At 43.2% G+C, this 124809-nt stretch overlaps 2 protein-coding genes across 5 annotated transcripts; both read right to left on the bottom strand.

The window, feature by feature from the left end:
* Window positions 1-30469: 30469 nt before the first annotated feature.
* Window positions 30470-100645, bottom strand: ATF7IP2 (activating transcription factor 7 interacting protein 2). 4 transcript variants are annotated; one of them, XR_009864753.1, is made up of 12 exons: window positions 100448-100538; window positions 74966-75816; window positions 73780-73904; window positions 69445-69579; window positions 65658-65753; window positions 58587-58726; window positions 40274-40347; window positions 38818-38879; window positions 37606-37675; window positions 33830-33900; window positions 33613-33710; window positions 32046-32135 (listed from the first exon to the last, which is right to left on the bottom strand). XR_009864753.1 is itself a non-coding variant. In XM_062180956.1 (11 exons), the coding sequence occupies exons 2-11, from the start codon at window positions 75804-75806 to the stop codon at window positions 31722-31724; spliced, it is 2055 nt and encodes a 684-aa protein (XP_062036940.1). In that variant the 5' UTR covers window positions 75807-75816; window positions 100558-100645; the 3' UTR covers window positions 30470-31721. The 4 variants fall into 4 exon arrangements, 3 of the variants coding, with proteins under 3 accessions (XP_062036940.1, XP_062036939.1, XP_062036941.1); XM_062180956.1 differs by lacking the exons at window positions 33830-33900; window positions 100448-100538 and adding an exon at window positions 100558-100645 and having other exon boundaries at window positions 30470-32135; XM_062180955.1 differs by lacking the exon at window positions 33830-33900 and having other exon boundaries at window positions 30470-32135.
* Window positions 100646-117106: 16461 nt separating this feature from the next.
* Window positions 117107-117520, bottom strand: LOC133750420 (small ribosomal subunit protein eS27-like). The gene has a single exon (XM_062180030.1). It carries the CDS (start codon window positions 117360-117362, stop codon window positions 117225-117227), a length of 138 nt encoding a protein of 45 aa, XP_062036014.1. The 5' UTR covers window positions 117363-117520; the 3' UTR covers window positions 117107-117224.
* Between the last annotated feature and the right edge of the window lie 7289 nt (window positions 117521-124809).

Below are 124809 nucleotides of genomic sequence, written 5' to 3'. Positions count from 1 at the left end.
TCTGCGGTCAGCTCTACCCACCCAACAGGCAGCCGGCATTCCAGTTGAGTCCCCTCATCTCCCTACTGTGTGACCTTGGACAAACCACTTGGTGTCTCTGTGCCTGACAGCAGCCACTGCAGGGGCATCCCGGCTGTGCTCAGTGAGGGTTATTCACCTGAGTCAAAGTTCAGACCTGGATTTTCTGACTCCTAATCCTAGGGTCTCCAGCTGGGCCCCCGGCTGGAACCACTTGAGGAGCCGCAGAACAGAGTGGGCATCCGAGCTGTGAAGTTCCCAGTGACTGCAGGGTGCAGCCGGTGTGTGTGTTGAGGGGGTGGGGGGACCTGTCCCTGCGTCGTGATTCAGGGCCATGGTCACGCAGCGTGCGTCCTTCTGTGAGTGGCTGATCTCGCTCAGCACCGCCTCCTGCAGGCACAGGACTGGATTTACTGTTTCCACGGTGAACAACACTGTGCGTGCGTGCGTGCACGCATGCCGCACCCACATTTTCTTGGGCGTGCGCTGGTCGATGCACACGTAGTGGTTTCCACCTCTGAGTCCACGGATGGGGAAGAAAACTGCGTCAGTAGCCAGCACGTACATTCTCTCCTTGCCGTTCTGCCCTGCACGGAGGCCCGGCCACTCCTTGCGCAGCAGCTAGGCTGCACTGGGGACCAGTGGTTAACCTGCCTCGGCGGCGCCCACATCCTGTGTCCGAGTGCGCCGGCTTGCATCCTGGCTCCACTCTGCTCCCGGCTCCAGTTTCCTGCTCCTGTGCCTCGCCGGAGGCTGCAGGTGCCTGGGTCTCTACCACCTATGTGGAAGACCCAGACTGTGTTCCTGGCTTCAGCTAGGACTGTGGGCCCTTGGAGAGTGGGTCAGTGGATGGGGGCGATCTCTCTCTCTCTCTCTCTCTCTCTCATCTCTGCCTGTCAAATAAATAATTTTAAAAAGCCACAAGCATACATTGTGCTGCTTACTGTGCCCTGGAGATGGCTCGCTGTACACAGGAGGATATGTGCAGGTTCTATGCAATCATTGCATCATTGCACATAAAAGACTCGAGTACCCTCGGACTTGGGGGTCCTAGAACCAACAGCCTGCCCCCGTGCATCCCAAGGGGCCACCTGAGGTAAGTAAGAACATCACACACTTAGACTTTCTTTATAAGAGGGTAGATCTCATGTCTCATGTTTTTTGAAAACCACAGTTAGTGTCAAAACACAGGGGTCACGGAGTGCAAAGGGCTCCGGCATGGGGGAGGGGCCCCGAACAGCAGGATTGGATCAGGATTCAATCCCGGAGGCGGGGCGGCTGATGGCGCAGGAAGCGTGGACAAGCGCGGGAGCAGCTGCCGGTTCTGACATTAATGAGGGCGTTTCAAGCAGGACCGGGCGCCTTCAGAGTGCAGACGCGGGAGTGCTCTCCCCTCGCTCCTGGCCCGTGGCCTCCAGCAGCCACCTCCCTGCCTCATGGGTGAGTTGACAAAGCCACCAGAGTTCCCGTAGAGGAGGAGGACGTTGGGGACGCTGACTGCAGCCCTCGTGCAGCCATTCTGGGGCAGGGAGGCAGGGAGCCTGCCAGAGAGACGGGCGAGTGGCCAATGCCCGACTTGGCCAGCACTGGACCGGCTCCTGCCGGCCTCTCTGTCTTGTGCTTTAAAAGGTCTTGGGAAGGTTTGGGCCTTGGGATTTGTTGTGAGCGAGCGCTCCAGGGATTGGGACCAAAGGCTGCTGGCAGATGGCGAGGGCCAGTGCTTTGTGGGATGGAAACCAGGCCAGGAGGCCCAAATTAGGAGGTGGTTACACCCCCACCCCGGCGCCCCAAACTTCCTTCTCTGTGGGTCTCCTCCTCTTTATCTCACTGAGCACAGCAGCCCCCAGCCCTCAGACGTGGTTGGATAATGCAGCCATTTGACTTCAGAAAGATCCCAACAAAAGCCATGAGTGGCAAAAAGACAGGGAGCGTCCCCTGCGGTGGAGGGAGCCTTCCAAATGAAAGTCAATCCCGTTGGCTCGGCTAGAGGTTGTATTTTTGGCCACCTAACATGCAGTCGCCTGGCTGTGCTAACAACACCCCAGATTCCTTCTGGAGAGTTCTCGCTCCCTCCCTAGGGCGGTCAGAGGGGTAGAGCACCCATCTGGAGGTCGAATGACACCTGACTCAGCCAGGCCAGCCAATTTCTCCCTCCCTGGCTCTGAAATGGAAGGCAGCTGGTGGAAAACCCAGGTGGCCCTTCCACCTCCCGCCTCCCTCCTCTCCCCTCCCCCCTCCGCCCTCCGTTGTGTCCCTAGCCGTCTGCAGCCCACCCTTGGGCTCCGCGAGCTGTTCTTGCAGCATGCTCTCCTGTGTCAGCTCGGGGCCGCTGGACAGCCCTGAAGACTCCCTCTTCCCCTGTCTGCTTCCTGCTGTGGTCTTTCGGAACCTTGGTCCCTCCTCTGTTTCTCCTGAGAGTGGGGCGGAGGGGAGGCAGGGATGCTAACGTGACTCACACACCTGTGTGGTTTGCCACAGCTTGGTGCACTGGAAGGCTTGGCACACTCATCTCAGCCAGCATCAACCACATCGCTTCTGTTGTCTCCCTAGGACTTGAGTCTTTTTCCAATAGTGTTGGATGCGCAGCTTAAGCTAATTGTTGTAATCAATTTATTTCTTTGCTTGAGAAAGAGAGGGAGAGAGTTTCCATCCCGTGGTTCATTCCCCAAATGCCTGCAGCGGCCAGGGCTGGGCCAGGCTGCAGCTGGAGCTGGGAACTGAATTCTGTTTTTGCACGTGGGTGACGGAACCCCAAGTACTCGAGCCACCACCAGCCGCTTCTCAGGGTATATGTGCTAAGCGGAAGTGGAGAGCAGAGCGGGAACTCGAACCCAAGCCCTACAATATGGGATGCAGGTGTCTCAACTGCTAGTCCAGATGCCCACCCGAGGCTAAGTAGATTTATTCTACATTATTCAATTCTGGTTTTTTAAAAATGTTTACAAGCCAAGATGATCTTTTTTAAAACGTTTTATTGCCGGCGCCGTGGCTCATTAGGCTAATCCTCTGCCTTGTGGCGCCGGCACACCGGGTTCTAGTCCCGGTCGGGGCACCGATCCTGTCCCGGTTGCCCCTCTTCCAGGCCAGCTCTCTGCTGTGGCCAGGGAGTGCAGTGGAGGATGGCCCAAGTGCTTGGGCCCTGCACCCCATGGGAGACCAGAAGAAGCACCTGGCTCCTGCCATCGGATCAGCGTGGTGCGCCAGCCGCAGCGCGCTACCGCGGCGGCCATTGGAGGGTGAACCAACGGCAAAAGGAAGACCTTTCTCTCTGTCTCTCTCTCACTGTCCACTCTGCCTGTCAAAAAAAAAAAAAAAAAAAAAACATTTTATTTATCTATTTGAAAGGCAGAGAGAGAGAGGAGAGAGAAGGGGGGGGGGTCTTCCATCTGCTGGTTCACTCCCCAGTGGGAGGCAGGGACCCAAGCACTTGGGCCGTCATCTTCCACGGCCTTCCCAGGAGCGTTAACAGAGCGCTGGATGGGAAGTGGAGCAGCAGAGACTCAAAGCAGCTCCCGGGTTGCTGGAGTCCTAGGCTGCGGCTCAGCCCTCAGCTTTAATGTGCGGAAAGGATGGTGAACGTATTGTCTATAATGAAGTCCACAGCCGGGACCTTGGCATTGAAGTAGAACCGATGCTCTGTAATCGGAGAGCGTGGTCAGGGCAGAGCTCCGGAAGCTCAGGTGCGGGGAGGCGGGCTGACCGGCAAGGCAGTCCCAGTTAAGAGTGGAAAGCAGGCAGGCGCCGCAGCTTACTAGGCTAATCCTCTGCCTGCGGCGCTGGCACCCCGGGTTCTAGTCCCTGCAGCGGCCATTGGAGGGTGATTCAACGGTAAAAGGAAGACCTTTCACTCGCTCACTGTCCACTCTGCCTGTTAAAAAAAAAAAAAAAATTGGGGGGAGGGGGAGCTGAAAGGTGTGCACCATCACATGTATGGAGTGTGTTTAAGTTCAGTTATAGAAATGAGAAACGGCACAGGACTGCCACCTAATGGCCATGGACCCAAACTGTTTGGTCAGGTCTTTGGCAGGTGAAATTGGTGACCTTGAGTTCAAGGTCAAGACACCAAGGTTCCAGATCTTGTTTCCTGGCCTCGGCCTGGTGCATGTGTCCAATTTCAATTAGAGACCGAGGCAGTGTGGTTTGGCCAGTTAACAGTTCCTGTGTCCCTGTTTACTGTCCCGAAGGAACAAACCTTCCATGTGTGTTTTTATTTGCCGTGTTTTATCTGCCGTGTCCCTACAGGAAGGCAGCTCTGGGAGTCCAGGGGCTCTGTCTAGTCTTCATGGCAGTGCCTGGGAGTGTCTGGCAGACAGTTGATGCTCAATTATTCCTGGAGGAATGAATCCATGTGTATTGCACGAAGAAAACTCTGCAGATGGGTGAAGTAGCCTGGGCTGTGTGTCCAAGCGTTTCTCACGACACAAACCTCTTAGCACTGCTGCTGCTACTTTGTCTTGTGTGGTGGACTTCAACTGCACCTACCCAGGCTCGGGCTCTGGGCTGCTCACAGGAGAGAGCCGTGCCCACACCTTCATCAGCTGAGGTTTGTACAGGGGCCACTGGCCTGCAGCAAGTCTCCCGTCTGCTCCTGTTCTGTATCCCAGCCTGCGAGCGGGCGATGGGGAGTGTCTCTGGCTCTTGGGACAGTTTTTGCGCATGAGGAGTTAAGCAGTAGGTAAGTGCAATTAGACCAAAAGGAACAGGTGTCAAGGTGTGTGGTGACCACGGTGACTTGTAGGCAGCCCAGAAAATGCCCCTGATCCCAAATAATCATGCCATGAGGTCCCCGTGGTGGCAGGAGGGGTCTGTGTTGATCATGGAGTCACCTGTGCCGTCGTAGCTATGTCTGCCCCTCACAGGCACTCTGAACACCAACCCCACAACTTGCTTGTGTCATTAGCAACTCCCCCTCCCCCAACCCCAACCCCAATACTTGCTTGAATATGAATGGTTAAAACTCGGTGTCGCAGCTGGTGCCGTGGCTCACTTGGCTAATCCTCTGCCTGCGGCGCCAGCACCCCGGGTTCTAGTCCTGTTGGGGCGCTGGGTACTAGTCCCGGTTGCTCCTCTTCCAGTCCAGCTCTCTGCTGTGACCCGGGAGGGCAGTGGAGGATGGCCCAAGTGCTTGGGTCCCTGCACCCGCATGGGAGACCGGGAGGAAGCACCCAGCTCCTGACTTCGGATCAGCACAGCATCAGCCTTAGCGGCCATTAGGGCAGTGAACCAACAAAAGGAAGACCTTTCTCTCTGTATCTCTCTCTCTCTCTCATTGTCTAACTCTGCCTGTCAAAAAAAAAAATGTGTCGCAAAAAATCAGATGTCATAGATCAGTGGTGTTATCTTGGCTATGTCCATTCCGCCCCAGGCTGTCCGATTGCCGACTCCAGGGAAGCAGAACTTGATTAGAAATAGTTGCAAGTAAGTCCCGGGCACAGAAACATCATCTTCATGGGTCAGACAAGTTACCCCTGTTGGTAAGCAAAAGAACCTCTGTGTGTGCTCACCACAGTCACCAGTAACAGCATCCATACCTGTTGCCTTCATTACAAAATGTTTATTTGAAAAGCAGAGAGAGCGAATCTTCTGACCACTAGATGACTCCCCAAATGCTCACAGCACCCAGAGCCGGGCCAAGCGAAGGCAGGAGCCAGGATCTCAGTCCAGGTCCAGGCGGCAGAGACCCAAGTAACTGACTTCTCTCCTGGTGCCTGCAAGGCACACATGAGTGGGAAGCTGGAAACACAGGTAGAGCTGAAGTGGGATGTGGGAGTCGCCATGGTGCCAGAGCCTGTCCCTGTGTCTCCTCCGTGGTATTAGCCGTATCAATCGAACTTACTGCGATCTTCAGAGAATTCCATTTTATTGGTACTGGGGAATGGTTGTCCATCCCACAAACCCTCTGCTCTAATTTTGAAGTGATGGGAATCGTTCCTTTCAAAGAGATGTGAGACAGATGTTACAAATAGCTCTCCTGTCAATATGTCCTAATAACATTGTCATTCCCATGGTCACTGTCTTTTTTACTTTACCTGTGTGTTTTGATGCTTGGAACCCCATGGGCAAAGCCTCTCACCCTGAGGTGGTTTTTCCATCCCTAGTTCACACTGTAGGGAAGAAAGACCTCTCCTTCCACGCTCTCTTAAGGATTCTGTGACTGGGGCTTGTGAATTAAGCTTTCCAAAGATAGACTCACAGAAAAGAAAAAGTATGCATTTTTTTTTTTTGACAGGCGGAGTGGATAGAGAGAGAGAGAGAGAGAAAGGTCTTCTTTGCCGTTGGTTCACCCTCCAGTGGCCACTGCGGCCAGCGCATCTCGCTGATCTGAAGCCAGGAGCCAAGTGCTTCTCCTGGTCTCCCATGCGGGTGCAGGGCCCAAGCACTTGGGCCATCCTCCACTGCCTTCCCGGGCCATAGCAGAGAGCTGGCCTGGAAGAGGGGCAACTGGGATAGAATCCAGCACCCCGACTGGGACTAGAACCCAGTGTGCCGGTGCTGCTAGGCGGAGGATTAGCCTGTTAAGCCACAGCGCCGGCCAAAGTATGCATGTTAATAGCCTATGTGTGCAGGGACTTTGCAAAAAGAAGAGAAATCCAGAGAAATGATTGGCTTCTATAACATCTTAACAAAGGGCGACACATTGGGGGAAAGGGGGTTTGGCTCCTAGGGGGATAGATTGCGGGACAGTAACTAGGAAGTGGGCGGTGTGTTTGCTGACTGACCTCAGAGCTGTCTCTGGTTGTCCTGGTATGGGAGAGGGGACACCTGTACAAAGGGAAGTCGCTGTCACCTTCACAAAGACATCGTGTGCCTGCCTGTAGGTAGGAAGGGGGAGGCAGAGAGTTCTCCCTGTGCCTGCTCTCTCTCCGTTACCTTCAGCCCAAGATAACCCTTACGCCAGGGTGGTGCATGTTGAGGCGCCATGTTCTGACCTCCTCCAACCTGGATAGAAGCTCAAGGTCACTGCGTATCCCCTCAACAATGCCTCAGGGGAGCAAGCTGGGAGCTGGCTGGACTGTGTTTGTCTCCACTGCAGGGATCTCCTTATTCAGTTTCTTTTTATCCTCCTGGGTGTGCAGTAATGGGTAATATAGCAATTGTCTGTCTCTAAGCTCTTGTCACTCCGATTGCCATCTGTCACTTAAATATAGGGCCTTTGTCTGAATTCCTGGTGTTGGGCAAAACTCACTGAGGGAAGACCCTTGAGCTGACTGACGGAAGGCTCTGCACCTCCCATATCAATGGGCTCAGTGCCCCCAGCAATCTGAGAGGCTAGGAGTATACAGCAGGTGCCACCTAGGTGGTACGCGGGTTGGGGGCCCAACGCCACTGTTTGGAACAAGTCTTGGTTCCCAGCGATATCAATGGCATTATCTTCCTAGGGCTGCTGAATCAAATTCTCACAATGTTGATGGCTTCAAACAACAGAAGTCAGGGCAGACATTTGGTGTAGTAGGTAAGACGCTGCCTGGAACCCACACGTCCCATATTGGGGTTCCTGGGTTCGAGTCCTGGCTCTGCCTCTGAGTACAGCCTCTTGCTAATGTGTGCCCTGGGAGGGAGCAGGTGATGGCTCAAGTAGTCAGGATCCTGTCAGTCATGGGGGAGACCTGGATGGGATTCCGGGCTCGAGTTCTTGTTCCTGGCTTCAGCCTGGCCAAGCTCCAGCTGTTGTAGGCATTTGGGAAGTGAACCAGGGGATGAGATCACTCTCTCTGTCTCTGTATCTCTGCCATTTAAACATATAAAAATTTAAAATTATAGAATTAGATTCTTGAGGCCAACAGCAAGGCGTCGTCAGGCCCACACTCCGTCTGGAAGCCCCGAGGAGGGTCCTTCTTTGCCTCTTCCAGGTCCCAATGGCCCCAGACATTGTTTGGCCTGTGGCTGGGTCACTCCAGTCTCCACTTCTATTCAGCTGCCACCTCTCTCCTTGTCTCTGTGTGTGTCTTATCCTTGGGCTGGCGTCCAGGTGGATAATCCAAGGTGACGTCACCTTGAGAGCCTTCCTGCAGAGATCCTACTTCCAAAGAGGCACACGCACAGGTTCTAGGCTGTGGACCTACCTTTTGGGGAGTGGCCAACTACTACCTGGGATGCAGATAAATGCTGAATTGGAAAACTTACTGCCCGTGGGGTACACTTTCTCCTCCTTCCCTGGCAAGGGAGCACACCTTGATCGAACAATGTGTCTTTATAGCCTCTACTTACATGTCCAGCTCCTGACTCAGCCAACAGGTCGTTTTAGATAGATTCCTAACCACATTAACCTGGTAGCCTGGGCACTGGGTCCCATCGTTGCTACCACTAGGTGGCAGCCAAGAGCCCCGAGTCAGCACAGGTCATCCTTGCTACCTGATTGGAGGCACAAGCTCATGGTGTTAGCTCCTGAACTGAGATCTTAGTTCCCAAATTAGTAGCCTGTTGAGCTTGGCTCTAGCTTTTGCTGTGGTATGTTGCTTAACAGGGAATTGTCAGATAGGTCAATCCACCAGCTAGTCTAGCGTAGCAGTATCTCCTACCCATTTAAGCATCTATGTGGTACAAACCGCTCATCTCTTTCCCCACCTAGGGAGAGCAGGACCCTGCACTTACCTGGGGAAGTGTCTCTCCCACGTTTCACGCAATCCTTATGGGAATGTCACTAGCATCACCCCACCCCCTAGTGCAGTGTCTGGTTCAAGAATTTCTCTGCAGATTATCTATAGGTTTTTTTTTTTTTTTTAAAGATTTATTTATTTATTTGAAAGTCAGAGTTAGACAGAGAGAGAGGTCTTTACTCTGCTGGCTCACTCCCCAGTTGGCCTCAACGGCCAGAGCTGCACTGATCTGAAGCCAGGAGCCAGGAGCTTTTTCCGGATCTCCCATGTGGGTGCAGGGGCCCAAGGACTTGGGCCATCCAGGCCACAGCAGAGAGCTGGATCGGGAGTAGAGCAGTCGGGACTTGAACCAGCACGCACATGGGATGCCAGCACTGCGTGGTGGCTTTACCTGCTGTGCCACAGCACCAGCCCTAGGTTACCTAAACTTTAAGAAAGTTCCACAGAACGTTGCTGCACCGTTCCAATGGGAGCGTCTCAAATTCTGCCCATAGTCTTTCTGTGGGTCAGCCAGTGGCTTTCCTGTACGTTATTTTCAATTTAGCCCAAGTTGATTTCTATTGCTTACAACCCAAAGGACTCTCATCAATGCGATGTGCATTTTTAAAACAGTTTACAATGGTCAACTCTAGGCCAGGCCAAAACTCAAGAGTTCGTGATCCTGAATATCCTAGATGTGTTGTAGGAGCCCCAAACCTGGATCCACTCACTCAACAGGCAGCAAGCCGGTCACTGATACCAGGAGGGCACAAGGAAGTAGTTTATTCTGCAAAGTGCAGAGCAAGGAGTCAGGTAGCTGTGGTTAAATTCCTGAACTTCCTGAAGGTTAAGGGCATTGTATCTCGTAGATCCAATCTGAGTTTGTGCAGTGTGAGATCAGCTCATGTAAGAGTCTCTGGTTGGTTCACAGTGCTCGTAGCCCTCCTTTGATTGGTCAGCGATGGGAGACTGGCATATTTTGTGATGGTGGAGTAGGCTCTGGTCTGTCTGGGGTCTATGGGTCGAATGGATGTTAACAATTGTGTGGATTGGGGCCTGTGACGATTTTAAAACAGAGCTGAGCATTGGGCTGGGAAGTATAGAGGACGTGATCACTGACTTCTCTGTGATTTGGGGTCTGGGGGGTCTGGACTTAGTCCTGTGCCGCTCCCTTGATTTACTGAGTTAACTGTAGGAGGTGACGTGTACCCATCAACGTGAAGACTGAGGAGCTAAGGCTGAGGGTGGGAGACTGGAGCCTGACAAAGACCACGTCGAGGCACTAGGGGTCGGGGCTTCATTTTCGTGAACTGTGAAAGGAACTTACTTCATTCAGCTGTCCTTAGACCGATTTTCTGAATTTTTTTTTTTTTTTGACAGGCAGAGTGGACAGTGAGAGAGACAGAGAGAAAGGTCTTCCTTTGGCCGTTGGTTCACCCTCCAATGGCCGCCGCGGTAGCGCGCTGCGGCCGGCGCACCGCGCTGATCCGATGGCAGGAGCCAGGTGCTTCTCCTGGTCTCCCATGGGGTGCAGGGCCCAAGCACTTGGGCCATCCTCCACTGCACTCCCTGGCCACAGCAGAGAGCTGGCCTGGAAGAGGGGCAACCGGGACAGGATCGGTGCCCCGACCGGGACTAGAACCCGGTGTGCCGGTGCCGCAAGGCGGAGGATTAGCCTGTTGAACCACGGCGCCGGCCAATTTTCTGAACTTTTAGAATGGCCCTATTCAGCCAACATACATTCCTGCATTGTTTCTAAAGCTGAACATTTTTATAACAAGGGCACAAGGAAGAAGTGAACCTCGAATTCCTATGGCGACAGGTTTCTTACTCCGTGGCTCCAGGACATGGGTGTGTTGTAAGTTTCCCAGGAGATTCGGATGTGGGGCCAGGGTTGAGCACCAACATTTCTCTTCTAGAGCTAGGCCGGGTGTTGATTTGAGCACAGGAGGTTCAGTTCCACTGTTCCCTCCTTCTTCTTCCACTCGCAACTTCCTGCTGGCTGAGGCCCCCGGGGAGGAGCCATCCGGGCACTGCTGTGGCTGGAATGCTCCTATTTGAAGCCAAGGACTCTCAGGAGATCTGGTTCTCCTTCACTGGAGGGGGCAGAGACAAAGCCCTTGGTGACTAAGCCAATTATTACTCCGCTGTATTTTCTAAAATTCTTATGTAAGCTTTACTTGTCTCTATTTCATGCAAAACTGTATCCCTCTCACTTCCCTTCTATGTTGCCTTTACGTCACCCCATCCTATGACGTTCTAAAAAGTGCTAGCGAATTTCTGTGCATCTGTTTGTTTGAAAGGCAGAAGGACAGACCCATCCACTGTTGCAGTGCCTGCAGGGACCAAGGATGAGCCAGGCCGAAGTTTGCCAGGTGCTGGGAACTCAGTCCAGGTCTTCCATCTGGGTGGCAGAGACCCAACTACGTGAGCCATCCCCTGCTGTCTCCCAGGGTGCGCATTAGTAGGACGCTGGAATCAGGACTTGAGTCCAAGAAGTCCAGTATGACTGCGGGTGTCCCATAGTCCAGACTGGTCTGTCAGACTCCTGCCCCTGTCACCCATTTGAAAATAAAGTCTGTATATTGATGGGGAAGAACAGACCAGGCTTCAAAATCTCAATGTGGCATCCAAGGACAGAGAGCAAGAGGACTGTGAAATCATGGAGCAAGTGCGTGTAAATATATTGACACCTCCATGAGTCATAGCAGTTTGGAACAAAAGCATATGGTAAAGACAATGTTGCAGGCTGGCGCTGCGGCTCACTAAGCTAATCCTCTGCCTGCGGCACCGGCACCCCAGGTTCGAGCCCTAGTCAGGGCGCCGGATTCTGTCCCGGTTGCTCCTCTTCCTGTCCAGCTCTCTGCTGTGGCCCGGGAGTTCAGTGGAGGATGGCCCAAGTGCTTGGGCCCTGCACCCCATGGGAGACCAGGAGGGAGAACCTGGCTCCTGGCTTCGGATCGGCGCAGTGCGGGCTGTAGCGGCCATTTGGGGAGTGAACCAATGGAAGGAAGACCTTTCTCTCTGTCTCTCTCTCACTGTCTAACTCAGCCTGTCAAAAAAAAATTTAAATAAATAAATTTCTTAAACAGGTAAAAAGAAACACAAGTGTTAAGGTGAGTAGGAGTGACTATTACAGTATTGAGCTTTACCTGGGACCTGTGTTTCCGGTTAAGAAACCCCTCCAGCCTTAGTTTTCTCAGGAAACACAGCCTTTCCCCACACAACGTTCTAAGAGTCCTGGGCCCCTTGTCGATCTTGCTGGGACAAGGTCAGACACCAAACACCTGTTGATTCATCTGACAAATGCTTAAGTGAGCCATCTGTCCTCACTGATGGGTCTACACAGAATGCTGCTAACCTGACCACATCTTAGACAATTTTCTCCCTGGCCTTTCACTGTTGGCCTGTCCTTGAACTCGGGTGAACACTGGGACCTCAGTGGAATGTGGAACCCTCCGACCTCTCCCCGCAGCCCCTCCCAAGGATTTGTGGGCGGAAATCTTGGGTGTTTAATGGCTCTGTCACCCCACTTCCCTCATGGCTTTCTCCCTGTGAAAGCAACCTCCACAGCCTTGACGCTGATGCAGATCACGTGGTGGGAGCGTTTGTCCTGTTACGATTGGTCTTTTTGAACAAGACCCCTGTTTACCTAAGGCCAAATTTGTTTTTATTTTTCACAGATACATAAGGTCTTATTATATTATTTTTTCTACTTGTGTATGTTTGCAATTTTCCATAACAGTTTCAAAGTAATGCATGTTGACATCTGAGCAGCGTCGCTGTCAGCCGAGCTGCATTTCAACAGAAGAACGAAAGGAAAAAATCGCAAACACAAAACCACCTAGAGCGAAGAAAAACACCCACAAAACACCAGGACGTAAATAAGTATCAATGCACATTTCAGGAACCTCTATTTATACGGATTCTGAAATATACCCTCTAATAATACAGATACTGAACTGGAATAAACCGTAAGAACCGTGGCGATGGGAGGCAAGTTAGGCTGAAGACAGCATTAAGAGGTTCTTGAGGTGGAGCCGGGAGGCCATGCAGGAGACCCGGCTGGCTGCAGCCTGGGAGCGTGCCCTTCGGCGACCTCTGCGGACACCCAGCCGGTCACCCTGCGGCCAGACTCCAGACAGGGAGCTTCCGGGAGTCTTGCTTTATGAATCATGTGCATTTTTTCTTGCCCTTGTGTCAGTACACAGGCCCTGTCCTTTGTCTAGTTGGATAGGGGGCCCTGCAAAGGAGCTGCTACTGACCTGTTCAGACTCACTTTCCCTGCCCTGCTGGGGAACGCTGACTCGCAGCTATCTGGACCTGTGTCTCCCGAAGTACAGTCTCTAAGACCCCACGATGAAAGTCCTTTCTGCTTCTGCGGTTTCTGAGTTTGGTTGATCGGCAGAACCTCACAAAGATCTCCCAAGCAACTCGCAGATTCTGCCGACCCTGACGTAACACGTGTGTACGTTGGAGTTCTGGAAGGGCTGACTTAGAGGGACCTCGGAGAGCTTAATGAGTCCTGGGACTAGAACCGGGGGTGCCGGCGCCGCAGGCGGGGGATTAGCCTAGTGAGCTGCGGCGCCGGCCTGAAGAAACATTCTCAGGTGAAGCTACCTATCCAGGCCTACATTTATATGTTTTAAAAAGCTTTATTTGACAGGCAAAATGACAGAGAGGGAGAGACCCAGAGAGAAGGAGAAAACCTTCCATCTGCTGCTTCTCTTCCCCAAATGGCTGCAGTTGCCAAGGCTGGGCCAGGCCCAAGCCCCGAGCCTGGATCTCCATCCGGGTCTCGCACGTGGGTGGCAGGGACCGAGAGCTCGGTCATTCTTCACTGCTTTCCAGGCGCATTAGCAAGAAGCTGGATAGGAAATGGAGCAGCCAGGATTCAAACTGGCGCTCACAGGGGACGCCAGGGTCACAGGCAGCAAATTGACCTGCTGCCCACCATGCCGGCCCCCAGGGCTACATAGTGAATGAGAAAAGGGAACAGGAACTCCTTCAAGCCCCAATACACACTCTCCTCTACCCGTGATTCCCAACTTAGCAGCAGGAAATAAATCCGTCTAGAGGAGACACAGGAGTTCATCAGATTGATAATTAGTGACAGGTAAACAACCCAGCGTGGAGGAGGGCGTCCCACACACTCTCTGGAGGACAGGATAGTGTAAATGCACGAAGACAAATCCGGAGGACACGCCCCAGACTGGCAGGCAAGCTCTCCTCCTCCTCCTCCGGGGAGCGGGTCGGGGATGGGAGGTGATGGAGAGAGCGCTCTGATTTCTTAGCTCCCTGTTTGTACTTTGCCCTTGGGAATGTGTTCACATTGCGGCTTCGCCAGGGATCTTGTCTAGCTCCATGCCTACCTCTGAGTGATCCACCGTCTCCATGGCTGACGGCTCTGGGACGTTTGCAGTGAGGAAGTGCGGGAGTTCTGATTTTCCCTCCCTTTAGTATTTGCCTTTGTTTTTTCTTTTCTTTATTTCTTTCTTTCTTTTTTAAAGATTTATTTATTTCTTTGAAAGTCAGAGTTACATAGAGGCAGAGGCAGAGAGAGAATCTTCCATTTGCTCATTCACTCCCCAATGGCTGCAATGGCCAGGGCTGGGCCAGGTTGAAGCCAAGAGCCTCATCCAGGTCTCCCATGTGGGTGCAGGGTCCTGAGTACTCGGGACATCTTCTGCTGCTTTCCCAAGGGCACGTGCAGGGAGCTGGATCGGAAGTGGAGCAGCCAGGACACGAGCCAGCGTCCACATGGGATGCCGGTGTCTCAGGTGGTGGCTTGACCTGCCACGCCACAGCCACAAGGCTGGCCCGAGCGTGGTCCTTCCATAAGACCTCTCTCCTCTACAGTGCAGAGCAGGTGCGAGCTGATCAAGATTAAAGACCGAGAGACACAACCTGGGCGAGCACTTGCTAAACATGGGGGAGGCGGGCGGGACCAGGGGCCGGCTGGGCAAACTCGGTGCCTAGTGTGGGAGGAGCTTGGGAACAGAGGGGAGGGACGAAGCCCACGGGCCAGCCCAGCGATGGAGCTGAGGGACCGAGCGGTTCAGTAAGCAAGGCACACAGCCTTGAACGTGGGCGGTGACAGCCATTCAGCTCTGGAGACTTCGGCGAGTCTGGTGCAGAGAGAGCTGCAGGGCGCAGAGAGAGGAGGGGCACCGGGAAGCCCGAGCCGTGTGAGCAGGCAGACATGAGTCAGTAACAGAACCAAGGGTGAGCGATGTCAGAGTGTAGAGATGGTATGCCCAGGAGCAGCAGCCACGCGGTGCTACAGGAAGCAGGGAAGGCGGGGCTTCTTGGTGCCCAAGGCTGTTGAACACTTGAAGACCAAACTTGAATTTTACAGGTGGCTCAGTAACAGCAGTTGTGTGTCTGATGTGTTCTGAACCATGCCTGTCACCTGTGACTGCTGACACACAGCCCGATGACGGCGTGTTAGCGATCAAAAGGAGAAATGGGGGGCTGGCTTGTGGCGCCCTGGGTTAAGCCGGGACCTGTAATGCCTGCATCCCATATCAGAGTGCTGGTTCCAGGCCTGGCTGCTCTGCCTCCAGTCCAGCTCCCTGCCAATGTGCCTGGGAAAGCAGCAGAAGATGGCCCAAGTGTTGGGCTCCTGCCACCCATGTGGGAGACACAAATGAAGCTCCTGGCTCCTGGCTTCAGCCTGGCCCAGCCCTGGCTATTGTGGCCATGGATGGAGTGAATAAGCAGAAGAAAAATCTTTGTGTCTCTCCCCTCTCACTGTAACTCTGCCTTTCAAAAAAATAAAATAAATCTTTAAAACAGAAAAAGCATCAAATCCCAAGGTTATGCCATCGAACGCCAATAACTGCAGGGGTTCTTCCTTCTCTCTTGGGTGCGGGGGAAGAGAATTCATCTTTCCACACTGCATTCTGTATTGGCTCATTCAGTGGCTTCCAGTGGCTGCAAAGTACACCAATTCCAAGCCAAGCCTTTGTATGGTGCTGGGTCACTTCTCATTAATTTTTGCTTTATGCTTTCCCTCCCTCCCTCCCTCCCTCTCTCTCTCAATTATGGTAGGAGCCAGCATTGTGGCAAAGTAGGTTAAGCCACTACCTGCCATGCCAGCATCCCATATGGGTGCTGGTTGTAGACCTGGCTGTTCTACTTCTGATCCAGCTCCCTGCTAATGTTCCTTGGAAAGCAGCAGAAGATGGCCCAAGTGCTTGGGCCCCTGCACCCACATGGGAGACCTGGATGGAGGTGCAGACTCCTGGCTTGAGTATGGCACAGCCCCGGCCATTGTGGCCATTTGGGGAGTGAACCAGCTAATGGAAGGTCTTTTGCTCTAGCTCTCTCTCTCTAACTCTGCCTTTCAAATAAATTGTAAAAATTTAGAAATTACAGTAAAATAAACATAAAATGTACTGTATTCACCATTTTTTGGGAAAAAGTTTGATTTGAAAGGCAGAGTGACAAAGAAGGAGAGACAGAGAAAGAGAGATGTTCTATTCACTGGTTTACCCCCCAAATGTTCACAACAACCAGGGCTGCTGGACCAGGCTGAAGCCAGGAGCTTGGAACTCCATCATGGTTTCCTGTGTAGATGGCAGGGATCCAAGTACTTGTGCCTTCATCTTGTCTCCAAGGTACATGGACTGGAAGTTGGATCAGAAGCAGAGGAGCTAGAACCCTGATATGGCCTGTGGGTGTTCCAGGTGGTGGCTTAACACGCCAAGCCACAACACCCACCCCACCTTAACCATTTTGAGTGTACAGTTTAGTGGCATTAAGTAAATGACATGGCTGTACAATGACCACCACCACTCATCTTGAGAGACTTTTCATCTTTGCAAGCTGTGTGCCCAAGGAGCACCAGTGCTGACCCTGCCCTCCTGGGCCCTGGTCATCTTTGCAAGCTCTGTGCCCAAGGAGCACCAGTGCTGACCCTGCCCTCCTGGGCCCTGGTCATCTTTGCAAGCTGTGTGCCCAGGAGCACCAGTGCTGACCCTGCCCTCCTGGGCCCTGGCAGCCATTTTGTTTATCCCAGGGGACACTTGGGTTGCTTCTGCTGGCCATTGGGACTGGCACTGCTGTGACCATGGCTATGCACGTACTTGTTCTCTGTTCTCAGATCTTTGGGAATTGCTAGACCACACGGTGCCTCTGCTGAGTTTATTGAAGGATGACCCAATCCTCCCACAGCATCTGTATCATTTAGGGCTGTGGTTTTTTGTTTTTGTTTTTGACAGGCAGAGTTAGAAAGAAAGGTCTTCCTATCCTTGGTTCACCCCCCAAATGGCCTCTACGGCTGGCGTGCTGCACTGATCTGAAGCCAGGAGCCAGGTGCTTCCTCTTGGTCTCCCATGCGGGTTCAAGGGCCCAACCACTTGTGCTATCCTCCACTGCCTTCCCGGGCCACAGCAGAGAGCTGGCCTGGAAGCGGAGCAACCGGGACAGAATCCAGCACCCCGACCAGGACTAGAACCCAGGGTGCCGGTGCCACAGGCGGAGGATTAGCCTCATGAGCCACGGCACCGGCCCTAGGGCTGTTTTCTTACAAAAGATTTATTGATTGATTTCAAAGGCAGAGTGATAGGGATGGTGAGGGGGGGAGGGCGGAGGGGGAGGGAGAGGTCTTCCATGCACTGGTTTACCCTGCACATGTTCGCAATAGCTGGGGCTGAAGGTGGAAGTCAGGAGCCAAGAACTCCACCTGGGTCTCCCATGTGGCAGGGACTGAAGCACTTGAGCCGTCATTTGCTGCCTCCCAGGCACGTTAGCAGCAAGCTGGATTGGAAGTAGAAAAGCTGGGACTTCTGAAATAGGATGGGAATGTCCCAAGCAGTGACTTAATGCACCATGCCACAACAGCCACCCCTATTCCTTTTTTTTTTTTTTAAGTAATGGCCACCTTAATGAGTATGAAGTAGTGTCTTACTGTGGTTCTATCCCCCTCTTCTCTTTAAAAGATCTATTTAGGGGCTGATGCTGTGGCACAGTGGGTTAAAGCCATGACCTACAGCACCAGCATCCCATATGGGTGCCAGCTTGAGTGTCAGCTGCTCCACTTTTGACCCAGGTCCCTGTCAAAAGTAGCAGAAGATGGCCCAAGTATTTGAGCCCCTACACCCACATGGGAGACCCAAAAGAAGCTCCTGGCTCAGCCCTGTTCATAAAGCTGTTGAGGGAGTGATCCAGCAGATGGAAGCTCTCTGTAACTCTGCCTTTCAAATAAATATTTTTAAAAAAGTATCAGTTTATTTTATATATATATATAGAGAGAGAGAGAGAGAGAGACATATCTCCCATCTACAAGTTTATTCCCCAGATGGCTGCAATGGCCAGTGCTCGGCTAGATAAAAGCCAGGAGCTTCATCCAGGTCTCTCATGCCCCAACACTGGGGCCATCTTCCGCTGCTTGTGGCCAGGCCACTAGCAGGGAACTGGATCAGACGTGGAGCAGCCAGGATGGGAACCAGTGTCCATATGGAATGCTGGGGCTATCGGTGGCTTAACCCACTGTGCCACAGGTCTGGCCCCGTCAGTTTTTTCTTACTGTTCTCTACCATTTATAAAGAGGACTTGCTTTGTCCTGGGTACTTTATATTATTGTGGTTTTCCTCTAATTCGACCTTTTTTAAAAAATAACTGTATTTTAGGGCTGGCGCCGCGGCTCAATAGGCTAATCCTCTGCCTTGCGGCGCCGGCACACTGGGTTCTAGTCCTGGTCAGGGTGCCGGATTCTGTCCCGGTTGTCCCTCTTCCAGGCCAGCTCTCTGCTATGGCCCGGGAGTACAGTGGAGGATGGCCCAAGTCCTTGGGCCCTGCACCCCATGGGAGACCAGGAGAAGCACCTGGCTCCTGGCTTCGGATCAGCGCGATGAGCTGGCCGCAGCAGCCATTGGGGGATGAACCAACGGCAAAAGGAAGACCTTTCTCTCTGTCTTTCACTGTCCACTCTGCCTGTCAAAAAAAAACAAAAAACAAAACAAAAAAAAACCTGTATTTTAAAATTTTATGTATTTTAGGGCCTGGTGTTGTGGCATAGTGGGTTAAGCTGGCACCTGCAGCACTGGCATCCCATGTGGGTGAGGGTTCAAGTCCTGACTGCTCCACTTCCCATCCAGCTCCCTAATGCATCTGGGAAAGCAGAGAGAATGGCCTACATGGGAGGCACAGAAGAAGCTCCTGGCTCCTGGCTTTGGCTTGGCCCAGTCCCAGGCTTTGAAGGCATTTGCTTGGTGAACCAGCAGATGGAAGAGCGTGTGCTCGCTCGCTCTCTCTCTCTCTGCCTTTCAAATAAAATAAATCTTTAAACAGTTATGTATTTTCTAGGCAGAGAGAGGAGAAGAGAGAGGGTGTGTTCCCATCTGCTGGTTTACTTCCCAAATGCCCACATTGGCAGAAGTTGGGTCAGGTCCCCCCAAGCCGGGAGCCAGGAACTCAACACAGGTCTCTCACATGGGTGATAAGAACCCAGCTGCTTGAGCTGCCACTGCTGCCTCCCAAGGTCTACACTGGCAGGAAGCTGGAGTCAGGAGCTAGAGATCAGTATGGAATACAGGCATTCGAATGTGGAATGTGGGTATCTTTTCTTGGCTATCAAGTGACAATCAAACAGGGGTAGATCAACTGGACGGCCAAAAAGGAACCTGCAAGGAACTCAGTTCCCAGGACCCTGGTTGACCCAAGTTGTGTCCAGAGCTTCTTTTCAAATGCTGGGTGAGGGGCCGATGCTGTGGTGTAGCGGGTTAAAGCCTGAAGTGCTGGCATCCCATATGGGTGCTGGTTGAAGACCTGGCTTCTCCATTTCTGATCCAGCTCTCTGCTATGGCCTTGGAAAGCAGTAGAAGATGGCCCAAGTCCTTGGGTCCCTGCACCTGCATGAGAGACCTGGAAGAAGTTCTTGGCTCCTGGCTTTGGATTGGTGCAGCTCCGGCCATTGTGGCCAATTGGGGAGTGAACCAGTGGATGGAAGACCTCTCTCTCTCTCTCTCTCTCTCTCTCTTTGCTTCTCCTTCTCTTTCTGTGTAACTCCCTGACTTTCAAATAAATAAATAAAATCTTTAAAATAAAATTAAAAAAATGCTGGGTGAATGTCAGAGCTAGTGCTGAGATCACCAATGGCTTCCACAGCACTGAGAATCCCTTCACTGTGAGGACATTTCTAGGACCCTTGTTTGGTAGAAAAGTCTGCTTTGAACTGTGTTCATGGATCATTCCGCTGATCCTTTAAAAAGTGACTATAAAATCTAGCCTTGTATTGAGGACTACAGGAGCAGTGTTCAAGTCTGCCTTCCATGGGTAATTATTTTTCTCAAATTATGATTTATACTTTTTTAGTTTTTACTCCAGAAATCATTTACTTAAGGTATACAAACTTCATGCATTTCACAAATACAAATTTAGTGACTCCTCCCTCCCTACCCACCCTCCCACGTGAACTCTCACTCTTCTTCCTCTTCTATCTCCTATTCCTATTTTTATTTTTTATTAATATCAATTTCAAGTTAACTTTATACACATAAGATTAACTCCATACTAAGTAAAGAGTTCAACAAATTGTATGAAAAAGAAAAAGTGTTCCTCAACAGTCGAGACAAGGACTGTTGAAAGTCATTGGATCTCCAAGTGTCAATTTCACTTCTGTAGGTTGCCTTTTAGGTGCTCTATTAGTTACCACAGATCATGGAGAACATATGACATTTCTCTTTTTGGGACTGGCTTATTTCACTAAGTGTGATGTTTTCCAGTTTCATCCATTTTATTGCAAAAGACAGGATTTCATTTTTAAACTACTGTGTAGTATTATTCCATGGTGTACATATCCCATAATTTCTTTATCCAGTCTTCAGTTGATGGACATTTGGATTGATTTCATATCTTAGCTATTGTGATTTGAGCTGCAGTAAACATGGGAGTACAGATACCTCTTTCACAGGCTGATTTCATTTCCCTTGGGTAAAATTCTAGGAGTGGGATGGATGGGTCACATGGTAAGTCTATATTCAGACCTCTGATGTATCTCTATACTTTCCTCCATACTGGCTTTAGCACTACAGAGTATTGTTTACCCACCAACAGTGGATTAGGGTACCTTTTTCCTCACATCCTCACCAGCATTTGTTGTTTGTTGATTTCTGTATGAAAGCCATTCTGATGGGAGTGAGGTGAAACTTGATTGTGGTTTTGATTTGCATTTGCCTGTTGGCTAGTGATCCTGAGCATTTTTTCATGGGTCTGTTGGCCATGTGGATTTCTTCTTTGAAAAATGTCCGTTTAAACCCTTTGCCCATTTCTTAATTAATACTGGATATTAATACTCTATTTGCGTAGTTTGCAAATCATTTCTCTCATTCTGCCAGTTGTCTCTTCACTTCACTGAGTGTTTCTTTTGCAGTGCAGAAGCTTCTCAATTTGATTTTGGTTTCTTTTTTGTTTTTTTAAAGATTTATTTTATTTATTTGAAAGACATAATTACAGAGAAGCAGAGACAGAGAGAGGTCTTCCATCTTCTGGTTTACTCCCCAGATGGCCACAACAGCCAGAGCTGTGCCAATCCAAAGCCAGGAGCCAGGAGCTTCTTCCAGGTCTCCCATGTGGGTACAGGGGCCCAAGGACTTGGGCCATCTTCTACTACTTTCTAAGACCATAGCAGAGAGCTGGATCAGAAGAGGAGCAGCCAGGACTAGAACCAGTGCCCATATGGGATGCCAGCACTTCTGGTCAGGGCTTTAACCCATTGTGCCACAGCACTGGGCCCCAATTTTTTTTTTGTGATTGCCTGTGCTTCTGGGGTCTTTTCCAAGAGCTCTTTGCTTATATGTCTTGTAGGGTTTCCCCAGTGTTCTCTAATAAATTAATGTTATTAGGTCATAGATTTAGGTCTTTGATCCATTTTGAGTGGATTTTTGTGTAAGGTAGGAGTATTATTTCATACTTCTGCATGAGAAGACCCAGTTTTCCCAGCACAATTTGTAGAGGAGACTTCCCTTGCTCCAGGGATTGATTTTAGCTCATTTCTTAAAGATAAGTTGGTTATAGAGACATGGGTTGATTTCTGGAGTTTGTATTCTGTTCCATTAGTCTATCCATCTGTTTTTGTGCCAGTAGACAGGCTGTTTTGATTATAACTGGCCCGTAGTATGTCTTGAAATCTGGTATTGTGATGCCTTTGGCTTTGTTTTTGTTGTATAAGATTGCTTTAGCTATTCAGGGTCTCTTGTGTCTCCATATGAATTTCAGAACCGTTTTTTTCTAGATCTGAGAAGAAATGTCCTTGGTATTTTGATTGGTACCACATTGAATCAGTAGATTGCTTTTGGTGGTATGGACATTTTGGTGATGTTGATTCTTCCAACCCATGAACATGGAAGGTTTTTCCATTTTTTGTGTATTCTATTTCTTTCTTTAATGTTTTATAATTGTCATCATAGAGATTTTTGATGTCCTTGGTTAAATTTATTCCAAGATATTTAATTTTTTTGGGCAGCTATTGTGAATGGGATTGATCTTAGAAGCTCCATCTCAGCCACTGCATTGTATGTGTATAGACAGGCTATTGATTTTGGGACTGGCACCGTGGCTCACTTGGTTAATCCTCCACTTGTGGTGCCAGCATCACATATGGGCGCTGGGTTCTAGTTCCAGTTATTCCTCTTCCAGTCCAGCTTTCTGCTGCAGCCCAGGAGGGCAGTGGAGGATGGCCCGGGTGGTTGGGCCCCTGCATCTGCATGGGAGACCAGGAGGAAGCACCTAGCTCCTGGCTTCGGATAGGCGCAGTTCCAGACGTAGCAGCCACTTTGGGGGTGAACCAATGGAAGGAGGACCTTTCTCTCTGTCTCTCTTTCTCACTGTCAAATAAAAAAAAAAAAGGCTATTGATTTTGTGTGTTGATTTTGTATCCTGCCACTTTACCACATGGTTTTTGTTCTGCAGTATGCTAATGTGATGTATCACATTGATTGATTTGCAAATGTTGAACCATCCCTGCATATCAGGGATAAATCCCACTTGGTCCAGGTGAATAACCTCTGATGTGTTGATGGATTCAATTGGCTAGAATTTTGTTGAGGATTTCTGCATCTATGTTCAACAGAGAAATTGGTCTGTAGTTCTCTTTAATAGTTGCTTCTTTTTCAGGTTTAGGAATTAAGGTGATGCTGGCTTCATAGAAAGAATTTGGGAGGATTCCCTCCCTTTCAGTTGTTTTGAATAGCTTGAGAAGAATTGGAATTAGTCCTTTTTTAAATGTCTGGTAGAATTTAGCTGTGAAGCCATGAAGTCCTGGGCTTTGCTTTGTTGGAAGGGTCTTTTTTACTGATTCAATTTCTGTCTTGGTTATGGTTTTTGTTTGTTTGTTTGTTTGTTTTTAGAATTTCTATGTCTTCATGATTCAATTTAGGTAGGTTGTATGTGTCCAGGAATCTACCCATTTATTCTATACATTCTTTGTAGTAATTTTTTTAAAAGATTTATATTATTTATTTGAAAGACAGAGTTACAGATGAAGTAGAGACAGAGAGAGAGAGAGAGAGGTCTTCCATCCGCTGGTTCACTCCCTAGTTAGCCGCAATGGCTGGAGCTGTGCCAATCCGAAGCCAGGAGCCAGGAGCTTCGTCTGGGCCTCCCTCGCGGGTGCAGGGGTCCAAGGACTTGGGCCATCTTCCACTGCTATCCCAGGCCATAGCAGAGAGCTGGATTGGAATAGGAGCAGCCAGGACTAGAACTAGAACCCATATGGGATGCCAGCACTGCAGTCCAGTGCTTTAACCCACTATGCCACAGCACTGGCCCCTGTAGTAATTTTTGATGATGATTCTTTTTAATTCTGTGGTGTCTGTTGTTAAATTTCCTTTTCATTTTTGATCTTACTAATTTGAGTCTTCTCTCTTCTTTTTTTGGTTACTTGGTGTGTCAATTTTATTTTTTTCAAAAAACCAGCTCTTCATTCTGATTTTTTTTTTTTTGTATTTATTTGACAGGTAGAGTTATAGACAGTGAGAGAGAGAGAGAGAGACAGAGAGAGACAGAGACAGAGACAGAGACAGACAAAGGTTTTCCTCCCACTGGTTCACTCCAAATGGCCACTATGGCTGTTGCTGCACCGATCCAAAGCTAGGAGCCAGGTGCTTCCTCCTGGTCTCCCATGCGGGTGCAGGGACCAAGGACTTGGGCCATCCTCCACTGCCTTCTCAGGCCACAGCAGAGAGCTGGACGGGAAGAGGAGCAGCTGGGACTAGAACCAGTGCCCTTATGGGATGCCGGCGCTGCAGGCAGAGGACTAACCAAGTGAGCCACAGCACCCGCAGGCCCTAATTTTGCTGATCGTTTGTATTGTTTTGTTGGTTTTTATTTTGTTGATTTCTTCTCTGATTTTAATTATTTCCTTTCTCCTACCTGTTTTGGGTTTGGTTTGCTGCAGTCTTGCTAGGTCCTTGAGATGCATTGACAGCTGGTTAATTTGGTGTCTTTCCAATTTCTTGATGTAGGCTCCAATTGCTATACACTTTCCTCTTAACACTGCTTTAGCTGTATCCCATAAGTTTTGATATGTTGTATTGTCATCTTCATTTGTTTCCAGAAAAATTTTTAAATTTCTTCAGTGACTCACTGTTCATTTAGGAACATGTTCAGTCTCCATGTGTTTGCATATGACTCGGGATTCCTGAGTTGTTGATTAGCAGCTTCATTCCATTGTGGTCAGAGAACATGCATAGCATGATTTCAATTTTTTTTTTTTTTTTTTTGTATTTACTGAGAGTTGCTGTATGGCCTAGTGTGTGGTCAATCCTAGAGTAAGTTCCATGCACTGGTGAGAAGAATGTATATTCTGTGCCTGTAGGGTAGAAAGCTCTGTAGATACCTATTAGGTCTCTTAGGTCTATAGTGTTAAGTCTTTTGTCTCCTTGCTGGTTTTGTCTGGTTGATCTGCCCCTGGCTTAAAGTGGGGGTATTGAAGTCCCCCATTATTACTGTTTGAGTCTATGTCTCCCTTTAGATCCCTTAACATTTCTTTTTTTTTTTTTTTAAGGATTTACTTTAAAGGCAGAGTTACAGAGAGGCAGAGGCAGGGGGCGGGGAGAGAAGGAGGGAGGGAGGGAGGGAGGTCTTCCATCTCTGGTTCACTCCTCAGATGGCTGCAATGGCTGGCGCTGCACCGATCTGAAGCCAGGAGCCAAGAGCTTCTTCCAGATCTCCCACATGGGTGCAGGGGCCCAAGGACTGAGGCCATCTTCTACTGCTTTCCCAGGCCATCAGCAGGGAGCTGGATCAGAGGTGGAGTAACTGGGACTCAATCTGGCGCCCATATGGGATGCTGGCACTGCAGGCAGCAGCTTTTACCCACTACACCACAGTGCCAGCCCCAGATCCCTTTACATTTCTTTTAAATAGCCAGGTGCCCTGTAATTAGGTGCATATATATTTATAATAGTTAAATCTTCCTGTTGAATTGATCCCTTAATCATTATAGAGTGCCCTTGTCTCTTTTAACAGTTTCTGTGTTAGTCTATTTTGTCTGATATTAGGGTGGTTACACCAGCTCTTTTTTGGTTCCTGCTAGCAGAGAATATCTTTTTCTACCCTTTCACTTTCAATCGGTGTGTACCTGTGTTGGTGAGATGTGTTTCTTGTAGGCAGCAAGTAGATGGGTTTTATTTTTTAAATCCATTCAGCCAGTCTGCATCTTTTAACTGGAGAGCTGAGACCATTTATATTCAAGGTGATAACTGATAAGGAATGACTTGGCCCTGCCATTTTTCCATAAGTATTCCTTTGTACTTTTACTGGGAGATTGTCTGCTTTACCCTTCTTTCATAATGATGCCCATGTTTCTGTGTTTCTGTGTGTAGCACATCCTTAAGCATCTTTTGGAAAGCTGGATGAGTGGTGACAAACTCTTTCAATTGCTATTTGTTATGGAAGGTCTTTATTTCACCTTCATTCATAAATGAGAACTTTGCAAGGTATAATATTCTGGGTTGACATTTTTTTTTTTCTCTTAAGACTTGGAATATATCTCGCCATTCTCTCCTAGCCTTTTAGGGTTTCTGATGAGAAGTCAGCTGTGAGTCTAATTGGAGATCATCTGAAAATAATCTGGCAGAAACAGAGTAATCTGGGTTTCTCTCATGCACATTTTGGAATCTTTTCTTTATGTTATACTCTGGAGAGTCTGACTACAATGCGTCTATTAGAGTTCTATGTGCTTCTTGTACTTGGATGTCCCATTATTTCTATAAGGGAAGTTTTCTGTAATTATTTCACTAAAAAGGTCTTCTAATCCATTCTCTCTTCCCACACCTTCAAGAGCTCCTAAGACCCATATATCCTGGGTCCTTTGATAGTATCCCAAAAATCTCCAACACTATTTTTTAGTTTTATGATTTCTTCTTTTTTTTTTTTTGTCTAACTGTAAATTTCTAGCCATTTTTCTTCGAACTCAGATATTCTTTCTTCTGCCTCAGTGAGTCTGTTAAGACTTCCCACCCACCACATTTTTATTTGATCTATTAAATTCCTCATTTCCAATATTTCAATTTCTTTTTAAAATCTCAATTTCATGGGAAAATTTTTATTTATATTGGGTATGGATTTCTTTAATTTGTGGATTTGCTTATAATTACTTCTAATTAATCCTACAATCGGTTAGTTTTAATTCTATTTCTGGCATTTCTTCAATCTCTTCATCTTCACATTCTAGTATTGAAATGTTATATCCTTTGGTGGCATAATGTTGTCTTCTTTATTCTTGTTTCTTGAACTTCTGCATTTATTTTTGGACATTTGTGGAGATACTTGTTGGTTTATTTCTTTCTTTTTCCCTGTGATGTCTTTTATCTTTGGACGAAGCCTCTGTGGCTTAGTGGAGTATCTGCTCTTTGAGTGAATACCCAGAGGTGTGTGCTGGGTGTGGCCACGGAGCTCTGTTCAGTGCTCTAGGGTAAGGGGAGTGTCTAAGGTGACACCAAAGCTGATTGTGGTAAATCTCTTTTAATCGGAGTTTGGGGGGTGGGGGTTGATCAGTTCTTTTGGCATAGTCTCATGCTCACCTCCTTTCCTCCAAGGAGTTCAGAGCCCGTGTGCTAGCCTCAGTGGGTGTAATTTTCATGTATGCTTCTGCAAGAGCCACACAAAGGGTCTGTGCAGTCCTCTGTGAACACGAGTCCTGTAGCAATGACCCTCACCAGGCAATCAGGGAACCCCGAGCTGTGGAGTCGCCCACAGTGACTGCTCAGAGACCCAGCCACAGCCCTCCCACACAGCCAGTGCTTTCACAGTTCTAGCACCCAGTCCCGTCAATTTTCCCTACCAGACTCAGGAGTCTCCTCTCAGCTGGTTGCTGGGTACATGGTCGCAAGCTAGTGCAGCTGTTATGGATGTCCAAAATGGTGCCCGCCTTCTCTCAGCTAGAGGATGCCAGTGCTCGGTGGTTGGGGAGAGGGAAACGTGCCCTCTCCTCCCCTTTTGTTTTTCTCTTTAGGATGGCAAGGTGCACCACCTCCCACTGGGCTCCAAGGTTCATACCAGGCTCTTCCTGCAGCTTTATCGCCCATAGTTTGGCCTGCTGCAGTCTGGCCCTACGTCACTTTCCAAAGCTGCTACTGAGGCTCTTGCCTGCTGAGGTCCTGAGCAGTGTGTGTCCATACCCTCCATATAGATCCACTGTGCCCTTCTAATTTGCGTGGCATTTCCCCTGCAGTTTTCACCCTCTTTCCCAGGATTCCACTCTCTCCATCTTTTTAAAAAATATATTGTATTTATTTGAGAAGTAGAGTGAGAGAGGAAGAGACAGAAAACTCTTCCATCTACTATTTCACTCCACAAATGGCTGCAATAGCTGGAGTTGGGCTGATCTGAAGCCAGGACCAGCATCTTCTTCTGGGTCTCCCACATGGGTGCAGGGGCCCAAGGACTTGGGCCATCTTCCACTGCTTTCCCTGGCCATAGCAGAGAGCTGGATCTGAAGAGCAGCAGCTAGGACATGAACCAGCACCCATATGGGCTGCTGGTGTGACAGTGGAGGCTTAGCTGTCTATGCTACAGCACCAGCCCCTACAATGTTTCTGTAACTTTTCCCCCTGTTCTGCCATTTCGGAATCCTCCCAATTTATAATCCCCACGTGCACTTCTTTATCCCAGTGGGTGGTCTGATGACCCAATAACCAGTGCCCCTCTCAAAGGAAGCTTGTTTATACTGGCAGCACCCTGTGGCTCCTGTCTGACATGTGTCGGTATACTCCCACCAAGAAAGCCCCTGTCTAGGAGAGACTCTTGACTGGGAGGAGAGTTAGGATGTGAGACACAGAAGAAACAATTTGAAAAATACAGGAAGTAACAAAAGTATTTTATTACAGAGCTCTGAAGAAGAGTTGTGGCCATAACAAAAAAGAAAAAAAAAGTTGTGGCTATAAGGGCAGATGGGAAGTCTGGAGACAGCAAGGAGCTCAATCAGCAGGAATTTGAGTATGGGGCTGGCTTGGTGGCACAGCAGGATGAGCTGCAGCCTGCAACACCAGCATCTCCCATGGGTGCTGGTCCATGCCCCTACTGCTCCGCTTCCAATCCAGATCCTTGCTAAATGTGCCTGGGAAGGAGATGACTCAAGTCCTTAAGTTCTTATATCCATGTGGAAGCCCCAGATGAAATTCTAGACTCCTAACTTTGGCCTGACCCAGCTCTGATCACTGTGGCCATTTGAGGAGAAAATAGTGGATTGATGATCTCTTTAACATTGCATTTCCAATAAATCAATCTTACAACAAAAAAGTGAGTGTGAGGGACCTATGGGACTAAAGTCTTCATGTTGGCCCATGTGTGACACTCAATTTAACTTCCCTCAGGGTGTTCTAATTTGAGTGTTTGGAGTAAACAGCATGTTGGGACCAAGTAACAGTCACTGGGGCCTATCTGTGCAGTCTGTGCCAGGTGTGGGGTCAGTGGGGGTGAGGCAAATAGGCTGTATCTAGCTGTCCCACTGGGAGATAGGCAGCCTGAGGCGGCTGTTTAAGGCAGTTAACTGGAGGGAGTACACCGAGGAACTGGGAGAAGGCAGAGCCTTGCTTCTGGTATGAGAAAATGCAACCTGCATTCAAAATGATGTTGAAGCAACCTAAGACTGTAAAGAATTTACTAAACTCATTCTTTACAGAGGTCCTGTATCAGAGTTCTTATTCTCACATAATAGAACTGGTTAAATAAGGAGAAAAGGGTGAGGAGAGAGGAGGAGAAAAAGGCAGGCAGGCAATGACAGAATATAGGAGGGCAGTACTGCCTTCATTTCGTACACTGAGAAGGGAGGCTCAGGGTAGAATGCATTGCCGAAGTCACAGACTCCACATCTGAATGTGAGGTTCACATGCCAGCACCCATGCTGCCTTCCAGGGTAGTCGGGGAAAGCTGCCACACTACCCAACGTTCCGGGGCAAGTGTGCTGCTTTGCCTGGGGATTCTTCTGGTCTGAGAGCCACTGATGCTAGACTTGGCAAAGGGTGACAGCTGGTGGAAAAGGCCATGCAAACTATCCTGTGTCTATTGTTGATCCTGGAGTCAACATGGTTCGGTCAGACAGGCAGGGAAGTAGGTTGGGTGTGGGAAAAGCAAGTATAATCTGAATCTATGTCTGTCACCACTCCAACCTTCATACCCTGGCACCCCGGGAATCCTGGGCTCTAGGAAAATCATGGTGTGGCACATGGACACGCCTTGTACTCAGGACAGCTGAAGGTGGCTCTTGATGGCAGCAGTAGGCCTGTGAGCCAGCAAACCAGCCACTGCAGTGCTGGGACCAAGCACGCTACCTGTCACACTGACGCTAGTACCAACCTTCAGAATGTCAATCATGACACTGGCTCTATTTGTGCTGCCCAGCTTTGAGGCAATATTTGTGACCAATAGTAACCTTGAACCAGCTGGGAACTGCAATCCAGGGACAGGTAGCTCCAGCTTAACTAGCAGGGACACAGCCCAGAACCCCCACATCCATCTTGTAAGTCTCAAAGGGTAGCAGAGGGCACTTCGCATTGAAGACCAAAGGTTTGCTTTCCTGGTCTACCTTGCAGCTTAGACACGCGCCTCAGGATAAGCCAATCAGATGTGTATCTGAGCAATACATGATCCCATATGCGATCCCATGGCTTTTCCTGATACTGTCAATGTTTAGCTCATCAGACTGGTTCTACTGCTTAAATGAAGGCAGAAAGGCTTCCCACTGCAAGCCAGGTACTTCCTGGGTTGGGGTGGGTGTGTTAGTACCATGTGACTGTGGGCAAGACTTTCTCATCCTTAGCCTGGCTCTCTTCTGGTGTCTTTGGTAGGTAGGTAAAGAATCTTGCCCTTGCCTCTACAAAAGACAAGAACTACTGTGGTACCTGAGCCCACACCGCTATGATGTCTGCTGTTATCAGCCTTCCTGCCTCTTGCCATCACTGTGAAAGCTCCTTACTTGAGACTTGTGCACCAATCAACTTGCCAGATGCTGACTTGTTCAGTAGCTTCAATTTTAGTGTTAGGCACCAAAACCTTGCTCACGGGGCCAGGTCTCTCTCTCTCTCTCTTTTTTTTTTTTTTTGACAGGCAGAGTGGACAGTGAGAGAGAGAGGAAGGCAGAGAGAAAGGTCTTCTTTCCATTGGTTCACTCCCCAAATGGCTGCTATGGCCGGTGCACCGCGCTGATCTGAAGCCAGGAGCCAGGAGCTTCTCCTGGTCTCCCATGTGGGTGAAGGGCCCAAGCACGTGGGCCATCCTCCACTGCACTCCCGGGCCACAGCAGAGAGCTGGCCTGGAAGAGGGGCAACTGGGACAGAATCTGGTACCCCAACCAAGAATAGAACCCGGTGCGCCGGTGCTACAGGCGAAGGATTAGCCTATTGAGCCACAGCACCGGCCAACGGGGCCAGGTCTTTATTTAGCAAGTGAATGTCTAGTCTGCATCAATGCAAGGGTGAAAAGTCATGTTCATGGAGAATTCTTGCCCTGTGCGGCAGGGCACCCCCCAGTCACTGATTCTGAACAAAACCTCGTAGAGGGCAGTCCATCCCCTCAGATATGGTTCAGAATCTGGCTCTCTCCGTTTTCATGTTCTGGAAAAGACACAAGAGTCTGAAAAGAAAAATAACTTTCTTATTGAAGATGTCAAGGCATTCATACAACGCCAAAGGAAACCACTCTTTATTCATTTTTTAAATCTCAGAACTTTACCTATCAGGAAAGAATGCTATTTTTGTTTTTACCACATGCCAGATTGAGTTTTCCAGTTGGTCTCCTCTGGGCCCCGCATTACCCTGCAGTCGCTGTTCACACGTCAGAATTTCTTGGCTACCTGTACCAGAGGCACCTCAAGTCAGTGTTCTCTCAGGTACAGGTGTACAAGAGATCGCTCTAAGAGCCCCTTAGTGTTATGTTCCCTGAGTACTGATGGCAACTAGGAAATGAGCAAATGGTAGCATTTAGGGAATCAGCTAATTAAAGCCTTAAATTTGAGGCTGAAATAATGGATCCAACAATGCTTTCTAAGAGATACTGTAAGTTTTTGTGTATGTAGCACACAATATAAGTTAATTTGTAAATGTAACTATACACGGATTCAGGAAAACTCTCCAGACTATTTCCCTCCCCAAAGAATGACAAACTCTACCCCCTCCCCCAACAAAAAGGAGGTACACAAATTAATAACCCACTTAGAATTTAAACAGACTGGGAGGATATTTCTTTTCTTCAAATGTTAGTTGAGACACACCCCAGGGATGATCTGGCCTTGGTAAAGAGAGCACTTTTTCTTGCAGTATAACTGAGCACAGCAGGTCACAAACAGCCATTATCAACAGAATATTCCATGGTTGCCTGTAGTCTAGGGCTTCTGATAGCAGCAGCAGCAGCTCCATAGTTACCAAAGGTATTGCTCACAACACACCTTAGCAACATGTGTCCATGATAGTGTATCTTTTACAATACAGACATTAAAAGTACACACTGAATGCAAAATTCATCAGAAATTCATGAAACTAGAGGTGACTTACAACATACAGAAGAAGACTGTTCACAATCTGAAACAGCCCTTAAAAATGACAAATAGTGTTACAGAAACATTGTAAACAAAACAAATACAAAAAAAATTCAGAAGCAAAACATATAATTATTGAACACTTTTTTTTAGGTAAGATTTTCAGAAAAACCAGGGATAGATTTTATATCACAAAATGGTCCATATCGCCCAAAAATGTCTTTTGACTGGACAGTAAAATAATATTTGTTGGAAGCTAAAAACTGAGATAAAGTACAGGCCATGGGGAGTGGTAAAGCTTTAATTTCTCCAATCTTCTTCCAGATCAACTTACTGTTGGAGTCCTCGTGGCACAGGAAGAGGTGGTAGCTTTCCACAGGTGCACACTTGGGGTTGATTCTGGAGATGTTCCAAGTCAGAGCAATGCCCCTGGGTCTCAGCACCCGTTTCACTTTGAGCTCAGGCTTCTGGGGAGGCAGCGTATCTCGAATTTTGTCTACTAGCTCAGGTAGTGGTGGTGGTGGCTCTGGGAGAGGTGGCAGGTGATCAAAGGAATCAAGAACCTAGAAGCACATTAGTAAGAAAGTTTAGCCAGTTAGTTTGGTAGACACTGATTATTTTAAAGGGATCAAGTAGAGTTGTACAGACAGATATTTTCCATTCTTTTTTTTTTTTTTTTTTTGGACAGGCAGAGTGGATAGTGAGAGAGAGAGACACAGAGAGAAAGGTCTTCCTTTTTGCTGTTGGTTCACCCTCCAATGGCCACTGCGGCCGGCTCATCGTGCTGATCCGAAGCCAGGAGCCAGGTGCTTCTCCTGGTCTCCCATGCAGGTGTAGGGCCCAAGCACTTGGGCCATCCTCCACTGCCTTCCCGGGCCATAGCAGAGAGCAGGCCTGGAAGAGGGGCAACCGGGATAGAATCCGGCGCCCCAACCGGGACTAGAACCTGGTGTGCCGGCGCTGCAAGGTGGAGGATTAGCCTGTTAAGCCACGGCGCTGGCTGATATTTTCCATTCTTTACCAAAATAATAAAAGGATATTTCAAGAATATGTGAGCTGGATTCAGACTTTATTTTTTTTAGCATAAGTCTCTTTTGGAGTTAAGATTTCTATACTTTGGAATATCACCAGTCCAGAATGGGTTAAATTTCAGACATTCTGGATACCATTTCTGTCATTTCCAAATTCTGTTCTGAAACATATTAATTTACATGAAAACCATCAGTGCGTGACAGCACCTATTTCCCTCTACTTATTTCAACAACAGCTATTACTCTGTTTGATTTGAAAGGCAGAGAAACAGGGACAGAAGGAGAAAGACAGAGACCCAACTCTCATCTGCTGGTTCCCTCCTCTAATGCCTGCAATGGCTAGATCTAGGCTAGCCTAAAGCCAGGAGCTGGGAACTCCGTCTAGGTCTTTTATTTGGATGGCAGGGTTCAAGTCCTTGGGCCATCTTCTGCTGAACATGGGGAGCCAGAGCTGGGAGTGGAACCAGGCACCCCAACAAGGGATGCAGGCACCCCAAGCAGTGCCAAATGCCTGCCCCAGATGTTACTTTTAAAACAAAAATATTTCTAATTTGTTGGGTGAAATTTCTAGTTTCTGGGAAATGCAGCAAAATTATTTTAATTATGCTAATAAGCAGATTCACAATAGGACATTTAAAAAAGCAAATCAAAGTGTACCAAATGTTCTTTCAAGAGTAAAACAGGCGCCGGCACACCGGGTTCTAGTCCCTGTTGGGGCGCCGGATTCTATCCCGGTTGCCCCTCTTCCAGGCCAGCTCTCTGCTATGGCCCGGGAAGGCAGTGGAGGATGGCCCAAGTCCTTGGGCCCTACACCTGCATGGGAGACCAGGAGAAGCACCTGGATCCTGGCTTCGGATCAGCAAGATGCGCTGGCCACAGCGGCCATTGGAGGGTGAACCAACGGCAAAAAGGAAGACCTTTCTCTGTGTCTCTCTCTCTCACTATCCACTCTGTCAAAAAAAAAAAAAAAGTAAAGCAGGTACTTCTACAGAGCATTTCATCTCAGTACCTGGGTTGCATTCTGGGCTGCTTTCCGTGCCACTGGGGTTGTTTCTTTGGTGTTTGAAACAGCTTTCAACACTGACTCCAAGGTTGACACCGGACTTTCTGTGAACAAGACAAGGTTGAAAAAGTAAAAGTGTATTTGCAATAAATCCATTCCATAGCCTCTAAGCAGAAAGTTTATATTGTAGGTGTTAATAACTAAAATTACAAGAGTAAAATACCTTTTTGAAAAAACGCTCAAATGTCAAAGGTACTGAATGTACACAATTTTCCTTCATGGTGACAAAATTCTCTGTAATGTAAACACATGTGTCACTAGCAACAGGGAAGGCGGTCTATTTACACATGGGAGAGGGATCCCTGCTCAGTGATCCTAGAGGTGTATTCTCTATTAGACCACACAGGATGCCTGCAACACAGGGCCATTCATGTTCACAAATAACACACACAAGTCTTGGAAATTCAAGTGAAAAATTATGCAGGTGAGGGTTAAAGAATTCGCTACTGATGAGGCATCTGTGTTAGTTTGAAAGAAATTTGGTATCAATTGTGGACTGGGGGAAGGAGGGACAGAAAGGAAAGTGGGGAGAGGGGAGGGGGAGAGGAAGAGTGTAGTAGGTGCAAGAATATTTGAAAACAAGGGAGGAGAGTATATACAGGGATGGTTAAGGAAATGGGTTCATGTTGGAAAGTATTAGGACTACCTGGACAGCTAAGTTACAGAAATCTGAATAAATCTAATAAACAGTAAAAATCCTGTGACCAACAATATAACCACATAATACACTTCACGAGTCTCCCAAATGGAATTTTTTCTAAAAAAGATTTCTTTGACATGAGTGATGGGAGCAGGAAGTGGTGAGGAGCGAGGCTGGCATGTGGTGGGAAGAGGGAAAGAGAGGGGAAGAGAGGGGGAAAGAGAAGTAAAGAGTAATAGAGGGAGAGAAGGAGAGAGAGGGAGGGAGGGAGAGGGAAGAAGGGAGTGATAGGGAGAGAGAGAAACAGAGATATCAAGGTCCTCCATCTGTTGATTCATTTCCCACATGGCCACAACAGCCAGAGCTAGGCCAGGCTGAAGCCAGGAGCCAGGAACACCATCTAGTTTTCCATCATGAGAGGCAGCAGCCCAAGCACTTGGTCCATCATCTACTGGCTTTCTCAGACACATTACCAGGAAGCTGGATTGAAAGCAAAGCAGACAGGACTTGAGCCTACTGCTTGATACGGGGTGTCAGTGTTGCAAGCCATGGCTTAATCTGCTGCCACAACGTTGGCCCCTGTACTTTCTGTGGACTGACAAGGATAACCAAGGTTTTGCATTGTTTCACAGCTGCTTTATTAGTCACTTGATTTACTACTAAAAAACCTTTTTAGGGGCCAGCATTGTGGCACTCATGGGTTAAAGTGTGTTTAATTTCTAAGTACTAAGGGATTGTTTGGCTATCTTTCTGTTACCTATTATGGTGTTATGTCAGAAACTATGCTCTATATTATATAATCCTTTTACATAGACTTGTTTTACAGTATAGAACCTGATCTATCTTGTTTCATATGCACTTAAAATACTGTATATTCTGGGACTGACATAGCGAGTTAAGCCACCACTTGCCACACAGGCAGCCCACATTCGAGCGCCAGCATCCCATACTGGCGCAGCTTACAGTATAGACTGTTGTTCCAATCCAGCTCTCTGCTAACGTGCCTGGGAAAGCCGAGGAAGATGGCCCTAATGCTTGGGCCCCTGCTACCTAGTCGAAATGGAGTTCTGTGCTCCTGGCTTTGGTCTGGATCAACCGACCTGTTGCAGCCATTGGGGGAGTGAACCAGTGGATGGAAACTCTCTCTCCCTCTCTGTCATTCTCCCTGTCAAATAAATAAATATTTAAGAAAAAAAAGAGTATATTCACGTATGGTTGGTTAGGTGGCTGATAGTGTGGCTTAAACTTCTATAGCCTTGCTGACCTTCTGCCTCCAACTTTTATCAACTACTAAGTAGCAGTGTTGGAATCTCCAATTATAACTTTATTTTTCTATTTATTGTTTCAGTCCTATAAGTTTTTGCATCAAGGCTTTTGCCATTTACTTAAGTGAATACACAAGTAGATTACTATGTTTTCATGTCAATATTTTCCTTGAGGTCTACTTGTCCAATAACACAGCTACTCCAGCTTTCTAATGGTTATCTTCTTTTATCCTTTTACGTTGAACCTATTTGTATTTTCTGTGTATTTATATTAAAGTACACAGGTAACAGTTACCATACAGTTGACCCTTGGTTTCCTACCTAGTATAACCATGTCTGATTTTTAATGGAGTCCTGAGATCATTTACATTTCTTATCATTAGAGTTGGGTTTAAACTTACCATCTTGTCCTCTGTTTGCTGTAAGTCTTATTGGCTCTTTATCTGCTGTTCTGTGGCTTATCTTGGATTGAGTATTTTTAAAGTCCCATTTTATCTCCACTGTTGGTTTACAAGCTCTACTACTGCTTCAGAGAAAAAACTGTTGCTGTAGGTACTACCATTATGTATCTTTAACTTACCAAGTCTATATTCAAATAATTCTCATATAACCTAAGAGCCTCATAAAAGCATACTTCCATTGTTTTGCCCTCTTTTGCTCCATTGTCCTCATGTTAACATTTGTATATAGCATCAACTCCATAATCTGGTGTTATTTTACTCAGTGTAGATCTAATTTGCATCTGAAATTATTATTATTATTTCCTTTCACTTGGAGAACTTTCTTCATTTTGATAGTGAAAGTTCACTGGCAATAAACTATTTGCAAAGTCTTAATTTTGCTTTCTGTTTTGAAAAACACCTATGAATTTGCCAAATATAGAATTTTAGGTTCATAGTTATTTGAAATGATGACATTTGACATTCCTGGCTAGGAACCTTGGATTTCTTTGTAATATCTGTAGTTTATCTTCATTTTCTTCTTTATCACTTTTTTTTTTTTTAAGATTTATTTATTTATTTGAAAGTCAGAGCTACACAGAGAGAGGAGGAGAGGCAGAGAAGTCTTCCATCTGCTGGTTCACTCCCTAACTGGCCATGACAGCTGGAGCTGCGCTGATCTGAAGTCAGAAGCCAGGAGCTTCTTCTGGGTCTCCCAAGTGCAGGGGCCCAAGGACTTGGGCCATCTTCTACTACTTTCCCAGGCCATAGCAGAGAGCTGGACTGGAAGTGGAACAGTCGGGTCTTGAACCGGCATCCCACTATAGGTGGTGGCTTTACCATCTACGTCACAGCGCAGGCCCCATTGCTGTTTTTTTAGGAACTTGATTATGAAGTGTTGCTATGTTTGTGTTTATCTTGGTTGGAGTTTATTCAACTTCTTAAATACATGGATTTATACTTTTCGTTAAATTTGGGTGAGACCTTATAACTGATTCCAAGCCCCCAGGAAATTATATTTTATTTCTTTTTGTTTACATCTGAGACAGAGGATACTGTTGCCACTTTGCCTCTACATTTTCATATCTTATCCCTGTTTCTGCTTCTGTGTGCATAATACTACCAAACAATCTAGGTTGTCTTTCAATGGGCAAATGATAAATTAAGGTAAATCCATACCATGGGCTACTGCTGCTACTTGGTAATAAAAAGGAACACACTAGTGATACATAACAACAATGTGGATAACCCTGGACAATCACACTGAAGGAAAGATGCCAATCTCAGAAGGATACATATTGTATCACTGCATTTATGTGACATCCATGAACAGTGATGAGGGACTGAAGAGTGGTTGCCTGGATTAGGTACTGGGGCAGGAGGTAGTGTGTCAAGTTAGGGAAGTCTGACGGAGCCATGAGGTGACAGAACAGTTCTACTCTCGGATTGTATTGACAGTTACACAAGTCTACATGTGATAAAACCACAAACAGCTATAAATACACAAGCACAACAAAGCAAGTTCATAAGTAGGATTAGTGTAATTTGAGTTGTTAGCCTTCCCACTTTCTTAAAGAAAAAAAAAATCCTTTACCTGTGTCGCAGATGGATAGACCTTCTTTTGTCAAATCGATTACACAATCAAGTTTCCTCATCTCTGCAGCCTGAAAAATTGTTAAAAAAAGTTTTGCTTTAAGAGCAGAAAATGTTTTCAAAGTGAAACACGTGATTTTTAAATTATCATTTAGAAGCTCTAGCTCTTATGGTTTAACTACTATGAAAGAAAACCTCTTTCACATATTGAATGGTTTCTGAGAATATGACTAACAGTCAAAAAACTTGGTCTAGGCCAGTGCCGCGGCTCAATAGGCTAATCCTCTGCCTGCGGTGCTGGCACACCGGGTTCTAGTCCCAGTCGGGGCACCGGATTCTGTCCCGGTCACTCCTCTTCCTATCCAGCTCTTTGCTGTGGCCCGAGAGTGCAGTGGAGGATGGCCCAAGTGCTTGGGCCCTGCACCCGCATGGGAGACCAGAAGCACCTGGCTCCTGGCTTCAGATCAGCGCGGTGCGCCGGCCGCAGTGGCCATTAGGGGGTGAACCAACGAAAAAGGAAGACCTTTCTGTCTCTCTCACTGTCCACTCTGCCTGTCCAAAAACAAAACCCTTGGTCTATGAGCATGGCTGTACCTATGTTTACCATTAGCTGTCTACTTTCCAGTGTATAAGCTAAACTGGAACCTGGTCATGCTAGCACATTTGTTTATCAGTTACTCTTACCAGTCAGACAATAAGCCGGCGTTTAACTTAGTCTGGAACTCAGATGCGTTAACTAAAAACTTTGACATTAATTTTTCAATTATGGTAACTAGTCAGACATTAATACAATGTATAGGTTGGAAGGGAGCCTGGTTATGCTAACTCATCACACATTAATTTATCAGTTATGCTAACCAGTCAATGTATGAGCTGGATAAAACTTGGTTATACTAACGAGTCAGATACTAATTTTCCAATTATGTTAACCCATCAGACTTCAATGTGTAAGCTGGATGCAAACCTGGTTGTCTTAACTAGTCAGAGACTAGTATAGTGTTTAAACTTAACTGGAACTTGGTCATGCGAAAAAGTCAGACATTAATTTGTATTTGACACACACAAATTAGGGGAGGAAGGAAACCTACCTCACCTCATCCAAATACGTAGCCAAAGAATGACAAAACTAAGTTACTCCAACACATAGCAACTCTATAAAATTTCTAGGACATATTTAAATGGACAATAATTAGAAACATTATTTATTACCTACCACAACTTCTGTTTCCACATTAAGTGAACTACTAGAATTTTCAGATGTAACTTTCCTCAGATCTGAAAGAAAATTATTAAAATGAAAATACATCTGACAAATTTACTAAACTATTAAATACTTACAGACTTTGTAACAGATAAACATTAAAACACATTAACTGGTAATCATGTATTCATAAAAATAACTCCATTGACTTTGTTGTTCCAAAGATGAATAATCTAGTAAAGAAAACAATTATGAATCAAAAGATTTTTTTTCCTTTTGTAACTTTACAACCATATTGCTAACACTTTTTTGGAAAATCTACTTGGATATTATTTTAGCATTTGAAAAAATAAACCTGAAAATGAACACAATGTTTTCTTCAGGACAGACTGCCTGAGATGGCTTAGGAGCACTCTTCCTATGGCTAGTAGAAAGCCTTAGATAAGTACTTGACATCTTTTGTAATCCTTAATTCACAGTCTCGACAGTCCAAACCAAAGGACAATTAAGTAGCTATAGAACTGGAGTAGAAGCTTCCTGAAATTAAAATGCAAGTATTCTAATATGGTAAAAAAAATTTTTTTTTTTGATTAAAAACTTCAGGGCCAAACAAGATGGCTATTTTAAGAGATGAAATTTATCACTTGGCCGGCGCCGTGGCTTAACAGGCTAATCCTCCGCCTTGTGGCGCCGGCATACCGGGTTCTAGTCCCGGTTAGGGTGCCGGATTCTATCCCGGTTGCCCCTCTTCCAGGCCAGCTCTCTGCTATGGCCCGGGAAGGCAGTGGAGGATGACCCAAGTGCTTGGGCCCTACACCTGCATGGGAGACCAGGAGAAGCACCTGGATCCTGGCTTCGGATCAGTGCGATCCGCCGGCCACAGCGGCCATTGGAGGGTGAACCAACGGCAAAAGGAAGACCTTTCTCTCTGTGTCGCTCTCTCTCACTATCCACTCTGCCTGTCCAAAAAAAAAAAAAAAAAAAGAAATTTATCACTGGAAATCTAAGGTTAAAGTTTTTTATGTAAGTCTAAAAAGCACAAACTCTTAAGAAGCAACCTACATATTACAATGAAGACAAAAGTTTAAAAAAAAAGAGACAAGCTTTAAACATAATGTAAACTATAAGATAATTTAACAAATAAAAAACAAAAAGATATAAAAAAACAAACCACCAACACCAGCATGCAGCCAGGGTTAAGAAATTTAAAAAATGATAAAAATGAAGCAGTTTTATGACTTGTAAAAGTTTAAACAAACATAGTGAAGAAACAAGTGACCATAAATTAAGAAATCAGGAACAAATGGTAATTATATTAGGAATCATTTATGTATTTAGGTAATATTAAACAGATGAAAATTGGAACATTTTAAAGAAGAGACCTAAATTTGTTTTATTAAAACATATTATTTTAAACATTGGTTTAACTTTAAATTTGATAGATCATATTCTAATCAATTTAAGATACCTGTTGGATTTGATGTAATTGGAGTTGTCAAATTAGGACTTTCCACAGAAACCAACGTAACATCATCACTGTTACTAAAATGATAAAAAAAAATTGAAAACAAAAATAAACTAAACATGCATAATCAGGTTTAACATGCAATTAGTGGTTAGAACTCCTCTATGTTAACATTTCATAACATGTTTTATACAGTTGTGGAAGGCAATAAATACAAGCACCGAAGAAACACTATGTATTACTGATTCAATTATATGGCCAAAAGTTCATGGAAATCCAGTGACAGATCCATAACACTTAGTAGGGAATTATTCATAATGAATATATAAATATATGTAAATGTATAAACAAAAATCACTCAAGTACATACACTAGCCCTGTAACTGAAAAAAACCCAGTGAGACCTAGAAAGACTCATTGTTTCCTAATAAAAAAGCTATTTTTTAAAAAAAGATTTATTTATGTATTTGGAAAGTCAGAGTTACGGAAGCAGATGCGTAAGAGAGGTCTTCCATCCTTCCCTCAAACAGCCCCAACGGATGAATCTGGGCCAGTCCGAAGCCAGGAACCTGAAGCCTAGAGCTTCTTACTGGTCTCCCAAACAGGTGCAGGGACCCAAAGACTTGGGCCATCTTCTGTTGCTGCATCGGAAGTGGAACAGCCAGGACTCAAATCGGAGTGCATATGGGATGTCGGTGCTGCATGTGGCTTTACCCCACTATGCTACAGTGCTGGCCTCAGTAAAGCAATTTTTAAAAAACTGCTACTACTCTATATTATATCACTACAACAGCAATATTTACCATGAATTTTCTAATCTCAGGCAATGATAGTAAATGATACTGATGACAGTCAGAAAATATTCTGAGCCAGGAGATTATTTTCTTGATCTTTTCTGCCCCTACTTTCATGATTTTGATCAAATTTGAATTTTTAAACACACAAAAGCCTATCTGTTGGTTTTCTCCCTCCCTACATGCCTGCAACAGCCATATAGAACTGGAGCTGAGAGTCAGGAACTCGATCAAGTCTCCCACACAAAAGACAGGAACCCAATTACTCGATTCGTCACTGCTGCCTCCCAGGCTCTGTGCTGCAGGAAAGCTGGAGTCAGGAGCTGGAGCTTGGAATGAAATGAATCCAAGTATTCCTATGTGCGATGTGAGTGTCTTAACCGGCTCCTCAACTGCTATGCTACATACCAATCCAAATCTGACATTTTAAATCAGAATTTTGTTAATAAAACCTCGAGACGAATTTAAGCTCATTAAAATGCTACATGAATTGCCTATACAGTGTAGTTATACGATTTTCTTGTATATATGTCTTATATTTTTAGTATTTGCATTTAGATCTATGGCCCATTTTGAGTTAATTTTTGGATATAATATCACTTTTACCCTCTAGTTATTATTCTAGAAACATTTATTGAAAAGAGACTATTTCCCTATTAAATTACCTTAGTTATAAACTTATGGACTACTAGTGTCCATATTCTCTATTCATTGAACTATATACCTACCCTTATGCAAACATCATTGTCTTCATTACTATAGCTTTTATAAATCTTGAATGTAGGTAGTATAAGACTTCCAATTCTGTACTTCTTCTATAAGAACATTTTCCTCTTCAAAGTCTTTGCATTTTCATACAAAATTTTCAACAGTTCGTTACTTTCTACCAAAAATGCTGCTGGGATTTTTATTTATACTGTATTTAATGTTTAAAACAATTTAGATGAGTGACAGCTCAATAATAAATTTTCTGATCCTCAAATGTGGCACATCTTTTTTCTTATTTTTTTTTAATTCCTCTTAGTTTTTACTATTACTCATTTCCTTTAATTTCTTTGGCAAAATTTGCAGTCCTAGGTTTACACATACTTTTGTTTATTCCTATGTATATCATATCCTTTGATATTATAAGTGACTTTAAATTTCAAATTTCTATTGCATGTTGCCTATACATAAAAGTACTATAGAAAAATAGTACTTTTTAGTACAAACTATATAGAAATACAAAGATATTCTCTATTTACCCACTTACAATTTTTAGGATTCCACATTACTTTATATAGCCACAAATTTCTATCTAGTACCATTTTCCTTCTGTCTGAAGAACAGAAAATTTGTTGTGGCTCAAATCTTTTGACACACGAGTCTCACAGTTTTTAGTTGAAAAAGATTGCTGGGGCTGATGCTGTGGGGCAGTGGGTCAAAGCCCCAGACTGCAGCACCAAGATCCCATATGGGTGCCAGTCCAAGTCCTGGCAGCTCCACTTCCAATCCAGCTCCCTACTAGTGTGCCTGGGAAAGCAGAGAGGATGGCTCAAGTCCTTGGGCCCCTGTACCCACATGGGAGACCTGGAAGAAGCTCCTGGCTTCAGACTGGCTCAGCTCTGGCCATTGCAGCCATCTGGGGAGTGAGCTAGTGGATGGAAGACCTCTCTTTCAAATAAATAAGTAAATCTTTAAAAAGACTGCTGTCACATGCAAGTAGAGAGCACTAAGGCTAGAAGCACAGTGGGGAAGGATAACGGGTCCCAAGTCACAGTTAGGAGGCAGAGTAGTTCTAACGCTAGAGACATCACGGTCTACAACAATTATGCAGTTCAAAATAACTAAAGGCTTTCAATGTATAAAATATAGTAATACCTGAAGATACAGAAATGCTAATTATACACTCAATACATCATCTGCATGGACTCAATTATATTACGGCACTTCAACAATAAGTAAACTACTGTATGTTAAAATATTTTCAAAGTCTTTTTCCCCAAAAAAACTTCTGAAATATATTTTCATTTGGTATTGAATTTTTCTTTTTAAAGACTTATTTATTTGAAAGGAAGAGTTACAGAGAGAGAGGCAAAGACAGAGATCTTTCATCCACTGGTTCACTCCCTAAATGCTGCAACGGCCAGAGCTGGGCCCATCCAAAGCCAGGAGTCAGGAACTTCTTCTGGGTCTTCCATATGGGTACAGAGACTCAAGCACTTGGGCTATCCTCCACTGTTCTCCCAAGTGCACCAGCAGGGAGCTGGATCAGAAGTGGAGCAGCTGGGTCTTGAACTGGAGCCCATGTAGGATGCCAGTGCTGCAGCTTTACCAGCTATGCCACAGTGCCAGCCTCTTGGAATAAAATTTTGAAGGGACAATTTCTTTCAATATTTCAGAGACAGCTCTCCATCTTCATGTTATAGAGATGTCTTCTGGTTTGCCCAGCTTCCACCAGGAAGTCTGTTGTCATCCTTATTTTTTATCCCTTTCTATGGGATGTCTTCCTTCTCTGGCTGCTTTTTTCTTTTTAAGATTCTATTATTTGAAAGACAGAGTTACAGGGAGAGGAAGAGAGGGAGGGAGAGAGGTGGAGAGAGGCAGAGCAAGAGAGAGCGAGAGCGAGAGAGAGGTAGAGCGACAGAGCGAGAGAGGGGGAGGGAGGTCTTGCATCCGCTGGTTCACTCCCCAAATGACGGCAATGGCCAGAGCTGAGCCTATCCGAAACCAGGAGCTTCCTCTGGGTCTCCCATGTGGGTACAGGGGCCCAAGCACTTGGCCCACCTTCCACTGCTTTCCCAGGCCACAGCAGAGAGCCGGATCGGAAAAGGAGCAGCTGGGACTCGAACCACCGCCCATATGGGATGCTGGCACTGCAGGCTGAGGTTTTAACCTGCTGCGCCACAGCACCAGCCCCCATCTCTGGTTGCTTCTTAAGATTTTCTTCTTCGGCCGGCGCCGCGGCTCACTAGGCTAATCCTCCGCCTTGCGGCGCCGGCACACCGGGTTCTAGTCCCGGTCGGGGCACCGATCCTGTCCCGGTTGCCCCTCTTCCAGGCCAGCTCTCTGCTGTGGCCAGGGAGTGCAGTGGAGGATGGCCCAAGTGCTTGGGCCCTGCACCCCATGGGAGACCCGGAAAAGCACCTGGCTCCTGCCATCGGATCAGCGCGGTGCGCCGGCCGCAGCGCGCCTACCGTGGCGGCCATTGGAGGGTGAACCAACGGCAAAAAAGGAAGACCTTTCTCTCTGTCTCTCTCTCACTGTCCACTCTGCCTGTCAAAAAAAAAAAAAAAAAAAAAAAGATTTTCTTCTTCACTATTGACTTTCAGTAATCTGACATGATGATGACTGCGCATGGTTTTATGTTTCTTCTGCTTGGGATTTGTTAACTTTATAAATGTTTATGGGTTTAGAATTTTGAATCACCTATGGAAAAATTTCACACATTGTGTCTTCCCCTGCCTTAGTAAAAATACTCCAGTGATGAGCATATTAAACTGCCTGATACTGTTCTACAAGTTTCTGGTACTCTGTTGACTTTTATTTCTATTTCTTTTACATTTTTTTTTTTTTTGACAGGCAGAGTGGACACAGAGAGAGACAGAGAGAAAGGTCTTCCTTTGCTGTTGGTTCACCCTCCAATGGCCACTGCAGCTGGCGTACCGCGCTGATCCGATGGCAGGAGTCAGGTGCTTCTCCTGGTCTCCCATGGGGTGCAGGGCCCAAGGACTTGAGCCATCCTCCACCACACTCCCGGGCCACAGCAGAGAGCTGGCTTGGAAGAGGGGCAACCGGAACAGAATCCGGCGCCCTGACCGGGACTAGAACCCAGTATGCCGGTGCCGCAAGGCGGAGGATTAGCCTATTGAGCCACAGCGCCGGCCTACATTCTTTTCCTCTTCATGCTTTAGTTTGAACAATTTATATTCTAATTTCATTGATTTTTAAAATTGATAATTAACTACTTTTTGCTAATTTTACCCACTTTTTAACTTTGTCTTTCATTTCTATAATGTCAAGTTGGTTTTTCTTGTCTTCCATTTCTCTCATGTTTATGTTTTCTTCTATACCATTGAGTGTGTATTGACTGCTCTTTTATGTAGTCTGCTAATGTCTGCCAAGTCCATCAAATATATTATTTCAAGACTATTATTCATACTTCTTGTTAATGGGTAATATTTTTAAAATAAATTTCACGGGTACAGCTTTTTAGAATATAGTGGTTCTTAAATGGGTAATATTTTTTGCGACTCTGCATGCCTGGAAAGTGTTGATTAGATGTCAGACATTATAAAACTTATTCTGTTGCGTAATGGACATTGTTTCATTTTAAAGTGTTGGTTTTTGTCCGTGTACTGTTGAATTACTTGGGATTAATTTGATTCCTTTGAGGCTTACTTTTAGCTTTTTGTGTGGCTCCTTTGTAGTCTTCAGTGCAGGACTAATTTAGCCTTACTAAAAGCCATACCCTCTGTGGATTCTACCTGTTGCTCATTATAAGGTCAACTCACTGTAGGCAGTAGGAAGACACAATGTTCCTAGCCCAACTTCTAGTTAATGGGAAAGCAAAACCTATGACCTCCAGGAATCATTTGGCCTTTTTTTCCAAAGGTTCTTCCATCCGACTCATGGAGTTTCATCCTTTGTAGGAACATATTTGTATTTAGCCAATGATTCAAGAAGCCCCCTTTGCTCATTTTCAGAATTCTATCTCTGTGTCATTTCTTCTCTTAATGGTGCTGCCTCCACAACTTCTAGCCAATGCAGACTCTCCAATCTCTCTCAGATATAAACTCAGCACCACCATTAGTCCTACGCTTGTTCCCTTGAAAGGAAAAATGCCTCTAGGCAATAAGCTAGACCAATGGTAGGACACACTTCAGTTGCTTCCTTCTCTGGGCATCATAATCGTGAGATCCACTATTCTTTTTATAGCCTAATTTTCAAGTTGTTCACAACAAAAATCAATTCCTATAGGCTAATTTCACATGGGCAACAGCAGTTTTCTACATATTCATTTTCATTTTGAGAAATCAGCTATTTCCCATGTAAATCTTAAAAAAAATTTACTTCAGTAAATTTTTCATATCAAATCTACCAATGAAATTCTAGGAGAAAAAACTAATATTCACATCTAAATGTTAGTTTTATTTTCCATCCACATTTAGCCTTTAACAAAACTTGCAAAGTTTCTTATATATCTATTTTTCTACTAGTAACAGTCATCATAAATTGGATGAAAGCATAAGAGCTGTATTTAATTATCTAGATGTTCGTTACACTACAGCAAAAATCCCTTACCATTTTCAAAATTCTTCACTGGATTTCTCTATAGTTGCTACTACAGTATTTGACATATAATGCTATTTACGAGTATAAGAAATTAAGCAGAGAAACTTTAAAAAACAGAAAGGAACTTTTGAGTCTCATTGTACGTGGGAGGTAAGGATTAAGATTTGGGACCCACCACAGTAGAGGAGTCTTGGTGAACACTGTAAGGTTCAGACACAATCTCTTAGGAGCTGGGGTGAACTAAGGGGAAGCAGCAGCCTTAATAAGTTTACTACAGGTCTCAAGTTATACCATTCCCTCTGTAGTTTAGATAATCAGATGTGTACTCTGTTTGCCAAGCAGAAAAAAGGATGAACTGTGTCTACAGCAAATGTTTAGAGCTTCAATAATACTTCAAAAGACTGGAAACTGACAGAAAACAAAAGAAACACACATAGAGGTAATCCAAATACTGACGTTTTGAAACAAGAGCATTAAAATATGATTAACAATTTTAAGAATGTAGAGTAAAAGAGATTTATAAAAAGATGCAGAATTCACTAGAAAACTAGAATCTATAAAAAAGACATTTAAACAAAATATAGTCAATTTATATAAAGATACTATTAGGGAAGTAAAAAGATTTATTTCAGATAAAAACTTGGAAAAAAGATAAACACCACAAAATAAAAAAGAGCAAAAGACTCAGACTCAGCTCACATAAGATGATCTGAAAATGGCTGACCTGTAAAAATGTGCTTCATTATTTGAAAGACAAATTAAAACCACAATATGATGCTATACACCAGGATGGCTAAAATAAATAACACCGGGTGTGCTGACAGGAGATGTAATAACAGAAATCTCATGTACTTGAAGGATAACATGAAACCTTTTTGATAAACTGCTGGATACTTAACCTGCAGATACATATACCCTAGGACCTAGCAATTCCATAGAAATAGCTATGTATGTATGAGCATATATTCACCAAAAACACATTAAAAAATGTACACAGTAGCTACCATTTATAATGTCCCAAACCTGCAAAAAATCTCAAATGCCCACAAACTCAATAGATTCTGCCATATTCATAATATAGATAGTATACAGCCATTAGAATGAACAAACTACTATTGCTAAATGACAGTATGGATTGGTCTCACAACACATTACAAGTGAACTTTAAAATGTTCATAGAAAATATAGTTGAAAGATGTTGGTGCAAACAAGTTTTGAATTCCATCCATTTTTCATAATGTGTATTTTTCCACCAATGTTTTAAAGGCTCTCATATGCATAGATTTCAAAATTTTTTACAACAAAATAAACTTACTTTTTAATTCTATTTTTAATGAACTTGAGGTCTGTATAATACGAGGGAAAAGCAGCAAGACACAGAAGATTCACGAATACGATTCTATTTCTATGAAGATGGAAAGCAAGCAATAACAACTTATGGTATTAGAACACGGGCTGGTGGCTGCCTAGGTCAATAATGGTGGGGGTGGGACTGGTGACTGGGAGAGAAGGCATGATGTGCGTTGAATGCCACTGGCATTTCCTGATCTTGGTGATCCATTTACTTTGTGAGAATTCACCAAGGTATGCAAATACTGTTTCTGTGGTTGTCATTTGGTACTATGTCAACTTTTAAAAAAAATTTTAACAATGTGTATAGGGACGCAGTCATTTGGTACAGCAGTTTGATGCCCAACTGAGATGCGCACATCCCTTATCGGAGCAGCTGGATTAAAGATCTGATTTGGCTCCTGATTCCAGCTGGCTGCTCACGTGCAACCTGAGAGGGAGTAAGTGATGCTTCAAGTAGTTGGGTCCCTGCCCTCCACAGAAGAGACCCGATGGAGTTCCTGGCTCTTAGCTTCAGACGGGTCCAGACCCAGCTACTGTGGGAATTTTAGGAGAGACCCAGTGAATGGCAGCTCTCTATCTAGGCTTCTCAAATTAAAAAAAAAAAAAAAAAAAAAAAAAAAAATTTTAAGTTTGTATGAATAAAGCTGTTAATGCTTATCTTGATATACACCTATAATCTGCAAACCAAAGTTTGTTCCAGCAGCTTATTCATATTCATTTAATACTATGTAACTTTAAAAAAAATTGTTACTTAAAAATCTCAGTAAGAGAGGGGTAAACAAAGAGAGATCTACCATCCGCTGATTCACTCCCCAGATGCCTGCAATGGCCAGAGTTGGAGCAGGGCAAAGCTAAGAGCTTCATGTGGGTCTCCCACATGTGTGCAGGGGCTCAAGCACTTGGGCCATCTTCCAGTGCTTTCTTAGGCACATTAGCAGGGAGCTGGACAGGAAGTGGAATAGCCAAATGGGATGCCAGCACAGCAGACGGCAGCTTTATCTGCTATGCCACAATGCCAGTCCCTGTATGTAACTTTTTAGAAAACTGTTCTGCTACCAGTAACAGCTTTTTATTAATGAATGATATCTAGGAGGAAAACGGATTATTTCCATGGTAGTTTCAATGAGCCTAACATACATTTTATACTACTATTTTATCTTGGGAAAAATTTTCTGTGTCTAAGATTAGTAATTAATTTGTCCAAGTGGTGTTATCATGCAGTGGTTAAGAACGTGGATCCCAGAGACAGACTGTCTGGATCTAAATCTGCTGCTGCTGTTTACTATGTAGTATATTAAAGTCCATGTGATACGTAGAGTAGCTTTGATGGAGCCCTCACACTTTATTGACTAACTCTTTTTATAAGAAAAAATTAAGCTATCTGTTTGGAGACATGAGAGATGTGGTAGCAGCCAGGGCTTGAAGGACAAGATCCCAGAGATGAAGAGGGTATGGAGAGGTGAGCCAGACACTTGCAATTGGTGCTCCTCTTAAAGAATCTATCCACTTGGCTGTAGAGAAATCCTAAAAAGCCAAGCAGAATGTGAATGAAATCACACTGCAACTGGTAATGGAGATACAAAAACTGGAAATATAAAACCCCAAATAGGCCGGCGCCGTGGCTCAACAGGCTAATCCTCCGCCTTGCGGCGCCAGCACACCGGGTTCTAGTCCCGGTCGGGGCACCGATCCTGTCCCGGTTGCCCCTCTTCCAGGCCAGCTCTCTGCTGTGGCCAGGGAGTGCAGTGGAGGATGGCCCAAGTGCTTGGGCTCTGCACCCCATGGGAGACCAGGATAAGCACCTGGCTCCTGCGATCGGAACAGCGCGGTGCACCGGCCGCAGCGTGCTACCGCGGCGGCCATTGGAGGGTGAACCAACGGCAAAAGGAAGACCTTTCTCTCTGTCTCTCTCTCACTGTCCACTCTGCCTGTCAAAAAAAAAAAAAAAAACCAAATAAAGGGGGAACCATAGGACACAGCCCAAGGTTTCAGGCAGAACTCTGAGACGGATACACCACTGGATTTGAGACAAGAAAGGACTGGGTCTTACAAGGACTGCAGTTCTGCTACATTCCTGATTGGACTGAAATGCTGTATTATGTATATAATAATCTGAAAACATAGGGCCTAAAAAACCATTTGTTACCTCAGTTTCTGTGGGCCAATAAGGAGTTTTGTGGGATTCTGGTTCAGCCTCTCGTGACGCTGCAGTCTGGATGTTGGCAGGAGCTGCTGTCACTTGAAAGTCTGATCAAGGACAGACGATTTGTTCCCCAAATCACTCATTCACCTAGAAATTGGCAGGATTCTTCACCATGCAGAACTCTGCACAGGTTCCTGGATGTCCTTGCATGGCAATTAACTTCAGAGCAAACCACACAAGACAGCACGTCAACTTTGATATACTGTCATTTTTTTCGTTATTTGATTCATTACAAGTGAGACACTAAGTATAGCCCACAATGGAAATTAGGCTCTACTTTTTAAAGGGTGGAGTATCAAGGAAGTTGTAGACATTTTTAAATCCACAGGGTAGGTGCTGCAGCAGAGCAGGTTAAGCTGCTGCCTGAGGTGCCCACATCCCATATCAGAATGCCAATCTAAGCCCCAGCTGCTCTGCTTCCAATCCAGCTTCCTGCTAATTGCTTGGAAAGGTAGTGGATGATGGTCCAGGTACTTAGGTTTCTGCCACCCACATGGGAGCTCCTGGCTTCAGCCTGGTCCAGCCATGGCTCTTGAGAGTATTTGGGGAGTGAACCAGTGCCTCTCTAACTCTGCCTTTCAAATGAAAATAAATCTTTAAAAAAAAAAAAAAAATTCACTGCAAGTGCCATGCCTCTCTGCAGCCTTCTAGAGTACATGGTTACTCCAATCTGATGGAACACAGCATCATTCAGAACCTTTACAATGTCCAATATAAACTATCAAGGATTCAAACAAGGAGTTAGCAGGTATACTAACAGGACAAACCAAAACAGAACTCAAAGTGACCCAGATAGGGGCTGGTATTGTGGCGCAGCAGGTTAAGCCACCACTTACAACGCTGGCCATCCCACATCAGAGGGCCTTTTTGAATCCCCGTTTCCCTTCCAACCCAGCTCCTGGCAAATGCGCCTGAGAAATCAGTAGAAGATGCACAAGTACTTGGGCCCCTGTCATCCATGTGGGAGGCCTAGATGACTTCCAGGCTCCTGGCTTTGGCCTGACTCAGCCTCAGACACTGACCATTTGGGGAGTGAACTAGTGTATGGAAGGTCTCTTTCTGTCTGTCTGTCTCTCCCTCTGCCTTTCAAATAAATACTTTTTAAAAATATTTATTTGTCTGAAAGAGAGAAGGAAAGAGTTATAGATAGATTTTCTGTCTGCTGGTTCACTCCCCAGATAGCCACAGCAGCTGTAACTGGGCCAGGCTAAAGCCAGGAGCTTCTTCCAGGACTCCCATCTTCTATTGCTTTACCTATGCTAGCAGCATGGAGCTGGATCAGAAGTGGAACAGCTGGGACGTGAACCGGTGTCCATATGGCATTCTGGAATTGCAGGTGGCAGCTTTACCTCTTATGCCACAATGCCAGCCCCTCAAATAAATTTTTTTTTTAAAGTTACTCAGGAGTATCATCAGAAATGGATCAGAAAATAACAGTTACTTAAATGTTTAACACATGGATGGCAAGAAGAATAATTTCACCAGGCAACTTACATCTATAAAAAAAAAAAAAAAAAACAAAACCCAATGGAAATCAGAGAACTGAAAAAACAAAGAATTTAATATGTTTCAGGGTTGGCATTGTGGCATAGTAGGCAAAGCCTCTACCAACAATACCGGCATCCTATGTGGGCGCCTGGCTACTCCTCTTCCAATCCAGCTCTGGGAGGGCAGTGGAAGATGGCTCAAGTGCTTAGGCTCCTGCTCCCATGCAGTGACCTAGCAGAAGCTCCTGGCTTTGGATTGGCCCAGCTCCAGCCATTGCGACCATGTGGGGGAATAAACCAGCATTCTCTGTGTCTTCCACTCTATCTATAACTCTGCCTCTCAAATAAATTTAAAAAAAAAGTGTTAAGCAGCCAGTTGAAGCCAGTTGAAGAGAGAATTAAAGGTTTAACACTAAGTTAGTAGATAGCAGTATAAAGAAAAGCATGCCATTGGAATACCTGAAAGGGAGAAGACACAGATTGGCACAGAAGCACCATTTGAAGATACACTGATCAAGAAATTTCCTAAAACTGACTGAAGACCTCAGACAACAGACCTAAGGGCCGAGCCCCTATAAATTAAAAAAAGAAATACTCATCTTACACACATCTAGCATCTCATAGTACAGTGATGAAAACCAAAGATGAGGATCTTCAAAATGGCTGAGCCATTGTATTAAAAGAAGCAACAATAAGACTGATGTTGAAAATCTGTAACAGAAATCACAAAAGTCAGAAGACAACATACTGACATTTTGAAACCACTGGAAGAAAATAACTGCCCAGGCTGCTGCCCGAGACAAAAGCATCCCACGTGGGTGCTGTTTCAAGACCAAACTGGCTCCTCTTTCGACCCAGCTCCCTGCAAATGCACCTGGGAAAGCAGCACAGGATGGCCCAAGTGTTTGGGCCCCTGCACCCATGTGGGAGATCAGGAAGAAGCTACTGACTCCTGGTCTAGTCCAAGCAGTTGTGGCCATCTGAGGAATGAATTAGTGGATGGAAGATCCACCTCTCTCTAACTCTGACTTTCAAATAAATAAATAAATCTTACAATTCTATACTGAAGTTAAAATTTTCATCGAAACTAAAGACAGGGGGCTGGCACTATGGAGTAGTGGCTAATGCCACCGCTTGCAGTGCTGGCATCCCACATGGGCTCCAGTTTGAGTCGCAGCTGCTCTTCTGGTCAGGCTCTCTGCTATGGTCTGGGAAAGCAGAAGATGGCCCAAGTCCTTGGGCCCCTACACCCGTGTGGGAGACCTGGAGCAAGCTCCTGGTTCCTGGCCTTGGATCGACCCAGCTCCAGCCACTGCAGCCATTTAGGGAGTGAATGGAAGATCTCTCTCTCTACCTCTCCCTCTACTCTCTCTCTCTCTCTGCCTCTGTAACTCTGCCTTTCAAATAAATAAATAAAGCTTTAAAAAAAACAAAAACTAAAACTAAAGATGGGGTACGCCTTTGGTCTATTGGTCAAGATGCTCACATCCCGTATTAGAGTACCTGGTTCCTATCCAACTCTAGGTTCAAGAACAACGGAGGCAGCAGTGATGGCTCAACTGATTGTGTTCCTGCCATCCATGTGAGAAACTGGACTGATTTCCTAATTCCTGGTTTTGGTCTCAGCCCAGGCCTAGCCATCACAGGCTTTTGGGAACTGGACCAGCAGATGAGAGATCTATGTCTTCCAAAAAAAGTTGTTCCTGATTAAAACTGACAATTTCCAGAACTTCTCCTGTGTATAACTAAAAAAGAAAAAAATAAAGTTCTTCATGCAGAATAAAAATGACCCCAGGTGGAGAGGAGAAATGAAGAGCAGAGGCTGGCGTTGTGGCATAGCAGATTAAGCTGCCGCCTACAGCACCAGCATCCCATATGGGTGCTGGTTTGAGTCCCCACTGCTGCTCCACTTCTGATCAAGCTCCCTGCTGATGCTCCTGAGAAAAGCAGTGTACGATGGCCCAGTGACTGGGCCCCTGCAGCCATGTGAGACACAGATGAAGCCCCTGGTTTCGGTCCAGCCCAGCACTGGCCATTGTGGCCATCTGGGAAGTGAACCAGTGGATGAAAGACAGCTCTCTCTCTCACACTGCCTCTGCCTCTCCACTTTTCAAAGAAGCTAAAAAAGAAAAAGAAAAAAAAAAGCAACAGAAAGGGTAAATATGTGGGTAATTCTAAATAAATAATGACTTACATATAATAGCAATAATATCTTGTGGGATTTAAAGTAAGATTAAAACACATAAAAACACTAAAGTTAGGGGACATATTCCATTTTGTTAAAGTGTTCTGATGTCAAGCATTGTCTACAAAATGCAAAAAGCATACTTCATATGATACATCAACAAAATATTTAAGAATAGATTCTCTAGAGCTAAGAATCCATACCATGATCTTTAGGATAACTTTTAAAGAAATAATTAAAGATGTATAATTAAGGTACAGGAAATAGAAAAAAAGTAATTCAAAAGAAGGCTAAAATGAACAGGAACAGATAAATGAGCAAACATAGATAGAAAGAAAGGACAATAAAAGGGTAATACAAAAAGGGGTGAGACTGCCACAGCAGTTGGTCATTGCTTGGGATACCTGCATTCCACACTGCAGTGCCTGGTGGAGTCCCAGTTCCTTTGCTTCCCATCCAGCTTCCTGCTAATGCACACCCTGAGGCATAGCAGGTGTTGGCTCAAATACCCACGTGGGAGACCTGGATGTTCTGGACTCCTGGCTTGGGCCTGGTCCAGTCCCAGTTATGTGAGCATTTGAGGATTGAACCAGTGGACAGAAGATCTCTGTCTCTGCCTTCAAATAATGTGAAAATAAATAAATTTTATGAGATGACACAAATAGATAACAAGTATTAAGACTGGACTTGTGAGCCGACAATAACACCAATAAGATTACATTAAATATAGTTTTTCTGTTTAAAAGACAATCATTTTCAAATTGGATTTAAAAATACATGTTCTATTGAATAATTGTAAAGCTGTTACTCTAGATGTAACCACCATGAAGGTAAATATATTTAAAATCAACTTCCTCCCAAAATAGCATGTGTTGATATTATTTTACTCATTACATTTACCATCTAACCTTGGATCCCTAAGTAACATATTTTGTGTTGCTACCCTGCTGTGGCCAGGGAGTGCAGTGGAGGATGGCCCAAGTGCTTGGGCCCTGCACCCCATGGGAGACCAGGAGAAGCACCTGGCTCCTGCCATCGGAACAGCGCGGTGCGCCGGCTGCAGCGCGCTACCGCGGCGGCCATTGGAGGGTGAACCAACGGCAAAAGGAAGACCTTTCTCTCTGTCTCTCTCTCTCACTATCCACTCTGTCTGTCAAAAAAAAAAAAAAAAAAAAAGAAATAATACTATTTTTTAAAATCTGCTTTCCAGTAATGCTTTTGTGGGAGTAACAGACTACTGCAGTGACTATGGGTCCTTCATTCATGTATGGCATCTGCTGTATGGATTTACTGCAATTTTTCTTTCAACTGTGGATGGACATATTTTCCATGTCATAATCTTTAGGATAGCTGGTTTCTGTTATGGAAAAAGCTGCTAATAAACTTTCCTTTCCATACATACTACTGTACATGTGTAAAAAGATAAAACTGCTATATCGAAGGATATTTAGATCTTCATTATTTCTAGATAATGTCAACCATTCCCTACAACACTATACTAATTTACTCACCCAACAGCAAAATATTAAATAAAAACAATTCATTCTCTTTACTTCACAACCTCATTAACGCCTGGTATTGTTAAGTTTTGAAATGTCTTATTTGTTATCCTATTTTCTCACCGAGGTTTTAGTTTGCATTTTTCTTATTTTAAAGATAAACACCTTCTCTTGTTTATTGCCCATCTGGAATTCCTCTTTTGTGAATGTGCTCTTACAAGCCTTTTGCCCATTTCTCTTTTGTATTATCTGGCTTTTACTCAATGCTTTGTTGAAATTCTTAATATAAAACATATATATGTATTATACACATACACACACACACACACACATTCTGAGTACAAGTCCTCCACAGGTTATATGTGCTCTGAATATCTTCTCACACATGATGGCTTGTCTTTTCACTATCTTTTTAGTGCTTTTTGAGGAAAGAAATTTCTAACTGTAACGCAGCAAAGTTAATTTTTCTTTTAGGGCATTTGTGTCTTCAGTAATATTTCCTGGGGCCAGGTGTTTGGTGCAGTGGTTAAGCAGGTGTTTTGACACCTATGTCCCCTTATCAGAGTACTTGGGTTCAAGTTTTGTCTGTACTTCCAATTCTAGCTTCCTGCAAATGTGCACCCTGGGAGGCAGCTCAAGTAGTTGGGTCTGTGGCACACATGTGGGAAACCTGGACCGTGTTCCTGGCTTCGGCCTGATCTAGCCCCAGCTTTTGTGAGCAGTTAGGGAGTGAACCTGTACATGGAAGCTCTGTTTCTATGCCTTTCAAATAAATACATAATTTTTTTAAAAAGAGAAATCTTTCCTTATCCAAGTTCATGAAGACATTCTAATACTCTAAGAGCTTTATAGTTTTCCTTTAGATAGTTCCTCAATCCACAGATTAATATTTTTGTATGGCCTGATAGAGAGGGTCCAATTTCATATTTTCCCCAACATGAATAGCAAATTGAGACAATCTTTTACTGAAAATTATTTCCCCAAATATCTGCCATAGTCCCCATCACATATTACACGTGCATATATGCATGAGATCCTAGACTCTATTACACTAATCTACTTGTCTAACACCTGCCAATATTATGTTTCTCTATTGTAGCTTTGTAATGTCCTGATCTGTCATCTGATGGCAAATTCCTTGAACTGTACTCTGTTGCTCTACTTAACAAGTATGCTGGCATCTTGACTCGGTGCATTCAAATGCATTTTCAAATCCAGACAGCTTATTTATTACATAAAATTATAAACTAGAATACTGACTGAAATTCTACTCTATAAAATTAAAGTGGAAACATTTTATAATACTGCTTTGTCCAAAAAGTAAATGCCTCCCTTTAATTCTCCTTTATTATTTATCAATAATATTTTATAATCTCCTTTAGTTATCACATATCTTATTAAATGTATTCTAGGTATTTACATGTTTTGATGTTGTAATGATATTGTAATTTTTTAAAAAATTTATTTTACTTGTTTATATATAGTATATAGGAGGTATACAACTGATTTCTTATATCTGAGTTCAACAATCTTGTTATTTTTTATTAATTCTATTAATTTATCTATAGTTCCTTTGGATTTCCTATATACCACTTCAAACATCAATGCTCTTTCTTTACTAATTCTTTGCATTTTTCTTTAATTTCCAAGTTCTTGCATTCTTGAATTAGCTAGTACATCCAACATGTTATATAAAGTGGTGACAGCAAGCATCTTTCGGCTGTTTTGAATCTCAAAGGGAACAGTTCTCATGTTCTACCATCAGATTAGCTTTACAATATTTATAGATAGTTAATCAGATTAAGGAAGTTGCCTCCTTTCCAAGTTTGCCAAGAATCTGTTTTAATCATAAGTTGGTATTTTACCAAATCTTGCACCTGTTGTCAGTTGATACTGATTTTTCTCCTGGAAAAATTACATCAATTGATTTTTGTGGTTAAACCAGTATTGAAGCACTCCTAAGACAAACTCAACTTTCATAGATTGTTGGACTTGGGTTACTAGTATCTTGTTTAGAATATCTGCCTCTATTTCATGGGTTAGGTGGTCTATATTTTCCATTTCTACAAAATTTTTAGATTGACTTTAGTATCAGGGTAAATGAACCAAAGAATGTTCCTTCTTTTTCTATTCTTAGGAAATATTTTGTTTAGAGCTAGTATTATTTCTTCCTTAAATGTTTTGTAAAACTCACCATCAAAGCCATCAGGGCCAAGTTACACCATTTGTTACACCCATTCGCACACTCACCATGGGCTGAGAGCGCTCCCTGAAACAGTTGCAAAAATGGCACGTTCTTCTTTCAGTACAGAACATAAAGTGGATTTGTTTATACTGTAAATGCAAGCCACTATTAAATTGGACATGTTTGTCCATAAGGTTGCTATTTTAACGGTTTCTTTAACATTTCGCTTCTGTCATAACTGCTTTTCTTTTCTGTCACTCCATGAGTTCTAGTGCATGCATCAACAGGGGTAACAACAAAGACTTACTGAAACGTGACTGTTACTTCAACAACCAAATGCCTTCTTTTAAGCAGCTTCCTGGCTCAAAGCTAAAGTACAGGCCTCAGTATCATGGAATTATTAGGGTATCTCCTAAAGAGGCAAAATTGCATGCTAACCCTCCAAACACCAAGAATTTACTGTAAATGGGGGTAAGTAATGCTTCACCTTTCTTTCACAGCATCCTTGTGTATGAAGTAGTTATTTGGAGGAAAGGTGTTGCTCCTCCAACAGCAGTATCATTTATCATTTAATCTGTATTTTTTGGTTATGTATTTTCATCATTTTAAAACCCAAGTTATAATTTGATGTATAAAAGTAAAACTCTATGCAGAGCATTTCAAGGAATGAATGTGAAGAATACATATTATAAAGCCCTAAAACTGTTAATAATAACCAGTGATGAGAAAAAAATTCATTAATATTTTTCCTCCATACACCCAGCAAACCATTGAGGCCAGGATCACCAATCATGTTTCTGTGTTAAAATAAACTTACTCTTCCTTACCAGCCCCAATTTTAAGACTAAATTATAGATCGAGTCATAAAGCAGTTGAGACATATAGACAAACTGATATGTTCACCTAAATTCAAAGTTACCATAATACTACTTTCAACAGGCAAGGAACTAACTTTAGGTACTTTTTGCCCCTAGTCTTTCTTACTCTTCCGTGTAATTTTTTTAAAACTACTATTTTATAGGACCTTGATTGTTTTTTTTCCTGAGTAGAATCAGAAACCTCTGGAGTGATCCACTGGGTCACTCCAATCACTTTAACAATGACGGGAAACATCACAATAAAGAACTTTATCACATAACCAATTCAAAATGCAGTACTGTTGAAACCACAGCAATAAAAGCTTTGGAGAACCAATTCTATTTCTTCCTAAATGGATTTAAAAAAAAAAATGTTCATCTGAATGTGAAGCTTTTAATTGATGGATGCTGAATTAAGAAATATATTTACGAGCACATACTTAGATAAGTAAGTTCATGCATTTTGCAGAAATGCTTACCTATCAGAAACGAACTCAACATGATCTGGTGACAAATTTATCTTTTCACTTGCTTCAGAGTTCACAGAAGTCATTCTTTCACATGGACTTTTAACTGACTCGCAATTCATACCCAAATTCATGGTCTCTAAATTTGTAACCTGTTAAATGGGCAAAAAGTAAAAATGTTAAATGAGGAAAAAGTGGTTGAGAGGAGGGTAAAATTAATGATAAAAATTTTACTTGGAAAATATTCTCAAAATATTTCTACATACAGTGAAACAGATAGTAAATTGTACAGATTTCAATGACTGATGACCATGAGTGATCTCTCTTTCAAAAGGAATTTAAAAAATTCCAAAGAAATAAAAATGATGATACATATAATTTCCTAGTTTGGATAGAAAGAAGAAAAAAACAAACATCTAGGTACTTCGACATTTCATTTTTATTAGACTAAGTTTTGAGAACTAATAAACACTCAGACTTTAACAAGAAAATTTTTTACTTTTTGTTATAATTCTCATAACAAATAGAAACCAGATTGCCAAATAGCTCTCCCAGTTGGTGAGTCTGTTTAAAACTCAGGGTGAAACATTTAGTTGACACTTTGGTTGAGAACTCACGGCATTTAAACTATCTGTATATTAACCAGTCTAAAAGGATCAATGGATTGCCCAATTGATGGACTTTTCTAAGGGACAACATGAATAAAAATGTTGACATAAAAAGAATTCTGAAATATTAAGAAGATTTTATATGTAGAAACAGCTTTAAATAATATTGGAAAGCAACAGCAAAAATATTTGATATCCTTTCAGTTCCAGGACTAAGTGGCAGAGACCCCCCTCTTCTCTGCTTTTCCCAATCACGGCCACATTTATAACCTTGGAAATAATTCAACCAATAACCATGAAACAACCATGAAAAGTGTGAGGGACAGTCTGGCTGGGAATCTATCAAGGGAAGATCAACACCACATTGAGTGCACAGAGTGTTTTTGTTTCATTTTTCATACATCCTGTACCAGGTGCCAAGGAAGCCAAGGAACTATCTCTCACCCCAAACCTACAGTAGTAGTGGCTAATCCACTTTACCAAAGTAGTGTCAGCTCAGTCCCCACTTGATATCTGGGGCAACAGCAGGCTAATCGGTTGTAGCAGAGTGTTCACAGAGACCAACTAGGAACCAATCTCCAGAACTCCACACCCACAATAGCAGTGTCCAATCCACTGCAACAGCAGTACAGCCATTACCATGCGGGTCAGTGGTAGGGCATGTTCCACACCTGGGACAGCAGTAGGTCCAATCCACTGCAGTGGCAGTTTCCTTGACTCTTACACCCCACAACACTGGGGATGGAGGTGACATCTGCAAGGACTAAACGGGAGACCTAGTATAGCCAGAAGAGTGACACTAATTAAGATAGCACTGCAAGAACTTTGAAAAGTTCCAAACTGTCTTTAGGACTACAGTTCACAAGAGGAAACCAGGGCCTAGGTGCTGTATCTAAAACTAGCCTGAGAGAGGTATATGCCCAATCTCCTCAAAGCGCCTCTGCATGGCTGAATACTGTGACCATTGGATCCTTCCAAGGCACAAGCAAGAGGCTGGTCAGCTGCACCCTTGGCTTTGTCTTCAGAGCATGCTTTTCTGACAATGAGCCTTCTAATTTTAGGATCTTTTGCAATCTAGCCGGCGCCGCGGCTAAATAGGCTAATCCTCCACCTTGCGGCGCTGGCACACCCGGTTCTAGTCCCGGTCAGGGCGCCGGATTCTGTCCCGGTTGCCCCTTTTCCAGGCCAGCTCTCTGCTGTGGACTGGGAGTGCTTGGGCCCTGCACCCCATGGGAGACCAGGAGAAGAAGCACCTGGCTCCTGCCATCGGATCAGCGCAGTACGCCGGCCGCAGCGGCCATTGGAGGGTGAACCAACGGCAAAGGAAGACCTTTCTCTCTGTCTTTCTCTTTCTCACTGTCCACTCTGCCTGTCAAAAAAAAAAAAAAAAAAAATCTTTTGCAATCTGGATAGGCTGAGAATTTTTCAGGTCAAGCCCTGACTCCTTTTTGCTCAACAGTTTCTCCTTCAACCTTTTTCTTTCCCCTCACACTTTACTTTCAGAAGCAAGAAGAAAGTATTCAAATCTTCCCTCAACACCTTGCTCAGAATCTCTGCAGTCTAATGAAACCTCAAGTTCACTGCTTCCAAGCTCTGTTTCCTACATAACTGAAGGGCTCCATTCAGCTAGGGTTCCTGGCGCTATATAAGAGGAATCCCCTTTCCTCCACTACTCAGTAACGTTCTCATTTCTTTTTAAGTCCTCCTCAACAGTGCTTTTAATGTCCATATTTCTACCAATAGTCTGTTTATGAAGATTTAAGTATTCTCTAAGATTACGTAAGTTTTCTCTACTGTGTTCCTAATTTCCTTCCGAGCCCTCACAAGCAGTCTTTAGCATCCACATTTCTAACAGAGTTTCTTCAAGGCAATATAAGCTCTTTAAACATCATGTTCTGCAAAATTCTTCCAGCCTCTACCCATTATGCAATTCCAAAAGCCATTTCCACAGGAACATCCTATACTTCCTGGAACCAAATTCTGTATTAAATTTCTTGAACTACTTTAACAAATTATTATAAAATGAAGAGCTCAAAACAACAAGAGTTTATTCTAACATGGTTGTGGCGGCCAGAGTTGGAAATCGGTCTCTCTGAGCGGAAATCCAAAGTGCGGACACTCCTTCTGGAGGCTTTCTTCTAGCTGTACAAGGCTGCCGGTGTTCCCTGACCTCTTCCTCATCTCCAGTGCATGACATTCTAACCTCTGCCTCCACTGTCCCATCTTGGCCTTTGACCTTTTTCTTCTTTGTAAGGACCCTTGTGATTACTCTAGGATAATTCTGGATAATCCCCCCAATGAAAGCATTCAATAATTTAATCACACCTCCAGAGCCCCTTTTATCATGTAAAGTACATACCCACAGATTCTGGAGGTTACCTCATAGGGATCTTGTGGAAGCCATTGTTCACTCAACCACAACTATAGAAGGTCTAAACAATACTATCAAACTCCTTGGTATAATTAATGCAAAAGTAACATTTACACAACATTGTACTCAGAGCCAGCATTTAGCAATAGCAAGTTAACCTGCTGCCTGAGATCCCTGAATCCCACATGAACTGGAGTCCTGGCTGCTCCTCTTCCAATCTAGCTCCCTGCTAATATGTCTGGGAAAGCAGTAGTAGATGTCCCAAGTCCCTGGACCTTTGCCATCCGAGTGGGAGACCAGATGGAGTTCCAGGCTTCTGGCTTCAACTTGGCCCAGTCCTGGCCATTGCCCCATCTGGGGAGTAAACCAGCAGATGCAAGATGGATGGATCTCTATAAAGCTGTCTTTAAAATAAATAAATCTTAAAAAAAGAACATGTACCCAACATTCTGTACGTGAAATGTCCAAAGTAAAATTATATGCTGGCCTATAAAATAAATGTCAACAACTCTTAAAGTGCTACACAGGATATTCTACAACTAAAATGAATTATAAATGAATAGAAATAAGATACATACAAAAGGAGCAAGCATAGTGGCACAGTAAGGCCCTGGCCTGCAGCACCGGCATCCCATATGGGCGCCGGTTTGAGTCCTGGTTGTTCCACTTCCAATCCAGCTCCCTGCTAATTCGCCCAGTAAAGCAGTGGAGGATGGCCCAACTCCTCGGGCCCCTGTACCCACTTGGGAGACCCAGAAGAAGCTCCTGGCTCCTCCCTTTGGATCAGCTCAGCTCTGACCATTGCGGCCATTTGGGGAGTGAACCAGTGGAAGGAAGAGAACCAGTGGAAGGAAGAAGACTCTCTCTCAGTCTCTACCTCTCTCTGTAACTGTCTTTCAAATAAACAGAATAAATCTTTTTTAAAAAAATATACACAGAAAAGTTCCAAACACTTGGAAATTAAACATACACACTTCCAAACAACCCATACCACAAGGGAAACTAGAAATTATTATTATTTTTTTTTTTAATTTTTGACAGGCAGAGTGGACAGTGAGAGACAGAGACAGAGAGAAAGGTCTTCCTTTTTGCCGTTGGTTCACCCTCCAATGGCCGCCGCGGTAGCGCGCTGCAGCCGGCGCACCGCGCTGATCCGATGGCAGGAGCCAGGTGTTTATCCTGGTCTCCCATGGGGTGCAGGGCCCAAGGGCCTGGGCCATCCTCCACTGCACTCCCTGGCCACAGCAGAGAGCTGGCCTGGAAGAGGGGCAACCGGGACAGGATCGGTGCCCCGACCGGGACTAGAACCCGGTGTGCCGGCGCCGCTAGGCGGAGGATTAGCCTATTGAGCCGCGGCGCCGGCTAGAAATTATTTTGAGCCTGATGGAAAACAAAAATATCGAAGACTATTCTAAAGTGTCTGCACTATGAAATGCATAACCTAAGCAGAACAGAAAGCAAATGCTTACAAGGTGCTTAGAAAAATTGGTACATAGATGGAAATTTAGCTTTAAATGTTTTCTAGTAGAAGAAAAGGTTAAAAACTGCTTTTACTTTGGAAGAAGCTAGAAACAAAAGAATAAACTGTATCCAAAGAATTTAAAAGAAAAAGAGTTAGAAATCAATGTAAAGGATATAGAGAACAGCTTTAAAAACATCAAGACTGATCAAGGAAAAAAAGAAACATAGATTCACCACACCAGAAATGAAGTAGACTATATCACAACAGTTCTACAGCCATTAAAAGGAAAATGGAGTTTTAGAAATAACTGTATGTCAACAAATTATACAATTTAGATGAAACAGACTGTGAAAAGTAAACTTACAAAACTGAGACAAGATGAAAAAGAATTAAAATTTTAGGCAGAAATCTTAAAGCTGCTCACCTCGCCAGTTTTCAGAGGTGGGTTCTCAAACCTTTGAGAAATAATAAAAATCTTAGACAAACTCTAAGAAAACAGAGGAAGTGTTTCCCGATTCATTTATTGGGGCTAACATAAATCTGAAATCAAATCCTAATAAAGACATTACAAGAAAAAAATTCACCAAATACGCACAGGAAATATTTAAATTTTACATAAAAGTCTACTTGTAACACATACTATATCACTGCAATGTATATGTAATGTTTTAAAAGTACACATTTCCAGAGAAAGAGGAACACGTATACACTGTTGGTGGGAATGTAAATTAATATGGCCACTGTGGACAATAGTATGGAGATTTCTTTAAAAACTAGAAATAGATCTGCCATATGATCCAGCAATCCCACTACTGGGTATATACCCAAAAGACATGAACATGTTGTATCAGAGAAACCTACACTCCCATGTTTACTGCAGCACTGCTCACAATGGCCAAAATTTCTAATCAACCCAGGTGTCTATCATCAGATGAATAAAGAATACGCGGTATATAGAGACCATGGAAATTATTCAGCTATTTAAAAGAATGAAATTCTACCATTTTCAGCAAAATCGACATAACCGCAGAACATCATGTTGAGAGAAATAAGCCATACTCAAAAAACAAATACTGTGTGTTCTCCCTTATATGGGAGAGCTAAAATTAAAAAAAAAAAAAAAAAAAAAACAAGAAGAAGAAGAAATGAAATGCCTAACACAAACAGTTTAGTAAACTGTTTTATACCTTTGTCAAGCCAATGTTTAAGAGCATTATACCATTGATCTATGATTACTTTAAAGTTTACTGTATATGGATAAATTGGTCATATTTCTGTTCAGTTATTGTTTATGGCCATTGTCTAATTCCCACTAAACTAGGGGCTTTTGGTTTTTTACATGTTAAACTTATTTAGTGAAGCATTAAAGCCTTTTTACTGTAATATAAATCAAAATATATTATCTCAAAAACAAAGAAAAAAAGGAGAGGGAAGGATGCTGGAAGGTAGGAAGGAGAAGGAGGAAGGGACTATCATTACATTCTTAGAATTGTATCTATGAGGGGCTGGCTCTGTAGCATAGAAGGTTAAGCCTCTGCCTGTGGCAGTGGCATCCCATATGGGTGCCGGTTCATGTTATGGCTGCTCCTCTTCTGATTCAGCTCCCTGCTGATGGCCTGGGAAGGCAGTCAAAGATGGCCCAAGTGCTTGAGCCCCTGCACCGATGTGAGAGACCCTGAAGAAGCTCCTGGCTCCTGGCTTCAAATCAGCCCAGCTACAGCTGTTGTGGCCATTTGGGGAGTGAACCACTGGAAGGAGGATCTTTGTCTAATTCTGCCTCTCAGATATATAAATAAAATATTTTTAAAAAATTCTATCTATGAGCGATATTGAATGTTTAAAGCTAATTAAAAATTAAAATTGAAAAATGCGTAATAAAAATTAAGCTTAAAAAAGTACACATTTCCAAGTGTATTTTGACATAAAATGTCAGCATTTTCAATGTACCAATATAAACTGGCTTAGAAGAATACATAGATTGACAGATAAATGACAAAAGTATACTCAAATATTAAAAAAATAGAATATAGGAATGTGTCTTTTTTTTTTATTTGACAGGTAGAGTCACAGAGAGTGAGAGAGACAGACAGAGAGAAAGGTCTTCTTCCATTGGTTCACTCCCCTAATGGCCACCACGGCCGATGCTGTGCTGATCTGAAGCCAGGAGCCAGGTGCTTCCTCCTGGTCTCCCATGCGGGTGCAGGGGCCCAAGCACTTGGGCCACCCTCCACTGCTCTCCTGGGCCACAGCAGAGAGCTGGACTGGAAGAGGAGCAACCGGGACTAGAACCCGGTGCTCACATGGGATGCCATGTGAGCCATGGCGCTGGCCCCATGAATGTGTCTTGACTGTAAAATTCTTCCAAGTTTGCTGTATATGTTGAATACATTTCATTATAAAATGATGGGGTAGGGAAATAGTTTAGGTAATTGTCAATCCCTCTGTACTGCCTAAAAAGAAATAAATCGTTTATCACCTAAGGGTATATCCTCCAGAGATACATTCATGGAAACATTCTAAATATAAACTTGTTATCATTTAGGCCTTCTGTCCCAGCTTGGAAATATATTTATTTCTGATAACACAACTACTAATAAAGTAAATCAATTAGGTTATTAAAACTCTTGTGTTTATATACCAACCTTATAGGCTGTATTAGTAGACACATTTGGTTCTATACGAATACTCTGAGATGATAATACTGCTTTAATACGTCTCTGAAGTTTTGCTATTTTTGCCTAGAAGAAAAAGACAAAAACAAATACTAAACAGAATACTAAATATCTTATAGAAGGAGAAGTTATTTGCCAGGGTAGTCTTGTGAAACTTAGGCATTCACCTAAATAAATGAGAAATTCTTATACAACTGTCTCTTTGTATCCATGGGGATTGGCTCCAGTGATGTTCAAGGCTCTTATGTAAAATGGTATATTTACAGAGAACCTACACATATTCTCCTGTAGACTTTAATTCACCTCTAGATTACATTTAGTCCCTAAACAAAGTAAATGCTGTGTAAAGAGTCATAGGGAATAATGACAAGAAAACGTCTGTACATATTTAATAAACACAATTTCTTCCTGAGTATTTTTGCTCTGTGGTCAACTGAATCCACAGATACAAGAATTCAACAATATAGAAGGTTAACTATATAAGCAAAAACATTCAAATTACATTCTATGCTGGTGTAATGATCAAGAATGGAAAAATAAGAACATCAAACTTTTAACTGGTACGCAAGAGAACAATGGTAAAAATACCAATAAGCAAGTAACCTCAGAAGAATAAAACAAGACAAAAAGATTCCAAGATAGTTTGAAACGGGTTGTATAAGCTCTAACAAAAGATATATTAGGGGCCGGTGCTGTGGCAAAGTGGGTTAAAGCCTTAGCCTGTGGGTGCCATGGCTCAACAGGCTAATCCTCTGCCTGCAGCGCCGGCACCCCAGGTTCTAGTCCTGGTTGGGGCGCCAGATTCTGTCCTGGTTAACCCTCTTCCAATCCAGCTCTCTGCTGTGGCCCAGGAGTACAGTGGAGGATGGCCCAAGTCCTTGGGTCCTGCACCCGCATGGGAGACCAGGAGAAGCACCTGGCTCCTGGTTTAGGATAGGTGCAGCACAGTGCACCGGCTGCAGCGGCTACTGTAAGGTGAACCAACGGTAAAGGAAGACCTTTTTCTCTGTTTCTCTCTCTCTCTCACTGTCCATTCTGCCTGTCAAAAAAAAAAAAAAAAAAAAAAAAAAAGCCCTAGCCTGAAGCACCAGCATTCCATATGGGCACTAGTTTGAGTTCTAGCCGTTGTTGTTCCAATCCAGCTTCTTGCTAATACACCTGGGAAAGCAGCAGAGGATGGCCCAAGTCCTTGGGCCCCTGAACCTATGTGGGAGTCCTGGAAGAAAATGCCTGACTCCTGGCTTCAGTTCGGCTCAGCTCCAGCCGTTGCGGCCATTTCGGGAGTGAACCAGGAGATGGAAGACCTTTCTCTCTGCTCTCCCTTTCTCTGTAACTCTGTGTTTCAAGTAAATAAATCTTAAAAAAAATAAAAAATAAAAAATAAAAGATATATTAACAATGAAAAGAAATGGCCTAGGCCCTGCACCCCATAGGAGACCAGGAGAAGCACCTGGCTCCTGCCTTCGGATCAGTGCGGTGTGCAGGCCGCAGTGCGCTGGCCGCGGTGGCCATTGGAGGGTGAACCAATGGCAAAAGGAAGACCTTTCTCTCTGTCTCTCTCTCTCACTGTCCACTCTGCCTGTCAAAAAGTAAAAAAAAAAAAAAAAAAAGAAATGGCCTAAGCAATAAACCTATCAATTCACGTAGAATGCCTAGTAGTTCTAAGAGCATTTCTCTTCTTCTTCATACTATTTGTTGAACTCTTTACTTAACATAGAGTTAATCACATGTGTATAAAATCAACTGAAAGTAGATCTCAGTAAAAAATAAGAGTGGGAATAAGAGAGGGAGGAGGAGTTCTTAACTGTAAAGCAGTATAGTTCTGCATACATTCCTATAGACCTACTTCTAAGGTTACAATTTAAAAACTTGCCATGGTCGTGTACACATACCTATGTGGTCTATGGTCACAAAAGGCTTCCACAGCCTTGGCAGCCCATGGCAAGAGCTCATAAATAAGAAACACAAATAAGACATCAAAAATAAGAGTGTTAATTGTTAAAGGAACAACAGAAGTCACTGTGCACTTACTCCCCATGTAGGACCTCCGTCCTTAATGAGTTGTACTATGAGAATTGACTGCAAATCTTGTTCTAAAACTGTACTCTGTATGTTTGTGTGTGTGCATGGGTGCAAACTGTTGAAATCTATGCTTAAGCCGGCGCCGTGGCTCAACAGGCTAATTGTCTGCCTAGCGGCGCTGGCACACCAGGTTCTAGTCCCGGTTGGGGCACTGGATTCTGTGCCAGTTGCCAATCTTCCAGGCCAGCTCTCTGCTGTGGCCCGGGAGTGCAGTGGAGGATGGCCCAAGTGCTTGGGCCCTGCACCCCATGGGAGACCAGGAGAAGCACCTGGCTCCTGCCATCAGATCAGCACGGTGTGCCGGCCGCAGCGCACCAGCCGCGGTGGCCATTGGAGGGTGAACCAATGGCAAAGGAAGACCTTTCTCTCTGTCTCTCTCTATCCACTCTGCCTGTCAAAAAAAAAAAAAAAAAAAAAAGAAATCTATGCTTAACTATGCTTAACATGGAGTTGGTCCTCTGTATATAAAATCAAGCTAAAAATGAATCATAGTGAAGAAGGAGATGGGAGAGGGAGAGGAAGAGGGAGTTGGGATGGGAGGGTGGGTATGGGGAAAAGAACCACTATATTCCTAAAGTTATATCTATGAAAAAATCCATTCACTAAATAAAAACTTAAAAAAAAAAAAAAAAACTTGCCATGGGTCCCCAAATCCCATTAAGATGGGTGGTAAAAATACCATCTTAAGTGTTAAAGTGATGTTAATAGATAGGAGTAATTGTTAAAGTGATCATATAAAAAGGATCAAGTGCCTAGTAACAATAAAAGAATTAATAAGGAGAGAATGTTCCAACATGGGAAGCAGTGCACACTGCAGAATCATAGAACAACAATAGCTTTCTTTAAATAGCACTCTGTCCTCAGAATTAGCCCTTAAGGTATTCTGGTCTGGCTGAAAAGCCCATGAAAGCATTTCAGGCATGGAAAAGCCAAGACACTGTGGCAAAAAAATATCCTAGATGAAGGATCTCTGTGAGAGAGACCCTAGTAGAAAGAAGTGGCAATCAAAGAAGGATGACTTTTCTCTAAAGGGGGAAGAGAACTTTCACTTTGCTTATGGCGTTGTCCAAATACTGACAGAGACTGTGGATTTAAAAGGCTTCCATAGCCTTGGCAGCTCATGTAAGAGCCTCGGGTGATCACTGAGGTCATATATAAGAGTGTTAACTGTTAAATTAACAACAGGAGTCATACTGTGCACTTACATTCCATGCAGGACTTCTGTCCTCAATGAGTTAGGAGAATTAACTGTAAAACTTGTTCTCAGTCTGTGTCTATTAGTTACAGAGTTGGTTGTCTGTGTATAAAGTTAACTGAAAATGAATCTTAACAGAGAATGGGAGTGGAAAGGGAGGAGGAGTTAGGGTGGGAGTGGGGGTAGGAGTGGGAGGGCGGGTATGACTGGAAGAATCACTATATTCCTAAAAGTGACTTATGAAATTTGTACTCATTAAATAAAAGGTTTCTTAGGGAAAAAAATAAAAAAGATGAAAAAAAAGAGCACTTTTCAAGGGCCAGTGTTGCTGAAATGCAATACAATTCAACTGTGATGCAGTCTTACATTAAGCATGTGGCTAGACATCAGATTTGGGTCTCCCACGACTGTTTTCCTCTCCCAGTAAGATATCATCCAATTCTACTTTTTAAAAGGACTCAAATGAAGTTAGAAACTTACAAAGAGCTCATTAGCTACTGCTTCATGTTTGTTCTTGCACTGCATCTTCTCAATGCGTTCATTCAATTCTTTCAGTTTGTTATCAAATTGTTTGAAATTTATATTACAGATTTCCTGTTGAATCAAATGTTTGACCTAGAGTTTTAAGATAAAAAACAAGACATCTGAGGTTTCAATTTTTAAAGTTTAATTTTCTACATTTAAAAAAATTGCTTTGCTATTTTCTTAGATTTACTGTACTAATACTTTTATTTATACATTTATATACTAATATTTTTCATACTATACTAATAATTTTGCAGCACTTGAATATCAAACTCACCCAATGTTTAATATACAGATGTGTTCCATAAAAAGGAACTCTATTTATCTGAAAACCAGAGACTGATGAGAATAGTTGGTCTATAGTAGACATGGAACAAATTACACAAGTTTGAAACCTGACCCTGACATTAAAAAGCTACATAGCTTTTAGGAAGTCACAGCAGCTCTGGACTTCATTTTTCCTGTCTACAAATTGGTAGATATAATAAATGCTTACTGAATGAGTGATTATCAAAGGATTTATAAGAACATAGTAAAGTAATAGGTAACAGTTCCATAAAATGGAAAACAGTAAATTGATATGAGGGAAATATACATGTAAAATGATCACCATTACTAATATACCAATTTTTTTTTAAAGGGGTAGCTTTTTTATGTTAAAATTCAAAGTAGTCAGGGACAATACATGCCATTCTGACAAATTCTAGTAAATATCAAATGAAAAATTAATGCATTTCATTATCTGTTTTTCAAAGATTAGACTGGCTGGGTCCTGCACTGTGATGTACAGAGCTAAGCTGCAACCCAGGATGCAGGCATCCCATATGAGTAGCTGGTTCAAGTCCCTCCCTGCCAGTGAGTCCCAGCTGCTCCACTTCCAATCAAGCTCCCTGCTAATGTGTTTGGGAAAGCAGCAGAAGATGGTCCAAATCCTGTGGTCCCTGTCACTCATGTGGAAGACCAGGATGGTGTTCCAGGCCCTGGCCATCGCAGCCATTTTAGTGAACCAGCAGATGAAAGACCTCCCTCTCTACCTTACCCTCTACCCCACTTTCTCTATCATTCCCTCTAACTGCTTTTCAAATAAATAAATCTCTAAAAAAATTTTATTTAAATACACACTTAAAACAGCAGCTCTGAGCCACATTCAGAAACATTCATTGTAGTTTTTCACTCAGTGTGTAACTTCTTCCTGTAAGCAATTTTCCTATCAGAGTAAGTAGACTCTTAATAATGACACCTGCTGTGATATATTTCAGATATTAATAATTCTATCTTCTCCTAATGTCTTGCTTCATGGTGTTCAAAATTTCAGCACACAGTTCCTATGTTAAACTCTTATATTGATGTCACCAGAATGATCATATTCTGTAATCTTCCCTTCTTGTTTCCTATTACTCCCACTCCTTACTATTATCATCTATTGACTTCATCTATAAGCTTCACTCACATTTCTTCCCTGGTTTTTCAACATTATTAAGACATGATTGTCGTTCTTACTTTCACAACTTTTAAATGTTTGATTAAATGAATAAATGTTCAATATACATATATTTACTATATGTAAAAACATAGACTCATACAGTTTTTATTATAGCTATTACCTGTTACCCATGTATGGTTTCTATGGATCCCTATATGCTCGCCAGGTAACCTGCGGGGGTCAGTATGTGATGCTTATACCCAGATAAATCTTGGAGAGACATAACTACATGCTTCCAAGATGGAGACACATTTGCAGTGTTTCTCAAACTTCTCTAGTTAGGAAGTATCACATGAGATACCTGTTAAAGTCACAAATTCTGGGGCTGGCACTCTGGCTCAACAGTTTAAAGCTGATGCCTGTGGAGCCAGCATACCGTATGGGTACCAATTTTTGTTCTGACTGCTCCCCTTCTGATCCAGCTCCTTGCTAATGTGCCTAGGAAAGCAGCAGAGGATACCCCAAGTGCTTGGGACCCTGCACCCATGTGGGAGACCTGAAGAGGCTCCTGGCTTTGGACTGGCCCAGCTCCAGCCATTGAGGCCATTTGGGGAGTGATCCAGAAGACAGAAGATCTCTGTTTCTCCCTCTCTCTGTAATTGCCTTTCAAATCAATCAATCAATCAATCAAAAAAAAAAAAAAAAAGGAAAAAGAAATCACACTTTAAACAAGCACTCCTGGTGATTCAGATACAGGCAGAGCCTTAAATTTTATTATTTTGGACTAAATGCCCACCCAGGAGTGATTCCTCTTGGTCAGAGTTGATACTTGTTCTCATTTATAGTATTCATTATACAGAAGACACACTAACCTCCAACAAATACATCATAATGCCTTTTACCAAAAGTAATATGTCTAACATTAAGGAATCTAATGCAAATCCTAACTTCAATTTGCAGATGGCAGCCACGTTGGCCTAAAGTTTGTAGAAAGTATAAATCTGCCAAAGCTTTCTTAAAATATAAATTTATTTTTATTTATTTGAAAGGCAGAGAGAGAGGGAGAGGGAGAGGGAGGATGGATTCATGTACCAGCCAGGGCTGTGCCAGATCTTCACTCCCAATCTCCCATGAGCAGCAGGAATGTAAGTACTTGAGCCATCACTGCCTCCCAGGGTGTGCATTAGCAGGAAACTGGACTTGAAGCAGAAGTGGGACTTGATATTAGGTACTCTGATATGGGATGCAAGCATTCCAAGTGGCAGCTTAACTGGCTGCAACATAACATCCAGCCCCCAACTTTCTATGATGGTGAGAAAAGTGAACAGCTTGTACATTACATGACAAAATTCTTGTACTTTTCTAATTTAACTGCAACCAACTCAGCCAGTTTTGAGGTTATGATCAGAAATAACAGTGCTGGGACTCTCAGTAGAGAACAACATCAAAACAGGGGCCCCACATCAACAAAATACAAACATGATAAACACACAGACATGCTTTAGAGGCAGTTGTTTGAACAGGAATTACAATATGTTAGGGAAAGCTAGCTATTTAGATAGGAATAAAGAATTAGCTACTACCCAAGTTGTGTTTGGATAATGTACAAGAAACTTCTGAGGGTAGGTAACACAAACAATATTCCCTAAACTCAGTACAAAGAACTATTTTCTTTGAGTCAACCTGGGTCATATATTTTAGGAGGTAGACAGAAACAAGGAATATATTGATTTTTCTATGCCAGTGAAATCAAGTAGAAACACTAGTATTAGGACTGGTGTTGTGACGCAACAGATTAAGCCTCTACCTGAAATGCCAGCGTTCTATATAAGCACCAGTTCAAGTCCCAGCTGCTCTACTTCCCATCCAGCTTCCACTGATACACCTGGGAAAGCATCAGATGACCCAAGGATTTGGACTTGTACCACCCAGGTGTGAAACCAGAATGAAGTTCCTGGCTCTGGCCTGGCCCAGCTATCTGGGGAGTGAACCAGCAGAAGGATGCTTGCTCTCTGTACCTCTAACTCTGCCTTTCAAATAAATAATTAAAAGAAAAAAAAGAAAACAGTAGTGCTTTGGTTTCTGAAACAGCTTGTAGAATTATTTGGATAGGGAAATTTTGGTCCATTACAGCTGAGAGACATTCATCTATCAAGTAATGACTTTAGTGGTGCCAGTCAAGTAGTAATGAAATAGCAAAACACAATCATCAAAACAGGTCCTGATTAGAGTCAATATATTAAAATTGAAGCTCATTACACTTCTATTCACAGATGATCAGACATTAATGGAGACTGTAGTAGCATGATATAGAATGGGGAAAAATGAGTGTGCTTAATGATGCTTTAAAGCAAAATATCTGATAATGCAGTATATCCATGTAAATGTGGATATTAGGACAATTAAACCTGAATGCAATAGGATTTTACAATGGACTTCTGTGTTATTTTGAGTCTATGAAGGAGTGATCAATTGTGATGAGGTCTGCAAGCAGCTATAGCTGCAGTTCAAAGACCAATACAAAGACTGGACTGTTCAGCAAAGCTCCAGGTCATTTAGTGCATGACTCACACAGAGATCTGAGTGTAGAACTGACTGAAGACATTCTCTTAATACAACAGGACTGTACCTACAGATGATTCTCAGTTACTATGCCCAAGATGATTTTCTAGAAATCAGAGCTGTTTTGGATATTTAAAAAAATTATCTGTCCCTAATTGCTCTGTCTGCTAATTCAGTTTTCAAAAACCTATTTTCTATTAACAAAGTCATCTGTACTATGTCATTGTGGAGATCAGTTAATTTAACATTTGTACTCACCAAAAGTAAAAGTTTCTGAAGCAAATGTTTAAAGTCTCAATTTTTACCTTTTCCAGCAATGCTGTTTGCCTTTCTGGGGTTACACGACTATTTCCATTAATTTGCTCTGAAGTTTTCATGCGCTTAGCATTTTCTTTGTTTTCTGAAAACATCCTCTTCTTCTGATTTTGGCCTTAGAGAGATGCAAAATTAGAGATGTATATTCTTCCTTCTAGAGAAGGAAGAACTACCTAATTTAGGAACCCTCCAAGCAAATGGAAAAACCAAACTACTCCTTATATCCTAGGTAGGGTTCTGGTCTCAGATACATTGTCCTTTAACTTTATTAAATACATCTTTACCAATGAAAATTGAATAAATTATAGCATTTAATCATTTACAATAAGCAAATCATTCTGCTTACTTTTATGTGAGTACAGTTACTTAGTCCTACATATTCCTAATAGGTTATCCTATTATTACTTTTAAGTAATTTTAAATACATCTTGTTAAATGATGATCATTCTGTAGCTGAGACAAAAACAAAACAAAACAAAAACCTCAAGTTTCTTCTGTTTAAATAACATAAATACCCTACTTCTAATGCCGTTTCCTTTTGATAAGTTTCACTTCCTTTTCTCTATTAACAAAAATTGAGTCATTTTTGGTCCAAACTCTTGCCCAATTCCAAGAACTAAAATAAAGCCAATTAAGATCTGCAAAACTAAATTCGTTTTAATTTTCTCTTTTAACAATCCTTTAGCTCTCCTCATCAAGAATGACTCAGAAGAGCTGGCGTTGTGGCACAGTGGGCTAGGCCACCACCTGTGGTACCAGCATATCCTATAGGTGCCAGGGCATTTCCCTTATGTTTCACTTCTGATCCAGCTCCCTGCTAATATGCTGGGAAAGCAGAGGACCATGACCCAAGTACTTAGGCCCCTGCCACCCACGTAAGAGACACAGATGGAATTCTAGCTTCCAGCTTCAGCCTGGCTCAGCTCTAGCCACTGCAGCCATTTGGGGAGTAAACCAGCAGATGAAAGATCTCTTCTTCTCTATAACTCTGCCTTGCAAATAAATAAATCTTTTTTAAAAATGGTTTAAAACAAGATACTCTAAAAATAATTAGTCATCCTTTACTGTTTCCTTGTCTACACTCATATGTACTCTGTCGGTATCTGAGGCTTTAAAACCCCTCAAAGGAAAGTGACTATCTTAATTTCTCTAAAAGATGCATAAACATACACTTACTCTTATTTCCATCAGTGTCAAGTGATGATCGCCATTCTGATTCGGTACTTTCACAATTTGAAATGCTGGAATAACAGTTTTTATTGTATTCTTCACTTTTCAAAACTTTAGCAGCACAGTTGCTGGAACTGACTGAACTCAAGTTAGGTGTTTTTTCAATAGGCACAAAATCTGAATCTGAACTTAAAATGTCATTTTGCCTTTTATGAAGTGACACTGATTTGGAGCTTGTTTTTGAAAGGGAAATCATGTTGTCGATTCTCTTATCATCCAAGGTATTCATTTCTGTAGCCTTTGGCATTTGAAGTATACTACTCAATAGAGAGGGTGGCCACCAAATGGATTTCAGATGAGAATTCTTGTTATGTTCAAAAAAGGAACTTGTTACACTTGTATGATATTCAAAATGGCTTTCAGAAGTATCCCATGAATCTTTTGCTTTTTGTATACAGAGTTTGCTGGGAGAATCTATTGCTTTTCTTGGCTTTTGGTTAGGACATGTAACGTGTTCATTAACACATTCCAATCTGGCTTCTGAATCAACATTTTCTTCCACTGGTTTTATTAAATTCTGAGGGATTATTGTGTTTTTTTCTGAGGACACTGTATTTTTGTTAGAGTCCAAAGAGAAACCAACATTTTGAGACAGTCTAGATGTGCTTATTATGAAATCAGTACTTAAATTCAGATTATCAGTTGGAACATTACTCCCAGTTGATGCTGTTTTCAGTGCTTCAACATTCTTTGACTTATTCAGGATCTCTACTTGCTTCCGGCAACTTGTGGGCATTGTTTTTTTGGCTTTTAATATCTTCGGTTTACTTTTATCTAGATTCGCCATCTTTCATAACCTAAAATTTAAAATATCATAATTAAATGCTTTTCTCAAATAAATGTTATTTCCTTAACGATATTTAAATAATGTTAAGATTGTGGATCTCAAAATTTAGATAATTATTCCTATTAGAAATCACACTTTTGTCACTGAGAAACACACTTTTTTTCTAGAAATCTATGCTATATAAACTCAAATTTTATGAGTAAGCTTCTATTTAATACTAGTCCTGATAATTTATCTGATCATTTTTTGTTGTATCACATGAGCAATAAAACATTCACTGTTGATGTAATTATCCAAAATGGCCATCATTTAGATAACCTAAAGATTAGGTGGCATCTCTTCATAAAAATGAAAAACAATGCTTTGTATAGAACATTGTATCTTCTATATTTATTAGCACCCTTTAAGCTTTCCTAATGTTCAAATTTCCACAATAATCAGAGGTACAGTAATCCTTATACAAGCATTAAGATATGTAACATAAAAATGGAAGTTCAAATTTAACTTGGCTTACATAATATTTTTCATAATTTTAGTAAAAATCTGATACATCGCAAAGTAATTCAGTGTTGATCCCTCAGTATTCACATCATCTTTGATCAGAAATGTGGGTTAGTACATGGTTTAAAAGAAAGAAGTACTGCCAGATTACAAAGGCATAATAAAAGCAAGCAAAATGAATTATTGTATATTGAGGCACAATAGACTAGTTATCTAACAAATAGACTAATTATCTAAACAAACTCAAAGTCAGGAACAAGCAGCAGGCATTTAGCCTAGCAGTTAAGAGGCTATTTAAGGCATCCAAGTTCCAAAGTGGTTCACCTGGGTTTAATACTCAGCTCTGGCTCATAACTCCAGGGGTTGAATGCAAACCATGGGAGGCAAAAGTGATGGCTCAAATAACTGGATCCCTGGCACCGATGTAGGAAACCTGGGTGGAATTCCCAGCTCCCAGCTTCAGTCTCAGACCAGTCCAAGCCATTTGGGCATTTGGGGAGTTGTCTCTCACTCAAATGAATAAAATTTTTGAAAGTCAAAGAGTCTAGGGCGTAAGGCACAAATAACTCAGCCAAAAGTGCAAGAATAACTTTTTCATTTATCATTATCTAGTTTCTTACTTGAAGCTTTCTTTTACTATATTATTTTAATTGAAAATATTATTTGATAAGGAACAGTTACAGGTTTTGTGAGGCCTTAGGTTGAGGTAAATATTTAAAACAAGAAAATAAATTATGTATACACAGTGTAAGTTTTAAAAACCTGACATGTACTCTTATAAACATCATACAATCCATTAAGAGCCTGATAAGCCTATAGATTGTTTTATAGGTAGGATTGCACATTATTTGATTCTTTATGAATACAATTTTTTCATTATTTCCCATAGAGAAAATAGACAACTAAGTCTTCCCTTCAGTGTGATACTTTTTGCTAAAAAAAAAAAAAAAAAAAAGTTATCGGAATGCATAAAACGAGCAGCTTTCTCTAAGATGTAATTCTGTTGATACTGCTATATTTTGTGCCCTATAAACAAAAAAAATTTAATTACAAAGACAAAATATCTAGCAAAAAAGAAAATCAACATATGGTGAACTGATAATTGAATGTGCTGTGTCACTGAATATTTCTCACAAAAGTTCAGTTTTGACTAGAAACTCATGAGAACTAAGCCTTATACTTGAAATTGCAAACATCAGATGACTGGAAATTTTTCCTACTACTTCCTAGCTTCATAAATTTCAAATGTTGGCATCTCTGCTATTCATACATTTCAGGTGCCAGGCACCAAATATCACATTTACCTTACAATTATGCCAAAAGTCTATAATTACCTATTCTCAGAAGTGAACCATAAACATAACCTGTTAAGCCCAATCACAAAATTCTTTTTTTTTTTTTTTTTTTTACAGGCAGAGTGGATAGTGAGAGAGAGAGACAGAGAGAAAGGTCTTCCTTTTTGCCGTTGGTTCACCCTCCAATGGCCGCTGCGGCCAGCACATTGCGCTGATCCGAAGCCAGGAGCCAGGTCTCCTGGTCTCCCATGCGGGTGCAGGGCCCAAGCACTTGGGCCATCCTCCACTGCCTTCCCGGGCCATAGCAGAGAGCTGGCCTGGAAGAGGGGCAACCGGGATAGAATCCGGCGCCCCAACCGGGACTAGAACCTGGTGTGCCGGTGCCACAAGGCGGAGGATTAGCCTGTTAAGCCACGGCGCCGGCCGACAATCACAAAATTCTTAAGCCATTCTATTTTCAGGTAACACACAGGTAAGGAAAAATCAAGGTGAAAAGAATCATAAATTTTAAGTTACTAGGTAAAATATTTTACTTTTGTAAATCTTACAAAAATATCCAACCATGTGAACACATTGCTATGATCCTTCTCAAGGTCTTTTGGAAATGGCCTAAAGTAAGGCCCAAAATTTAAGTTTTCGGTTAAAATTTCTGTATTTGATGCATATAAAATATATGTAATATGTATGTTATGGACTTAATGTGGTTTATCCCCTCTAAAACTCATGTTAAAATTTAATCCTCATTATGGGATATTAAGAAGTGGAACCAGGTAGGACCTTTAAGAGGTAATTAGGGTTCAACCTTCAAAAATGAGTAATCCATTTATTCAATAAATGGTTTAATGGGCTACCTCCAGAGTGGGTCTGCTATAAAAGCCACTACTAGGTCTCTCACAAGCCCCTTATCTCCTACCAAATGATAACCTGCACTACATCAGTACACTGCAAAAAATAAGGCCATCCATCACAAGATGCAGCCCCTTGAGCCAAAACCTCTTTTCTTTATAACTTATTTACTTGCTATAACTGGAGGACGGGTAAGGTGGGAAAAATCACTATGTTCCTAAAGTTGTTTTTTTTGCAATGCATGAACTTTGTGTACCTTAAATAAAAGCTTTCTGGGGAAAAAAAATAAAAATTTCTTACTTAGTCTGTGGTATTGTGTTATTAGCGACAGAAAATGGACTAAGATATACAGATTTTAAAAATGTAGTCTTTTGAATCCCAGTATCTGTTTATGTATATTTATAAACCAATTCTAAAATTTATATGGAAATTCAAGGGACAAAGTAATTAAGATAGTCTTGAACTACAAAATAAGAAGACCTAAAATATTAGATATCACTTTTAAATAGGTGGTAGTAATAGAGGGAGTGGTACCAATGAAACAGTACAGGAATCCAAAAACAGCTTCACACATAGTTACCTGCCTCCAACAAAGGTGATATTGCAGTAAAACGGGAGAAAGGACGGTCTTGAATTAAGTAAACTGAATAAACATATTTTAATCTTTTATCACACACTGTATCTCAAAGTCAACTAAAAAATAATAAAGAACACGAACAAAATCAACTCCAAAAGCATGGCATATTTAAATGTGAACTGTAAAACGGGTTTTAGAAGAAAACCGGGGCCGGCACCGTGGCTCAACAGGCTAATCCTCCGCCTAGCGGCGCCAGCACCCCAGGGTTCTAGTCCCGGTCGGGGCACCGGGTTCTGTCCCAGTTGCTCCTCTTCCATTCCAGCCCTCAGCTATGGCCCGGGAGTGCAGTGGAATATGGCCCAAGTGCTTGGGCCCTGCACCCCATGGGAGACCAGGAGAAGCACCTGGCTCCTGCCTTCGGATCAGCACAGTGCGCCGGCTGCAGCGGCCATTGGAGGGTGAATCAACGGCAAAAAAGGAAGACCTTTCTCTCTGTCTGTCTCTCTGTCCACTCTGCCTGTCAAAAATTTAAAAATTAAAAAAATTTAAAAAATAAAAAAGAAGAAGAAAACTGGAGCACATTTTCATGCCTCTGCAGTGGTCAGATCCTTGTAAAAAGCTCTAAGGCTCACACACTGTGCACAGACAAAACAAAACATTTAAACAGGCACTTCACAAAAGAAATAAAAATGATGAATAGCAGATGATTAGGTACCCCATTTATCAAATAAAAGCATGTGAGATTCTTCTATGTATTACCCAGAATAACTAAAAATAAAAATACTAATAAGGCTTGGTGAAGATGTGGAGAAACTGGTGCTTTCATACAATACTGGTGGTAGCACAAATCTAGAACTGAATATATGTGCTCTGTAACTTGGCTCTGTCACTGCTAGATAATAATGTCTGCAAATGTATCTACCTGGTCAAAGTGCAAAAATGTTCTTTGGTAACACTACAATCTCCAGAAAGCAGAAAGCAGTCACGTACCAATCAGTAGCACAACAGAGTAATAAATTAAGTATATTAGAAGCTGGGGTTGTGATGCAATAGGTTAAGCTGCCGCCTCTAACACGGGTGAACATCAGTTCAAATCCTGACTGCTCTACTTGCAATCCAGCTCCTTGCTCTGATGCCTAGGAAAGCATCAGAAGATGGCCAAATACTTACGCTCCTGACACTCACATGAGAGACTGAGTTGTCAGCCTGGACCGGTCACTGCAGTCATTTGGGGAGTGAAGCAGCAAATGGAAGATCAATCTTTCCCTCTCTCTCTCTTTTTTCTCTTTCTCTCTTTTTCTCTCTCTTGCTTTGCCTTTCAAATCAAATAAATAAATAAAAGAATAAGACACTACGAGCCCTCCAAAGGAACTTTACCATACTTCAATAGTAGAAGGTGAAGATGAAGACAGGGTAGACACCAGAAATGCAGTACTGAAAATTGATCATCAGATTACTTAGAAGCAACCAGAGCAAATTCATGAACTAAAATGAAAAATTTTCTCATGATGTTAAAATAGTAAAAGAAAAATCAGAATGAAATTCTATAAACAAAAAACTAAATAGTTAAAATAAAAAATGCAGTGAAAAGTATTAACAACAGAGTAGACAGGAGAGAATATCAAAACTAGAAGACAAAGTTCTAAAAATTTTACATTCAGACCAAAAAATAGAATAAATTAGAAAACTAAGGAACACTGTTGGAGATCTACAAGATACAATCTAATGACCTAATATATGGGTCCTACAAGTTACTGAAAGAGTGAGAGAAAAGATTAAAAGGCTTTTTTTAATGAAATAACAACAGAAAACTTCACCAATTTGGAGAAAGAAAGGGAACTTCAAATACAAGAAGCACACAGAATTCCCAATAGACACAACAAGAAAAGATCTTTATTACAACACATTGTAGTAAAACTCTTCACAATAGAACATAAAGAAAAGATTCTAAAATGTGCACAAAGAGAAATGCCAGATGATATTCAATGGAATCCCAATTAGACTCAAAGCAGACTTCTCACCAGAAAGCCTACAGGCTAGGAGAGAATGTTGAGATATATTCCAAGTCCTTAGAGAAAAAAACACAGAATACTATACCTTGAAAAGCTCTCATTTATCAATGAAGGTGAAATAAAGATTTTTGATATCAAATGGAAATTGAAAGAATTTGCAACTACTCGCACAGACCTACAAAAGATGCTCAAGGATATGTTACACACAGAAACAGGAACATCACTATGAAAGAAGGTGAAGGTTGAAAAACACCCAGTAAAAGTACAAAGGAAACACAAAGTAAAAAAATAGGACTAGTAACGGAAATATGGCAGGGCAAAACAGTTACTTAACAATAGTCACCCTGAATGTAAAAGGTCTCACTTCTCCAGTTAAAAGATACAGATTGCCTGAATGGGATAAAAAAGAAAACTCATGTATTTGGTACCTACAAGAAGGATCTCTCACCAACAAACAGGCATGCAAACTGAAAATGAAAGGATAAAGGTATCCATGACAACAGAAACCAAAAAAAGAGCTGGTGTAGCCATCCTAATATCAGACAAAATAGACTTTAACACAAAATTGTTAAAAGAGGCAAAAAGGGCACTCTGTAATGATTCAGGAATCAATTCAACAGGAAGATGTGACTATTATAAATGTATATGCACCTAATTACAGGGCACTTGGCTATGTAAAAGAAATGTTAAGGGATCTAAAGGGAGACACAGACTCAAACAATAACAATGGGGGACTTTAATACCCACTTTCAGCAATGGACAGATCAACCAGATGGAAAATCAGCAAGGAGACAAAAGACTTAATCGACACTATAGACCAAAGAGACCTAAGGGTATCTACACAGCTTTCCACCCTACAGGAACAGAATATACATTCCTCTTAACAGTGCATGGAACCTTCTCTAGAATTGACCACATGCTAGGCCATAAAGCAACTCTTAGCAAATTAAAAAAAAAAAAAAAAAAAAACTGGAATCATACCATGCATATTCTCTGACCACAACAGAATGAAGTTGATAATCAACAACTCAGGAATCCCCAAAACATATACAAGCACATGGAGACTGAACAACATGCTCCTGAATGAACAGTGGGTCACAGAAGAAATCATAAGAGTAATCAAAAAATTTCTGGTAACAAATGAAGATGACAATGCAATATATCAAAACTTATGAGATACAGCAAAAGCAGTGTTAACCTACCTAACCTACCTAACTTAGGTAGGTCATATGTGCCCAGGAATCCATCCATTTCTTCTAGGTTTCCCGTTTTGTTGGCATACAGTACTTTATGGTAATTTCTGATGGGGGCTGGCACTGTGGTGTAACGGGTAAAGCTGCTGCCTGCAGTGCCAGCATCCCATATGGTTCAATTCCTGCCTTTCAATATAGTCCTAGAAGTTCTAGCCAGAGCCATTAGACAAGAAAAAGAAATCAAAAGGATACAAGTAATGAAGGAGTAAGCCAAAATATCCCTATTTGCAGATGACATGATCCTATACATAGGGGATCCAAAAGAAACCACTAACAAACTATTGGAACTCAGAGAACAGTTTGGAAATGTAGCAGGATATAAAATTAAGACCCAAATATCAACAGCCTTTGTACATGCAGACAATTCCACAGCTGAGAAAAAGCTCCTAAGATAAATCCCATCCACAATAGCTACCAAAAAATCCAATACCTTGGAATAAATTTAACCAAAGATGTTTATGAGGAGAATTATAAAACATTAAAGAAAGAAATAGAAGATGACACTAAAAAATGGAACAAATCTTCCATGTTCATGGATTGGGAGAATCAATAGCATCAAAATGTCCATACTACCAAAAACCTTTTACAGATTCAATGCAATACCAATCAAAATACCAAAGACACTTTTCTCAGATATAGAAAAAATGATGGGGGCTGGCACGATGGTGTAATGGGTAAACCTGCTGCCTGCAGTGCCAGCATCCCATATGGGCACCGGTTCAATTCCTGGCAGGTCCACTTCTGATTTAGCTCTATATGGCCGGGAAAGCAGTAGAAGATGTTCCAAATCATTGGGTCCCTGCACCCATGTAGGAGACCCAGGAGCTCCTGGGTTCTGATCAGCACACCTCCAGCCATTGCAACCACTTGGCTAGTGATCCAGCAGATGGAAGCGCTCTCTCTCGCTCTCTCTCGCTCTCTCTCTCTGCTTCTCCTTTTCTTTAACTCTCACTTTTAAATAAGTAAAGTAAATCTCTTTAAAAAATAGAAAGAATGATTAGAAATTTACATTGAAACACAAGAGACCCCAAATAGCTAAAGAAATCTTATACAACAAAAACAAAGCTGGAGGCATCAAAATAGCAGATTTCAATCATACTACAGGGCAGTTATAATGAAAAAAGCTTGGTATTGGTACAAAGACAGATGGATAGAACAATGGAACAGAATAGAAACACCCAAAATCAACCCAAGCATCTACAAACAACTTATTTTTGACAAAGGTTCTAAAATCAACCCCTAGGGCAAGGACAATCTCTTCAACAAATGGTGCTGGGAAAACTAGATCGCCACATGCAGAAGCATAAAGCAAGACCTTAACCTGACATCTTTCACCAAAATCCACTCACAATGGACTAAAGACCTAAATCTATGACCCAACACCATCAAATTATTAGAGAACATCAGGGAAACCCTGTAAGATATCAGCATAGGCAAAGACTTCTTGGAAAATGCTCCGAAGGCACAGGCAATCAAAGCCAAAATCGACAAATTGGATTACATCAAACTGAGAAGCTTCTGCTCTACAAAAGAAACAATCAGCGAGGTGACGAGACAACCAACAGAATGCGAGAAAATATTCACCAACTATACAACTGATTAAGGATTAATAACCAGAATATATAAAAGAGATCAAGACATTCAACAACAACAAAACAAACAATCCCATTAAGAAATGGGCAAAGGACTTAGACATTTTTCAAAAGAGGAAATCCAAATAGCCAGCAGACACATGAGAAAATGCTCAGGATCGCTAGCCATCAGAGAAAGAGATCAAAACCACATGAAGTTTCACCTCATCCCAGTTAGAGTGACTTTCACACAGAAATCAACAAATGTTGGTGAAGATGTGGAGGGAAAGGTACCCTAATCCATTGTTAGAGGCAGTGCTAACTGGTAAAGCCAATATGGAAGATAGTGTAGATATACCTCAGAGGTCTGAATACAGACCTACCATATGACCCAGCCATTCCACTCTTTGGAATCTACATAGGGGAAATGAAATCAGCATATGAAAGAGCTCTCTGTGTCTCCATGTTTATTGCAGTGCAATTCACAATAGCAAAGTTATGGAATCAACCTAAATTCCCAATAACTGAAGGCTGGATAAAGAAATTATGCAGTATATACACCTTGGAATACTACATAGCAGTAAAAAAAAAAAAAATGCAGTCAGGTCATTTGCAACAAAATGGTTGAAACTGGAAAACATCATACTTAGTTAAACAAGCCAGTTCCAAAGCGACAAATTCTATGTGTACTCCCTGACCTGTGATAACATAGCACCTTAAAGACAACATGTAGAAACGAAATGGACACTCTTGAGAAAATTATTTGGAACAGGCCTTCTCTCAACTGCTGAGGAACAGCTTCTCATTCTATATTTTTGACTATTTTTTCCTTTATAATATTTTATTCATCTTTTTCATATGAATCACTAAACACTATACTTTTTTTTTTTGAAAGGCAGAGTTAGAGAGAGAGAGAGAGACAGAGAGAAAGGTCTTCCTTTTCCGTTGGTTCACCCCCCAAGTGGCCGCTATGGCAGGCGCACCGCGGCTGATGCACTGCGCTGATCCAAAGCCAGGAGCCAGGTGCTTCTTCCTGGTCTCCCATGGGGTGCAGGACCCAAGCACTTGGGCCATCCTCCACTGCACTCCCGGGCCACAGCAGAGAGCTGGAATGGAAGAGGAGCAACCGGGACAGAATCCGGCCCCCCACCGGGACTAGAACCTGGGGTGCCGGCGTCGCAGGCGGAGGATTAGCCTAGTGAGCCGCGGCGCCGGCCTAAACACTGTACTTTTAATAGAGTTAATCATATATGTATAAAGTTAAGTATAAACAGATCTTAGTGAATAAGGGTGAGAATAAGAAAGGGGAGAGGAAAAGGGGTGGGAGTGTGGGTGGCAGGGCTCGCACAGTAGGAAGAATTACCAAGATCTTAAAGTTTTAATTATGAAATGTATGAAGTTCACAACTGCAAAGCAGTGTAGTTGTACATACATTCCTATGGACTTACTTCTAAAGGTAAGGCTTAACAACTAGGCATAGGACCCCCAAATCCCTTAAGCTGGCTGATAAAAATAGAACCTTAAGGGGCTGGCACTATGGCGTATCAGGTAAAGCCACCGCCTGAAGTGCCAACATCCCATATGGGCACCGGTTTAAGCCCTGGCTGCTCCGCTTGTGATCCAGCTCTCTGTTATGGCCTGGGAAAGCAGAAGATGGCCCAAATGCTTGGGCCCCTGTACCCAAGAGACCCAGAACATCAGAGACCCAGAACAAACTCCTGGCTCCAGATTGGCTCAGCTCCGACCGTTACAGCCATTTGGCTAGCAATAAAGCAGATGAAGACCTTTCTCTCTCTACCTCTCTGTAACTCTTCCTTTCTAATAAAAAATAAACCTTAAATAAAACAGAGTAGCTTAAGTGTTTTAAAGATGAAAAGGAGAGGAAAAAGTGGTAAAGTGACTGTATAGATAGGATTAAGGTAAAAGTGATCGTATGAATAGGACTAAGTGTTTAGAAACAATAGACAGAATTAAAAAGGAGTGAAGGCTCCAACATGGATAGTCCATACAGCAGACTCATATAATGACAATTGCTTTAAGTAGCATTCTGATGTCAGAATCAGCCCTAAAGGCATTCCAGTGTGGCTAGAAAGCCCTGACAGAGCATTTCAGGCACAGAAAGCCAAGACACTCTGGAAAAAAAATGTCCTACATTATGGATCCCTGTGAGTGAGACACTAGTGGAAAGAAATGGCCACCAAAGAAGGATGTACTTTTCTCTGATGAAAGGATAGAACTTCCACTTTGCTTATAACCTTGTTGAACCAGTGGATCCCAAAGGCTTCCACAGCTGAAGCTGCTCATTTCAAGAGCCTTGGGTGATTGCTGCTGTCATACACAAGAGTGTTATTTGTTAAATAAACGAGAGTCACTGTGCACTAACTTCCCATGCAGGACCGCTGTCCCTAAAGAGTTACATCATGAGATTCAATAGTAAAACTTGTTCCCAAGAATCACTTCCATTCAGGCTATTAAATAGAGGATCATATTATGTCTCATAAGTTAGTTATGTCAGGGCCAGTGCTGTGGAGTACTTCACTGCCTCTGCCTCTCTATAACTCGGCTTTTCAAATAAATCTTTTTTTAAAAAAATTATGTCTAAGAGCTCACAAGAGGTATACCATCCTTGAGTTCTTCTTTAAAGACAATTAAGTTTCTAAAAGGAAAAAAGGGGAAGGAAGGAAAGGAAAAGGGGGGAAAAAAGCAAAATCACCTTTGAGAAGCAGTACATAGAACAGCCCTTGTCTAGACTGTTGACGAGCAGTTCTCAGGTTTTTTTTTTTTTAATTCCATTATTTTTTTTCCTTCCTTTCTGTTTCTTTTTCTTTCTCAGACTAAGCAGAAGAGGGAGGAGGAAGGGGGAAATGTGTAAGAGGGTGGGAAGAATTACTATGTTTCTAATCTTATATTTATGATACAAATTTTTAAAAGTTCAATGCAATTCTTACCAAAATTCTAATGACACCTTTCATATAAGTCTTAAAATAGATCATTCATGTGCAGCCACAAAACACTGTGAATAGCTAAAGCAATCTTGAGTAAAAAGAACAAAGCTACGGGAATCACATTAGAGAATTTCAGAATATACTACAAAGCTTTAGTAATCAAAACTGCATGGGCAGGTGCTGCAGCAACAGGCTAATCCTCCGCCTAGTGGCGCCAGCACCCCGGGTTCTAGTCCCAGTCAGGGCGCCGGATTCTGTCCCAGTTGCTCCTCTTCCATTCCAGCCCTCTGCTGTGGCCTGGGAGTGCAGTGGAGGATGGCCCAAGTGCTTGGGCCCTGCACCAGCATGGGAGACCAGGAGAAGCACCTGGCTCCTGGCTTCAGATCAGTGCAGTGCACTGGTCGCAGCGCCGGCCGCAGTGGCCATTGAGGGGGTGAACCAACGGCAAAAGGAAGACCTTTCTCTCTGTCTCTCTGTCCACTCCGCCTGTCAAAAACAAAAAACCCTGCATGGTACTGGCATAGAAACACACACACAGACCAATGGAACACAAGGGAACTCAAAGTAAGCCCATACATTGTGTTTCAATTGATTTTTTACAAAATCTCAGTAACACACAATGGGAAATGGACAGTCTGTTTTCAATAAATGGTGTTAGGAAACCTGGACATCCACATACAGAAGAAATTAGGCTTTCACTGTACAACATATATGAAAATCAACTTAAAATATACTAAATACTTAGATATTAAGACTTGAAACTATAAAACTACTACTAGATTAGGTAATGATTTGGGCGGGGAGGATATAGCACAGGCAACAAAACCAAGAACAAACAAATGGGATTAGTGTTAGGGTAAAAGAACCCCTACCCCACCCAGTTCAGCTCAAACTAAAATGTACACTTAAGTTTTCTTTCCGCCCAATCATCTTTTATGGGAACTCTTCACACCTTGTTCTTAGAACATATCATTCTGTTTGCTTCCTGTCTACTTGTTACAGGCAACCACAAGACTTGTCAGATACCACTGTTGGTATCTCCATCTCATGCAGCCTTAAGCCCAACTTATGTAAATACATCCTTCAAGTTTCTCAGTGCTGCTGCTTCTTGAGACATAGCCCTTCACAGCCTTTCCTCTGGGAAGTAAAACTTAATTCATCTCCCCAGGCTTTTAGAGCTGGTGCTTCTTGTTTGTCTACACATTTGCTCTTCTTCATAGCCTTCTCTTTGCCCTATGCCGTTGCTTAAGGCACTGCCCTCCCTCTATAAAGTAAAACTTTGTCAATAAATTACAGGTAAACTAACCTTGATCACCCTGTATATCTTCAGTCACTGAATACCTGTCAATTATATCAAACAAGCAGTGTCAACACAGCAAAGTAAAGAGACAACCTAAAAAATGGGAGAAAATATTTTCAAATCATGTATCTGATAAGGGGTTAAGATGCAAAATATATAGGGAAGTATTGCTATCTTGGTATTACCAAGTTCTTTGATTCATGTTTAATTTAGGTCTTTAGTTTCTTTCAATATTTTGTAGTTTTCAGAATGTATACCTTATAAATTCTTTAGATGCTATTACAAATCAAAGCTTTCTTAATTTCATTTTTGGACTGTTCATTACAAGTACAGATGCTCCTTAACAATGGAGTTACATCCTGAAAAGCATCCAGTACCCTGACAAACCCAGTAGACAAGATGTTAAATCAAAAGCTGAAACATCACAAGTCCACATGCTAATATAGGAGCTATATGTAATAAAACCCACTATAAATTAGAAAAGCTGTCTTTGACAACATGTGGAAATAACAGACTTTTATACAATCATCTTGTATTTTGCAACTTTGTTGAGCTTGTCTTTATCATCAAGTTTTTCACAGATTCCTTAGGATTTTGTACATGTCATTTATATCTAACCTCTTCCTTTTCAATCTCAATTTTTTAAAAAAGATTTTTATTTGAAAGCCACAGTTGTGGAGAGGGAGACACACAGAAAGAGAACATCTATCTGCTGGTTCACTAACAAAATGGCCAAGGCTGGACAAAAGCCAGGAACCAGGTATCCCATGTGGGTGAGAGGGGTACAAGAGCTTGGGCCACCTTTGTTACTTTTCCCAGGTGCATCAGAAAGGAACTTGACTGGAAGCAGGGCAGCTGGAACTTGAATTGGGGCTTTGTTGTATGACATCAGTGTTGCAAGCAGTAGCTTAACCCACTACACCACAATGCTAGTTTCAATCTTTTTTTTTTTTTTTTTTTTTTTTTGACAGGCAGAGTGGACAGTGAGACAGAGAGAAAGGTTTTCCTTTTCCATTGGTTCACCCTGCAATGACCGCTGTGGCTAGTGCGCTGCGGCCAGCACACCGCACTGATTCGAAGGCAGGAGCCAGGTGCTTCTCCTGGTCTCTCATGTGGGTGCAGGGCCCAAGCACTTGGGCCATCCTCCACTGCACTCCCGGGCCACAGCAGAGAGCTGGACTGGAAGAGAGGCAACTGGGACAGAATCCAGCACCCAGACTGGGACTAGAACCGGAGGTGCCGGTGCCGCAGGCCTATTGAGCCGCGGTGCCAGCCTCTAGTTCCAATCTTGATGCTTCTATTTCATTTTCTTGACTATCCAAACTTGATCCTCTAACACAATGCTGAATCAAAGTGGCCAAAATGGTTATCTTGGTAGATTCATGTGTAAAATCTTCTGTCTTTAGAATCATGTATGTTAGTGTTTGTCCCCAGATGCCTCTTGTAAGGTTAAGGACAGTCCAAACATTTCCTACTAAATCAAATATCTTTGTAATTTTGTCAAAAGATGACTTTAAGCATCCCTTGAGAAGATGCTTATCATGTGGCTTTGTTCTCTTTCCATTGACATAGTAATATTATATTCATGGATTCTTAGATGGGAAACTAGCCTTGCATTATTGGGTAAGCTCTTGTTAGGATGGTCCATAATTCTTTCTCTATGTCTGGGGTGTTGAACCTTTTTCCTGTCAAAGGCGATTTGGGTATTTTAACATCATTCACAGGCCATACAAAATTATCAATTTAAAAGTTAGACTGTTATAGATTTATTGAAATTCAAGTCACACCTGGGACTGCCTTGGCAGGGCCAGAAAAAATGACTTTTCAGGCCTTATATGGTCCATGGGCTAGACATGCCCCAGCCCTGCTCTATGTTGTTGATTTTGAATCTCTACTACTTTGTTGAGAATTTGAATCCATATTCATAATGCTGCTTTGCAGTTTCATCTTGTTATGATGTTCTGACCTACTACTGTTATCAGAAAACTGGCCTGCAGAATGACTTAGAAAGCATTCCATCTTTTTCTACAGCTTGGAAAAATTTGTTTAAAACTGGAATCTTTTTTTTTTAAAAAAAATTCATTCACTTATCCCAAAGTCAGAGTTACAGAGAGAGCTGATGACAAAGTTCACATCTTCTGGTTCACTTCCCAAGTGGTCACAATGGCCAGGGTAGAGCCAGGCCAAAGTCAAGAATTTCTTCCTGGTCTCCCATACGGGTGGCAAGGGCCCAAGCACTTGCAGGTCATCTTCCACTGCTTTTCCCCAGCCATTAGCAGGGAGCTGGATCAGAAGTAGAGCAACCTAGGCAAGCATCCATACAGAATGCCCCCACTGTAGGCAATGGCTTTACCCTCTGTGCCACAATGCCCACAAGAGATGCTATCTTAAATCTGTGTGGTGTGGTGGAATTTATCAATAAAGCCATGTAATTTGGGGCTTTTGTATCCTACTCAGCCTGTGTTACAGGTTTGTTCAGATTTTCTTCGTCAGTCAGTTTTGGTAGTCTTTTTAGGCATCCCTTTCATCTATTTAATAGAGTGGAATAAAATTGTTCCACAGTATATCCTTTTTACTAGAGTTCTCTAAAGCTGCAGAACCAGTAGGAGGTATGTATGTACATACAAATGGGGGATTTACTTGGGTAATTGGCTCATGTGCTTATGGCAGTTGAGAAGTTCACAACAGGTTTTCTTGTTCTGCAGGCTGCAAATCCTTGGATGCTTTATAGCAACGCTCATTCTAAGTCCAAGGGCTTCAGAGCAGGAAAATTGAGAGTATAAATCTTTTTGAGGCTGAAATAGCATCTGATGTCCAAGGCAAGAGTTAAGTACGTCCCAGCTCTCAGAGAAAGAGTTCACCTTCTGTACTCAGACTCTCCAAATACTTAACTGATAATGCTTGAGTCCTCCACCTAATCCATCCAGATTCACATTCTAATCTCATTTGGAAACACTATGACAAACCAAAAATAAAACTGGGTAAGGAATTTGACACCAAAGTTAATCATCACACCCCTGTATTTTTTTTTTTTTAAACTTTCAGAAGGTCACGCATTCCTCATTTTAGCAATTTGAGTTTTCTTAAATGCCAATTTTGTTGGTAGTTTCAAACAACTTTGTTTCCTTTGTTTTCTCTTATTTTCCTAGTCTCAATTTCTGTTCTCATATTTTTCTTTCACTCTGATGAGTTTAGGTTGTATCTGCTTGCCTATTTCTAGTTTCTCACAGTGAAAGGTTATTCACTTGAGAATCCCCCCAGCTCAACACAATCATTTTCTAAGAAGTGCTTTAGTTATACTCTTAAAGGTTTACATATGATGTGTCTTCATTTTCATTCATCTTGAGGTACTTTCTAATTTCCTTCATGATTTCTTTGACCCATTATTTAAGAGTGTTATATTCTACGTATTTGTTATTTTCTCACATTTCTTTTTGGTATTTATTTCTAATTTCGTTGTTTTCAGATTATATATATATTACTTCAATGTTTTCAAATTTCTGCATTGGACAATGTTCTATGTATACCTGAAAAGAATGTATACCCTGTTGCTGTTGCCTTGATTGTTCAAAATATGTCTCTTTATTTTAGCTCACTTATAGTAATGCTCAAGTCTTGTTTTCTTGTAGATCTTTCTAGTTGATTCATTATGAAAGCGATATACAGAAGTCCCCAGTTATTTTTGAATTATGTATTTCTTCATTTGTCAATTGTTGCTTCATATATCCTGCTACTATTTTTAGGCACACATTTATAACTGTAATACCTTCATGAAGGACTCTTATGCCTTTCATCACAATTTTTCTTCTTACTGTAGTCTATTAAGTCTGGTATCAGTATAGTCATGTTAGCTTCTCTATCCTTTCACTGTAATCTTTATCCTTTTACTGTAATTTAATTGTATCTTTAAAATTAAAGTTTGTCTCCTTTACACAGCATACAGTTGTTTACTATTTTTCCCTCTAATGACAGTTTCTGCCATTTGACATGACTACTGAGTGCCATTTTACTTTGTGTTTTTATGTCAAGTTTTTTGTTCTACTCCTTTTTGGCCTTTGGCATAAGGTGCTTAATGCACTGTAAATGGTGGCATTTTCAAAACTTTTTCTATTATTTAGAAATATCATCAGTACTTTTAAAAATTGGTATCTTCTATCGTCAACTCATTTATTAGAATAAATAATCATGTCTTTTTTCTTGCCCTTCCTTCTTCCGTTTATCTTTTTCTTGGTGCATTAGTTACAACCTCCAGTACTTGTAGGGGGCTGCTAATAAACATTCTTCTCTCGTTACCAACTAAGGACAGGATGTGAGGTTTAACTGTACTATTACACAACTGTTTGCTACAATTTATTCTATGTATTCTCCACATTTAGTTAATTAGCCTTTAATTCCTAGGAATTTATCTTGAATGGTTGCTCAACCTAATCAAATGCGCTTTCATAATCTACTGAAATGAAGCTATCTTTTTCCCACCACCTACATTATACTGATATTTTTAAAGATATTAAACCTTCGGCCGGCGCCACAGCTCAATAGGCTAATCCTCCGCCTGTGGTGCCAGCACACCGGGTTCTGTCCCTGTTGCTCCTCTTCCAGTCCAGCTCTCTGCTGTGGCCTGGGAGTGCAGTGGAGGATGGCCCAAGTGCTTGGGCCCTGCACCCGCATGGGAGACCAGAAGCACCTGGCTCCTGGCTTCGGATCAGTGCGGTGCACCGGCTGCAGCAGCCATTGGGGGATGAACCAACGGCAAAGGAAGACCTTTCTCTGTCTCTCTGTCTACTCTGCCTGTCAAAAAAAATATATATTAAACCTAGATTATTTCTAGACTGTTATGTCTTTCAAATTTCATACCATTCTTAGTATGACACAATCTCATGCTGTCTTACATTGGAATAAAGGCTGAATATGAAGAGTATCTCTTTTGTATACTGCTACCCATGTTAGTCACTTAGTAACCATTTTAGATTTAGTAGCCAATTATAATATCACTGTCACAGCATCACAGTGCTTGGGTTCAAGCAACACTTTTTTAACACTCCAAAGTGCAACAGGGCTGTTGGCATTTCAGATATGCCAAACAGAAGCCAAAAAAAAGTGAGGTGAAAATTCTCAAATTGGCAATTAAAAAAAAAATATTCTGAGGTTTCTAAGACCTAAGGTAAGAACCTGTGAAACTGTCAAGGAAAAAGAAATCCAGACTAGCTTTGCTGTTATATCTCCAACTGCCAAAGTTAACAGCATGTGATAAGCACTTAGTTATGATGGGAGGGGTATTCGATTTGCAGTATAAATTAGGGTTCAGTACTATTCATTAGCTTTAGGCATCCCCTGCAGATTTAGAGGACTATTTTAATTTTTCCTTATTTGGTTTTGTTATCAAAATTATGCTGGCCCTCATAAAATGAACTTAAGAAGTTGTTTTCTATTCTATGAAAAGTTCAAGTGTGAATGTTGTTTTTTTTCCCCTTAAATATTCAAATAGTTCACCACTAATATCATGTGGGCCCAGAATTAAAAGGTTCACGAATTTTTCAAATATAGGACTCTTCACTTCTTTTCCATTCCAAATTTAATCACCATGAAGTTCTTCCTAACAGTCTGTATTAGTAATCTGTAATGCTGTCCTTCATTCTTGGTAACTGGTAATACTTTTTTTTTTTATTCTCACTCTTACCAGAAATGTATCCATTTTATCAAGATTTTAGAAGTATTCATTATTATTGGGGCAGGCATGTGGTACAGTGGGCTAAGCTTCCCCTTGGGACACCACATCCCTCGTCAGAGTGTCCATTCAAGAATTTGCTCCTCTGCTTCTGATCCAGCTTCCTGCTAATGAACGTGGGAAGGCAGCAGATGTTGGTCCATGTACTTGGGTTCCTCCTCTGGATATTGGAAATGCAGACGGAGTTCCAGGATCCTTGCTTTGCTCTGGCCAAGTCCTGGCTGTTGCATTTGAAGAGTGAACCAGCATATCGAAGATCTCTCTCACTCTGCCTTTCAAGGTAATATATTTTTTTTTAAATGCTTTTAGCTTTGTTGGTTTGTTATCATACAGTGTTCCATTTCATCCTTACTTGCTGATATTATGGTTTTTTCACTTTTCAATTTTATTTGTTGTTCTTGGTCCAGCTTAAGATGAAAATTAGGAGTTTCAATTATCAATCCCTTTTTCATTTTATTAAATTCTTTTTTATTTTTATTTATTTTTTTGACAGGCAGAGTGGATAGTGAGAGAGAGAGAGACAGAGAGAAAGGTCTTCCTTTTGCCGTTGGTTCACCCTCCAATGGTCGCCGCGGCTGGCGTGCTGCGGCCGGCGCACCACACTGATCCGAAGGCAGGAGCCAGGTGCTTCTCCTGGTCTCCCATGGGGTGTAGAGCCCAAGCACTTGGGCCATCCTCCACTGCACTCCCTGGCCACAGCAGAGAGCTGGCCTGGAAAAGGGGCAATCAGAACAGAATCCGGCACCCCGACCGGGACTAGAACCCGGTATGCTGGCGCCGCAAGGCGGAGGATTAGCCTATTGAGCCACGGCGCCGGCCAATACTTATTTTGAAAGAGAGAAAGGGAGAGAGATCTTTTATCCATTGGTTCACTCCCCAGATGGCCACAATGGCCAGCACTAGACCAAGCCAAGACCAGGAACTTCAACCAGGTCTCCCATATGGGTGGCAGGAGTCCCAAACACATAGGCCATGTTCTACTGCTTTCCCAAGCCATTAGAAGGGAACTGGATTGCAAGCAGACCAACTGTGACATGAACTGGTGCCCATATAGGATACTGACATCCCAGGCAGCAGCTTTACCTGCTACACAACAATGCCGCCCTGAGTCCCTTTTTTTCTAATATGGCATTTAAAGCTATAAATTCTCCTCTAGACCTTGCTTTAGCTGAATCCATGAACTATGATAAATCCTGTCTTATCACTTCCTTAAAAATATTTTCTAATTAACATTACAAATTCTCATGGATTCCAAGCAATTAAAAACTTTCTAAAAATATTTTGACAGTGTAATTAAGCTATCAATAATTTCAATCTTTTGACACCTGAGGTTAACTACATGGTTTTTATAAAAGCTGCACATGTTGAACAGTATGTATGTTCTACTAATGTTGGGGATCAATAAATAGATATGCTCAAATTTGTGCTGTTTAGAAACTCCCAAGTATTAAAACAGGAGTATTGAGAGTAGAATACTAGGATTATGGAGTCATTTACTTTTTTCCCTATATAGTTTGAAACTGTAAGCTGCACAGTGAATTAGGCTTCCTCAAATGAAATATGTCTGTATCCAGGAATGCTTCTAATTAAGATGGTATATTAATACATTATATACATTAAAGGGTAATACTTAATATTTAAAACCTACTGAACTTTTAAGAGTAAAAATTTTTAAAGCCTAAGTAATCTGAGTATTTTTAAAGTCACACCATTCAAAGCTAATATTTGAACCAAGATCTTAAAATTTTTAAAAAAAATCTCATGTTACAAGTACAAATTAGACATGGTGTTATGAAGAAACAAAGTTTCCTTAACAAAAATAACAAAAACTTTATTGGCCAGGTTGTACCATTTGACAGTTAATATCTTGAGTATGCACTAATTCTTACTGTACTGAGTATGGGCTATGGATCAGCAGCATCAACATAGTGGGATGGCCAAAAAAATTTTTTTTAAAGCCAAGGCTGTAGTATAAAATGAAGCATAAAATGCTCAAAATAAAACAGCTGCTACAGGCCAATGTTGTGTCAAAGTAGGTTAAGCCACTACCTGTGACACCAGTGTCCCATAAGAGCACTGGTCTGATGCAGCTCACCACTAACACCTGGGAAAGCAGAAGACAGCCCAAGTGCTCAGGCCTCTGCTACCCACATGGGAGACCAGGACAGGCCCAGCCCCGAATGGTGATTGCAGCCATTTGGGGAGTGAACCAGTTGAAGTGAGATCTCCCTCTCTTCCTCTCTCTGCCTGCCTCCCTCCAACTCTTTCAAATAAATCAAAATACTCCATAATACCTAATGATAATCACCTTTTAAAAAAAGTATCAGTATTTTATAATGGTCTTAACAGCGTTTCTTAGGCTACAAGTTTTAGCCATACTTAATTTTCTACACAGTAAGCCTTCTGGATCCAAGGGTTCCACATCTTTAAGTTCATGAACATGTACAATTTTTTCTTGTGTTTCCTAAATACAACTATTTACATTGTATTGTATTAGAAGCAGCCTAGAGATGATTTCAAGTAAATGGGAAGATGACTAAATTATATGCAAATACTACACCATTCTGTATTCAGACTTGAGAATTTGCAGATTCTAGCATTGGCTGGGGGTCCTACCCCAAGCCGCTACAGATACTGAAGGACAAACATTACAATGAAGATTTAGTTCTTTTCTACATTCCACAAGCTTGCTATAACTCACATTCTCATTTAAATCAATACTGTCTAGTCATATACATTATGACTGCATTACCTTACACAATATTTTATTTTCCCTGGAGCTATCAATCTAGCCTTCCTATAAAGCTTAATTTCACTTTTCCAAATTCATCAGAATTGTCACATATCAACATTTTCTCCTACTCTACACTTCTTTGGGGCTTAAAGATCACTCAAGAAAGGCTTTCCTGAGACCTGTGTCTTATGGAGATGCCATAAGAGTCCTGGTTCATGTCCTAGTTTTGCTCTTTCAATCCAGCTCCCTGCTAATGGCCTGGGAAAAGTAGTGGAAGATGTCCCAAGTATCTGGGCCCCCATCACCCATACGAGAGACCTGGAAGAAACTCCTGGCTTCTGGCTTCAGCCTGGCCCATCCCTGGCCATTGTGGCCATCTAGGGAGCAAAGCAGCAAATGGAAGGTCTATTAAATCCTTTAGAAACAGGCTTTCCTCAACATTCTTTTATCTTAATTTCTCATTACAAATACATATTATCAGTCATGAATTTCGAGGGCAGAGATATGGCTTTATAAACTGAGCGAAATGCCTTTCACACAGACATGTTAAAATGTTTTTGAGGCCAGCGCTGCGGCTCACTTGGCTATCCTCTGCCTGTGGCGCCAGCACCCTTGGTTCTAGTCCCAATTAGGGCGCTGGATTCTGTCCCAGTTGCTCCTCTTTCAGTCCAGCTCTCTGCTGTGGCCCGGGAAGGCAGTGGAGGATGGCCCAAGTGCTTGGGCCCTGCACCTGCATGGGAGACCAGGAGGAAGCATCTGGCTCCTGGCTTCAGATGCTGTAGCAGCCATCTGGGGGATGAACCAATGGAAGGAAGACCTTTCGCTCTCTAACTCTGCCTGTCAAAAAGAAAAAAAAGTTTCTGAAATATTTAATATTAATACTCAATAGGCTGGCACTGCAGTTCACTTGCTAATCCTCCGCCTGCGGCGCCGGCACACTGGGTTCTGGTCCCGGTTGGGGCACCAGATTCTGTCCCGGTTGCTCCTCTTCCGGTCCGGCTCTCTGCTGTGGCCCAGGAAGGCAGTGGAAGATGGCCCAAGTCCTTGGGCCCTGCGCCTGTATGGGAGACTGGGGATGGGGGTACCTGGCTCCTGGTTTTGGATCTGCGCAATGTGCTGGCCGTGGCAGCCACTTGGGGGGTGAACCAACGGAAAAAGGAGGACCTTTCTCTGTCTCTCTCACTGTCTAACTCTGCCTGTCAAAAAAAAAAATACTTAATAAACATCAATAAATGTTTAATAAATATTCACTCATTAAAAACAAAACTCTGGAAAGGCACCTAGAACTATTCTCTCCTTAACAAATAGTATGGGGTGGTGTCAGCATGGCAGGGTGGATTAAGCTGCTGCCTGCAATGCTAGCATCCAACATGAGTGCCAGTTCAAATCCTAGCTGCTCCACTTCTGATCCAGTTCTCTGCTGATGTGCCTGGGAAGGCAGAAGGTGGGCTGAGTGCTTGGGTCCCTGCCATTCATGTGGGATACCCTGACAGAGTTCATGGATCCCAGCTTAAGCCCAGCCTAGGCTTGGCTAATGCAGCCATTTGGGGAGTAAACCAATGGATGAGGAATCATTTTCTCTGACTCTCCTCCCTCTCTCTCTCTACATTAACTCTGTTCATCAAATAAGTAAATCTTTAAAAAATAAACAGTACTAAAGTCACTGTAGAACTACCAGAACTAGCCTTAGCAATTTTTGTCACAGCTATCTCATAAGCTTTTTCACATCAACAGCACAATAACACAGAGGTATACTAATGCAAATTATCCTACCTAGTAGACATATACAGTGCCTCTATATAATGTTTAAATTTAGAAAAAATCTATGTAAACATCTCTTATAACCTTAAATCCTTAGGTGTTCAAATATTCAAATTATATCTTACCATTTTCCCTCCCAACAAAAAATCATGCTTATTTCTCTGTAGATATTGCCTGACTACAATTGGTCCTGCCCAGATTGAAGATCATAAAAAGTTACCTGATCCTACTGTAACATTTTTACAAGCAGGTATGGGACAGGCATTTGACACAGTGGTTAAGATGCTGCCAAGGATGCCTGTATCCCATTTAACAGTGCCCAGGTTCAAGTCCCAGCTCTGCTTCAGATTCTAGCTTTCTGCTAATGCACACCCTTGAGAGGCAGCAGGTTTAAATCCCTGGGTGACTCCAAATATGGAGTGGTAGATCTACAATGACTTCCTGGCTCCTGGCTTTGGACTGGCTCAGTCCCAGCCTTTACAGGCATTTGGTAAATGAACCAGCAGATGAAGATCTCTTCTTTCAAATCAGTTACAATTATAGGTTTAAGACTCAGCTGAAGAACTAATGAAACGATACAAGATTACGAGACAGAATGAATGAGATGAAAGATAGTTCTTTGTATTTCTGTATTATTTCACTTGTTAATTAGAATACTCAAACATTTAAAGTTAGTTTTTAAGTTTTTATTAACTATCCATTACTTAAGTTTGATTACATCAAATCAAATACAACTGTACACATCCACTACAATAAAACTATGATATGAGCACAAGTAAAGATCCAAGGATCATACAATAGTTTCAAGGAATTAAGTAGCCAAAAAAAAAAAAAAAATACAATGGAAAAAATGGCTGAGGTGAAATACAGGGTTGATAATGTAAGCAGAGCAGAAAATTCAAGATGTACTGAGATACACCAGTTCTTAAAAGAGGCAAATGATTTCCAAAAAGGCACTGCTTATGCATTTCTGTTGAGGCAGAAGTCAATCTTAGTATGTGGTCTGTACATATCTGTAGATAAGACTGAGAGTTAAGTAGATAAATTTGATTAAGATTCAATACTTCTAAAAATGAACTGAGGGATAAACAAGCTAAGAAAGGCATACTTCACAAAAGCTGAATTCAAGGTAATTAGTCCTTCATTCAGATGCTTCATATTTGCATTTTCAATAGCTTTCCTGTTATATAAGTTATCATTATCTTGAATTTCTTCCCCATTTGTTTTGCAAAGTTATGTCGCAGGTCATTTACTGGCTACAATATGACAAAATCATAATGAAAATAGTATTAAATTCCAATCTAGAAATAACAGTCCAAACGGATATAACATTTTCCTAAGGTGAATTATTTACTATTATTGTCCTCTAAATCTTAACCATGTATATCTTAAGCGCAGCAAAACTATCCCATCATAAAGCAAAGCAACACGTGTTGGCTTACGTTAGAACCTTCAACACAGTAACACACAAAGGTACAGTTTTCTCAGTAGGATATTAAGCACAGAAACGAAGCAAAATGTTTGTTTCCCCTGTTCAGACACATTCTTAAACCTGCTTGCCACAGCTGGAAAAAGCCGGGGACAGAGATAATAAGAAGGAAAAAAAAATTTTTTAAAGATACCCAGAAAAACAAGTTTCCACATTAAAAAAAAACTTCCATCACAGCATCCAATACAGGTAAGCTCAATCAAGGCACAAGTTACTCAGATTTTTACGTTATCGCCGATGTTCAAGTTCCTACCTAAGACTGCTTATTCGAGCCGCTTGGCAAGATCCAGTTAACTGTTCGGGCAGCGGGTGGTTTTTTTTTTTTTTTTTTTCTCAGATAAAGGTAACTCCAACACCTCAAGAAATCTGGTAATGAGATTCAAAACCTGGAGGTGGGGACCAAGTTTTATCCATTCACTTGTAAAAACATTCCGGACAGGACCAAAGCTTTTACTTACCGGTCAAGAGGAGGGAAAAAAAAAAAAGAAGCCAGCGAGGCCGCCTCACTGGGCAGACCCGACCGCCATGCGGGGCCGCACAGGCACTCGCTTCGCCGCGTCCCTCCTCCTCCCCCGGGCGAGTGCCCGCTCAGGCCGGGGTCCCGCCGCCGCCGCCGCCGCCGCCCGCCTCACCTGGCGCTCCGAGGACGCAGCCGAGAGCCCTCAGAGAGGCGCGCAGCACCTGCGAAGCCCGCTCCCAACAACCATCGCTCCCGCGGGGTTCTACCTGGACGCCAACGTACCTAGAGCCGGACCGCGGCGACCGCTGCTCCGACCCAACCGCCGCCAACCGCCACCACAGAGCAAAATGACTGCCCCGCGAGGACCGGCTGAGGTAAACCTTCCTCCGCCCACTCCCGGCGGACTCTGGGCCAATGGCAGCGCGAACGCGCGCCAGCCCAGCCAATCAGAGTCGAGCAGGGAGAGTGGGCGGGGAGGAGGCGCTCCTGAGGGAAGTGGAAGTTGGGCGAGGGCTCAAGCGTTGGCCTCTCGGTGCGCTTCTTCCCGTGAGCCCCTGGGGCTTGCTCCGCCAGATTTCGAAAGCCCGCGGCTGAGTTAAGCCGTTATTTGATTCCTGTGAATATTTGTATAGTTTTTAAAAAGTGCCTACTAAAACAGCTCTTCTCCGCAAGTAGTAGTTTTCCTGTTCGAATTTTTTAAAGATACTGTGTGGCAATTTCACTTATTACCGAGGTTTTTTTTTGTTTTTTTTTTTTAAGCCCCATAAGTTTTGCGATTCGAGATGGTAGTCCTCGTACTGTTTTCTTTTTTTTTCCGTTACGGAAACTGGGAATCCCTAAATTGGCTGCATCACACATTTCGTGAAATCAGCTGCGAGACAGTCTTGGTGTTAACCCTGCCTTCAATAGGTGATCATTGAGTCTTCTCTGTGGGAAGTACAAGAAATAAGTCCCTCAAGCGGATTGAAAAAGCCCTCTTCGTCGAAAAGTGGAACTTCCTGCCTTGTGGTCACTGCTGGTTACAAAAAAAGAGGCAAGGACAGGCCTTCTAGAAGGTTAGGTCCAACCTACTGCCAGCCAGTAGATTCCCCAATATGGTCCGAGATTCTAGGGATCGCAAAGGTTAACAGTATTCTCTATAATAATATGAACAATGTTACACGCTTCTTTGATTCAGAGTCAGTAATAGTCAATGGAATTTTCTAGAAGGTTCTGGAAAAATGAAGTATGATAGTGCAACAAGATTGATTACAGAAACAGATGAGAGAATCCAGTGGTTGTAAGTCAGACATTAAGGAAGTTGGCAAAAATGTGAAGTAGTGCCATTATTTGCACACCCTTTTTGTTTTGGAGACTAATTTTGAATAGAGTTTAAGGGTGTACGTAGGACTGTTTAGAAAGAGATGGTAGGGCCGTTGCTATGGCACAGTAGGTTAATCCTCCACCTGTGGCACCAGCATCCCATACGGGCACTGTTTCTGGTCCCAGTTGCTCCTCTTCCGATCCAGCTCTCTGCTATGCCCTGGGAAAGCAATAGAAGCTGGCCAAAGTCCTTGGGCCCCTGGACCCATGTGGGAGACCTGGAAGAAGCTCCTGGCTCCTGGCTTCAGATCGGCTCAGCTCTGGCTGTTGAGGCCACTTGGGGAGTGAACCAGCTGATGGAAGACCTTTCTATCTCTCCTTCTCACTGTCTGTAATTCTACTTCAAATAAATAAATAAAATCTTAAAAAAAGAAAGAGAGGGTGTGGGAGTATATGGGAGATGGGTAATCTGCAGCCAGATAAGAAATTTGGGTTTAACAGTCCAAAGTCAGCAGTCAGCAGTGAGTAGCCTTTAGAAACTGTGAATGTCGAATCCACACAGGTCTGCAACATCTCCCCCACTCTTTCCTGGCATCAGGAAAACAAAACACAGAGGCGCCGTGCACCTGGAGAGCCTCACTGTTTCCACAATTTGTCTCAGCTGCAAATCGGGGAAACGTCCTGTACCTCCGGGTCCCTATCACTGCCCCAGCTATGAATCAGGCAGCCCCGGGACTCCCTGTGTCAAGGACACTCTGTCTCACGGCATCTAGTATCCTCTCCAGCTGCTCCAGCCTGCAGCCCACATCCCTTTGTTCAGCCGCTCCAACCCATCTCCCACCTATCTCCCTTCTCCCTTGACACAAGTCCCCTATAAAGCCCCAGCCCTACACATGAGCCCCCGAGCTCCTCTCTCCCTGAGGCTGCTCCCTGCAGTTTTTCACCCTAATAAAACAATTTGCTCAGCGTGCTCTTGGTTGTCATTCTCCTAGTGGTTGAAAACCCTAACAAAACCATTGTCTATTCAGGGTAATAGGATGCCCATGTGTCACTTTAACTATAATTTATCTTAACAGGCCATTATGAAGTTTATTGCATGAATTACATTCATTTATATGCTTCAAGTTGAACAATCTGTATTCAAAGTCATACAGGTTACTTTTCAGCCATGTGGTCTTGGACAAGTTAGGTCACCTTTCAGAATCAGAAGGATTTTATCTCTAAAATGGGAGTCACATTAGCAAGAATAAATGATTTACTGAATTCTGAATTGTCTCAGGCACCACACTAAGCACTTACCCTGTCGGCTCCTTGCCCGCAAGGTGCCATCGTAGTCACGACACGACCGCAGTTCATCGGTTCTCAAGGAACTTTATTCTCTGCAAAAGAGGCACTATAGAAAAGAACGAGGAGAAAAGAAGAAGAAGTGGTAGTGGTAGTCGTACCCCCCCCCCCAAGCCAACAGGATTCATATATGTCGTCCAAGCCCTGGGAGCATACAGTCCTCAACCAATGATGGCTCTGTCCACGCGCCATGCACGCACATGTGGTCCAATCTGATGGAAGGGCACTTATAGCCTCAGGTCGAAAGTTCATCTGTTTCATCTAGTTCCTCCTAGTTGTTTGTGCAGAGTCCATCCTGTTTCAACTTGGTTGTTTGCGTAGGACTTGTGGTAGGCACTTCCTGGAGTTGTTTTTCTCGACGGATTGCTGCAAGCTATGTAGATACAGAAATGAGGCCCACAGGTGGCCAGCCTGCAGTTCCCCACACTTACCCCTGTAATTTAATTATTGTAACATGAAGTACTATGAAGTCTAAAGTTGCTATTTGATTTTTTAATTTATTTACTTATTTGAAAGAGTTATAGCGAGAGAGGCAGAGGAAGAGATCTTCCATCTGCTGGTTCACTCCCAAGATGGCCACAACATCCAGGCCTGAGCCAGGCTGAAGCCAGGAGCAAGGAGCTTCATGGGTTCTCCCACGGAGTGACAGGAGCACAAACATTTGGACTGTCTTCTACGGCTTTACCCAGGCCATTTGCAGAGAGCTAGATCAGATGTGGAACAGCCAGGGTTTAAAACGGTGCCCATATAGGATGATGGCATCAAGTTATCAGCTGTACCTGCTATGCCAGCCCCTGCTATTTGATTTTTAAAAAAAGAAATACAAGAGATAACAGACGACAAGATTTTTGTACATTTCTTGGCTTATTACAGACACTTGATGTAAGATAATTCTTATTAGAATTTATAAAGCTGAGAACATGAATGATCTTGAACAACTCTTTTAGCTTCTGGTGTCAGAATGTTTATTTTTTCCCCTCCAGTGAGGATCATGGTTGCAGAATTTGGACCATCATGATTTACCTCCTCTGGTATTCCCTTACTGGTTATATTATATCACACGGCAAAAGGGACTTTGCAAATATCATTAAGGTTAGTAATCAACGGGTCCTTAAAATAGAGCAAAGAGCCTGGATTTTCCAGGTGAGGACAATATAATCCTATGAACCTCTTTTCCTAAAAGGAAAAGTCAGTTAGATGCAGGACAAAGGAAATTCGTGGAGATTCAAAGCATGAGAAGGACTCACCCACGGGTACTGCCTTGACGATGGAAGGGACCACGTGGAAATCATGACGAGGCAAGTGATTCTGCCCGCAGTGTGAATCTGGAAGCAAATCCTTCCCCAGAGCCTTGCCTGGCCAGCTTCAATTTCAGCCTTTGAAGACCCAAAGCGGGGTTCCAGCTGTCTCCACTGTGCTTCTGACTTACAGAACCACGCGATAATAAGCAGGTGTTGTTTGAAGCCACTGAATTTGTGTTAATTTATTAAGGCAACGACAGAAAAATAATACATTTATTACCATACCCTTTTCGGCTTTCCCTAGGGCAGGGCTGAAACTACATTTCCCAGATGTCTCTGTCGCCAGTATTTTTGAGTCTTTTAAGTTTTACCAAGTGGGTGTCACTTCCTGTGATTTGGAAAGTGAAAGGAAGATAAGTTTTATCAGTCCTTGCCTTAGTGATAGAACACAGCTCTGACAATTAGTTTTCTCATTTTTTCTGGCCTCCAAGCAGCAACAGCAGCAGATCCCCCCCCCCCTTTTTTTTTTTTTTGACAGAGTTATAGACAGAGAGACAAAGATCTTCCTTCTGTTGGTTCACTCAAGTGGCTGCTACGGCCTGGCGCTGCGCCTATTCAAAGCCAGGAGCCAGGTGCTTCTCCTGGTCTCCCATGCGGGTGCAGGGCCCAAGCACTTCAGCCATCCTCCACTGCCCTCCCGGGCCACAGCAGAGAGCTGGACTGGAAGAGGAGTAGCAGGCACCGCAGTTGGAGGATTAACCAAGTGAGCCACAGCGCCGGCCCAACAAATTCCTTATTCTTATTCCCTCAGAGACACAGTGGCACAACTGAAAGCCAATGTAATGGTGTAGCTCCTAGAACCCTGCTAAAAGTTTATAAGTGTCCAGTTCTCTGTAATGAATTCATGATGCTTAAAATATGTGAAGTTATTTCTCTTCTCGCCAGTGCTGCGGCTCAATAGGCTAATCCTCTGCCTGCGGCGCCGACACCCCGGGTTCTAGTCCTGGTTGGGGCGCCGGATTCTGTCCCGGTTGCTCCTCTTCCATTCCAGCTCTCTGCTATGGCCCGGGAAGGCAGTGGAGGATGGCCCAAGTGCTTGGGCCCTGCACCCGCATGGGAGACCAGGAGAAGCACCTGGCTCCTGCCTTCGGATCAGCGCAGTGCGCAGGCTGCAGCGCGCTGGCCGCAGCTGCCATTGGAGGGTGAACCAACGGCAAAAGGAAGACCTTTCTCTCTGTCTCTCTCTCTCACTGTCCACTCTGCCTGTCAAAAAAAAATATATGTGAAGTTATTTCTTTTCTCATGATTGAGCCTTGACTGACAGATTTCCTCAAACCCCAATTTCCTTATCTATAAAGTGAAATAAAAATCATGCATGACTCTGAGTACAAAGTAACCCCTTAGAATTATCGCATGGATTCAATTACATGAGCTAAATCCTTGTAAAATATTCAGTAGGGAACTACCCGTAGTAGTTGCTCAATGCATAGTTGTTACTATATTTTTTACTATGAAAAACAATTTTGGGGCTAGATGATTTATGTCAGTTTTTATTGGATTACCATTCTCATTTTTAGCTTCTTTATTTCCAGCTTCTTCAGAAAATACTCTAATATTTCAAGACTTTGTGTTTGTTGGTTAATGTCCCCTCAGTCTTAAATCAGATTTCTCCACCTTGACCCTCAGCATAATGCTTATTATGATGTTAGAATAGGCCAATAGCTACATATGAGCAGAGCTCAGCTGCCCTAGTAAGTCCCAAGGACTTTCCATATCATAACAAATCAGAAACTACAGGGTTGGCAAATGTCTCAGAAAAGGCAATGACCAGGGCCGGGGCTGTGATGTAATAGTCTGAGCCTCTGCCTGCAGCACCGGCATCCGATATAGGCACTGGCTTGTATCCCGGCTGTACCTCTTCTGATCCAGCTCTCTGCTTATAGCTTGGGAAAGTAGTGGAAGATGGCTTTGGTGCTTGGGCCTCTGCACCTACGTGGAAGACCCTGAAGAAGCTCCTGGCTTCTGCCTTCACATTGGCCCAGCTCCAGCTGTTGGTCCATTTGGGGAGTATACCAGCAGCTGGAAGACCCCCGCTCTCTCTGCCTCTCCCTCTCTCTGTAACTCTGCCTTCCAAATTGTTAGACTGGACTCAGGTCAGACTCAATTAACCCAACAAGAGACTTGGTGATGCAAAAGCAAAGAGGTTTATGTCCACACCTCCAACCATCACAGCGGTCTTCTGACAAGGACCCCTCCCGTTTCCTTTGCAGAGTTTTCAGAGAGAGTCCATACATTATAACACCATACAGCAAATCCTCTCATTCCGCAGGAAATTCAAAGAACATCTCTTAAAATTAATTAGTGCATCTAGCGACGGGAACGGACCTGGTAAAGGTGGTTGGATGGCTTTGGGTTGATGCTTTTTAAAATGATTGGCTAACGTATAGGGTCTGAGCTGCTAGGGTGTAGGTGCCAAACTGCAGGGTTTCGGGATGTTATCAATCACCTTAACTGCTTGAAAAGACACCTGGAACTTTAGGTATTTCCCTGCTATCTGCTGATTGGCTGTTGCTAGGGGAGTTTATCGCAAGGGGAGTTTATTTTATTTTATTTTTTTCAGGTGCTTTTGGCTTAGGGTTCAGGGCCTGGTCAGGCCCGAGTTACAAGATGGAGGCCTAGTCTAAAATAGCTGTGCCTTGATCCAGGCTCAAGTTCTTCAAAATAAATAAATCTTAAAAATAAAACATATTGTCAGCCATATCCTCACGTTAACTAACACTAGGCTTATTTTCATTAATATTACAGTTGCCGTCACGATCCTTCTCCAAAATTGCCATGACAGACCTGAAAGAAATAGCAAAGAAAACAGGTAATGCCCTTATTCTAGGAAAAATAAAAACACCTTATTCCTAGAACTCTCCTCCCTATCTTGTGAATATTTCTGCCCATCATAGGAAGATAGAAATTGAAGAGAAACTTCCTTAGCCCCTCTATGCAAACATTCTCTGCCCCCTCCAGAGTGTATTTGTGTTTACAAAAAACTTGCGTGCTTGCTCAATTCAACCTCCACTCATTCTGGAATTCTTTCTTGTGATGTCAAAGAATGGACCCACTTTCTGGTCATGTTGTTGTCTGAGTTCTCATTCGTTTCTTCCCACTGCTGGGGAGCAGCTTCAGAGCGGAGACTCCTCTTTTAGACTATGAGAAATAATATGGGTAAAGCAATTAAAAGAGTGTCAGATCCATAGTAAGTGTTTAATAAAAGTTACTACACCTAATTTTAGTTATATACCCATTTCCATTATCTGATACATAATAGAAACTCAGTAAAAGAAGTTCTTAAAAGTGGATGGACAAATTTATTGTTTTCAACATATATTTATTGTATAATTTCCACAAAGATACATCAAAGCAAAGCAGTTGAATATTATTTAAGAGGAAATTACAGATAAAGTATAATGGTTGATTATGCATGCAAACACTAAATTATGGTATAGAAATACTATTAACTTTAATATATATTGTTAAAATATGAGGGTACTTCAAAAAAGTATATGACAATGCACATTAGGAAGCAATTATGCACATATTTTGCATTTTTTACACTGAAACATCTTTCAATTCAATTTTAATGAATTTTTGACACCTTTATCTGATTATTGTGATATTAAATTTTATATGTTGATTTGGCAAGACTATAGTGCTCCAAACATACATTCTAGATACTGCTGTGAAGGTATTTTTTAGATGTGATTAACATCTAAAATCAATTGACTTTAAGGAGATTACTCTTATAATGAAGATGAGTCTCATCCATTTAGTTTAAAGCCTTTAGAGCAAAAACAGCTTTCCTGAGAAGGACATTTGTCCTGCCTGATTTCTGGCTTGCTTACCTGCCCAGCAGCTTTCAGAAAATAAACCTCTTTGTGTGTGTGTGTGTGTGTGTGTAATCTCTATATATACTATGTATATATGCAACATATGTATATAAAGGTACTATGTGTACTGTATAGGTTGTCTCCCACTTAAAATAGTTCATCTTATGATTTTTCCACTTTACAGTGGTGCAAAAGTGACATGCATTCAGTAGAAACAGTACTTTGAAGTCTGATTTTTTTTCCCCAGGCTAGCAATTTGGGGGATGATACTGTCTCGTGAGGCTGGGTAGTAGCAGTGAGCCAATCACATGATCGTAAGAGTAGACAATCAGTGTACTACAGTGGACTGTTACTAAGCGATGATACAGAGTAGTTTAGGTGTTTATTTTGTTAGGTGGTTCAAAATCTCAGCTCTTATTTTAGATTTGTTTTTATTGATTTTAATCTTATTTGAAAGGCAGAGAGACAAAGAGAGATCTTCCGTCCACCGGTTCACATCTCAAATGCCTACAGCAACTAGGGCTGGGTGAGGACAAAGTGAGGAGCCAAGAAATCAATCCGAGTCTCCCATGTGGGCAGCAGGGACCCAAGTCACTGACCCATCATCTGCTGTTTCCCAGGGTACACATTGGCAGGAAGCTGGCTGACAGCACAGTAGCTGGGACTTAGGCTGGACACTCTGGTATGGGATGTAGCTCTCCTCAGTGGTGACTTAATCACTATGGCAAACACCTGCCCCAGGTTACGTATTTTAAATGCATTTTCAACCTAGATATTTTTTACTTAGGATGGGTCAATCAGGATGTAACCCCATCATAAATCAAGGAAATGTTCTATGTACAATAATTTATATAATATTCTATTGGTTTTGTTTTCTGGGAAAACTTAACTGACACAATTAAAAAGTGTCCAACAAAGAGAAACTAGAACTTCAGTAAATTTATTCACTGCTGGTCTGAGCTCTTACGCTTAATGGATGCAGAATCTTGATCTCAGGAACATAGTCAGTTAAGATAATGCTTAATGTCGTTTGATATTGTACCAAGCAGAATGGTTCCTGGCTATCAGAATTGCTTGTTATAAACTGCCTAACTGATGAGCAGTATCTCCAACAGAAAGGACATGTTTGAGAAGTGTAAAAGGTTCCCAGAGAGATATAAAAGTTTGGTAAGGACTTCTATGACCTACGGGACGCAAGTGATCAGGGCTGACCACCTGTTTTGATACATACACTTCTACTGCAACAAAGCTATATGCATATTAGTGTTTTCCATTGCTACAGCAAAATCCAAGAGGCTGAGTAGTTTATAAAACAATCTATTTACCTTGCAGTTTGAGGGGCTAAAAGTCCAAACAGCCCAAACAATGTGGTGCCAGCTCTGTCAAAACACCCCTCACCCTGCCCCTGACTGTGACTCATCAGGGTGGAGTGGAGTGCGTGAGAAAGGAAGAGATCAGAAGGCCAGACAGGAAGCCAGGAGACTGGGGAGCGGCAAAAAGCCTCCCTAAAAACTAGGGTCCTATGCGAACCACATCAATTCCTTCCAAAGGCAGTGCCTTTGGTGACCTAATTACTTCCTACTAGGCACCACCTCTTCAAGGTTCTACACCACCTCCCAACACTGGCACACTGGGGACCAACCTCCCAACCCACGCACTCTTGGGGACACCCTGAAACCATATCAAAACCATAGCCAGAGTTACGCTCATTCACGTATGAACCATGGATGGCCACTTCTGTGAGACAGTGGCAGAGGCCTTAGGCTCCATAAAGCTTTTTAAGAAAAAGTGGGTCTGTTGCCAGCACCTACTGTCACGCAGCTCAACAGGGCTTAAGGGCAACGCGTCGGAGTACAGGGAAGAAGGAACACATGGACACAAGACTGTCTTTCCAATGAAAGGTTTTTATTCCTCACACCAATTCACACTAGGGCTTCACTATTCTGCATACCAATCTATACAGTTACATTCATTAATCCACAGATCGTAACACACACCTAGCATCGAAGCAGTCTCAAAGGCAATCCAATAATAGTAATATAAGTACAGCAAAGCATATGGCATTATTCTGAATCATAGGGTCGAGATACATTCCTTCATATTACACATGGCTAATATTATAAATGCTGCATTCTCAAGGTTCCTATCACGGTCATGAAAAGTCAAAGTCCAACGTCCAGAGTCTGAAGTCTCTGTTACCACTTGGAGAGACGGATCTCAGAACAGTCACTTACAGGCAGGAAGTCATGAGATGACTGCCACTCTGGGCAGTAGGCTCGAAGTTCCCAGGCTGACTGCGAGGTGAGGAGTTGGCATTGGCTCTGATGGAGTTTGTTCCTGCCTTGTGCTGCTACAGAGTAACAAGCTGGCTGGCTTTTCGGCTCTAGACACGTGGAGATCCAGAGGTTCACCCTGAGGGGATGGGGAGCAGTGAAAAGAGCTCTCCTTTTATCCTTGCCACTCCAGGGAAAAAGGCCCCTGGTGGGGGCCCGGGTGTCAATCAGCCACTTCCTGGAATTTCCCGGGCGCCACCAGTCTTCTGTCTAGGACAGGGCATATGAGCTCTGTCCGGTGCTGTCAATCACCATGGGAGGACTTGAGATTAGCGTCCTTAGGACACACGTCCAGAGGCGTCTGTTCAGTCTGAGATGTTTTTCTTGGCAGACACTAAGCACACGTGGTGTCATCAGCTCCTACCTTAGCATAAGTAACTCCATTCTTATTGTAGTTTGTTTGTGGTTAGCGGTGCTCTGTAACTCATTTAGGACTACCATGAGTTTCTCCATGGTCCACCTCCTATTAGTTGTGGGGTAAGCGGTGATCCATGACTCGTCTTTGGGACTCCTGTGCGATTCCCCACAGGGTCAACCCCTGCAGAGATCTTGGTAGGCCAATGCTTCTATTGACAATGCCTAGAGAAAAAAATCACAAAGTTATTAGAGAGGCATGGAAGCAATGAAGACCAAACATCTAAAGAGAAGGAAAAATGTTCCCTGAAATCAACTGCCGATTTGGGAAATGGATCAAGGAACAGAGGGCCACTGTTAGGGGAAAGAGAAACAACAAATCTTAGCAGTCACGTGGAACTGAAGTGACAAAATTGAACACTTCAAAGGGTCTCAAATTGACAGATGGTTTCTTCTCGAAACAGTTGTCAAATTCTGGCACACAACCAAAAGTTACAAGTCATAAAGAAAACAAGATGATTAAAGAGATAATCAATAGAAAACAGCTCAGGGAAAGCAGGGCAACATATAAAATAGATATTTGGATTGAAGATAAGGACTTTAATCACACTGTACCATATGAACACGTAGTTATTACAAATAAATTAAAAAATAAAAATGCTTTGGTATGATTTATAGGCTAATGGAAGTACGGAGAAAATGACAAATAGCATAGATAAAATAATAGAGAATATCACCATAGAATTTGAATCTGTTAAACATATGTACATTATAGCAATAACAAATATTACAGTGGACATTAAGAATTCAATGGATGTGTTTAACTACAGGATGGAAACAGCAAAAGATAGGATTAATAGGCTAAGAGATTCTTAGGAAATATCCAAAATGAAGCACACAGAGGAAAATATAATTTAGAAAAGAACATAAAAGGGTAAGAAACCTGAGCCTGGATCAAGGCACAGCTATTTTAGACTAGGCCTCCATCTTGTAACTCGGGCCTGACCAGGCCCTGAACCCTAAGCCAAAAGCTCCTGGAAAAAAATAAAATAAACTCCCCTTGTGATAAACTCTCCTAGCAACAGCCAATCAGCAGATAGCAGGGAAATACCTAAAGTTCCAGGTGTCTTTTCAGGCAGTTAAGGTGATTGATAACATCCCGAAACCCTGCAGTTTGGCACCTACACCCTAGCAGCTCAGACCCTATACGTTAGCCAATCATTTTAAAAAGCATCAACCCAAAGCCATCCAACCACCTGTACTAGGTCCGTTCCCGCCGCTGGATGCACTAATCAATTTTAAGAGATGTTCTTTGAATTTCCCGCGGAATGAGAGGATTTTCTGCATGGTGCTATAATGTATGGACTGTTTCTGAAAACCCTATAAAAACCCTGTTAACTGAAGAGTCCAGGCTCTCAATTCAGATCCAGGCTGGAGCTTGCGATAAAACTCTCCTGTGTTTTACAGGGGTATCAGCTCCCTTGGTGGTCTTTAGGGACAATGGAACTGGGCATAACAATGGTATGTACAAAAGGCCTCCCAGAATGAGGGGATTACAAAGACACAGATAAAGGAAGTAATATGAATTCTAAGCAAGCTTAGCCCAAAGAAAACACTTGTAACATGATATTAAACTTGAAGCACCTGGCACATTTGGTTAAAACTGATGAAAACTGTCAGGGACCATGCAGTAGGTGGCCTTACCTCTTGGTAATAGAAAAACCTGGCGTGTCAGATAAAATGTACTATAAGCCATGCGCCTGTAACCGCCCTGCCCCCCTCCCTAATCTTGTAGAAACCATGCGCCTGTAACCGCCCTACCCCCCTTCCCTAATCTTGTAGCTTCCCGTAACAGGGCCCCTTCCCGTAATAGGGCCCCGCGGGTTTTTCTTGATTGCGTCAGCACTGCAGTAGCGAAGACAAGCCCTTCCTCTTTCCCATGCCTCAATGATATATAGTGAGCAGTTCAAAAAATAAAGTTGCAGCTTGATCAGCACTTGTCTTGCTGCCATCCTTGTGTCTCCTGCCCCTCTCATTTCTCCTTCTAGGTACTCGACCCCAGTTGCTGTCCCGCGGGTCGGGACAGAAAACTACAAAGAGAAAAGGTAGCAGACAAAATGAAAACTCTGTTCAAAAGAGAGTGAATAACAGCTCTGACATTTGAATACAAAAGAAATCAAGAGGTAATAGAATTGTTGTTAGAAAACTGGTGAGATGAGTCCTGGTTGGTATCTGCGTGTTGATGACAATTTATGAGACCAGACACAATGGTGAGAAGAGGCAAACAGAGGGGCTGGTAGAGAGGGAGCACCAAGCCACTGGGGTCTCACAGTCTGGAGATATTTGTATGTTTTTAGCATGTCATTTCCAAAGAACAAACATAATGGTTACACAATAGCTATTGTGAAAGCAGAGCCAGTCTTAATGGAGATTTTTCTAACTTATTTTTGTTAAAGCCTAAGTCTTGTCCATTGGCAAATATTTGTTACAATGGGCTTTCATTCTATTTTGTTTAGTGTATTCTGTGCTAGCAAGGAGCTGTGGAATTGAGTTAGTCTGGCCTGCTTCTTCCTGGGCTCCCTCAGAATGATAGCTTTAAAAGGTGTTGATGGGGCCAGCGCTGTGGCATAGCTGGTTAAGCCGGCGCCTGCGGTGCTGGCATCCCATATGGGAACCAGTTTGAGACCCAGCTGCTCCACTTCTGATCCAGCTCTCTGCTATGGCCTGGGAAAGCAGTTGAAGATGGCCCAAATCCTTGGGCCCCTGCACCTGTGTGGGAGACCTGGAAGAAGCTCCTGGCTCCTGGCTTTGGATCTGTGCAGCTCCGGCCATTGCAGATAATTGGAGAGTGAACCAGCAGTTGGAAGACCTTTCTCTCTCTGTGTGTAACTCTGACTTTCAAATAAATCTTAAAAAAACAAAAACACAAAAAAAAAAAACAACGAGTGTGGCTTCATCTCAATAAAATTTTATCTACAAAAACAGGCAGTGGGCCAGATTTGGTCCACAGTACACAGTTTACTGAGCCCTGGCTTAAACCTCAGTTATAAAGATCCATTTTTATGCTTTCTTTTAGACATTCTATAGTTATAGCATTTATATTTAGATATTGATCAATTTTGAGTTAATTTTTGTTTATGATGTGGTTAGAGTTGATTTTCTAAAGGGCAATAAGGCTCACAAAAATGTTACCCTCCCCCACTTCCTCCCGCCAGAGACTCCCCCACCCCCACCCTCACTCTGCTCATGACCTTTCTCAAGCCCCCTTACCAAACAGCTTGCAAAACAGACAAGCAGAAAGCCCCCAGGAGGCCAAGTTTCCTTTACCACTGGAGGCAAGTTGCAGCCATCTAAAAGCCCGACCCTGCATGCAAGAACAGACTGTGGCCCCTCTTTGCTTCAATAGAGCAACCTGTCTCTGTTGAGGTTAGTCTCCATCTCCTTTCTCTGTCTTCTTCCTGGGGGCTATGAAAAACTTGAATGCAGAGGTGTTCCAAACCTTTCAGTTTCATTTTTTGCTCATATTTTTTCCCCCACTTTCAGTATTGCTTGTTGAAGACGCTTCTTTCCCACTTTGAATTACTTTGGCACCTTTTTCTAAAAGAAATTGACCATAGATGGATCTATTTCCGATTTCTTACTTGTTTCTGTTGACCTATATATTTATCCTTATGCAATATCAAAAATTGTTTTGATTACTATGGCTTTTTAGTGGATATGCAGATCAGAGATTATAAATATTCCAAATTTTTCTTTTTCAAAAATTTTTTACTTCTTTTTTGTCCTTCCCATTTCCATATAAATTACAGAACTCATTTATTATTGTATATTTCAAAAAGAGTTATGATTTTGATATTCACTGTATCAGAGTTAAAGACAAATATGACAGTTGACATGTTAACAAAACAGAGTCTTCTAATCCACAACTAGTTAGTGCTCTGACATGTACAGTCTTATTTTCATGTAGAATTATGCAAATTTTAAAAAAGATTTATTTATTTATTTGAAAGGTAGAGTTACAGAGAGGCAGAGGAAGAGAGAGAGGTCTTCCATCCACTGGTTCACTCCCCTAGTGGTGGCAATGGGTGGAGCTATGTCGATCTGAAGCTAAGAGCCAGGAGCTTCTTTCAGGTCTCCCACACAGGTGCAGGGGCCCAAGGACTTGGGCCACCTTCAACTGCTTTCCCAGGCCATAGCAGAGAGCTGGATCAGAAGTGGAGCATCAGGGACTTGAACTGGCACCCATATGGGATGCCAGCACTGTAGGCAGCAACTTTATCTGCTCTGCCACAGTGCTGGCCCCCTCTACAATTTTTGTTAAAATTTTTCATAGTAATCTTCTTGGGTTCCAGTATTATCATTTTTTTTTTTTTACTTTTTTGCTTCAAAAATATTATGTCAAAAATATTTAGCTAGACCAAAAAAAGATAATCATTTTGGTCATGCAACAACAATCTGAATGATCCAGAAATAAGTCCTGTATTTTAAAAAGAGAGGATAATTGTGTCTCTTTTTATGGTTAAAAATAGGAGATTTGCTACAAAATAGAAATTATTTAATGTTGTGTCATTGAAAATGTAAGGTTTTTTTCTGTTTTTTTTTTTTGTTTGTTTGTTTTTTGACAGGCAGAGTTAGACAGTGAGAGAGAGAGAGAGAGAGACAGAGACAGAAAGGTCTTCCTTCTGTTGGTCCACCCCCAAATGGCCGCTACTGCTGGCGCGCTGCGCCGATCTGAAGCCAGGAGCCAGGTGCTTCCTCCTGGTCTCCTATGCGGGTGCAGGGCCCAAGCACCTGGGCCATCTGCCACTGCTTTCCCGGGCCACAGCAGAGAGCTGGACTGGAAGAGGAGCAACCAGGGCAGAATCCAGTGCCCCAACTGGGACTAGAACCGGGGGTGCTGGCGCCGCAGGCGAAGGATTAGCCTAGTGAGCTGCGGCACCGGCCGACAATGTAAGTTTTAAAAGGTAATTGAAAACAGGAGAATGGGAAACTATTCATCTATATCACAAAAGCACTATAAATCCAAATAACTCTGTTTTGCACACTGTGAACTCACAATCGATTTTCTCTTTGGAAAGCAAAAGAAATCTATGAACTTCCGAGCCTTCCCCATTGAAAAAGCTAACAACAATGACCAATCTAATGTCAGTGTTTCTCCCTTAGTGTTTCCACTTCAAGAAAACAAAGATTCTAGAGAAGTAGTTGATTCCAAGGGTCGGTGCTGTGGTGCAGTGCGTTAAAGCCCTGGCCTGAAGCGCAGGCATCCCATATGGGCGCCGGCTCTAGTCCCGGCTGCTCCTCTTCCGATCCAGCTCTCTGCTATGGCCTGGGAAAGCAATGGGGGATGGCCCAAGTCCCTGGGCCCCTGCACCCACGTGGGAGACCCGGAAGAAGCTCCTGGATTTGGATCAGCCCAGCTCCAGCCGTTGGGGCCATCTGGGGAGTGAACCAGTGGATGGAAGACCTTTCTCTGTAACTTTGTCTTTCTTTTTTTTTTTTTTTTTTTGACAGGCAGAGTGGATAGTGAGAGAGAAAGACAGAGAGAAAGGTCTTCCTTTTTGCCGTTGGTTCACCCTCCAACGGCTGCTGCGGACGGCGCATCTCGCTGATCCGAAGCCAGGAGCCAGGTGCTTCTCCTGGTCTCCCATGCGGGTGCAGGGCCCAAGCACTTGAGCCATCCTCCACTGCCTTCCCAGGCCATAGCAGAGAGCTGGCCTGGAAGAGGGGCAACCGGGATAGAATCCGGCGCCCCGACTGGGACTAGAACCCGGTGTGCCGGCGCCGCAAGGCAGAGGATTAGCCTGTTAAGCCGCAGCGCCGGCCATAACTTTGTCTTTCAAATAAAATAAAAAAAAATTTGATTCCAGATTTGAGGTAGAAAGTAGAAATTAACCTGGAAAATCCCACACTGAAGAGAACAGAAAGTAAGTGTCACCCTTTAAATAGAGTATCCTAGAATTTGTAGGTATTTTTGAAACCATCACAATTAAATTATTTCAATTTTTAAGAAAGTATTGTATACATCCTTATAAAACTCAAATATGGAAACATTCTATACAGTAAAAATTGAAATGCCTTTATTATTAAACATAACTATACCCTCAGTCCAACTCTCTTATTATGACTTTATCTGCACACACACACACTTCCATTTTGTTGGTGTAATTTAGCCAACTCCCAACTGAAAGGCATAGATGATCCATTTCTCCCTGTTCTCTATTATAAACGTTGTTGCAGTGAAATATTTTCATCTTGTCCTCCTAGGTCTATAAATTAAACACCTAAGAGAGAAAAATATACAGCATTAAAGGATATGTGAATTTTTTTTTTTTGCCCATAATCAAAACTTTATTGAAAAACTGACATCAAAAAAGGGGATAACTTGTATACCTTATAAAATCAACCAAAATTACATGATCTTAGTAGATTCACTAGAATCACTGAACTTATGATAAGGCTTTCCGTGAGAACACAAATCCAGGAAGTTGTGTGGGTCACTAGTGTTGCTTTCTTCTAAAGGAACAACCTCCTGTAGGCTGGCACAAAACTGTAGAACAGCCTACACAAAGAACCACTGTTTGGGCACGGCTGAAAACCGCGGTGATCTTGTAGCAACCTGGGCATTTTACGTCCATAAAATAAGAATTCGGACTTTGAACCAGCCGTTTCTTTTTATGGTTCTTCTTTTCCTCCTCCAAAGAGGGAGGGAGTAGATCTCTAGCCAAGGGCACGTCTGCGGTGTGCGAGCCCGGCGCCTCTCACCGACGCTGGCTACTCCCCTAGTGACAGCACGCGAGCGGGCCAGGATGTGTGTATTCTACAATGTGATGGTAATTGCCAAATGGTGGGTTTAGTGGAAACTGCTGTGAGAAGGAAGTTGTCCAAGGAAGAGAGGACAGGTGTCTATCAGCTACAGAGCTTGTAGGTAGCTGAAAACAGACTAAAAGTCGCTCATGGGAGACCTGGAAGAGACCCACAGCCAGGCTTCGATGACACTGATAGGTACTCGGCAGGCCAAAGCACTCAGGACAGCCACGGCTGATTGGCAGCAACACACAGGCAGTCTTCCCGCATACAGAACGGGTTGCGCCTCAAGATGCAACAGCCAGCCCCACGAGGCTGCGGGAAGGGGATGGGAAAGGAAGGGACACAGTTTTACTTCGCAGAGGAAGGGCCGTGGCTCATGAAGCAACAGCAGCCACAAGGCGTGGAGGGTGGGCTTACGTTTGTATGAGCTCACGCTAACAATGAACCGTGTCTTGTGGGTCTTGTGTTTGCAGATATCAGCCACGGAGAAAACCGTACCAGCCAGGGCCAAGGTTCTCAGGGCTAGGGTACAGACAAAGCAAGATGTTTTGTTCCAAGAAGCCTCCGAGATAGCCAGATATGTAGAGTTCCTGTTAAAGAGGTTTCATAGGTACCTTAGCTACTACATACATGTTGTTTTGAATTGAAGAGGTCCTCTGTTCCCTAGCAAACAAGAACACGGGATAGAAAAGCCATCGGGATTCTGTCTCTCATCTTCTCTATAGTCCAGTTTTCTCTACTTCTCCATCCACACAGTAGAGGAGGACCCTACCAGAGCTTCTGCATTTACATTCCTGTCCAAGAGACCCACCTGCTTGGAACCCTGGATTCAACAAGGAGACTCCTTGCCAGCAGAAGGCTCTGCCCCACAAACCTAGGACCTCCCAGGGCCAGGACTAACCTCCACGTGTCATAAAACCCCAGGGTTGAAGGTAAATTCTTTCCAGAGAAAAGGTAATGTGGCAGGGACCCCTCCCCTAAGGTAGAAAAATACTGGCTAAATGCAAAAGCCTTAGAGGATTTCTGGGAACAGGGAGTGGAAGGGGCTTTCTGAGAAATAGCTCAAGAGAACTAGGCCAACTGCGGGGATTCTAACGCATGCAGGTGTAAGCGGTGCTGTAGCTCCAATCAAGACGTATGCAATCAAATATGTACGAGGAAAGTTACCGTTGTTTGTGCCAGGGTAAGACAATGCCCTGCTTTGCTCAGGGCTCAGGATCTGAAGACAGATTCCTCTGAGCCTGCCTCCTTTCCTGTTAAGAGCCTTGGTGTCCCGCCTCTCTGTCCGAGTATCCCACTGCAGTATCCTGTGACCTCTTGAGCTCCACATCACTGGTGTTCATCAAATTTACTGCTGTATGTGGACAAGTTTGAGTCCCAGCTGTCTTTTTAAAGATTAATGTGTTCACATGAAAGTCAAGAGTTATGGAGAAGAGAAAGAGATCATCCATTAACTGGTTTACTCCCCAGAGAGCAGAAATGGCTAGCGCTGGGCCAGGCAGAAGCCAGGAGCCAGGACCAACCATTAGCAGGGTGCTGGACTGGAAGGGGAGCAGCCTGGATCTGAACCTGCACCCATATGGGATGCGGGCCTCGCAGGCGGTCGCTCTACCTGCTATGCCACAATGCCAGCCTCAGCTTCTCCACTTCCAATCCTGCTCCCTGCTGAGGTACCTGGGGAAACAGCAGAAGAGGGCCCAGATACTTGACCCCCTGCTGCTGATATGGAAGCTCCTGCTTCGGCCAGGGCGAGCCCTGGAACTTCTCTGTGTCTGTCTCTCTCTCTCCCTCTAACTCTGCCTTCCAAATAAGTCAAAAAGATCTGCCATCTGCTAGATCAGCTCTCTGCTGTGGCCTGGGAAAGCAGCAGATGATGGCCCTGAAGGACCCTTATCTGGGGGAGGGACAAGAAACTAGGCCTGGGCAAACATCAGGGGCTTCTTAAGAGGTTAGATGTTCCCCAGAGTCCAGCGGGCAGGACGTTCTCTGGGAAGGAAAAGTCAATCCCCTTCAGAGAACCTCTAGGCACGCCCAGAGCAGAACTGCCCCTCCCCTCCGGGAAACCTCTGGGCGCGCCCAGAGCAGAGCTGCCCCTCCCCTTCGGAGAGTCTCTAGGCGCGCACTTATGATGTCACTGCGACCGGCCAATCCTGTAACACCTCAGCACTCTCCCTCAGCATTCTCCGGTATGCTAATTGTCCCTCCGAACCAGCCAATCCCGTGCCACCTCTGCATTCTCCACCAGCACTCTCCACCAGCATTCTTCGCCAGCGTTCTCCCGTATGCTAATGGTCCCTCTGAACTGACCAATCCTACGCATGCGCATTAGGAATATGCTAATTCGTTGCCTATATAACCTGTGTGAACCTGCCGCTCAGGGCTCCTCACCTCCTGAGGTGGGGGCCCGTTTGTGCAAACGTTCATTAAAAACCTCGTGCTTTTTGCATCAACCGGTCTGGAGTCTGGATCTTCGGGCGTCCTCCCGAGCAAGTGGGCATCTCTGCAGCTCAGAGGTCCAACAGCCCAAGTGCTCGGGGTCCTGCACCACGTGGGAGACCCAGAAGGTTCTGGCTCCTGGCTTTGGGTCCGCCTAGCTCCGGCTGTTGCTCCATCTGGGGAGTGAACCAGCAGGTGAGGACCGCTCTCTGTAACTCTGCCTTTCAAATAAATAATCTTTAAAAAAAAAGAAAATATCCGGAGGGCTTTCTCTCATTTCATAGCAATGATTAAGATTGTGGATTCAGAGAAACTTGGAAATGTGGGATGGAAAAATAAGGATATTGAGGGCTAGCATACTCAGCTGGATGGAAGTTTTGCTAGGGGTAAAAAAATAACAGGAGTTCCGAAGCCGGGAGGCAGAGGTGCGGTGGGGCCCGGGCTGACCGCTGACCGCGGGGGCCCGGGCTGACCGCGGCCCCCTGGCCCGAGGCTGCAGGAGGCCCGGAGCCCCTGGGCCCGAGAGCCGACGGCGCCGGAGCCGCCCCATGTCCGGGTCGCGCGGCCTCAGGCACGGCGGCAGGGCAGCGGGGGCCCAGCGCAGCCTGGCCGGGGCCCGGGGTCCCCGCGGAGTCCCCGTGGCCTGACCGGGGACCACAGCCCGAGGCCGGCGGTTGAACCGTTAGGCGATGGTGGCGGCGTTGGACGCCAGAACCGTTAGTGACGTAGACGCTGGCTGCCCAGCTGGCCGGGGGCCGGGCCGCTGGTGGTGCTGGCCGGGCTCTGGGACGCTCCCTGGCCGTGGTGAGAGGATGGCCAAGTCCTTGGGGCCCTGCACCTGCGGGGGACACCGGAGGAAGCGCCTGGCTCCTGGCTGGGGATGCGCGCAGCTCCGGCCTTGCGGCCATCTGGGGAGAGAACCAGCGATGGAAGACGCTGTCTGCCCCTCCCCTCCTCCCTCAGAGACTCTCAAAATTAAGAAAAGATTGGGACAGACCTGCTTTAAAAAAAAAAAAAAAGTGTTGGCGCTGCAGCTCACTAGGCTAATCCTCCGCCTGCGGCGCCGGCACACCGGGTTCTAGTCCTGGTTGGGGCGCCGGATTTTGTCCCGGTTGCCCCTCTCCCAGGCCAGCTCTCTGCTGTGGCCCAGGAGTGCAGTGGAGGGTGGCCCAAGTCCTTGGGCCCTGCACCCCATGGGAGACCAGGAGGAAGCACCTGGCTCCTGGCTTCGGATAGGCGCAGCGCTGGCTGTAGCGGCCATTTGGGGGGTGAACCAACAGAAGGAAGACCTTTCTCTCTCTCTCTCTCTCTCACTCACTCTCTCACTGTCTAAACTCTGCCTGTCCAAAAAAAAAAAAAAAAAAAGTGTTTGCGACCTCTAGACCTAGAAACGAAGAAATGAAGATAGGAAGAGATTGCAATGTACCGTAGTTAGAAAATGGTATGTTTTAAAACCGATTACTTGGTTTCTAAAACATTATAAAAATGCTGTGTGGAAATGGCTTTTATTGAAGGGGAATTAGAGCCCTCCAGGACCTACGTCCGTATTTGTTCATTGCTTCGAGGCCGTGGAGCGGCCAGCTGGGAGGAAGGGAGGAAGGGAGGAAGGGAGGGAGGCCCCTTCTGTCGGGACAGGTGGTACTTAGAAGACATCGCCCTGTAGGAACCATTGTTTTCTCTGTGTGGTTTATCCCTCACTGTATGAATAGTTGACAAGGCTAAGTCGTTTTGGGGACATAAATACTCTTCTTAGATGTTCTGAAGTGCCTGACGTATTGTTCAAAGTAGAGATGGCAAAAACACATTTCATCAATACCTCTGTGGTGAAATTCATGGGAAATACTGCTTTGGAGTGGCCATCCCACTCCTCTGAGCAAATGCACGTTGTGTTTGTGCACTGTTCCAGGGAGAAGAGCGGCCAGTGGGAAGAGCTCTGTGTCAGGGTGTGTATTGTTAGCTAAGACTGTGTTGCATACATTTCGTTTTGTTGTTCTGTGTATACTACGGTGCATACAATGCACTATACAGTGCACATTTCCTGCTTTTCAGCATCCATTCTTAATGAAAAAGAGACTGCAGGCTAGGACAAAGTATAGTTGTTAAATTTAATGTGATTTTTATGCTGTACATTAAAATTCCTATGCAAGATTATCTCAAACATTTGAACGTGATAGCTCACGGGGTTGGTGGAGAAGAGACAGCAAGGGGAAGAATGCTGAGCCAGTATGTTCATTTTGAGAACACACTTAGGGTTTTTTTTTGGGTAGGTAGAGTTATAGACAGAGAGGGAGACAAAGTGAAAGGTCTTCCTTCCATTGGTTCAGTCCCTAATTGGCCACCACGGCCAGTGCTGTGCCGATCTGAAGCCAGGAACCAGGTGCTTCCTCCTGGTCTCCCATGTGGGTGCAGGAGCCCAAGCACTTGGGCCATCCTCCACTGCCTTCCCGGGCCACAGCAGAGAGCTGAACCGGAAGAGGAGCAGCCGGGACTAGAACCCGGCGCCCATATGGGATGCCAGCGCCACAGGTGGAGGATTAACTGAGCCAGGGCGCTGGCCCGAACACTTAGGTTCTAACTGTTCCTGGTGTACAGTTTATTCAAGACTGCTGTGCATGGAGTGTACAAAGTCCTTTTTGAAGCATCTAGTCCATTTGCATGTTTCCATGTTTTTTTTTTAAGATTTATTTTATTTATTTGAAAGAGATACACAGAGAGAGAAGGAGAAGCAGAGAGAGGTCTTCCGTCTGCCAGTTCACTCCCCAATCGGCCCCAACGGCAAGAGCTGGGCTGATCCAAAGCCAAGAGCCAGGAGCTTCTTTGGGGTCTCCCACGTGGGTGCAAGGGCCCAAGGATTTGGGCTAACTTCTACTGCTTTCCCAGGCCATAGCAGAGAGCTGGATCGAAAGTGGAGCAGCAGGGACTAAGGCCAGCGCCCACTTTGGATGCTGGCACTGCTGGTGGTGGCCTCACCCGCTATGCCGCAGTGCTGGCCCCTGCATGTTTCAAAACGACCAAAATAGTTTAAAGTCCAAGTAGTGAATGATCACTCTATAAACATAATTTTACTGAAATAGTAGGAATGGAATTGTTAAACTGCTTCTGTGAACAGGAGATGACTGACTGTTCTTCAGTTGTTGGGAGAAGTTAGGAAGAAAATGCAAAAGATAATATGCTGGTGTGTTTGTTAGGTAATTTCAGACACAACCACTTTTTTGTGTGTGTAGCTTGTTTGGCTGTGTATATGTAATATACACAAATGAGTCCTTTTGCAACTTGTAGTCTCCAGGCAGTACGGAGGTTGCCAGTGTGTGACAGAGTTAGTAAAATTAGCAGATTTTGTGCACTTCATGTTGCAATTCGTAGAAAGGCCTATTTCTGCTTTTGGAAATGAACTTGTTCAAACATCTCTGATCATTACGCATACCTGTACTTGCCAAGTGGATTTGGTGGCGAGAAGGAAGGAAGGAGGGAATGGTTCAAGGCCAAAATGATCATATTTAGAATATACTTCAGATTATGACTATTTCTGTGTGTGTACAGTTTTATTTAACAGTACTGCATACAGAGTATTCAGATACATTTGAATTTAAACTACCTGGTCTTTGTGGATGTTTCAAAGTGTTTAGAAATAGATGGGATTATTCTGATTCCACTTACATGAGTTACTTAGAAAATTAAATAGAGCAAGAAAGTAGACTGTTGATGACCAGGGATGAGAGTAGGGGAAGGTGGATGGTATTGGGGAAAAGGGGGTGGTTAATCGTTCACAAGTGCAGAGGTTCTGTTTGGGATGATTAAAAGGTCTAGAGATGTGATGATTGTACAACAATGTGAAAATACTAAACTAAATTTTATTAGAATACAGATCTTTCTTAATTGATAGGAAATGTTGTCTTTGCAAGTGGAGTTTTTAAACTCCTGAGTGAACAGTACACTCTGTCTACTTATTTTTGGGGTTGAGGAGTGTTGCAAAGAAATTGTGAAATACGTTTTGCTACTGTCCTAGAAGATTTTGGGTTTACACATTTCTGTATGTTATGCTACGCCCACAGCTGTCCCATCTGCGTAGCAAAAATGCTGCCATGTTGGGACCCTCGGGCTGGAGGGTTGGGGTCAGTGCTCCGCGGAGTGAAGCCCCAGGCAGTTCCTATGCAGTCAGTGGTCGTCATGGCCCCTGGCGGCTAGAAAAACAGGAGGCTGCCAATTTGGCTCAGAAAACGTTCCTTGCTGTTGCTCTTGTTAATTTTAGCAGTGCTTTTTCATTGTGCTATGTGCAGTCAAGTGGGGTACAGGTGAAACACCAGGATCCAATAAATTTTACCTCCGGGAACATATCCTTGTGGGCGCCGCCATTCATCCAGGCTGTGTACAATGTAGCCTGGGCATTGACCCCAAATGACACTCTGGGAACATTGCTCGATCCCACGGAGCAGCTGGAGCTGCTTAGCTTTGATGAAGGAGATGGCACGGCAGAAGCCCACTTGGAGATGTTATTAGGAAATGTGCACGCCCAAAAAGATTCTAAAAGAGAAAGGCTAGCTAGGACTAGACAGCCATGGTGTCTGTATACAGAAAGCGAAAGAAGGGATATAATTAAGGATATGATGCCCGCACTATGCTATTGGTATGATAGTGCTTATTCAGGTAGGGAATTAGTGCGTGTGAGAGGAGGTTGGGATGAAATGATCAAGAAATTTATAAAAGGAGAATTGTCTTTAAGGTAAAAAATGAACTCTGTGTGACCTTTCATAAAAGTGTAAGAACAAATCTCACGGCACATGTGAATTGAGAAACCGAAAGCGGGCAATGTAACCACTATTGTCTCACATGTGGGTTGAA

This window comes from Lepus europaeus, chromosome 21, assembly GCF_033115175.1.
Source record: "Lepus europaeus isolate LE1 chromosome 21, mLepTim1.pri, whole genome shotgun sequence".
In the NCBI taxonomy this organism is placed as follows: domain Eukaryota; kingdom Metazoa; phylum Chordata; class Mammalia; order Lagomorpha; family Leporidae; genus Lepus; species Lepus europaeus.
The sequence above is the reverse complement of the archived record's forward strand: the minus strand, read 5'-3'. Positions and strand labels throughout refer to the sequence as shown.

Excerpts from the sequence above, each read along its gene's own strand:
- LOC133750420 (XM_062180030.1), bottom strand. The coding sequence starts at position 117,362 with ATGGACGTAAAATGCCCAGGTTGCTACAAGATCACCGCGGTTTTCAGC.
- ATF7IP2 (XM_062180956.1), bottom strand. The coding sequence starts at position 75,806 with ATGGCGAATCTAGATAAAAGTAAACCGAAGATATTAAAAGCCAAAAAA. Across the intron at positions 73,905-74,965 it reads TGACACTGATGGAAATAAGA|GCCAAAATCAGAAGAAGAGG; the intron begins GTAAGTGTATGT and ends CATCTCTCTAAG. Across the intron at positions 40,348-58,586 it reads GTTGAGTTCGTTTCTGATAG|TAACAGTGATGATGTTACGT; the intron begins GTAAGCATTTCT and ends TTATCATTTTAG.